Source organism: Nelumbo nucifera, chromosome 1 (genome assembly GCF_055504915.1).
Source record: "Nelumbo nucifera cultivar China Antique chromosome 1, China Antique-T2T, whole genome shotgun sequence".
NCBI classification, from domain to species: Eukaryota; Viridiplantae; Streptophyta; class Magnoliopsida; order Proteales; family Nelumbonaceae; genus Nelumbo; species Nelumbo nucifera.
In genome coordinates this window covers 7047918-7192096 of record NC_142649.1, presented here as the reverse complement: position 1 = coordinate 7192096, position 144179 = coordinate 7047918, and the positions used below count along the sequence as shown (strand labels likewise).

Here is a 144179-nt window from a genome sequence, read left to right as displayed (position 1 = left end):
CAGGTGAATGCAAACATATCAGAACTGAAGACATCGACTTTTCCAAATCTTGCTTATGTTTGCAATCCTTTCTCAGCACCACCAGACTACAATTACCAACCAGAAAATTGTCCTCCTGATACAATCCAAATAGGAGACATTCCCCAGGTAAGCATAAGTGGTACCAAGAAATCTAGACACCAAAAAGAAGTCTATGTGCACTTAATGGGCATTTGGGTCATATAGATGGAAGTTGATACCCACTATCTTGTGAATCCCAAAAGGGACACCTCCTGGACTGAATAGGTTCAATGCAAAAATCTTAAACATCTTACTGATAAAAAAAAAAAAAATCTTAAACATCTTATGTATTATTTTATTTTAGATGTAACAGTAAAAAGTGTTTGTGGAAAATCCAGAAAAGTTCAAGAATCAGGTGGTTAGGATCATCTAACCATGCCACCTATTCCATCTAGGAGATCACTTTGGAGGTTCAAGGTAGCCCCCAGCCATTCACACACCAGTTGAGTAGCTTGGGTATTCAGAACCTCTAGGTAAAAAGACACATCAATGTGCACATAGGCACTAAGCTACCAAAATCCACTGATATGTTATTTTTCCTTTTATCTTATACCTTGTCTTTTTGAAGGTTTTGAAGGTATTCACATGTTCTGATGGAAATGCTGAAACCTGTAAAGGAGCAGTCATTTCGGGTACTGATTTTAAAACAGTGGAGGCCTATGCAAGTTCAATTCAAAATCTTCTAAATGCTTTTCCTGGTATGGAAAGTCTAGTCGACTGCAGGGTAGTAAAAGATGCCTTCAGTGAGATCCTTTCCAAACACTGCCAACCAATGAAGAAATATGTTAGGATGGTATGGGTAGCAATGGTTGTTCTCTCAACAATCATGGTGGTGCTGGTTCTGATATGGACAACAAAATCTCATTTTGACAAGCAACATCACTTTTCTGATGGTTCTGTAAAACCCTATTCAACAGCAGCCAATTCGGTGGAAATTGATGCAAATAACATTGATAGTAATCAGCCAGAAACAAAATCAGTGCCATGATTAACATCTGGGCACTCAAGTACAGTGAGTTAAGGAGATACTGATGAAATATCAAGAGATAAACTTGTAATTTATAGAAAAAAAAAGTAGTAAGAAAGGAATGACTGACTGAAGCTAACAAAGTCAAGAATACAGAAGTTAATGATACCTTAGCCGGAGTTGAAGACTTGATCCGAAGGAGAGAGTCTACCAGTCAAGTTATTTTGTAATAAGAAATGACAAATATATATATATATATACATTTCTTGGTGAAATGCAAAGATTATTTTCTTTCTTTCTATCAAGGAAAAAATGGTATGAAAACTCTTGGATTTCACACACTTATCAAACATAATATTGTATCTGGGACATACATAATCTTTGTCAAGTAATTAGCAACATTAATTAAAGAACAGGAATTAGTACAGTTACCATTTGGAAAGTCTTCAGTTAACTTCAAAAACTATGCCACATACATGCACTTAAACCAAGGATTAAAACCTACAAATTTATTGAACCCATCTTAAAAGTCATGGCAAGGCATTATTTGCTCAGAATTGGGTACCTGCAAGTCTGCAACAAAGTATTATATGAGGCAAATTTACAGGACATCCCTTGAAGTGGCCTAAAGTACTGAGCTCAGAGTCCATACACATTTATGTCATACATGCTCATCTCTTCTTTCTTATTGGTCTGGGAAAGGATAATCATTAAACAACAACAGAAAGACAAAACCAACAACTCAATTTAAAACAGCCTAATATACTAGAACCCAGGTGACTCAAGCCTGCACAGCCAGGCTCAGGATTTACTACCTTAAGAAAACTTCTCGCAGTCCTTGTGAATTACAACATGCAACTAATTTGGGTAACCATCAAAACCTACACTAACTTCTATGTGGGCAGAAACATTTCCAAGACTTGTTTGTGTAGCAAAAGGAGTCAGATTCTAAGGATAAGCAGATTTTAGTGTCTTACAAAATCAAAATAGAAAACTTCTGCAGGAAAAGAGGAAGAAGAAGATACAAATACTTGACCAAAACATCACAATCACTTACAAAAATAACCTTCTAGAGGGTGAGGAAAACACAAAGGATTTCACACCAAAGACTTTCAATGTCTTCAACAAAAAATGACACTCAATTGTTTTTTCTCATATCCCATATTGGGGAAAGGAAAAAACTATGCTGCCAGAAAAGATTGGGAATAAGAATGAGGTCCATTGTCAATTTCTTATAACAAAATACAAACCAAATGATTCTATGGAATGTACAGATACATTTCTAAGGTGTCTCTAAGCATACAAACATTGTCCAAAAGATACATTGCCATACCAATAAGAATATGGAGCAGAGAAGAGATCAAATCCAAGCATGTGAAAACAAGCTTCAGTACTGAATTAGCTTCAATCTTGCAATGAACATACAACAAAGTTATTATAACAGTGTCAAGCTACAATAGCAAAAGGGTAGAAACATAGATAGACCAGAGTCACTAAGAATGCATTTTGATCGTTGATTGCACAACAGTAATAAAGACCATTGCTCAATGTTAGTCGTAACTATCTGTGTCTTTGGAGGAATAGACTGGATATAGACCTAATAATATTATATCCAGTCAGGACTCAGGAGTGAATTCCCTACTGGCCCAATAATGTTATAAACTATCCCAACTCTGCCAATCAAAATTGGATCTTTAGTGGGTTAAAACTAACTGAAAAAAGAAAAAAAACAGTACATAACATTTTAAAAAATAATTTAGTTAAAGAAGGAATTCTCTTCTCCCCCCCCCCCCCCCCCTTCCTTCCTACTAGAGATGACAATTTGACCCATTCCCTTTGGGGCTCCGATCTTCCCTGCCCTGGTCAGGATGGGTATTTTGACCACTGAACACTGACCAGTTTTGAGATGGATTTCAGGAAAATCCAAAACTCTGGTGATTAGGGACGGGGTAGGGATGGTATTTGTCCACCTTGATCCCAAACCCGCCCCAACTAAAAGAGTGTGTGTGTGTGTATAACATAATACAATATAGTTCTAGGTGGTTTTAAAAATAACATTTATGTGAGAACGGTCGGGGTTGGGGTGGGGGGGAAAATTCAGGGATCCCTATTTCTGGCAGGGATGGAGATGGGGTTGGGATTTCTAGCTCAGTTGGGATATGGGGCATGGGCAGTTGAGTTTAGGATCTAGAATGGGACATGCAATCTGGCGCCACCCAGTCCCATTGCCATTCCTACTTCCTGCTCTCCCCTCAAAAGGAAGGATAAGGAAAAAGCAAAGAAGAAGAAAAGCAAAACCATGGCTACCACTATGGAACAATGCTTGGGAGAGGAGAGAAATAACTTAACCAAATTCAAAGGCCTGAGGCTTCATTCATTTTTCCTAGAAGAAACTACCATTTGCCATGTGTTTGATTTGAAGGGCAATGTAGGGAAATCAATACAAGCCTTGTACAGGTTTTCCTATCTTTCCATTCCTTTCCCTATCTTTTCTTCAAACCAAATGCAGCCTAAGAGACAAGAGTTATTTGCAATAAGGGCATTTTCGTCCAACCCAAAAGGCCAAAGTGCAACCAATTGTCATCTATATCTATATATTAAAAGGGAATGTACCAACTTGACACTTTCCTGCTTGCTAGTTGTTTTTGGAAGGCACTTATCTTTTTTTTTTTTTTAATTTTTCTAATTTTAAAATTGAACAAAAAACTCAATTGGCCAATCAAATCTTCTCATTAACTTACAATTAACTCTCTCCAATAATTCATGCCAGTAATTCTTTCTACTCTCCATTACTCCATTAAATTGCACAAAATTCAATAATTTTTCTATCTATATATCAATTTAGCTATAATTTTATATACATATTATATTAAATTAAAATATTAATAAAAATTAATTATAATGAAATGGAGATATTCCATGACATATTATTAGGCTAAATAATCTACTTTCATTTCAAATATAATTAATTTTTAAGTTAATTAATCAAGTAATTTGCATTTTACAATAAATATTATTTACCTCACTTAATAGATAAAACCAGTGTTTTAAAAAACTGACTTGGAGGCTGAATAGTTTTTGCCTCTAGGTTATAGGCCAATGGTTCAAATGTCCAGGTTGGACAAGGCAAACCATGATACATCACCCATTATGTATAATATGATATAATATAATTACATTTTGTGTGTGTATATATATTTTAGGTCTAATTTGTATTTTTTATTTTGTATAAATAAAAAAACCAAAAATAAAAATATGAGGCCACAAAATAAGTTTTGTATAGTGGGGTTGCAAATATTGCAAAAAATTACCCAAAATATAAAAAAAGATCACTCCAATCAAACAATTGAGCACAAAGTTAAGTTGTGTAAAAGTTTTCAATATATTGTATATTGTAACCCATGACCTAATGAATAGGTCAAAAGGATCAATAGTTCAACCACCTAGGTTTAATGGGTTTTGACCAAATCAATGGTTTTTGACAAAATAATAGGTTTTAGGAAGCACGAAATTAGAAATAGGATAGAGTGATGATTCAAGTGGTTAAACCATTTAAGTCAACAAGGAGTTGAAAAACATTGAATAAAAAAACATCATAAAAATCACAACCCATTTATATTTCATTTGAAAATAATAAAAATTAATTAACCATAGTAAAAATATTTTTTAAATTACTTAAATAAATAAAATTATTTATTTATTATTGTTAATAATAAAAATATTTTTATTAATATAATAAAAAGTAATAAGATAAATTAAAATCTAATATCCATTTAAAATTCATTAAAATTAATATAAAAAATACAAAATTATCAAACAATGATGATTTTTATAATTAAGCTTAATAATGATTAATAAAAAATTATACATCGTAAATATAGTTTAATTGATCTAACAGTTCTATGAACCCCATTTGTTTTGACCTTAAAAAACTCCCATGTTCTTTTGAAAAAAGGTGCAAATACCTTCCTTCCATTAACATTTGGAATAGAAAATGTTGATGTAATGCATTAGTTTTAAATACCAAATTTACCCTCAACCAACTTCATTTATATGTAAATTTACTAAAACACCTTGAAAAAAAAAAGATTTTCTTACTTTTACTTCACTTTAGCCTTTTTACCTTTGTCAAAGAAGAGTAGAGAGATTCATTCTTTGAAAGTTGTCAAGCAAAATAAATTAAGTGGAGGGTAAAGTTGAAACTTTAGATCGTGTACGGTAACACCTTAACAATGATAAGGGTTTTTTGTTGCTGAAAATCTAACGGAAAGGAAGTATTTGCATTTTATTTCAAAACTATAGGGGTCAAAACACAAGGATGGTTTATAGAATTATTACGACAAGAGGTTTTTTTATAGTTTTACCTAAAAATAGTACAAAAATAATTGTAGAACAATAAAATTTAAAAGTTAATGAAAGAATTAGGGCAAATTTCTTAAACTACCCTTATGGTTTATCTAATTGATTAAATATATCCCTTTAATTATTGTCTAATGCTACCCCTACTGTTTTTGACATTTGACTAACTCTACCCTTACGGTTAACATTATTAATATTTTATCACACGTGACATAATTTTTTTAAAACCTAATTTTACCCTTATTCCCTTTCCCTCTTTCTTCTCCTCCTCCTTCACTATCTTCTTCAAGAGAGCCACCGGCACCTCCTGCCAATCTGCCAATGAAAACCCATAAGCTCCACTCTGTGGTGAAGAAAAAATCCATCTTGATGGCAAAAAGAAGAATCATCCCTCTTCTTATTGGTTCTCTCCGAGCCTCAATCTCACCAGAGACGGCTCCCCTATAGAGGCAGCTCCACTCTATAGGGTTCAAGCATGGATGTGGAAAGGTCGGCGGTGATAAAACAGAGGCGAGAGGGAGAACAACTAAATTGTTTCATCACCAGCAAAACAATGATTTGTGGGTCCTAGGCTAGAATAACAAGAGTCCTAGCTTCCGTTTAACAATCAGAGATGGAATCAACTCTTCGGCGTTCAAACCAGTGGCAGCACATGGCTCTTCGGCGACCGTCCGAGCAACGTTTAAATGTTGACTAATTACCTTTGATAGGGATTTATCTATCATAAGAAATTTGTCACTCTCACTCAAGTATAGTGATCAAATTAATTAGAGGTAATCCAAAAGCAAAATACTTGAATTGGACTTGGATGAACACATTTAATCGGAAACGTCATGGAACTCCTTCAAATTTTCTTAATGATGCACGGGTCCCGACTAGTTGTAGTGAAAACTGAAAACTGAAACGTCGTGAATTGCTAATTTAAGGCTTACAGCTTTTGGTGCCACTTTCAATGGCGATTCAGTTGTTCAATAACCAATCAATGCCACCAAACAACGTTTCACATTCTCTCTCGTTCATCTCTAACCGCCTTTCTCTCTCATCCTACGATGGAGACCCAAGAAAAAAGAGGAAAATCAAAAAGGAAAAACGAGAAAGAAGAAAACAGAGAAACTTTTAGATCATCCCTCTGTTCTTCGTCGTCTCTGGTTCGCGCTGGTCGGGGCTCGGGATGGAGGAAAGATGGCTTAGAATGACGGAAAAGTAAGAGCGGAGAAAGCCCAGAAGACGTTTCGGCGTACAGGAAAACGTTCTTCACTGTTTTGTAATGTTTGACTGCTTTTCCCGTTTTCCTGTACGCCAAACCTCTTTCGTTCTTTCGCTTTCTTTCTTCCTCCATTATCGCCATATCTGAGATTCTTCGAAAAGGGTTTTCTTGGAAGCCATGAACACCACAACCTATGCTTTTTCCTTCCTTATTCTCTTGTCCTTCTTAGCCAATGTCTTCTCTCAGACTGAAAACTCGGTTTCTTTTGTCCTGAGCTGTGGCTCCGTAAATTCTAGTACTGATTCAGATGGCCGGGTATGGGATTTAGATTCCAAATACCTCAAATCAGAGGACAACTCAGTGCCTTCCAAGGCTCAATTCCAGGACCCATCTCTCCCTTCTACCATTCCGTACATGAACGCCAGAATTTTCACCGCCGAGGCCTCTTACACGTTCTCGGTTTCTCCAAAGCAGAGGCACTGGGTCAGGCTCCATTTCTATCCATCTTCCTACAGTAGCCTCAACGCCACCGATGCCTTCTTCTCGGTTGTTGCAGGTGGGGTTACACTTCTGAACAATTTCAGCGCTTACATTACAGCAGAAGCTCTCACACAGGCCTACATTGTAAGGGAGTTCTCTCTGTCCCCCTTCCCCACCGGCAAACTCGACCTCACCTTCAAACCCTCCGACAAACATTCTGGTTCCTTCGCTTTCATCAATGGCATTGAGGTGATTCCGATGCCGGAATTGTTCCATCCGGCCCCGGTGGTCGGTTCCGTCCATCAATTAATCGACGCCAAGCTCTCTAACATACAGACAATGTATAGGCTGAATGTGGGTGGGAATTATATCGCTCCTACAAACGATTCAGGCCTTACCAGAACATGGTATGATGACTCTCCTTACCTATTCGGTGCTAACGTAGGCGTCACCATGGATGCTGAAAAGAATCTTACAATTCGATACAAGGAAACGCCGGAGTATATAGCTCCGATTGACGTATACAGCACGTCGAGGTCGATGGGACCGGAGCCTGAGGTCAATGCCAATGCTAATCTCACTTGGGTCTTCCAGGTTGATCCCAACTTCATGTATGTCGTTAGATTTCACTTCTGTGATCTGCAAATGACCAAGGTTAATCAGAGAGTGTTCGACATTTACCTCAATAACCGGACGGCACAGGCTCAAGCCGACGTCGTCCTGTGGGCTGGTTCAGGGGGAGTGCCGGTGTACAAGGATTACGCCATCTACGTGACTGATGCACCCGGCGATGACCAGCTTTGGGTGGCGATGCACCCCACCGTCTCGGCGAGGCCGGAGTTCTATGATGCTTTGCTTAATGGGTTGGAGATATTCAAGCTCAATGACAGCAGAGGGAACTTGGCAGGCCCCAACCCAGTGCCATCGCCGATGCTCGTGAAGGCCCAAGCTGAGACGCCAAGGGCGTTTGCTCCATCTAAATCCAGCTTACATGCCCGAATGATTGGTGGGGCTGCAGCTGCCGTTGGGCTATTGGCTGCTGTCTGCATTGTTGCATACCGGAGGAAGAAGAGAGGCCTTGGAGAAGATGCCTGTAGATCTGGTTGGTTGCCACTGTATGGAGGAAGTTCCCGCACATCAGGGAGCAAGTCGACCATCTCCGGGAAGAGTACCGCCAGCAGCCACCTTTCTACGGAGGCTGTTAGTCTCTGCAGGCATTTCTCCTTGGCGGAGATAAAGAAAGGTACTAACAACTTTGACGAATCTGAGGTTATTGGGGTTGGTGGGTTTGGGAAGGTCTATAAGGGAGTTATAGATGGAAATACCATGGTAGCCATTAAAAGAGCAAACCCATCTTCGGACCAAGGAGTTCATGAATTCGAGACTGAAATTGAGATGCTTTCCAAGTTAAGACACAGGCATTTGGTCTCTCTGATCGGCTACTGCGAAGAGGAAAACGAGATGATCTTAGTTTATGACTACATGGCATTTGGAACTCTAAGAGAACATCTCTACAAGACCAATAAAGACCCTCTCTCATGGAAGAAGAGGTTGGAAATCTGTATAGGAGCTGCAAGAGGACTTCACTACCTACACACAGGTGCCAAGTACACAATCATTCACAGGGATGTGAAGACCACAAACATCCTTCTGAACGAGAAGTGGGTGGCCAAGGTTTCAGATTTTGGGCTCTCCAAAACAGGTCCCAATCTCAACCACAACCAGAGCCATGTCAGTACTGTGGTGAAAGGGAGCTTTGGGTACTTAGACCCTGAGTATTTCCGTCGCCAGCAGTTGACAGAGAAGTCTGATGTATACTCATTTGGGGTTGTTCTCTTTGAGGTCCTGTGTGCAAGGCCTGCACTGAATCCAAGCCTTCCCAAGGAGCAAGTCAGTCTTGCAGATTGGGCATTGCACTGCCAGGCAAGGGGAACCCTTGAAGACATCATCGACCCTGAACTCAAGGGAAAGATCACCCCAGAATGCCTAAAGAAGTTTGCAGAGACGGCTGAGAAGTGCTTGTCTGATCATGGAGTTGATCGCCCATCCATGGGCGATGTGTTGTGGAATCTTGAGTTTGCCCTTCAACTGCAAGAAAATCCCGACGGTGTGAAACCAGAGAAGGATGAAGAAAAGGAGTTGCAGTTGGGTAGCCATGAGACTAACATAAGTATTTATCAAGCTACCCTAGGCCTTGGAGATGAAAGCGATGTCAGTAAGCAGCAATCAGAAAGCATGGTCTTCTCTCAGCTTATCAATCCAAAGGGGCGATGATCAGAATTTTCTCCATCATTTTTTTTCTTCTTTTTAATTTGGTTTGTTCAGAGGATGCATGATTGCTTTTGATATTTGTTCTTTGTATTCTGACTCTCTTTCTATCTCTTCTTCTTCTTCTTCTCTTTCTTTAGCATTCAGTACCAGACAAGAGATTGATTGTAACTGATAGTAACTTGTATCAAGGTGTACTTTGCTATCTTAATGAATGCACTTCTTTAAATTTTTGCATATATAAATATATATCATTTAAGGTAGATAAAAAATTTCTTTTTTTATTTATAACTTTCAGAGTTTCAGGGGACATGAAAAAAAATAATTTTTGCATTTACTATAACTTGATATGTCTTGGGGTAGACCTTGAAGAAAAATGCGTAAGTGTTATAAAACTAATTTTTGTTTACTAAAAAGATAGAACTAATTTTTAAAACAAATTAAAGTGATCATCCTACTATTGAGCCATTTAGGGGAGGTTTTTATTAACAATATATGATATACAATAATTTTTTATAAACATGATATACGGCATTTGGATTTAGCTTTTATTATCTGCAACAAAATCTGCAACAATCTATTTCCTAAAACTGCTTGTCACCAATTGGATACCATATGTCGAGATTTCTAGTGGGGACATGAGGATTCGAGGGGGAAAAATCATTTATTATCTTGGAACCAATGGTGAAATTAAAAGATGAAGGGGGCTTGGGTTTCTACAATGTTGAAACAAGAAAATCTGCTATCATTTTGAAGTTTTTATGGCACTTTTTTTTTTTTTTTACTTAGAAAATGCTTTATGGCAAAGGGGTTTTTATAGTTCAGTCCACCCCTAGGGTGGAGCTAAGATTTCTAGGAGTGGACTGAATCCTGCCCGTGGATTGATGCTAAATTCATAGGCAAGATGCGGTTTATAGGGGGGGGGAGGTCTACTAGTAGACCAAGAGGGGGCTGCAATTTCAGATTTCTAAGGTGGATTGCAGTCCATTTATCCCTGTGGCAAAAGGCACTAATGTTTGATAATATAAAAGGGGATCTTTTGGTTACTAGGTAATGGTGAGTTAAAATATAATTCATGGTGTGGAAGAGGCATATTCTTAGGTCAACTTGTTGATTTACCAAACCATATTGGTAAGGTTGCTCATTTTATCGACCATGGTGCAATAACATACCGAACTGATTCGCCTCGATGTTCTTCCCTACTTTGATGTTAGAGACTATGGGGGGATGTTCGACATGGATGGTTTTGTTATTATGGGATAGATATGGTAGGCTAGGAATACACATATTTTTGAAGATATCCCCTATGAACCTGTTCGAGATATTACTAAATCACATGATTCTTCTTAATAGTGTGGTCTCTAATGACACTGCTTCTACTTCCAATGTTATTCCTCGTGGGGAATTAATCTGTCATTTGGAAAAAACCACCACATGGAGTACTTAAAGATTGATTAATGTGGATTCTGCTGTCACGTCTACTACTGCCTCTATTGGATTTGTAGTTTGTGATCATTGTGGACTCTTTCTATTTCCTCGACCCATCTGGGTTTCTCTGTCACCCATGACAGCTTGAAGCTATTGCTTTCTTGAAGCTGTGTGTTTCTCTCTAGTAATTTTGGAATTCAATGGTTAGACTTTTATTGGGGGATGATTTAATTCCACTGTGGTTGGAGGTTACAAGCGGTTAGGGTTGACTTCAATCTGCCCAACTTGCAATACTAAACAGGTCCCTTGAATTACAAAGCATGTTTGCAAGACAATTAATTTAAACCCATCCACTCAGCATAGTTGCTCAGGTGCTAAGCTGAGGCTGAGCCATAGAGGAAAGTATTGTGGCCAAACCATATCCTAATTTTTATATAAATATATCTAGGTAATTGATGTTTGCTTTAGGATTTTTTATGAAAAGGTGATTAATGTAAATTAAAAATGATGCAACTAAGAGATGCTTCTGCATTTTGTTTACAGAAATGAGGAGGAAAAGTAGAAGGGACCTCCTATGAAGAATACAAAATGTAGGCTACTAATTGGAACTATTTTGTTGAAAACTAGAATGGCAATGGGGAGGGGTGGGGCTGGGTTTTACCTGCCCCGGCCGTCCCTGACACGAACTCAAATGCCCCATTTCGTCCCTGCCCTGAACCTTGGCAGGGCTAGAAATCCTAACTCTATTTCTGTCCCTGTAGGGAATGGGGATCCATGAATTTGCCCTGCTCTGCCCTGATCATTCCTATTTGTGTACTTAGAAATTTATTTTTTCTGAAACTTAGAACTATTTTATATCATGCAATATAATATATAATGTTATAGTATTTTTTGAGAAAAGGTAAAGTATAATTGTATTAATCAACCGGTAACTTGTACAATGACAAGTTGGTACAAAAACTAAAATAGAAGGACCTCAAAAAAATGCCACCCTCAAAAAAATGCCACCCTCAAAAAAATACAATCAAACTTGTGTTTATAGACAACCAGCTCCTAACAAGCTATGTAGCCTTGTTAATGACCTCAGCTTCTGAGGAGGCTTTGTGATCAAAAGTTCTACTGTTCCTTTCAGTTCACATTGCCCACAGAATTGCCAAAGTAATAGAGGACCAGCATATTTTCCCCTTCTTTGTCATCCTTGATATGTGCCAAGCCTCCAACCATGCTTTAACTGAGGCAGACATGCTCCAGCGCACCTTTAGGATCTTTAGAAAATAGCTCCAAATCATTGTTACAACCTTGCAGTGTAAAAATAGATGGTTAATAGTTTCCGTCTCCACACTGCACTTTGTGAGGCACTTGTCCAAAACTGCCACCCAAACAAAAAATTTGACTTTAGACTTTAGAGGGTGCCACTGTCCCCTAAATGGCCCACTTCCACACTCTTTAATCCTGACTCTGTAAATCCAGCGTCTGATCTTGGAGCAGAGCAAGGAGATTTCCTACCTGTTGAATCTCCCAGTAGTTAAAGTCCATTCTGAAAGAATGGATCCAGCAAATGTTATCTCCCCCTGCACAATAGAATCAGCTACCGACACTTCTTTATCAACTACAAGATTAAACAGTGGGAAACAACTCTTTGAGAGAGCTCTCCCCTGTCCAAGGATCAAGCCAGAATCTGATCCTTCTGCCATCTCCAATTTTAAACCTTATACAACGTCTGAACTTGGTGGTGGTTCTACAGATTCCTTTCCACAAGCTACAACCATGAGTCAAAATTGGAGGACCACTGTCCCAACCATTATTATCCAACCCATATTTCTCAGCTATTACCTTCCTCCAAAGGTTGTCTGGTTCAATATCAAACCTCCAGTGCCAACTACCTAATAAGGCTAGGTTGAAAGACTTAGATATCTTATCCCCAAACCCCCTTATGAATGGAAAATCTCACCCACAGAAAATCTCTTATTTATTTTTTTTTCTAAAACCTCCACCACATCCGAAGATAATGGAAAAAGAAACATAAAATAGGTTGGCAAGCTGGCTAGAACACTTTTGATAAGAGTTACCTTCCCACCTTTGGAAAGATACCTTGCTTTCCAAGTGGCCAGTTTTTTAATCCATCCTCTCTAAGATTGGGTTCCAAATGGCTTTTATAACATATATTAATAATTTTATATATTAATATTATGTAATATAATATAGTCAGGGCAGGTTCCGGGCGGGGTGGACAAATACCATTCTCAATCCCCAGAGTTTCAGTTTTCCCCGAACCCCAATCAATGATTCAAAAACCCACCTTGACCAAGGCTGGGTGGGGTGGGACCCCACGGGGATGGGTCAAATTGCCATTTCTATATTTTATATCACATTAATAGTTTCTCCTAAACCCATTTGATGGCTTTTTCAATGGAAATTTGGTCTTTTATGATGCCCTCCTACACCATTTTACCTTGTACATTATGCCATTGAGGCAATTTATTAATTTTAAGCCTTATTGATATTTTGATTAATTTAAATAGTTTTGTCATTTAAAATTATCATTTCTTGATTTATTCTTTTAAGATTGTTTACGTGCCTAGTTCTATGCCCATGTCTGAGGAAAACCATGAGCCTGCTAGTTTTGAAATGAATAGTGCTTAGACTAGATATAACAAAAGATGCAAATTTAAATTTGCATGGTTTCAGTGGTTATTTGTTTGATGTTTGCTATAACTACAAGATGAGATTGCTTACCTGTAGAAGGAATAGAGTATCAAGATGGGATTGCTTGCTGGGTGTCGAAGTTGGAGAGGTGGAAGATATATATAGGGTTCTAGATACTGTAGTTGCATCTGATTTTCTGAAAGCAGTTGCTACATAAGCCCTGGTAGAAAGATCTGAACTCAAGCCAGTTAAGGAACCAGATGGTCCAGATTGTTGAACAGATGGTTTTGCCATGTGAAAATTGATCGGACTTTGGTAGGATACAATGCTGTAATTAGAGAACTGATGTCTCGTAGCCATTCAACAATATCTAGTACCTCATGAAAATGTAAATGTCAAGCAACGACCTGTTAGTGTTAGCTACATGCTTATTTTGTCTAGCCAAATTGGTTTTCTTATTCTACTACATAATTAATCCGGCAATTTCACCAATCCATTCTGTGACACCATTACATTATTTCTTATTACTTTTACCCATGTCCTTTTGGCCCACCCCTAATCAACAAATTTGCTAGGATGTAGATGTATTTCAACAGTTTTACTGCAAATATGCACCAGAATGGCTACACGGATTATGTTACTGTTGATAGGCTAACGTTGTAGGTCTTTCCGTCAGAAACCTGTAATCATTCAGGTGGCACTTGCTATGCTAACATTTCAAAGAAAGAGTTCTGTTGTCTTTCTGTTCCCATGGAGCAGCAAATAATTGTTTTACTGTTAAGAAAAAGTTAATTATAAATGCGCATTCCCACAGCATAAAAGTTAAAAGAGTTTCTTTCAAATTGTTCCAAAGATCTAATTCAGAATAAGAAGCTAACATGCCAAACTGCATAAAGCCTTCATCCATTTATTGGACATTCTATAGGAATGCCAACAAGAACAAGAAAGGATTGTCAGAGCTGTAACTGAGCAGAATTTTCTTCCACAAGAAGCATGATTTGGTAGCTCCATTGAAATAAATATAAATCAACCAGGTAAATACAAGGCACCAATGCACATTTCTAAGACTATACAACTGATAGATTTGCCTTGTTGAAACACAAGAATCACGGTGCAAGAGGCTCTTTACACACATTACCCATGCTTTATTTGCTGAGATGATCATGGATCATCCAAAAAATTGGGTCAAGTTTGATGTAGGTCAGCTCCTTCATGTGAAATTTTAGAATGATGAACTTCTGTCTCTGTACTGCAGGGAAGATCCTGAGGTATCATAATCAACCAATCTTGAACCTATCTTTTAAGAAAAAATAATGATATGCCAGAAACCACAAGAAGAAAAGCACCAAAGAGAGCCTAACAATGGCTAGGACCAGCTTGATAAGCATAGGTAGTGAAGTTTGTAAAGCTTGCATTAGCTCCCACGTTCTACCTTAATAGGTAGAAGATACTTCAACAGGGAGACACCTCAACCCTAGATAGAGTTGAAAATATAGGCCCACTAGAGAAGAGTATGCAGCATGCAGTTGATATCGTCATCAATATGTTGGAGAATAACCTTGTCAGCTAGCCAACAGACACCCATTTTCTGCCATGTGTATCACAGTATCAGAGAAACTTCACCCTATATCATACAAGAACCTCAAGTCTTGCTGGGACTTTTCTGTTTCCTTTAAAATAGCATTCACAACTGCTGTCTCTTCAATGCATTCAGCCCTCTGCAATGCTTCTAAAAGCACAAGACATGCCCTTGGACAGATTTTACAACCTTTAATCCGGGTCTCCTCTAAAACTGCATATGCATCCATTGCCCTATTGGCATTGCTCAATCCTTCTATTATAGTATTATAACTAACAGAGTCAGGTACACCTCCACTTGCTTTGAATCTCTTAAAAATCCGATCAGCCTCCTCTATGTTCCCAGCCTTTGCAAGTCCAGAAATCATGGTGTTATAGGTGATTGCATTAGGGTTTAACCCCTGCTTCTGCATCTCTTGCCAAAAGACAAATGCTTTGTTAACCTTTCGAACACAACAGAGACCATTTATGATAATGCTGTAAGTGATGGCATTTGGGGTGCATTTAAGGTCTTTCATGGACTGAAAGCAGACAAGGGCTTCATTAATTTCCTCTGCCTTCACTAAGGCATCAAGAAGGCAGTTCCATGTGTACACATTAGGTGTCAATCCCTTGTGGATCAACTCTTCCATGATAAGATATGCCTCATCTATTCTACCGACCTTTCCAAAACCATCAATAAGACTGTTATACATTACTACATTTATGCCAACTCCTGATTTTGCTTCTTCAAAGAGCATGTATGCTTCATCAAGCCTGTCAGTCTTGGAAAGCCCATGAATGACTGATCCATATGTAACCACTGTGGGTTGGTAACCCTTTGTCTTCATTTCCTCCAGCAGCCGGTAAGCTTTTTCTACATTACCTGACTTGTAAAGCCCGTCAATGACAGTATTGTAAGCAAGTGTGTCAAGAATACAACCCTGTTCTTTCATGGAGTGATACAACTCATAGGTTGTTGATGCATGGCCAGCTTTCACAAGGCCATGAATTAAAATAGAGTAGCTCCACACATTTGGAAGGAACCCCCTGGCTTTGATTTCCTCAAACAAAGCCTTGCCTTTGCCAGTATCACCTGTCTTCAAGACACAATCCATGTAGGTATTAAGAAGTGTCAGATCAGGAGGAATTCCTCTATCAATCATTTCTTTGTAGATTCTATGTCCATCTTCCTTCCTGCCAGACTTGAAGAAATTTCTAATGAGGGATGTATAAATAATAGCATTTGGGATCCCACCTACATCCAACATTCTCTCAAACAATCTGTAAGCATCATCAACCTTACCTTGCCTACCCAACCCATCTATCATAGAACAAAATGTTACCACATTTGGCATGCAACCCTTCTGATCCATGCTTTCAAAGATACTCCAAGCTTCATCCAACTTTTGAGCCTTACAAAGCCTGTCAACCATTATGTTCATGGTCAGCAAGTTAGGAAATATACCAGCTATTTCCATGGAGTCCCGAAGATCAAAAGCAGCCTCAAGTTTCCCCACCTCACAAAGCATGCCTATGAGAATATTATAGGTTGATAGATTGGGCACTGCATATTTTTTCATTTCTTCAAATATATTACAAGCCTCGTTAACTTTGCCCTTCTTTGCAAGACAAGTAAGGATGCAATTATATGCAATTACACTGGGAATGCAACCCTTCTCTTTCTGCTTCTCAAGTAGCTCATAGGCCTCACTGAACCTTCCAGCAGAACCATATCCCATGATCATGGTGTTACAAGCATATGCACATGGAACATTCCTGTTCAACTCCATCTGCTCAAATAGTTTCACAGCTTCATCCAGTCTATTAGCTTTGCAAAGAGCACCTATCATGCTAGAATAGGTAACATCATCAGGAATGATACCTTTGGCTTTCATTTCCTTGAAGAATTTCCAGGCCAAATCAACCTGGCCTACTTTGCCAAAACAGTCTATGCAGACATTGTACAGAACAACATCTGCTTTGAAGGAGTTGTTCTTCATTTCATCCAATAAGCAAAAAACTACATCCATCCGGTTTTCCTTTGCAAAAACTCGAATTAGAGTCGTATACAAATGCACATTCACTTTATACCCAATCTCCTGCATTTGACGAAAGAGAGTTAGTGCAAGATCAGGTTCCTGAACCCCAGCCATAGCACCAATAAGGGTTGTATAAGCTGAAAATGCAGGATGGAAATTGAGCTTCCACATAGTTTGTAACAAGTAGAATGCCTCCATTAGCATCCCAAATTTGACATAGCTGTCAACTAACTGAATGCAAGTGTTATTTGAGGGACTATAACCACAGAGGCTCATTTCCTCCAGAATCTGCTCCATGCTTTCAAATTTTTTACTGCTACTCATTATCCTCAGCAAGGAATCATATGCTTCTGGACTGTGAACTTGATTTGTTTCCTTTTCAACCCACCGGAAATAGTTTATTGCTAATTTGACATCTTTCAGCCTCTTTAAGACTCCAATGACCAAATCTGGTTGATGTTTCTCAGCCATCTTTAATAAATTACTTTCTAACACGGGTCCCCATGCGTCACTCATTAAAATGCAACAAATATCCTCCACTCCTGCTTTTGCACCATCCTCTTTTCTCAGGTATTCTTCATTAACCACATCTACAGAGGGAATGGCCTTTCCATCAAGGTCAGAAGATCCACTGCCCATGGATGAGAACTCCTTGTATATGTCATAAAGAGTATAACACCTACACCCAGAATGAAAAAACATTCCTGCAGTGCAAAATATATAACATTTACAAGCATAATCTTGAAACTTGTTAAGGTAACCCATATTCAGGACCATTAGAAAAAAAAATACTGCTTAAGGGAAAACAAATAGAGAAAATTTATTCATGGATGGTGTACTACTACAACAACAACAATAACAATGGGTCCTTCCCAGGAAATTTCCACAACATGGCCTCTCAAATAGTCTTTGCATTCAATTCACCTATCCACTAGAAGGATGGAGTCCGATGGACCCCTTCTCCTTTCTCCTCTGCACACACAAAAGAACAAGTAGGGAGATGAAAAGTCTGTAAGCCAGAATATCATTACTGGCCCACTTTCTTGTGTAGGGATTTGTCAGCCACAGAGTTAGGCAACAATGATTCTCATGCCATCTGAATTTTCACTTAAGAGAGAGTGAGGATGGGGCTTCCATAGAAATAGAATGTATGCTGGGCTTTCTCTCAAGCAACTTACAATTATAATAGGGTACTTAAATAGATAATAACTACCCCAATAATGAAACTAAACAACAGCAGGATGTAAGGTGTGTGCTCAACTGCTTCAGATTGCCAAATTATAAAAGTTGCATATTTATTGATTGTATCTGATGAACCAAATGCTTTTATGGGTTGTTAACTTGATAACAAAAGTTACTTATTTGTTATTTGGATAAAGATAATTCATTGGTAGTTTATGTTTGTTATCACTCTTTCTCTAGGTAAGGTACTGATGAAGAAAAAAAAGTAGATTTTAAAAGTCATGGTAGCGGAGGCCAGAGGAGCAAAAGAAAAAATCATGCAACAAGAGTGGCATCTTGATGCAGGATTTTTATAAACTAAATCAACAAACCAGAATCAATAACAAGAGTTTTTACTAACACCCCTGGTTTATACAGAAACAAAGATATACATACAATATTATTGATCAAAAATAGGGTATACACTAAGGGGGCATAATTAATTATTTGCCCCTTGCTAAGATGTTTATATCTATACCACCAACATAGTTGGTCACCTACGTGATGGAGCTACAAAACACCTAGGCAATACTTTAACTACAAATGTGCATACCTTTTTAATATAATTCATTGCTCAGACCAGGCATCCTTGCCTTGACAAATTTGGTATTTACTAATGTGGTTGAGTCAGGAGATGAGAAAGATTCAAAACAAGGTCCAGCAGAAAATCCAACACCATGATACAGAAAAACAGTCAAACCATAACACTAGAGATTAAGCATATTACCTTGGTTATTCAAGAGCTTCTTCAGCTTCATCTTTGCATGTCTGACCTGTCAATGTGGTACTATTTTTCTCTTGGCCTTACCTATAATTGACATTCAGGAAAAAAGAATATAAGTGATATCACAAAGAACATATTTGAATGTAGGATCTAGATATCCTTTTGAAAACAAATACATTATTTATACAAGAATATGCATGAAGGTTTTTATCTTGAATGACTTTGCAGCCCTAATTTCCTGCAAGGACAGATTGTTCACACATGGGACACCAAAATAGGTCAACGTACCTAGTTACCTCACTCTATTCATTTGGCAACTTGGAGCCCAATAACACTATGCCACTTCCTATCCTTGTTTATTTGAGAAAACTTAAAAGAAACAAACAAGAAGCCATTTTCAAGTCCCATCATTACTGTACATATAGAAATGCAATACATGGTAAATTATAGGCTTTATGGGTAAAGTTACAAGTGCATTGTATGTATAAGCAGCCAATTAAGGAACTCCCATCTGATGGACAGCCTAGGTTTTCCACCTAGTACTTTGATGGAGGACGAATAATGCCCATAACTTTCAGATCTGATAGTGGGCATTTTAAAATGAAGAAAGGTAATTTGGGTGATTGGTTATGAAGAAAAGATGGAGAAGCCATTAAACAGCTTTCTATGCACCAAAGAATGAGCAGGAAACAAGATCATAGTTCTGAAAGAACTTCAGAATTAGGAAGAATGAAAAGAAATCTTGCTGTTAAAACATACAACAGATGAATAGCTTGGAGGAAGAAATAAATGGAGTTGGAAAAGAGAGAGAGACCACCTAGCTATGACCAGAATCTGACATGTGTCCGACAAGGACACTTCACTGTGTATATTTATGTAAAATAAGCAAGTAAAGGAAAATGCTACATTGAAGTGTCTATCAAGACTCCGTGGAGTGTCGGAATCTGACATGTCTGACAAGGACACTTCATCCACTTAGGAGAGTCCATATAAAATTGGCCACAAATTAATAAAGAAACAGGGGTAAAGAGACGAGAGCGAGAGAGAGAGGAATCTTAATACAAAAAAGGATGCACATGTAAACACCAATAATGCTAGAACATATTGTGATATAGAAGACTGCATTTGCAATCTTTAGCTGTCATTCCAAGGCTTTGGTGATAATTAATGTGAGCAAGTATCACTTGGAAACTGATCATCCCATAGGATTATATGCCTATTTGTAAGCTGCAGGTGCCCTTTTTGTTGTAAGCTGCAGGTGGGATCTTCTCTTTCCTCCTGTTTTCCTCTTTAATGAAATCATTTCTATCTTTCAAAAAGAAAAGCACCACTTGGAAAAAAAAAAAACAATAGGGGCTTTGTTTAAAATTTTGCACGAAAGGTGGATTTGAGGTTCAGAAATAGAAATCTTGCTTGACGACAGAGCTTGAAACAGGGGCTAGGCAGGATTAAGGAACTAAGTTTCCATTCAAGGAATTAGTGAATTACCCATCATGTTGTTTAAAGAACCTATAGACCTATAAGAGGACTCAAATAAATCTCAGTTGCAATAACAATATAACTGATTAGATATTCACAAAGGCATTTTGGGAAGAAAGATTCTACAACGAACATATGGCCTTCTACCACCCTAGGAAAAAAGATGGATGAAACCATAAAAGGTAGAGGCCATTACTTGGTGTAGTGGTAAAACCCTCCGGCTGGCAAGTGTAAGAACGCAAGTTTGAGTCTGAGAGCAATCACTTTGTGCAAAACAAAAAAAAAAAAAAAAAAAAACAAAGGTTAGGACCCATATCTGGTCTAGCCCTCCCAAGACCCCCGATAGCCCACTCTGATGATGGCCTTTCATGAAACTAGAAAAAGGTACAAATACAGCTAGGTAAGGAAGAGTTTTTAGTTAGAAAGAGGGAATAGTTGCATTTCAGGTGAAGAAAGTAAACATTGGAAGAGGATGAGATATTAAGGATGGGATTCAATAAAATGGTAATGTTCAAGGGAGAAAGAATATGATTGAAGGTAATCTGGACGGTTAAACTAAAGAAGAGGAACAGACAAATGATACCGTGGAGGTGGGAAATGGGGTACCCATGGTATCAAAGAAATTAAATCAGAATATCAGGAATTTTCAATTTCAGTTACAGGCCTAACAGTGACAATAAGTAGAAAGATCTACTGGAGCAGAAAGATTCTTCATAAACATGATAACTGTTTAACATCATCCAGTAATCAACATCCTTCAAAATCTCCAAGCGAATGAACAGGTCTCTTTTATTGGTAGTAACTAGTAAGGGAGGATTAAGTCGAAACTCCAAACTTTAATGTGGTTCAGTAAGCCATTTTATGTGCTTGCAGTTAAACTAAATCAATAAAATAAATACTATCTTGCTGAGATGGGTTCATAAAGTATGACCCATGCTATACATTCAAAACTGAAATATGCCAGTTTTTTTTATCAGGAATTTGTAATAAAGGACGGAGCAGAACTATGTCTGAGTGAAATTTGAATATGTTCAAACATCAATATTTTACATTCCTCCAGCATTTGACAAGAACAACATGAAATTCCCCTAACAATCCATTCTACTGAAACCACAGCAAAATTGTCACAGGAACACTACTAAAACGGTCCCACCCCGAGGCATTTCCACTAGAGATATAAAGCTCAAACCCTAACCTGTTGGTGTTGGATAAAAGGAGTATTCCATGGCAGCCTTCTTATTCGAAGCTCTCCTTCAAATCTGGAAACCCTAATTGAAACTTGAAAGCTTTCAATGCTAATCCTTGGAGAAGAGCGAACGCACAGATCTGGTGTCGCCATTCCCAACTCAGGAGCCGTTGTTGCTGCCATTACTTGAAACAAGAATTTGAGGTCTTTGCCGCCATTACCATTAGTGTACGAATTCATCTGTTTCCGCGAGGAGGAAGGAGAGTTATGGAAACGGGACAGTAGTGGTCCTAGTGGAAGGTTTCTTTTATGGGCCGAGGCTGGACTGAATTGAGATACAAGGACCGTGGTTAAAGGCCCAGACCTTTTGCAGGAGTGTCCTGGCCCAGCCCAGCCCACCTAATGCAGTTAGTCCGTGACTGAAGCTCTGATGGGTAATGGGTTTTTCACTTTTTTGCTATATTTAAACGAGTCCGGATTTAGGGTTCGCCCTCGCTGGTGCTGACAAGCTCCCTCTTGTGAATAGGCGTGGGTGGGTAGAGTTTTCGTAAGCAGGAGATCCATACGAAGTTGAAAGCTGGGTTTGTATTATTTTTCACAAAAAAAGGGGTTTTTACTGTTTAGTCCAATCCCACAAATAGAAAATTTGAATTCGAATTTGAGATTCGACTTAAATGAATCGAATTCAGACTATTCAGATTAAATAAATAGTCAAATTCGAATCTGATTTTTGGATCGATTATTTAATCATATCGAAATTGAATTTATGCCGATTCGATTTGATAAATATTCGAATTCGATAATATATTATAATATATATTATTCTAAATTTTTAGTTCGAGTTACAATCTTTTACACGATACCCAAAGTGTCCATTCTCTTTATTACAAAAGACAAATAAAAGTTATATGATCATCTTTTTAATTTACCGAGATAATTGGGGCCATCTTCGAATATTTCTTGTTCTCTCTCTCTCTTTGAAAGGATGAACTCTTTTCTTCTATTTTCTTTCTTGTTCTAGGTTTCTTGAGGTTTTTTGTATGGTTAACAAGTGAGTTTGTATTTTCTTAGGCTTTTCTATGTTGTTCATCGGCGATGTCTTTGTTTTGGATTTTAGATTTAGGGTTTTCTCTATAAAATCGGTTAAATCGAATTGAATCGAATATTCAATATTTTAATCAAAATCAAATTTGGTTGAGACTTTTGCATATCCGACAGATCTTGAATTGAATTCGAATAACTAATTTTGTAATCAGAATCGAATTCGAACATGGCTTGATTTGATTTGAATTTGCTCCATTTACAGGCCCACCCACAGATCTTAGCTCCACTGTATAGTTGGGGTAGGTGCCAGCTCAGAATTGATGCCAATACACAGGCGGGTATTGGTGTTTAGGTGGAGGTGTTTGAAATTTTGAATTGTTGTAGGTCTACAATGAAATTTAAAATTCTAAGGTGGAGTGCAATCAACTTATCCCTAAAAACGGAAGAAGCAAAGGTTATGTTTCGTTTGCTCTTCTATGTTGGTAAAGACTAGTGTATTTTATGGGTTCATGTTGATATCAATGTATACACTTACAATAGTTTTTTGTAATGGATTATAACCATTCAAATTCAAAGATAGAAAACGTAGGAGATAAGACATATCCAAGTTAGATCCTTGAGTGGTTAGTTACGTGGAGGACTCTATCACATTAACATCCCCCCTTAAGCGTAATGTGCATTCAACAAGAGTAAACTTGGATTGGAATGACGAAACCGAGCAGAAGATAGCGGTTTGGTAAGTAGACCATCAAGTTTTTGAGAGTAGGGATCGAACTAAACAGTGAGGACACCATCAACTACTTTGTCATGGATAAAGTGAAAATCAAGTTCTATGTGCTTGGTGCGAGAGTGATGGATTGGATTTAAAGTTAAGGCAGCAACACTAATGTTGTCACACCATAGAATAGAGGGTAGAGGGGGAGAGAATCCAAGTTCATCCAAGAGCATGTGCATCCAAACAAATTTAGTAGTGGTACTTGCAAGAGACCTGTATTCAAACTCCGTGCTTGACCAAGACATGGTTTGTTGTTTTCAAGAGCTCCAATAGATGAGATTAGATCCCAAGAATACACAAAATCCACTTTGAGACTTTCTGTAAATAGGGCAAGTAGCCCAATCCACATCAGAAAATGCGGTAAGAGTGAGAGAAGAGGAAGACTAAAGTAACAAACCATGATCAATTGTACCCTTTAGATAACGTAGTATGTGTTTGACTATATAGCCTGGTGCACCATAGTAGGAGATTTCATGAACTGACACACCTTGTTGGCAGCAAAACTAATGTCTGGGTGTGTTAAGTGACATATAGAAGACCTCCAACAGTGTTGTGATAGAAGTCGGGATCTGAAAATGATTCACCCGAGTGACTGTCAAGGCGAGTTGAAGCGGCCGTGGGAGTAGAACTGGGTTTGGCTTCATGCATTTGTGAGCGGATAAGAAGGTCATGGATGTATTTCTATTGAGAAAGATGAACACCAGTATCAGAATATTGTAAGTGGATGCCAAGAAAGTAGTGGGTCGACCCAAGATCTTTTAAAGCAAATTGAGTGCTTAACTGAGAAATGAAAGTAGAAATTGACTGAATTGAAGCCCGTGACTAAATGTTGTCAACATAAACCAACATGAGAGTGATGTCAGAATTTTCACGCATAAAGAATAAGGAATTATCAGCTTTGGAAGCTTGAAATCCCAAGACAAGAAAATGATCATGTAGGTGTGTGAACCAAGCAGAAGGGGCTTGCTTAAGCCCATGGAGAGAATGATGTAACCCCGACAAATATAATTTGGATAATGAGGATCCAGAAAACCTATGGGCTGATTCATGTAGACTTCCACAGTAAGTTGCCCATGCAAAAAGGAATTATTAGTGTCCAATTGTCGAACATTCCACTTGAAGTGAACAACAAGAGAAAGGACGATGCGTATGGTGGTTGGCTTTACTACCGGGCTGAAGGTTTCATCATAGTCCAACCCAGCCTCTTGTGTATAGCCCTTGGCCACCAAACACACTTTGAAGCGCTCAGTGGAGCCATCAGGTTTTCGTTTATGTAGAAGATCTATTGTTACCAACAACATTCTTATTAGGTGGAGGAGACACAAGAGACCATGTATTGTTTTGAATTAATGGTGCGTTTGGTTCACGAACAAGACCGGAATTGGAATCAGAATTGGAATCACCTATTTCTAGCATCTATTTGGTTCAGTCAAGAATCGGAATTAGATTCCTGTTGTTGTTGTTTGGTTCAATTAGAAGCCAGAATTGGAATCAACCAAAGTTTCCAATTCTGCCCCTTTTTGGTTCAGTTAGAAACTGGAATCGGAATCACCTATTCCTGGCATCTCTTTCTTTTAAAAACCTTTGAAAATGATATTGCTAATTATTTTTCTTCTTCCCCGACTATTTTTTTCCATGCCCCTCTCCGATTTTTTTACTAGTAACAATATTCTCTGCTTCTTTCCCCCCTGTAATGACCTTTGATTCATTCTCTCTTGTCTCTTGAAAACTCTTCTCACTCTTCTCAATTGACTATTAAACCTTTGAGATTATCAGGTTAACCTGAGCAATAGGACTTGCCTCTATATTGGTTTTTGCCTCAATCAATTTACTTCAATTTGCTATTAGTTGATCTAGTAGCACCTTTTCCGCTCCAAGATGATGTTAATATGCCAGTTAACCTTATATTGGTGATGACATCTTGCTGGTAAACTCTACATCTACTAGACTGGATTTCAAACTTTTACACCCATTAAAATACTTACTAGTAACTCCCACTTGCACATCAACAGATCAAATAAGAAATAAATACACAAATGAAAAAAAAATCATAAGAAATAAGTCATCTCCTAAACAATGTAAAATGCCTAGTTAGGAAAAAACATAAAATGCCCCAATTAGAAAAGGGCATTGGTCCCAAGTATCCGGGCTTTTGGGAGGTATGGACTGGATATAGACCTAATCTTCGGCATTTTCTAGCATGAAGTGGTCACTCTCTGACTCGAACCCAAATTCACACACTTATCAGCCTGAGATTTTACCATTGCACCAAGCAATGGCCCCTAAAATGTCTCAATCAAACACCAATTTATAAAACATAAGCATGAGAGAAATAACAAACAATTTCCATGACTATTATGAAATATGTATGCAAGAAATATCTTTAGACATACCCGATCTAAGAAATAATTGGCAACATTAAGAAGAAAATGCAATTCATCTCTTCTCTTGTATGCTTCTTGAAGAGCAGGATCCTTCCAAATTTCATCTACAATAGGGGCATACTCACGGGTTGCAGCAGGAAAGAAAGAATCCAAATCTCCCATAGCCATAACTTCCAGTAGCCAGTCAAAGAAATGCTTCAATCTTTGGTTAATTGAATAGATGCATTGCTTACTTTCATTGGCTCCACATTCCCCTGAATTCATTCAAATATCCATCACTACATTAATCTATGTCTTCCACCCTCTACATTTTAAATTGAAGTTCAAGAAGTCATTCATATCAACATCTTTAACTTCTTCATAAAGTTCTACACAAGGGAGGCAGGGTGTTGAAGTTCAAAAGAAAATCAAATGTATTTATAATATGAAATTGTAAAACAAAATCAACTTCAAACATTAGACAATCATGTACCATTTAAACCTATGATACCTAGATACCTATACAAGGATTATATTTCATGTTGGATACCTCAATTTTTAGTGTAAACACCTTGTCTAGTAATGTCTTTGTTGTGTCCAGGTAACATTGGTTTAAATCCCTATAGTTGGAAATATTGAGTTTAGTATGGTTTAAATCCCATGTAATCATGTGGACAGGGATAAAAATTGCTGTAGAACAATCTCTTAAGGTGTCTTAGGAGGTCCCTTGGCGATTACTGCCTTCGGCATTTCTGTTGTCTGTCTTTTGTAGTTGGGTTGGGTGTTATCTTAACACCTCTATGTGCTTGTAATCAATAGCGATTTTTAAATAGCTTTTAGAGAGCTTGTTATGCAGGATTTGCCCAAAAAAATTCCAAATGAGTTGTTAAGTTCAATTTTGATAGATGTACTAGAAACCTTAGACTTTTAGGAGTGACTACAGTTTAGACAGGTCAAGGGGGTGAGATAATTCTATTGTTATGCTTCAATTGGAGTTGGAAACTCTATTTGAGAATATCATGGCTCTGTTCCAGCAGCTCAGACTAACAAATCCTTAGCTGTGAGCAATAGAGATGGAGAAGATTTCCAGATTGTTGTTGGTTGCATGTGAGATGGCTCAAATGGTCCTAGGATTTGAGGCTTGCTTTCTCTTTTGGTATGCAACAACTTGTTTTTTATTGATTTAAAATGAATAATACTATTGGCAACATGCCAGAGATTGAGATGGCCTAAACAGAAACTGTATACATGAAATATTTCAAAGAATGATACATTCTATTGGATGTGTGGCAGAAATTTGTATGCTCAGATGAATTTAAAAATTAGAAAGGATAGGGCAGAAGCAAAATCATTCAAAGGAACCTAGGAGCATTTCCAATTTGGCCATGTGCATAGAAGACCATCTACAACACCCCTAAGAAGAAAGATCTACTGCAAGTTGAAGGGGCTAGAAGGGCTAGGGGCAGACCAAACATGACATGGGTTGAACTGTTGAAGTAGTAAGAAATGAATTAAGCACCTAATTTAACAGGATGGAAAAACAAGATTCATGTATATGGTTGGGATAAGGCTTATGTGACGGATGATAATGATGATACAAGCATTCTATTAGATGGTTTAAAACATACGATGAAGTTGATTGTTTTAGTATGCCTTCTAGATAGATTCCATTTCTCCCAAAATTTTGTATGGAGCTGTGAAACTAAAAATGTAGGATATCATGGTAAAATAATGAACTAGTATTTCCTCTTCTCTAAGTTTCGGGTCTTTTTGTTCTTTTTTAATAAGCAAACTTCAGGGCATTTCTCCCAATGTTCATGTGTACAATAAGCCTGTTTGTAAGTTTCAATATAGTGCTGATTCCATTCTTATGCAATATGCATCTCTTTGTTGAATGAAAAATATTTACAGCTTGTTCCCTTTGCTTTTTTTTTTTTGTTTCCTTGGGACTTATGGAAGCAACTGCATGTACCATAATTTGGCATTTAAACAGGTCAACTCAGGACAAAATCATAAACTCGTTGGATTCATAAGAGACGGAAAAAAACCAGTCGTTGGTTCCCACAGGTCCAGTGCAGGTCAACTTGAGATTACCAACCTACATTGGGGTGGCCCATGCAACATTACAATGGAAGATTGAAAAGAATTAGCGCTAGTGGTATAGATACTTCAGCTCGACCAAGGGATTGCACAGAATTAGTCAATAAAATAGAGAATGCAAACACCAGAAGGGAAAAACAAAACGAAAGAATATTTTATTGAAACTTGGGTCAGAATCTTCAGCATCTGATGTAGTATCCTTTTTTCTCAGCAAAACCTCCTTTCCAAAACACCGTGGTATGGTCTGGTCTGCAATAGAAAGACAGGGGAGGAATTAAAAAGAGTGTGAGAGAGAAAAGGAGAGAATGAAGAAGAATAGGAGAGGAGAGAGAGCAAAATCGATGGTGACTTACCTTGCCATCGCCGAAGCTTCCAAATCTGTTCTTCAAACTTCAGCTGCAAGGAGAGAGACAAAAGATGAAGGAGAGAGGGTTAGAAAGTTGGAAATGGCAGTGAAAAGGGTTTGAGGGCTTTTATGTAATTTTGTTTTTTTGGTGAAGGGATCTCCTCTTCACAAATGGGCGCCTCACAGGCACATCCACTGTGCATTATCCACTTTCCATTGAAAAGATCTCCCGTGAATAATAATTAATAAGTACGGGAGATGTTCCCAATGCATGATAGGATGTGCATGGGAGGCACCAGGTGTGAGAAGCATATTTGGTCTTGCCTTTTTGTTATTTTAAGAAACGAGAACGGGATTCTGATTCTTAGGGGGTGGGTCGGGAATGGCTATTCCCTAAATGGGGGATTGCCATTCCACTCAGAATGGGAATCAAATTCCGATTCCACCCAACCAAACGCCTGGTCCGATTCTGGACCCCTATTCATGTGAACCAAACGGACTGGATCCTAAAGCCTTGTACTCTTCAGCCATTGCAAGGGCCCTTAGTGGATGTTTATGGGCTTGAGAGTAACATGTGGACTCCATTACAGGAAAGGGAGAAGCAACTAAAGCATAATGGGATTTTAGCTTGTACACCCCACGCATAGAACGAGTCACCATACGACCAATAGTCTCAATAATATTAGAGGAAATAATGGGTCTAATGGAAACGACTTTAGGTTGTTCAAAGCCCATGAGTAGAAGACGATGCAACTATAGGGGAACAGATGGACTGAACAGTGGGTTCAAGTGAGGCACTAGATGCAGCTGATATGGGACGTGGGCCATGAGAAGAAAGTAGCAAATCAGATGCAGACCCATGATAGGTAGTAGGTTGAGGAAGCCGAATAGGAGGTGAACCGACTAGACTCATATGTGTGTGTGTGGTGGGGTGGGGGGTGGGGGTGGGGGCTAAGCTACGTGGTGGAGACGTAGCAGCAAATGGAAATTCATCTTCATTGAATACCACATTTCAAGAGATATACATACGTCCAAAAGATAAGTGAAGGCACTTGTAGCCTTTGTGATGCATGGTGTAGCCCATAAAGACATTTTGCAGATCTATATTGAAGCTTATTGTGATTATATAGATGTAAAATGGGGTAGAAAGCACACCGAAACACCTGTTAATCCAAATAATCTGGTGTAGATCTAAATAAATGTTGTCACAGGGACTACATCTTAAGAACTGGTGTTGGAAGCTTGTTGATATGAAAAGTGGCAGTTTCAAAAGCGTCAACCCATCAATTAAAGGGAACCGAAGCTGCTGTCATGAGGAAGAGTATTTTCTAGGTGCATGGTGAACCGAAGCTACTATCAAAGAAGAGTTTCAGTTCTTTAATCTTCTTTCAACCTTCGTCTATCGTCACCAACCGCCGTTTTCATTGCCCGTCGGACTCTCTCTCTCTCTTGTCGTCGATCTCAACTCTCGCAACGGTCCTCTCTCTCTCTTTCTCTCTCTTTGTCTTAGACTCTTGATATCTCTCTCAATCTCTCTCTCTCTCTCTTTATTGTCGACCTCACTCTCAGTCTTTCTCAATCTCTCCCTCTTTCTCTCTCTGTCGCCGACCTCACTCTCAGACTCTCTCAATCTCTCTGGAATTGGGTAATCACTCTCAATCCATCGGGGATTCGGGTCTCCAATGGAGAATTCATCCCCGTTGGGGGCAGGGATGGAGGGAGAATTCATCCCCGAACAGGGATGGGGGTGATTTGGGGGTCAAGGTCGGGGATGGGGAATGTAATCCCCTCCCCGAACCTTCCCTGTTGTCATTCCTAGATTACAACCATTCAAATTCAAAAACAAAAAAAGTAGAAGATAAAACATATCGGCTTATCAAGTGAGATCCTCAAGTGGTTTGTTACGTGGACTCTATCACGTTAACATTTTAATTCTTGCTCATTCTAGGCAAAAATGAGTAAGAATGAATAACATTAGAGTGATTGATTACAAAATTCTTACCATGGGCCTCGTTCTTTTCATAATGAAAAAATCAGCTCATAGTACAAAAATTAAGGTGGGCTACAACATGAGATAATCAGCCCGTGGTCATAAACCATCAACATAAATTTACAAAATCACCACTATTAATGTTTATTGGTAGACAGTTGTGAAAACTTATTTCAATGGGCATTGACCACCAACCATCCACCGGTAAATTTCTATGCCAGTGATTTTAACGACCTAGGCTAGTGGTTCATGACCACTAGCATTATTTTTTTAAGAATGAGAATGAACAATATAGGGCACTTGTCAGTTTTAAAAGAGTTCCATTTTTTTTAGGAAAAAAGTATTTGGTACATAGCAATGTTTTCTCATTCTATCCATTCTTATCCCTTTTAGAGTTTCATCTTGAATAAGAATGAAAAAGAGTGGGAGTTGAACCAAACATGGTCAATATTGCTACATTTTAAACCCACTTGAAAATTCAGAAAAAATGCAGAAAATTATGATGAGGAATTCTAACCATCAACAAAGAAGACTCAAACCTTTAGGAGAAGAAGGTGTGGTTTCACTGCTGAAAATTTAAAAAAAAAATGAAACTAAAACTTAGTTAAGCTCATTTCTTGGGATGATAAAGAATGGGGTTATAATTATATCTCCCGTGTGATTGAATTGATCCTCCACATGACCTCTACCAAGTGAAACTGAAACTAATATGGAATGTAAGCAAGCGCTGCTATTTTGCTACACAGTTGTGTTTGTTTTACTGTCTTGATTCTTAAGGGTAGGACGAAATACAGAGCTTGAAGCTTGGAATAAAGTTAGTCACCATTTAAGAGGATCCTGTTGTCTTCGTAATTTGAGAGTTGTAGAAAACCCTTTTTTTGTTTGAAAGGGGAAAGTAGTACTTTATCTATTATAAATGTTATATTGAGAACATGTTTAAGAAAAGAGGAGAACCAATGTCAAAATTGCCAGCCTACCTATGCGTAATGTGTGAGCAAATCTGAACTCTAGTAGAAGCAATCTCTAGAGCTTGTGAAATTGCACCAGTACGAAACCATGGAAGTGCAAATAAGTTAAGAGTACTATTTTGGTTTATTTCTGTTGTAGGTTTCTCCTCACTCTGTTTATTTGCAATGCAGATGAAGTAAAATCAAAATTAAATCAGAATAGCATAAAAGTCAAAGCAAAATAGACCAAAATTTCATTTGTACCCCGAACTATTTGTATTGGTACAAATGAATTTTCATGGGAAACAAGTAGAGCCTTACATTCAACATTGGTCGATGTAAAATGTTTTGGTTCCAACCTATAGATTCATGTTTGCACCTGATGGAGGGTGATTTGACCCGACCCCTTGGGACAATGACACGTGGACATAACACAACATAAGTAATAGCTCAGCATCACAGCCTGATCGTGACTAAGTAACGGGCCCGCAGGACAGCTCGCTACGTCATAGCTCACTACAGGGGAAGCCCGCTAAAGCGCAAGCTCAAGGACCCCCGATGTACTGAAAGGGAATACTCCAAGACAAGTTTATCCTAGCTCACGAGTAAGGACAACCAGCTCGCTCCAATACCCTCAGGAGCTCGCTACAAGGTGGCTCGCAACAAGGTAGCTCGCGACAAGATAGCTCGCTACAAGGAAGCTCGCCACTAAGCGACGCGATGTTTTCAGGAAGCTTCCATATGACAAGACCATACCCGCTAGACTGCACCACATCTCCTGACCGACGGCGCAGTCCTTGCCAGCCCCACAAGATTGCGCCCACGTCTCTCGATAGATGGTGGCGTGCCTGTCCTTCCGGGACATGTCACTCATCCGATTGGGTAGTACTCTGCAACGGTTACCTGTGCAGCCCTGGCAAATAACGGCTGCGACAAAGGTCCAATGGCGGTTACGCCCGATTTGACAAGAACGCTCGTATATAAGAGCCCCCTAGTTGAAGGGAAGGGCTCTCTGGAATATCGGATATCTTATCTTGAACTTACTTGAACTTTCTCTCGAGCCGACTCAATGATCTAGCGCGACCTACACTCTTAGCCTTCTTTACACTCTTTGCTACTTTCTCCAACGTTCTAACTTAAGCATTGGAGTATTCCCACCGAGCAAGTCCCCTGGGAATCCTTCACCGTTCTCTTCTCAGGTACCGTCCATCGCCAACGAGGAGCCAGTCAGCTGCCAGTTAGGAGTGCCCGGATCGCGCAACATCATTTGGTGCCGTCTGTGGGAAACACTTCAAAAAAGCCTTCCTCTGAGTTTCTACATTTTCCTTTTGAGAACTTAGCATTCATGGCCTCCTCCAGCAACGCCGGGCGTGGTGCCAACCAGAATGCTTCTGGAGAGCAACCCCAGCTTCCCACTATCTGTATCAGACAGTTCACCGTCCCCCTCTCTATGAACCGGATTCCCAGCGTGAACGTGCCCCTCACAGTGGCACCCGTGAACGCTCCACTCCTTTCCATGAACGCTCCACCCGTGAACGCTCCATGCCGGCGATCTCATCAAACTGCTACCCGTGTCTTGCCCGAGCTCAAAGGTAAAGAGGAGGTGAGCTCAGGTGAAGTAAAAGCTACTCCTCTCCTCTCAGTTCCTTCCCCACTATCTCTAGAACTTCTTGCTATCCCCATGCCAAGAGACTTCAAGCTCCCTCCACTGGACAAGTATGATGGATCCTTCGATCTGAATGATCATGTAGACGCCTTTCAGTCCCAAATGCACCTGGAAAGGGCTAGTGAATCCTGCATGCGCGTGGCCTTCTCCACCACCTTCAAAGGGGTAGCCCGCACGTCATACCGGAACCTCACGCCTAGTCCGATAAGAAGTTGGGCGCAGTTCGTACAAGTTTTCACCTCCCACTTTGTCACCAGCAAGAGGTGCCCAAGAACTCAAGAAAGCCTCCTCGACATAGTTCAAAAGGAAAGGGAGTCCATTCAGAGTTACATCAAGCGGTTTAATGACGCTTGTCTGCAAATACCTGATCTGGACCCCGTAGTTCGCCACACCACAGCCAAGCGAGGTATTACCCACAAAGAGTTCAAGTGGCACGTGGTTGTCAATCAGCCCAAGACCGTAACCGAGTTCCTCAAGCTTACGGATCGATTTATAGGAACAGAGGAAGAGATCAACCAGAAGGGCGAGCAGGCCCTTGAGAAAAGGAAAAGGGAACCAGAGCCCCCAACTCAAGGCGGCAACAAAAAGAAGAAGGACCAAGCTTGAGGGGCAAAGCCGAATCAACCTTTCCGAGCTTCAACAGCAAAAAGGGACTACACGCCCCTCAATGCGAAGCGGGCCGAGATCCTCATGGCGATCAAGGACGCCCTGTATGTGAAGTGACCACCTCGGTTGAAGGCAGACCCTAATGTTAGAAATAAAAACTTGTATTGTAGTTTTTATAAAGATCACGATCACAGCACCGAGAATTGTAAAAACCTCCGCGACGAGATAGAGGAGCTCATCCGTCGTGGGTATCTAAGAAATTTTGTACAAAATAATAATAATAATAAAACAGGTCGGCAGGGGGAGTAGAGTAGAGATGCTCCCGAGTCCAGCAGGAAGGTAGAACAGCCGCAGAAGCAGCCCCCCAAAGAGAGACTAGTTCGGGGGACCTTCCACGTGATAGTCGGAGGATCGATTATGGCAGGTTGCACCTCAGCCGCAGCTTGGACATCGGCTTGCGAGGCTGCCAAGGAGGAACAGAACCCCCCGAAGCGGCCAAGGATGGAAGACCCATTCTTCTTCACAGAAGATGACGTGTGTGGGGTCTACTACCCCCATGACGACGCGCTCATCATAAAGATGAAGATCAATGACTTTGAAGTCAGGTGCGTCCTCGTCGACTCAGGCAGCTCAGCGGACATCCTCTTTAAAGTAGCCTTCGACCAACTTCAGCTCCAAGAGAGCGACCTGAAGCCCGCGAACACTCCCCTGATAGGCTTCAACAAAGAGGAAGTCAGGCCCCTGGGAAGGATTACAATACCTGTGGAAGTCGGCACTTGACCTAGCATAGTGAGGCTCAACCACGATTTCTTAGTGGTCGCAACCCCCTCACCGTATAATGCCATAGTAGGTCAGCCGATCACCCATACCTTACGAGCTGTGGTATCCACCTACTACTTGGCCATGAAGTTCCCCACGAACTTCGGAATCGGGATAGCGCAAGGTGATCAGCTTGAGTCTCGCAAATGCTACGTCGCCGAAGGGGAAAGCCAAGGTGCCCGACGACCTCAAGCTGGAGCGACCCACGGAGCAGAGCGAGGAGCGAGCTGCACCCACAGAAGAGACTGTCTCCATCCCAGCATCGACAGAGGACCCAACCCAGACACTTCAGATTGGCGCCTCCATTGAGGAGCCTCTGCGATCTAAACTGGTACGCTTCTTACTTGAAAATTTAGATGTTTTTGCATGGTCTGCGGCAGAAATGCCCGGCATAGACCCCAACATTATCACTCATAAGCTTAATATTGATCCTGTAGTTAGGCCCGTTAGACAGAAGAAACGCAACCTAGCCCCAGAGCGGTGGAAGGCAGTCGACGAGAAGGTCGAAAAGCTCCTTGCGGCCGACTTTATCAGGGAAGTCCATTACCCGAGCTGGGTGGCCAACCCCGTTTTGGTAAAAAAGGCTAATGGTAAATGATGCATGTGCGTCGACTACACCGACTTGAACTGAGCTTGCCCAAAGGACTGCTTCCCACTCCCCAGGATCGACCGTCTGGTGGACGCGACCTTGGGGCATGAGTTGCTGAGCTTTCTAGACGCCTATTCAGGCTACAACCAGATCAGGATGGACCCGGCTGATGAAGAAAAGACTATCTTCATAACCGAGCTTGGCCTGTATTGCTACAAGGTCATGCCCTTTGGGCTAAAAAATGCCGAGGCAACCTTTCAAAGACTTGTAAATAAGTTGTTTGAGCCATTGATTGGCCAAAAAATAGTGCTATGTAGACGACATGGTCGTCAAAACCCAGTTTTCGCATGAATTAATACAAGACTTGCATTCGGTTTTTGAAATTCTACGTAGATTTAACATGAAGTTGAATCCGAATAAGTGTGCCTTTGGTGTCACCTCGGGTAAGTTCCTAGGGTATATCGTTAACCGACACGGCGTTGAGGCTAACCTGGACAAAGTAAAGGCCATCCTAGACATGAGACCACCCCGAAAAGTGAAGAAGGTTCAGAGGCTGAATGGCCGGATAGCTGCTCTATGTCGCTTCATATCCAAGTCGGCAGACCGCTGCCTACCTTACTTTAAAACAATTAAAAGCAAAGGGTTTGAATGGACCCAAGATTGCCAGCTCGCATTCGACGAGCTCAAAAAGTACCTCGCTAGCATACCGGTCTTAACCCGGCCCGAGGAGGGCGATGTTTTAGAGATGTACCTCTCGGCAAGTGACGAAGTGGTCAGCTCGGTACTAATAAAAGAGTTAGATCGGGTCCAATGACCTATCTACTATGTTAGTAAGGTGTTGCAGGGAGTAGAGACGAGATATCCGGAGATAGAAAAGCTAGCCTACGCACTGGTTACCGCAGCCCGAAAGCTCCATCCGTACTTCCAGGCTCATACTGTTGTTGTCCTCACCAACAAACCTCTGAGGCAAGTTCTGCTCAAGCCCGAGGTCTCTGGTCGACTGACGAAGTGGGTCATTGAGCTCAGTGAGTACGACTTCCAATACAAGCCGCGAACTGCTATTAAGACCCAAGCCTTAGCAGAATTAGTCCCGGAATGCACTTTCAGTTCCAAAGTCCTCAGGCTGGTTGAGCACAAGGCCCCCAGTTAGGCCAAGCGCGTACTGGGATGAGGAGCCTTGGATCCTTCATGTAGATGGCTCCTCGAACCAGTAGGGTAGTGGAGCAGAAATCGTTCTGTATGGCCCAAGTGGCACAAAGTTGGAGTACGCACTACGCTTCGAGTTCGTGGCATCCAACAGTGAAGCAGAGTACGAAGCGTTGATAGTCGGGCTGGCTCTAGCCAAAGAAGTGAAAGCCAAGCATATCGTCATCTGCAGCGATTCCCAGCTCGTGGTCAACCAAGTCACAAGCGAATACGAAGCTCGCGAACCAACTACGATTGCCTACTTAGCCAAAGTAAGAGAAGCTCTGCTCAACTTCTAGTCACACTTCATCAGGCAAATCCCGAGGTCGGAGAACGTTGAGGCCCTATCCCGGTTAGCCAGCACCAGTGATAATACCATGAGAACCGTGTACATAGAGAACCTGCCTCGGCCACGATGTAGTCATTGACACCCTTCCAGTTTCCGATAGAGAACTGCGGGAAGGGAAAGGAGCAGGATGGCCCAGATGAAGGAAACTGCCCTTGCGCCAGGAGCTCGGGCCCTTCTTTACCACCTTCCGTGGCGACTCCCTTGAATGGGACAGGTGGAACCTCAGGTGGTAGAGAAGCGAAGGTCGGGTTAGCAGACTCGAACTCAGCACCCCCAGGAGTGGAGGCTTGGTCAGGACGCGACCTCTTCGCCTTACGCTTCTGGTTGCTGGAAGTAAGGCGACGTGCGTCAACACCATACATGATGGCTGCCAAAAAACCATAAGGTATTAGTCTAGTAAAAAAAAAAATTTACAAGGCACTACGCGACCTAAAAGATAACCTAGCCGAGCTCAGACCGACCTATGCGAGCTTCTCCTCGGTTAAGTAGTCTGACCAATGGAAGCCAACTGCTGCCCAGGACTGTAGTGTTTTCTGAACTTCGAGGTCCAACTCAACCCTTGAATCCCGGATGGCGGTCCTCTAGTGAGTTGGGAAGGGCCACCCTTCGGGGTTGCGAACAACAAAATAGTCCTGCTTCCAGGTCGGGATCCTGTTCGGCAGCTCGTATAAGAGCTTGAAGCCGCGGCGGGGAGAAAAATAGTAGGAACGCCTATCTGGAGGCTCTCCGGGAGAAGCATTCTTGATGCAGAGGATGGTGGAGAGGATGTCAAGATTGAGGGGAAGACTGTACTCATAAAACAAAGAAATAGTCCCAACTCTATTTCAAATGGAGTTGGGGTGAAGCTGGTCAATGGTGACGTTGAAATGGTTCAAAATCTCCACTATCAGAGGATGCAGAGGAAGACGTAGGCCAGCCTCGAGCTATTCCTGAAAGATCACTATCTCATCGGGACCATACTCCCAGGGAAAGTTACCAGAGGGGAGACTGTAGATGAGGTCTCCGGGAAGGTTAAAATGAAGAACTAAAGATCTAAGTCTCTCCATCGACATAGAGGAGGGACCGAAACTGTCGAGCTCCCTGCCTCGAGAAGTGGAAGTCGTCTCGCTGGAGGCCTCCCGAGCCTGCCCCCAAGCTCTCCCTGAGCTCGAGGGGGCGTCATCCTAGTTACCGTCCCGGGGATAGACGTGGTACGGATACCCAGACATATTGACAAGATGATAAGATTCACCAAAAAAGAAGAGACGGTGTGAACGGGAAAAGAGCTCGGGCAGCTAGATGGAGACGCAACCTTAGAATCCGAAAACAAGGCAAGTTAGCGTAAAAAAAGTGAGGCCTAGGGCCCCCCTATTTATGGCCATTATGCCCTCAAATCAACGGCTCGGATTGGGACAGATCTGACGGTCCGCAGTCAAGCTGACCACACGTCTTCTGAAATTGAAATGTGACTGGCTGCACGTCTTCCATGATTGAGGTAATGACGGTTGCACGACCTATGGAGTTAATAGCCACTTTGGCGTGTTTCTCGGCGTTCGAAAAGTCAAAAATGCCCTGACTTCTGCGCGCACATTTAATGCGAGTAGTCAATCAAGTTTGAACTTCAGTCAAATCCACCCGTCACACTTCATGAACTCCTCACGCTAAGGTAACACTCCTAGCCCGAGGAGTGGGGGGCAATTGATGGAGGGTGATTTGACCCGACCCCTTAGGACAGTGACACGTGGACATGACACAACATAAGTAACGCTCAACATCACAGCCTGACCACGACTAAGTAACGGGCCCGCATGACAGCTCACTACAGGGGGAGCCCGCTATAGCGCGAGCTCAAGGACCCCCGATGTACTAAAAGGGAATACTCCAAGACAAGTCTATCCCAGCTCGCGAGCTAGGACAACCAGCTCGCTCCAATACTTAGGTAGAAAAATTGCCTCAAGGGCCACTTCAAGAGGAATCACCTCGCACTACCCTTAGGAGCTTGCTACAAGGTGGCTCGCGACAAGGTAGCTCGCGACAGGATAGCTCACTACAAGGAAGCTCGCCACTAAGCGACGCGATGTTTTCAGGAAGCTTCCATCTGACAAGACCGTACCCGCCAGACTGTACCACGTCTCCTGACCGACGGTGCAGTCCCTGCTAGCCCGACAAGACTGTGCCCATGTCTCTCGACAGATGGTGGCGTGCCTGTCCTTCTGGGACGTGCCACTCATCCGATTGGGTAGTACTCTGCAACGATTACCTGCACAACCCTAGCAGATAATGACTGCGATAGAGGTCCAGTGGCAATTACACCCGATTTGACAAGAACGCTCGTTTATAAGAGCCCCTTAGTTGAAGGGAAGGGCTCTCTGGAATATCGGATATTTTATCTTGAACTTACTCGAACTTTCTCTCGAGCTAACTCAGTGATCTAATGCGACCTACTCTCTTAGCCTTCTTTACACTCTTTGCTACTTTCTCTAGCGTTCTAACTTAAGCATCAGAGTATTCCCACCGGACAAGTCCCCCGGGAATCCTTCACCGTTCTCTTCTCAGGTACCGTCCGTCGCTAACGAGGAGCCAGTTAGCTGCCAGTTAGGAGTGCCTGAATCGCACAGCATCAGCACCCATTACAACCAAACAAGTCACTATAAATATTTAAATGTGAAGTTGAATCATATTTGCATCCTTCTATTTGGATAAATTTGCATTCACGTTAGTACATTCACTTTTTGCACTTTTACCAAGTGCAGCCTAAGAATTCTCATCCAAAGAATCTATAAGATGTATTTGGCACAGTCATTTGATTTTTGTTTTGCAGAATCAGCCCGTGTTTGGCATCATCCTGTTTCCTTATATCAATTCTCTAAATGAAAAACACATAAAACCATAAGTCCATTTCAAACTATATTGTACTCTATTATGGTTAAGTCATTGTCAAATATATAAAACAGGACCTATCAAAAAAATATATAAAAGGGAGAGAAGTCACATATGTTCATTTTAAAATTAATATGAAGCATATGGATAATGAGAAAAATGCTCAACAAGCCACCACCATGCAACAAACGCACGTAGTAATTGCAAAAATTTGATCCCGCCTTGGAGGTTGGTTTTGATGCATTTCATCATGTACAGTGGTATCTTTGTTGGGTATATATTGATCAACCCAAATGAAATGATTTTGATGTACCTAGGTATCGAATATGGTATAATCAATACATATCTTATTAATGACGTTAAGGGTGTACAGGTTCATCTCTCACACAAAACCGTTTCTGGTAAGATTGGTTTCACATAACAAGTGTAATATACCATATCATGTCAATAATATCATTAGTAATAGCTTTATAATGTATCATACCCTCTCAAATTTATTGCTTTAAGCTTATTCAAAATATCTTCAAAAGTTGAACAAAACTTTTTTATTTGAACAATTGAATTGTTAGTAAACATTCTAAAATCACTAGAATTAGGCTAAACTTTTAAATAAGAGGATGGGTTCAAATCTACAGAGCTAGAATTTCAACTGACCTGTCCTTGGTTTAAAACAAAGCTAGAATTTGTTTCAACTCACTTGTCCTATAGAGGATGGGTTCAAATTTATTCCAATTGACCTACCATTGGTTTATAACAGTTGGGATGAACTTTTAAATAAAAGTATGGGTTTAGACCTATAGAGCTAGAATTTCATGCCTCATCAATGTTCTTTATAGTAGTCTTTCATTAGTCCAAATAGTTCTCTGTTTGAAATTAATATTTTCACTTCTTCAACTTTTACCAAAGGAAGTTCTATCCATTGAATTCTTGCTAACACTTTGAGTCCAATCAATTCCTTCATTCTATTTTTTTGAGTAAATTTCTTTCATTATCTTTCTTCATATTTCGCCTGTATCATAGTCCAAGAAACAAAAAATCATATGGCTAATTGTCAATAGACTTCTAACAGTTAATTTTTCATTAAAATCTCCGACAGTTATCTTCTCATGCAATGCTCTAACATTTTTTTTTTTTCATTTAATGCTCCAACAATTGGTTTTTCATTTAATGCTTCAATAATTAGTTTTATTCTGTATATATAAAGTCCTATAATCTCAAACTATAGGCATGGAATTATTTCCTTTTGAGAATTTAGAGTTGAGAGAGTCTTCTCTTGGGTGAGTGAATCCCCAACCTTATTGCCTCATTGTAAGTCATCTTATATTAATGAAGTTCCATTCAATTTTATTTTTCTCTTTTCTATTTCTTTGAGCAAATTTCTTTCATTATCTTTCTTCATATTTGAGCTGCATCAATTGCTATCAGAGTGGGTCGAGTTAGAGCTTGTAACTTCATTACTCTGCTCTCTTTCTTCATCTAGAAATAGTGTTGTAAATTCAGAAAATAGGTCAAATGACTTCCCGATTTCAGCAAAAGCACTCTACCCTTTATATAAAACTGGAAGTCTTTGGTAGTCTTCCTTCAAAAGCTTCACAAGGTCATGTGGAGCATTCTGTGAGGAACTATATATAGATGAAAAAAGTTTTTTGATTAATGCCCCTATTGGCCAATAAATCAGCACATCTATTCCCCTCTCTACGAACATAAGAGAATTTAATGTGCATGATGGACCTCATTCTTTTAATCTCGCACAAAATATAAGTGATACTCCACGGTATGGTGTTTTTTTCTAAAAAGGATGTCAACAAGACATTTATTATCATTTTCCACATCATTCATCATTATTCCTTGCTTGAGACAAAGCTTGAGGCCAACACAAAGAGCTAAAAATTTTGCAACGATAAAGGACCCATTACCATAATAATTGTGCAAGCCCAAATGGAACATACCAATATTATTTCTCACAACACCACCTCCTCCACTTTCACCTAGATTCCCTCCACAAACCCATCAACATTTAACTTAAAAGGAAGATTAATAGGTGGATGTCACTAGACCCATCAAATGATAGTTCTTTTTAATTGTTTGATGGGATGTTAGGAACTTCTAAAATAGAGTAACCCTATTATGCCAACCAACTATTAATTTCCTAATGAGAGTTGAAGCTAGAGCACCTTTACTTTCAATTCTACGGTTGCATCAAAGATGATGAACTTGAGAATCTCTTAGACCTGCTCATGGGCCGGGATTCGGGCCTGACATATACTGTATCGGGCTCGGGCTTCAAGCCGGATCCATTCAAATTTTGGCAAAAGCCAAGCCTGAACCCGGCCATGAATAAGTCTATCCACCACATAAATTCTGTCCACCACATGTTGAGATTGAAATATGAGGACATGAAAGAGGTTGCTATAATAGCTCCATAATATATTTGCTAGAGATCTATTAGCAAAAACACGATTAAAATTTTCAACACTATGATCACCACAACAACAACATTTAGAAGCAAGCTATATACCCCTTTTCTTAATGGCATCATCAAAAGAAATAGCACCATAAAGAAACCTCCAAATAAATACAGAAATTTTTGTAGGAAGACCTAATAAGGTTCCAAGTTGAAGAAAGAGAGAGAGAGAGAATTCACCATTTGGATTTACATTCCAAATGAATTTATCATCTTCATCGTTAATAGAGACTTTAATCATTTTAACCAAATCCATAATGAATTGAGGAGGCAAAGTCACTGAATCAAAAGACCAATTGCCATCTTGAAGTAAGACTTGATCGAAAGAGAAGTCTTGAACATTCTCATTCTATATTTCATGTATGAGAGGCCTTGAACTTGTCAAATGATCATACCAAAAAGAAATCTCACCTTTCCAATCAACCATTGGCAATGGCGTAATGCTATCTCTTTCATCTCAATCATATTTTCCAAAATTTTGAGCTCATTCTTGTACTCTAGAGAGAAGCACAATGGGTAGACCTCACATATTTACAAGATATAAATCCAGACCATATGCTTTTCCTTTCAATAAGATGGAACCAAGCTTTGAGAGTGAAAGCCTTTGCAACGTCATGGAGAGATCTATTGGCTAGACCCCCCCTCTTTGAGAGGATTACAATTTTTTTGCCAACCAGCCCAGTGCAACCTATTTTCATAGTCAGAAGATCCCCAAAAGAAATTGGCAAATAAAGAGAGAATCTCGTTGATAACAACTTTGGGAGGAGTAACAACACTAAGAATATGAATTCATATAGATTGCAAGACGTGTCTAATAAGAACCAAGCATCCTCTAGAAAATAATAATTTACCCTTCCACCCCTCAATTTTTTTTTTTTTTTTTGTATAATTCTCATAACAATGGGCTCAAAATCAATGATTTTTAGCTTCCTAAAACCAATGGGAGCTCCAAGGTAGAAAAGGAAACTATTTTTGTTTAAAGCCAATGGCATTTTTTATGATACTTATAGATGAAATATTCATCTTTGTGTGAACTATAAAGTATGATTTCTTTTTACTTACAAATTGTCCAAAGGCTTTCTCATACACTAAGAAAAAAGAAACGAGATTCATAAGGCCCCTTTTTTCCTCCCTTAGCAAAGATTATCATCTTTAAGAAGACTGTGGGACATAGGCAAGCAACCTTTGGGAAGGGCATAATACAAAACAAAAACCATTTCTATAAATTTCATTCAAACCTCTACTCAGCACCTCCTCTGCAAGAATAAAAAGGCTAGGAAAAAGAGGATACCTTGCCTTAAACCCCTTCTAGAGTGAAAGTAGCCAATGGGAAATCCGTTAATCATGACTGAAAACCAGCAATTACACATGCAAATACGAATTAAATCAATCCAAATATTGTTGAATCCAAACTTGTGAAGAGTAGTGAAGATAAAATCCCAGTTCATCCTATCATAGGCTTTGGCCGTATCTAGTTTGAACATAACATTTCCACCTATTGCTTTTATATTAATTTCAATAGAAATGATCATGCATTAAGAGAGGTGGCTCTCCACATTCCTCACAGTTGTGATTAGAGGATGAGAATTTATATGATAAATCCCATGTAGTCCCATGTAGCACCCTATACTATGGGCCAAAGTGTGTTTCACTCAACTACCTAAATTTTAATGGGTTCAACTATGATATCGGAAAGACATGATACCAGAAATACGAAACTGAGGAATCCCATGTAGATAATGCCGACTGGTTAATTAATGCACTGATAATGCCGACTGGTAAATTAATAAATTGGTAAGGTCTTGTGTAGCAATGACATGGAATCAGATCCCATTGCTACCAGGTTTGGAAGAACAATGGGTGGTGATGATGGGATATATCCCCCATTGTACAACCCACAGGTTGAATAGAGAATAGACTTATATAAGTTTTCCTATTCTCTTGAACTTGCAGCCAATAGACGTTTAGAGGGACCAAATCATTCAATGAGCACTTGATAAATATTCTAACAACCGACAAAAGTGATTTTTAATCTTTTTCAAGGGTAGGCTGTAAGACTGGGGGATATTTTAAAGGCCAAGTGTCAAAAAACTTACTAAGTATTCATAAAAGTGCTTGCAGTGTTGTGACTACCTGATCCGGACTGACATTTAAAAGTGAAAGAAGGTCTGACAACTGCAGTTTACCATACATGTGCACTGATTAAAATAATTATTTCTCATCTTTTCTGTATTCAAGCTTCCGCTATATAAATCCCCAATTCTCTGTAGCTATTCATAGTGATTGTATTGGTAGCTGTCTTTGGAAGCATTCCAAATGGAATTGATTCGTGCTTAAACGGAAAAGACTATTTCATAATTCATATTACTGAAGGCAATAGAAGAATCATCTCTTGATTCTCTACATCATAAATATGATAGATCTATTATATTAAAAAATCGAGTGAATTTTCTTGAGTCTGGTCTTTTTTTTTTAGATTTCTCCGATGAGGAGACGTTGGGCTGTGATGCGAAGAAAATACATTTGCTTTGAATCCCATGCTCATAAGCTCCTACTACGCGTCATTTCAGGGGAGACGATATAACCGATCTTTTCACTCATTCTTGGCCAAGTAGCTGTTGGCCTCTTGCCGGAGCCATATAGTTGATTCCAACTCCCTATTGATCGGAGAAAACTTCAGATGTCCATGATGACAGCCTACGCTATCATGGAAGCACAGACACAGAACTATAGGGACCATTAGCAGAGGCTGAAGAGGCATTAGCAAATAGCAAGGAACATACGGTATGCATGGATGATTCATGACTATCATATTAAATGGAACAGAAAGTTCATTTTGCAAAAAATAAATGTTGTTAATTTGCACTTAGATTATATAACCAAAAATGCCAGCTGGCTTTACTGGTAAAGCCGCATGTTGATTACATTTCTTAGGATTAAGAACAACAGGGGACTGTGTAGCCCATTTCCCTAGACAATAAAAAAAAAAAAAGAAAAAATAATGCTTTTGCCTTACACATGTTTTGAGCTTTTAAGCGCCAAATGCATCAATATTTTTACATGGGGGTAAATATTAAATAAAATATAGAAAATCGGGTTTGAATAATATTTTTTTCTCCCATCTAAATTCAGCTTCTTTAAAAGAAAATATTTGCTTTGGCATATGATGTTTGTTTGAGTAACAGGTACATTTGTACAGAGAAAAAAGTTAGTGGACCAATGTCTCTGAAAGCAACTTCTAATGCCTCCATCCCTTGGAATGGCCATCTTCCATGTATGGCTCCAGAAATCCTATGAACTGCACCATAAGGACAAGTCAAATTTGGAAGCTTCACAAGTGGCGGTCACAAAGGAAGTAGCAGTTACATGTGCAATCTGAATGAAGTTCTCAAGACATAATGCAATGCTCAGTAGTCCAGTACCATATATGCTGAAATTTTAAGAAGACATGTATTACAAAAAAACTATATTTCTTAATTTTACATTTTTATCTCAGTATTTCAGGGTAATTTTACTTTTTATCTAGTATCCCTTGGTAATTTTACTTTTTCATCTTATAGTGCTCAGTATCTCTGGCTGTGTCCAACTTGCTGGTTGCATTTAGGGCTACCAATATTGACCCCAACCCATTTGACCCATCCACTTGAAAACCCACCCACACCCACCCATTTGAATAAGGGATCAATATGGATTGAGTGACCTATTAGGATCAGGGTGGGTTGGGTCAAGGGTAGCCATAAGATCGGTTAGGGAAATTAGGAAAAGGGGTTTATGTTAGGGTTTGAAATAAATCTCTGTTTCATTCTCCTCCCTTTCTGCAGAACAGGAACAGGTGGCCTCTCTCTCTCTCTCTCTCTGTGCCTGCCATTGTAAACCACAAAGAAACCGGTGAATCTCCACCGTAGTAAGCCTGCCTTGTTTTGTGAGAATCATCAGTCAAGCATCTCCTTTGGATCAGCTTTTTTCTATCTTTCTAAACCCTAGAATGCAAAGATTTACATGGTGTTCAACAGCATGGCTGGTTTTGCTTTTAACTAAAACAATCACATCAACAAAATTATATTGTTTTCTTCATGTGCAGTTGTTTTTGTTTTTGTTTTCATAAACAAAACCAACCATATTGTCAAACACCCCCTTAACGGAACCGGTAAATCCACCACTGCTCTATTCGTTATGCTTTCGCAGTTTGGCAGAGAGAGAGAGAGAGAGAGTCAATATCAGATTTTGAAATCAGTTTTGATTTCTGAGTTTTTGTCCTTCTACAATGTCTTCTTTGTAACAGAGAAAGTAAATAAACTACAAAGTTCATAAAACCTTTAACATCTCTCTCCTCACTCGTTGCAAATTTTGTTTTTTTCCTCAATAATTTTTACATTTCCTGTATTTTTTATTTATTTGCAATTTCTTATTTTGCTGTTTTATGCAATTTCTGTTCTTTTTTTTTTGTAACAGAAAAAGTAAATAAACTACAAAGTTCATAAAACCTTTTACATCTCTCTCCTCTCACTCGTTGCAAATTTTGTTTTTTTTTTCCTAAAAAATTTTTACATTTCCTGTATTTTTTATTTATTTACAATTTCTTATTTTGCTGTTTTATGCAATTTCTGTTTTTTTTTATTTCAAATTTTAACTTTTCTGATTTTTTGTATTTTCTTATAATCTTTTCGTATTGTTTTACATTTCAGTGTTTTTCTATAATTTCTGTTGCTTTTTTACAATTTATGTTTTTCCGCAATTTATACATTTTTCTGTATTTTTTTATTTCTTTAATTTTTGTTGTTTTTTCAAAATTTATGTAAACAAATATGTTTTTCTATATTCTGTTTTTTGTATTCATTTTTTATTTTTTATTTAAAAAATATTTTCTTGAACTTTTTTATCACTTATGTTTTTAGTGGGTCATATGGGTGGGTTGTGACCCACTGACATCAATAAATATGGGTGAGAAATGGGTTAGTTGGTCAATATGAGTGGGTTGGTATTCAACCCTCATCCAGCCCAACCCAACCCACCCCTTTGCCACCCCCTAAGTTGCATTGCAATTTTCAAATTATAAAACCATTTGAGGCACCTGAGTCAAAGGGTGACTGAAGGTAAGGTGGGCTCAAAGGGTGAGGCACGTGAGTCACTTAAAACTCATATGTCTGATAGGGGGATGGCTTTGATAGATGGTAAGAAACATCTATCATCTTCCTCCTCAACTTCTCGATCGAAGGCAACAGGCACAGGTTCAGCTTCGACTGGCTCTCCAGTGGATTGCAACACAGAAACTAAAGCATTGTCACCTGATAGATGCAACCCAAGGTCTATTAGGCGCAGCGATCTTGAATCCTCAGCAGATGGCGACTGGTCTGAGGAGGAAGTGACATATCAGGTTCTGATGACACAGTCAGTTTGGGTAGTGTTGATTTGCATCAAAATGTGAAGTTCATGGAAGAGGAAAGCTTTAATACAGAAACCTTATTTCTGGAAGAAGATAAAGGGACTGAAGTTAGAGAGAGTGTGGATCGACTGCCTGGGTCTGACGCTGCGCACTCCATTTCTCCTTCTATTGAGGGGGGTTGTTCCAACCTCTCAGTTTTGTCAAAAAGTTAGCAAAGGGGAGCAGGACACTACAAAGGAAATTTGCGAGGATAGCCCAGAAAGGACAATACAGGGACAGACGTTTTTAGCAAATAGACTAGCCGATGGAGACTACTTGTCCATACACACTTCTCAGCAAACTCTGACAAGGGGAATAGCAGCTGCGTCCTCTTGTTCTAATCCCCATCTAAAAAGCTTTTGTACTCCTCAGGCAGCCCCTGCCTTTCAGGTATTATTTTCCCTTGGGTTTTTGGTACTAACATGTGTGCTGAGCCTATTGCAAATACTCTAGCATCCCATTTTGTAAGGGGTAGTGGTGGTATGGGGGAAAGGAAAGTAGGGGGGATCTGAAAAGGTTAAACAAAAGAATGGAGCAGCAGTAGGCAAGGAGCAGGAAGAGGAGGTGGAAAGGTTCTGGAAATTGATTTGTGAAGAATTGGAGGAGCTTAGGAGAAGGGAAGGATGTGAGGAAAATAGTGCTTAGAGGGAGGACTTGAGTAGTAAACAGGAAGAGGAGTTGGAAAAAGGAGATAGTGAGGGGACTGGTCTACTTCTAAAACCTGAAGGTAGAAACCGAACTGGTGGATTAGGTAAAGAAGAGGGTGGAGAGGAAATATTTCAGGGGAAGGTGGAGGAAAAAAAGAAAAAGAAAAAGAAAAAAAGTCTGAAGTGGAAAGATTAATCTCTGACATTGAGGGTGATCTAGAGTTTAGTGGGGTCAAGTGGGGCCATTGATTGAAGTGTATCTATGAAAATTATAAGTTGGAATGTGAGAGGGTTGGGGAGTGTAAGAAAGAGGAGAGCTATAAAGGACTTACTGAAGAGGGAAAAATCTGAAATTGTGATGTTACAAGAGACAAAATTGTCAGAAATGGAGGGAAGGTGGGTTAGAAGTTTTTGGAGATCAAGGGAAGTAAGCTGGTCTTCAGCTCTGTCATGAGGAGCATTAGGGGGTAATTGTCACAGTGTGGAAGGATGAGGTAGTAGCACCGGTGGAACAACTAATAGGTAGGTTCTCGGTCTCGATCAAATTTAAGAATGTAAGGATGGATTCATTTGGGTGTTAACTAATGTTTATGGCCCTAACAATTATAGAGAAAGAAATGAACTATGGGAGGAGTTGTCTGCTAATACAAGGTTTATGGGATGGTCCTTGGTGCCTGGGAGGGGATTTTAATGTCATAAGATTTTCTGAGGAAACAAGTAACCCTTCTTAGTCAGCTACAACAAGCATGAAGAAGTTCAATGGTTTTGTAGAAGAGTGCGAAATAAAGGAAATCCCTCTTTTGCAAGTTAGGTTCACTTGGTCTAACTTTCAAGAAAACCCCTTATGCTCAAAATTGGACAGATTCCTTTTCAACCTAGCCTGGGAAGGTCACTAGAGAACCTTGGTGTCCAGAGCCTTGCCTAGGGTCACTTCTGACCATTGCCCCATTAAGATAGGTGTGGAGTTGTTTGTTAATGGGCCTAGACCATTTAGATTTGAAAACATGTGGTTAATGCATCCAGATTTTGGGGAAAAAGTAAAGGAATGGTGGAATGAAGAGCTAAGGGGGGTAAAGTGGAAGGGGATAAGATTTCATAAGAAGCTACAAAGGTTAAGAACCAAGCTGAAGGAATGGAATATGGACCATTTTGGTAGAATTGAGGAAAAGAAATTGAGTCTAATATCTCAGATTGAGGAATTGGATGAGAAGGAAGCTCAAAGGATAATGAATGCACATGATAGGGAGATAAGAAGTCAATTGAAAAAGGACTTAGAGGTTGTCTTACTTAGAGAGGAAATTTGTTGGAGACAAAAGTCAAGACACCAGTGGACTAAGGAAGGTGATGGAAACACTAGATTCTTCCATGATCTGGCAAGTGGAAGAATGTGGAAAAACTTTGTGGCCAAATTAGAGGTAGAAGGGGAGGTCATTACAAATCAGGACAAAATAGCCAAAACCTTCGTGACCCACTTTAAGTCCATTTATAAAAGGCCTTTGAATGGAAGATTGCCTATGGAAGGGTTGGATTGGCCATGTTTGGGAGAAGAGAAAGTGAGGTGGTTGGAAAGAAGTTTTGAAGAAGCTAAAATCAAGAAGGTAGTGTTCCTAATGGATAGATCTAAGGCACCTGGACCAGATGGATTTACTATGGCATTTTACCAAGATAGTTGGGAAGTACTACAGGATGATTTGGTTGAGGTTTTTAAGGAATTTGCAGTAGTGAGCAGGGGTGTCAATGCCACATTTCTGGCCCTAGTCCCTAAGAAACATGATGCTATTCATTCGAAGGATTTCAGACCAATTAGCTTGGTGACGAGCATTTACAAAATCCTAGCTAAGGTTCTACCTCTGAGGCTTAAAGAAGTTACCCCCTCCTTAGTCAGCCAAACCCAAGGGGCCTTTGTACAAGGAAGACAAATAATTGACTAAATATTGATTGCCAATGAAAGTGTGGAGGATTTGCGGAGATCTAATAGGAAAGACTTTGTGTGTAAGTTGGATGTTGAAAAGGCTTACAACATGGTGGACTGGAAGTTCCTTAGTGAAGTCTTAAGAAACTATGGCTTTGGTGAAAAGTGGTGTAATTGGATCGTAGGTTGTGTTAGTTCCTGTCACTATTTAATCCTGGTGAACGGAGTGGTGAAGGATTTCTTCTCAGTTAGCAGGGGTATCAGGCAAGGGGGACCCTCTCTCACCTCTTCTTTTCACCTTAGTTGCTGATGTGCATAGTCATTCTATCTCTAAGGCTGATAGAGAAGGTGTAGTTAGAGGGTGGAGTTGGTAGAAATGAGACCCCAATTACCCATCTCCAATTCGCGGATGACATATTAATCTGTTGTGAGGGGGCTGAGATTGAGAGGGTGAGAAGTTTAAAGGTGCTTATTAGAAACTTTGAAAGTATTTCCAATTTGAAAATCAATTTTGAAAAGAGTTGCATTGCAGGGGTTAACTTGGAGTCAAGAGAAGTGGAGGCTATTGCCAAGTGCTTAGAGTGTTCTATCTCTACTTGGCCTTTGACCTATTTGGGGCTTCCTTTAGGAGCAAATCCTCGGGAGAGTAGGTTCTGGTGCTCAGTTGTAGAGAAGTTTGAGAAGAGATTGGCTTCATGGAAAAAGAACTACATCTCTTTGGGGGAAAGAATCACCTTAATAAGAGCTACACTTGCAAACCTTCCAACTTACTATCTCTCTGTCTTTAGGATTCCAACTAGGGAAGCTAAGAAATTGGAAAAATTAATGAGACTTTCTTTGGGAACCAGGGGAAAATAGGAAAGGCCGTTTAATTAAGTGGGAGGTGGTGAGTAGGAGTAAAGAGGAAGGGGGCTTGGGACTAGGGAACTTAATTCAAAAAAATACAGCCTTACTGGGGAAGTGGCTGTGGAGATGGCCGTTAGAGAGAGTCAGGTTATGGCAAGAGGTGATCAGAAGCATACATGGATGCTCAGGGAATAGATGGGATGCTGGTGTATCAAGGCAGGCAACTTCAGCAACTCCTTGGAAGGCAGTGCACAATTCTTCCTCAGTTCCTCAGTCATATCAAGTATGATGTGTGTGATGGCAACTCCGTCCTCTTTTAGGAGGACATTTGGATTGGAGATGTTCCCCTGAAAACCCTTTTCCCCTCCCTGTTCTCAGTTTCTCGATACAAAAAAGAGGTTTTTTCCAAATTTTGCTCCTCATTGGAAACCCCTTGGGCTCCTACTTGGGATTTTGGGTTTCACAGAGGCTTAAGAGATGAGGAGATTGAACGCTTAGTCAGTTTACTCTGACTTCTTGAGAAAGTTTGTTTGAACCCCTTTGAACCTAACAAAGGAATTTGGATACCTTGACCAGAAGGATCTTTCTCTTGTGCTTCTTTTTTCAAATCCCTTTGTTGTTCTAACCCTCAGCAGGCTTTCCATGTTAAGGAAGCTTGGTGTAGACCTGTTCCCCCTAAGATTTTGGCATTTTGTTGGGAAGTGTACTATGGGAAAGTAAATACCTTGGATAATCTACAAAAGAGAAGACCTTTTCTTTGTATTTCCCCCAACTGGTGCATCCTGTGCAGATTTCAGAGTGAGGATTGTTATCATTTGTTAATTTCTTGTTCATTTACTGCAGAGTTATGGGATTGGCTTCTCTCTTTGTTTGGGAGCAGTTGGAATGTGCCAACAGATTTAAGACTGCTTTTTGATCCCTCTACTTTTGTTTGACAACAAAAAAGGGGTAAAATCATGTGGAGGTGTGCAAGAGCTGCATTGATATGGACAATCTGGGAAGAAAAGAATGCTAGAACTTTTTTGGAGAAGGAAAGGAACCTTCAAGAGATAAAGGACTGTGTCTTGGTTAGGGTGATTCATTGGCTGAAATCTTTGGATTTGTTTCACCAGTTCTCCTTTAATGGCATTTGGAGGAATTGGGCAGCAGTGGCAAGCTGTTTCCTCTTCCAAGACTAAAGTGAGAACAAGCAGGTCAGCTCTTCCTGCGGGCTTCTTGAAGTTGAATTTTGACGGAAGCAGTCTAGGAAACCCAGGTCCTTCTGGGTTAGGTGGGGTATTGAGGAATGAAGTCAGGAATGTGATACTTATCTTCTCAGGTCCTTTAGGAGTGGGAGACTCTACTAGAGCAGAAATGTTTGCTGCCTTGCAAGGTGTACAGTTTGCAGCTCAATTAGGGGTGAACCAGCTAATAGTTGAAGGTGACTCAAAGGTTGTAATAAGCTGGTTGCAGGACCCAAAGTCAGTAGTTTGGTGCTTCAGGAATGAAATTAAAAAGTTTAAGGTGCTGACAAGAAACATGGACCTAAGAATACAATAGTTGGGAGATCAGCAAATGCTATGGCAGACTGTCTAGCCAAGCAAGGGTCAGCTAGGGAACTTCTGTATTGGGTACAACTGTAACTTATTACTTTTGTTTTTTCCTTTAGTGGAGAGATCGCACCTCGCGCCTCTCCAAGGGCTGCTTGTATGTGCTAATATTTCCAAATTAATAAAAAGTTCATTTATTTATCAAAAAAAAATTATAAAACCATTTGAGCAAGAATTGGGATTTGCTCCTCACAGTCACATCCCACCGTGCATTGTGAACATCTCATGAATAATAATTTATAAGTACGGTAGATGTTCCTGATGTGCGGCTGGGACATGCTGTGAGGTCCATGTGAGGAGCAAATCCAGACTCTCTAAGCAATGGCCATGAACCCAAGTACCATAAGCGAAAAAGACCTTTGTTGTAGTCTGTAAATAGGGCCGAAGTCTTTTGTTGTAGATAGGTCCTGGTGGTTTGATCCACCTGGCTGGTTGGAACCGCATCTTTGTCTTCTGTTCCATTGAGTTAATTCAATTTTTTACTTTTCAAAAAAAAAAAAGTACCACAAGCAATTTAGCAGGGCATGACCAAGAGAAACCAGGACAATAAAACAAGAATATATTTTTTACTTTTCAAAAAAAAGTACCACACAGTAGGGATAACGCATGGATGATCATAGAAATTCAAGTAAAACTGCACTCGTATAATTTCAGTAGTATCTTGAGCCCTCTGTTTCTCTAAGCTCAGAGTTTTATTTTATTGCTAGGCATAAAGTTGAGATGAATCACAATTTGAATATTAACCAGTAGTCAACATGAGTACATTACAGTCAGTTTTTTTTTAATCATATTCCACTACTTCAGTTAGGCCTCGACGAAATTAGGATCCTCATTAGCCTATTCACTGGGCAAATTCTTGTGGTATTTAGATAAATAACAAGTTTTTGTATGGAATTGACATAAGAAAATAAAAAAAAAAAGCTTTCTGGTGGCATAAATTTACCTCTGAACCATCTTTGAACCACCGTGCACCATAACCATCAGCAACCCTTATCTCCAAGACACCACCATAAGGTGGAACCACATGGATGTTAGTCCAACAACAATGACTTATTATATTTTTTATGACTTCCAATGCAATTCTATTTTTATCAGAATCTGAACAAATAGCAAATGAAAGCCATCAATTAGTATCATAAAAGAAATACTTTGCAAACCTTAGGTCCTTGTGGTCACCATTCTAAGCAGACACTACTTGAAAGACCACATAGGTGAGTCAAATTCATCATTTATCAGTGTGCAATTAATGCACCACTTGGGTGGATAGAAGACCTTAAATTTTGACAAAAAAAAAAAACCTTGATACCCAAGAGATGGACATATGTATACAAAAAATGTGAATGCAGTGGCAAGGATATATATTGGTTGTTTGTGAGTATCCAGCATTGAGTCGATCTGATTTTAAGTCTAAACCTCACCAATAAACTTGGAACTTCAAATTTGATGCAAAAAAAAAAGAAAAAAAAAATCTAAGTTCAAATAAGTTGGTTGAAATACCAAGTCATTATTTCAGGATTGAAGTTTACAGAAATGATGAGACAAATAGCTTTTTTAATATCAGCAAAGGTAAGTTTTATTAATCATAATGTGAAATCTGAGCTTACAATTTGTGGGTAGTTTACCCACTCCCATAGGAGTAAACAGATACAACTAGAGTTGCAATCCCCCAAAATCAGCCTTATAATTTAGCCCAAAATAAGTGCTGCTTGTTTGCCCCTTGTTTAGCTAAAGTATCTGCCATGCCATTTGCAGTACTTCTCACCCATTTAAAAGTAACAACCAGTTCCCTTGTTATCATTTCAATTTCCCTAATCCTTGGCCTGTAAACCCAAGGGGTTTAGCTGTGAAATTTTGTCCAGGAAATCACCACCTGAGAGTCCCCTTCCACTTCTAAACCTTTGAAATCCAAACTGTTTTGCAAGTTTCAGCCCTTGAAGCAGAGCCATTAATTCTGCTGTCAGTGGATCCCCTTGCTCTATGGGATCCAAATAAAGTACTAGTACCTCACCTTCTATACCTCGTATTATAATTCGGCCTGCCCTTGAGTTCTGTTATTCTGATAACAGCCAAGAAGAGAGGAAAAGAAAGAAGAAAGAAAGAGAGAGAGAAAGGAGAAGAAAAGAAGAGAAGACAAGTCTGGTTCGAATGAGAGAAAAATCGCCTCTCCCATTCGGCCAAATATGTTTTATATTACTAACATAATGGAAAAGACACATGTGCCCCTACTTAAGTGAGGGACACTAATTCTAACATAATATTACACATCAACAACCTCAACATAAGTATAAAGACAGAAATAACTCTACATACTCGACACTAACACTCCCCCTCAAGCTGGTGAGCATATATCATATAATCCCAGCTTGTTACATATGTAGTCCACTCTTCCCCGACTCAACCCTTTAGTAAATAAGTCTGCCCACTGGTTCCCTGTGTTAACATATGCAGTGTCTATCACTCCACTCAGCACCTTCTCTCACAAAGTGACAATCAACCTCTATGTGCTTGGTTCTTTCATGAAACACTGGATTAGAAGAAATATGAACTGCAGCCTGATTGTCACAGTAGAGCTTCATTGGAGTATTAACATTGTATCCCATCTCTTGTAGAAGGTTCCTTAGCCACACTAATTCACAAGTAGTATGTGCCATAGCTCTATATTCTGCCTCCGCACTGCTTCTCATCACGACTGTCTACTTCTTACTTTTCCATGTCACCAAATTACCCCCAAGAAAAGTGCAATAGCCTGTGGTAGATCTCCTATCAGACATAGAACCGGCCCAATCAGCATCAATATATCCTTCTATTTCAAGTTTTCCACCACTTTTGTATATCAAACCACGACCAGGAGCCCCCTTTAAATACCTCACAATTCTTAGAACTGCATCCCAATGAGGAACCAAAGGTTTCTGCATGAACTGACTTACCACACTAACAACAAATGAAATATCTGGTCGAGTAATGGTTAGGTAGTTCAGTTTACCTACAAGTCACCGGTATCTACCAGGGTCTTCAAACACTTCACCCATATCACTACTCAGCTTAGTGTTTGTTTCCATAGGTGTTTCAGCTGGTTTAGCACCTAACAAACCTACTTCTTCCAGCAAATCAAGCACATATTTCCTCTGACACAAATTAATACCATGCTTAGACCTTGCTATTTCTACACCCAAGAAATATTTCAATTTACCAAGGTCCTTTGTCTAAAAATGTTCTTGCAAAAAAGTCTTCAACTTGTCAATGCCCATTTTATCATCCCCGATAATAACAATATCATCTACATACACCATCAATAGGATTTTTCCTACCTGAGAGTCATGACTGAAGACTGAATGATCAACTTGGCACTGTTTCACACCAAACTTCTTTACCACCTCACTAAACCTACCAAACCACGCTCAAGGAGATTATTTAAGCCCATAAATAGCCTTCTTTAGTCTGCATACCTTACCATCCTCCCCCTGAGCAACAAACCCCGATGGTTTCCCCATATAGACCTCCTCGAGCAAATCACCATGCAAGAAAGCATTCTTGATATCAAGCTGATAGAGGGGCCAATCATACATAGTAGCAAGAGAGATCACAACACGAACCGAACCTATCTTAGCAACCAGGGAGAAGGTCTCTGTGTAGTCAATACCATAGGTTTGAGAGTACCCTTTTGCAACCAGTCTAGGTTTCAGTCGCTCTACACTACCATCAAGTAAGTACTTAACAGTATAAACCCACTTACAACCGACAACCTGCGTCCCAGGAGGAAAAGTGGTGAGGTCCCACATATGATTATGAGTTAGAGCTGAGAGTTCTTCTTCCATTGCACGGCGCCATCCTGGAGAGGCAAGGGCTTCCTGAACATCCTTAGGGACAACAACAGAGGATAACAAAGAGATAAACTGGCGATGGGAAGCGGAAAGATGAGTGAGTGAAACATAATTAGAAATAGGATGTAGGATGTAGGATACAAGTGCGTTTACTTTTCCGCAAGGCAATGGGAAGACCAAGATCAGATACTGGGTTTGAAAATGGTGTGGGGGCAACTGTCGGATCTATCGACATTGATGGAGCTGGAGAAGGAGCAGTCGGTACATGTGGGCGATGTGTATACACTTGACGGATAGGTGGTCGTTCAACAAGTGGTGGCACTGGAGGCAAGGACTTGGTCACAACTGGAACAAGAGGAACAAAATCCGCAACTGGAAGAGGAAGAGGAGGTGATGAGGAAGAAACGTCACCAGACCCCAAGAAAAATGGAGTAGACTCAAAGAAGGTAACATCAGCACACACAAAGGAACGTCGAAAACTAGGATGATAACACTTATACCCTTTCTAGGTCCGGGAATAGCCAAGGAAGATGCACTTGATGGATCATGCATCTAACTTGTCCTTCTCGGGGCCCAGATTATGGACGAAGCAGACACACCCAAAAATCCAAGGAGAAAGAGGAAATGGAGATAAGGTGGGAAACAAGATAGTGAATGGGGAATGACCATCAAGGATAGACGTGGGCATCTGATTAATCAAGAAGCGAGAAGTAAGCACCGCATCACTCCGAAAGGATTTGGGAACAATCATGTGATGCATGAGAGATCGAGCTGTTTCCAAAAGATGATGATTCTTTCTCTCAGCCACCCCATTTTGTTGTGGGGTGTAGGTACATGAGGTCTGATGTATAATGCCATGTTGGTCCAAGTATTCTTGAAATGATGAAGAGAAATATTCACGACCATTATCGAAACGAAAAATTTTAATGTGAACACCAAATTGGTTATGAATCTCAACATAAAATTTTTGGAAAATGGTAAACAATTCACTCCTTTCTTTCATTAAATAGAGCCACGTCATGCTTGAATAATCATCAACAAAAATGACAAAATATCTATATCCATTGTGTGACATCACTTTATAAAGACCCCAAACATTTGAATGAACCAAAGAAAAAGGACTCATCACACGATTATCAACCCTAGGAGTAAAGGGAACACGATGATGTTTCCCCAACTGACACGATTCACAATCTAAAACAAAAAGTTGACTCAACGAATGAACCAAAGGCTTCAAAACTTTCAGCGAAGGATGACCAAATCGACAATGCCACTAGAGAGGAGAGAGAGATGACTGGAGAAATGTTGATGTTCTTCCACCACCGTCAAGATAATACAATCCACCAGCTTCATGCCCTCCACCAATCTTCATCCCCGTCTTGAGATCCTAAAAAACACACGAAGAAGGGTAAAAAGTAATAGAGCAATTGAATGACTTGGTCAACTTATTAACAGACATAAGGCTAAACAGAAATTTAGGGACATACAAAACTGAGGATAAAGGTAAGGGGGTCATGTTAACACTGCCAACACCACAAATGGAGGATGTGGAACCATTAGCAAGGGTAACAGATTGTGATGTTGAGCAATGAGAGAGGGAAGAAAACACACCTGGAGTTCTAGTCATGTGATCGGAGGCTCCAGAGTCAATAATCCGGGGATTGGGTGTGGATGCCAGACAAGCCATACCTGAGTGAGCAAGAGTAGTCGTGTTCTGCTGAGATGTGGCCTGGACAAACCTCTCATACTCATCACGGGGAACACTCATCATCTTCCCAAGAACATCTGTGGATGTAGGAAGCATCTGATCAGCTAAACGACTCTCCTATCTGAAGCTATTGTCACTAGTCATGGCATGATTGGCCCAAGTTGAGGGTGGACCATGCAAGTCATAGCAATAATTAATGGTATGTCCATCCATACCATAGTGAGTACACCTCCTCGGACCCGAACTACATCCTCTGCCACGGACTCCCCCTGAATCTCTACCTCCAGTATGACCACCACCACGGTTATATGTAGGTACACCACCACCACTCCAGCCATATACAGGACCACTGCTACCACTACGGCCAAACTGAGCTCCCCTTCAAATCACACTGAAAACAACATAAACCCTAGCACACTCCACTCTGAAATCCCACCATATGATCTGAAACATACTTATTATTTGATTCACAACAAAGAAAATTGCATAGAAATCTCTTACCTCATCACCCGAAAATCAGACCACACAAGACACCCACTGCACCACACGAATCAGCCCTCTTCTCTTCATCGATTAGGGGAAGACTTCTTAGGAACCACAACAACCGACCACGAACAGCACAACTGGAGGCATAGAAACCTCCAAGGAAAGAGGGCGACCACTCCTTTTCAGCCCTTTCCCTTATCTCCAACCGGTGACAAAGAAATCAAGAGAAAACCCTAGGCTAGGTGCATAGAAAACAAAAATTTGGGCAGATCCGAGTTGTTTAGTTGACTCTGATACCATATTATAATTCGACCTGCCCTTGAGTTCTGTTAGTCTGATAACAGCCAAGAAGAGAGGAGAAGAAGGAAGAAAGAAAGAGAGAGAGAAAGGAGAAGAAAAGAAGAGAAGACAAGTCTGGTTCGAATGAGAGAAAAATTGCCTCTCCCATTCGGCCAAATGTGTTTTATATTACTAACATAATGGAAAAGACACATGTGCCCCTACTTAAGTGAGGAACACTAGTTCTAACATAATATTACACATCAGCAACCTCAACATAAGTATAAAGACAGAAATACCCCTACATACTTGACACTAACACCTCGAAATACACCCCCTAAACCAGCCCTCCCTTCATTTCCTAAAAAACTCCCGTAAAAATTTAGTTTCACAGAATTAGGTGTTGGCGGTCTCCTTTCCATAATAACCCTTTCTTTCTCTTGGGCCAAGTTTGCCACTTCCTTCCATGATCTCAGAATATCATTGAAGGAGAAAACATGGAAGATTTCCAAAGTTTTTACCCAATGTGCAACTTTTATCTTTATGGTTTCTATGATTTCCAACTCTGATCTAAATCTTTAATTGAAAATACTCCCATTCCTTTCTTCCCAAATAGTCCAAATCAGTACTTCTCTAATTGCTTTCCACAGAATCCTTCCTCTTTTCTTTGCCTGCCTCTGGAAGTTTGGATCAAAGAGACCCACCACATCCTGGGGAGGAGTCCACCTGCATCCAAAAAGAGAACAGAAATGCTCCCAAACACAAAGTGTACAGTGAATAAACAGATGGAAGATACTCTCTCCACTTGCTTTGCAAAGGCAACAAACATGTGCGGAAAGGCAATTATTTGGCCTTCTCTTCTGCAGAAAATCACAGGTATTTATCTTCCCAAGAAAGATCTCCCAGCAAAGGGCCTTAATTTTTGGTGGGATTGGCTTGCTCCAAATCTCGTTTACCGGGAGGTTCAAACCCAATGTGGTAGGCTGAATTAGGTTATTGAAAAAAGACGCACAAGTGAAGATGCAATCGGTAGAAAGTGCCCAAACCCTTGTATCCTCTATACTTTGGTCTAGGAAAACAGAGTCTAGCTTGCCAAAAGGATTATCAGAGACCCACATTCCAACTTCCAAGTCCCTAAGACCCCTTCTGAACCCAAAATCCCAGTTTATCCCTGAGGTATTGAAAGTCACAAATTTTGAAATGGGCTCAGATTTATAGCTATTTTTTTTCCCTTGTTTGTTTTCTTCTTTTTTTTTTGTTTTTGGGAGCTGGGGGACAGAATTATTTATTATTTGCATAAAAGAAGGCATGTAATCAGTAATCAAATATTATTCCTTTCTGTTTCTGTAAGAAGAAATTTGGTATTATTCGCATTAATGAAAAGAAGAACATGCCAAAGGTGTTTAAAAGTTTAAAACATTGCAATTGTAGAAAAGAAATCCTTGAAAGGGTAAAATAAGATTGCTAGCTCTGAGGTACTCACCATTTCCCTGGAAGCTACCCCACCATCCATCACTACTCCTGTTAACATGCTTAGCCAAAGCCCTTGCTCCCTTTGTTAGGGTGCTACCTTTAACCTAAATGCAAGAATGAAAACAAGAGTAATTAATAGAATATTCTAAAATCTAAAAATATCAGGGCCCTCAGATGTTCTATGAAGAAGCAGAAGCATAATCTTAATATTGCAACTATGAAATGACAGAAACATTCTTACATCATACTTTTCCTAGTAAAACAAGGAAATTACAACCTACAAGTCACTATGGCTACAAGAAAACATTGAAGATTTCAGTACTGATTAAAATGACTACTACTATTATTAGTGGTACATGAAGAAGACAGGATAGACATAGCACATATATAGAAGGAATGCAGAGGATCCACCATTTGTAAGGGCGTAACTATTAGACAGTGTATGCCCTCAGCTCCAATAGGATACTATATCCTAACATTATTATGAATGAATAAAATCAGTTGACTTTTATTATGTATCAAGTAGTATAAGAGTATGTTCCTGTGAAATACACCTAAACTTAGCTGGCAATTTTTGACCCAATCCATTTGACCCACCCATCTTTCATGCGGACCAATATGGGTCGAGCAAGAAGAGGGTTAGGGTGGATTGGGTCAAGGGTACCCATAGGGTCAGATTATGTCAGGGTTGAGGGGAAATTAGGAAAAGAGTTCAAATCTCCCAAGAGCTTTGTTTTAAATTTGAGAATCTCCCAAGGAGCTTTGTTCAACTATGCTCAGTCTGACAATGCCACCTTGTGCAATGGGACAACTATCCACAGCAAAGAAGATATCATTGAATCTCGGTATTTTCTTTGAATCAGGCCCATAGCTGAGAATCATTGATCTTCCCAATGATTCATGGTACCTGTTTGGGGATTCTCCATCAAGAAATCCACTGGTTCGCTAATTGCCAGCAGTAGAGAAACTTAAAGCACCATTAAATGATGTTGTACATCTATTCCACCTCTCCATAGACAACGCCGACACTATCTGATCTGGATCAGCATAATTTCAGAGCCTCCGCCAAGAGTTTTAAAATAGTACTGGTTCATGAGATTTGGATCAACCAGTGCATTGATGATAGCCCACCACAACCAAAGATGATTACATTCTAACACAGCAAACTCGTTCTTTTAATGGATTAAACTCTTTCCTAGAAGGCACTGCTGAGAGCTCAAGATGAACAACATAACAGCTCTAATAAGCACTAATTATTTATACCTTGAATTGATTTCCCCAGAGGTGCTTGTAACTTTGCCCATATGTTAACTATGAGTGTCTCAGCCTGGTGGGTTCATGACTTGATGTGTTTCTGACCGAGTATCTGATCTGCTCCACCTCTCCGTCATTTAGTGTTCATGAAATAATGCTGTACAAATGTTGCCGGTGTTCTTTCTAGGCATCTTTTCATATTCGTGCAGTTGAAGAGAGTGATGGAGCTGAAGTCCTCAAGCCCTTCATGATTTTCTGCATTTTTTTATCAATGTGTCTTTTTGCAAATTTATGCCAATTTTTGTGTTTTTCTTAATATTTGTATTTTATTAATAATTGCATTGGGTTGGTGGGTCATATGGGTGGGTTAGGGTGGGTCAGGGTCAAAGTGGGTTGTGTTGTGACCCACTAATACCCAATAAATAGGGGTGACAAATGGGTCAGTGGGTCAATATGGGTGGGTTGGTAACCAACCTGCACCCAACCCACCCATTTGCCACCCCTACCTAAGCTATACATTATATAAGACTTATGTAAGCTTGAATGATCTCAACTGATGGATGGACTTGAGGAGTATATCATGACAAAATTGACATTCTTGTACTGCTCAAGACTGGAGCAGTTGGTCTCAGTTGCTAGGGTTGGATCCAAGGTACAAGGATAGGTGTTTATGAAAGTTGCATGTGATCTCCCAACTTGATAATGATATTGCACTAAGTATCAGACAAGTTTAATTTTGACAATGCCAACGGGTGAGATCTTTCCGGGGTCAAATACCTGGGCATATTGGAGCAAATTAGAATGGTGCTTAAGTGAGTGATCATTGTGATAGGATTAGCCACTTTGCCAGACAAAGAGAATAACCCGATTTACACCCTCTTTGATAGAAACCAAAGACAGTTGGTGGTGGATTTTAGCTTGTTTTGGAGTCATGTTTGCAAAATCTATTTATATTAATAAATAGTTTACTTTGTAATAAGAGTTTGCAAATGGTTTTTTTCTCAAGATCCAGCTGAGTAGAGAGTGTGACACTACATTTCGCAATTAGGGAAAAAGTCCTTCCCTATCGACAGTGTATTGATATTATTGGCCGAGAGATTTTGTACTAGTGTCAATTAGGCCCAAACCTGACGAAGATTTCTCAATTCAAATTAATGGACTTGGGCTCGTAGAATGAATGAATATCCAAGTGTTTAATGTGAGACATTATTGGGCCAATTTAAGGCCCAACATCACTAGTGGAAACTTTTTTTTATCAGTAACAGAATCAAAATTTATTACTTAATGAAATAATGCATATACAAATCATGGGTAGTGTTGGCTACCTCCCTGAAAAACGAGAATAGCCTTAATATCTTTTAGTCTTACATCTGAGCCCAAAAACAGTGTTCCCTATTCACCCTTTGTTTTGCTAATTGGTCAGCTAGATCATTGGCAGATCTTGGAGTCCACTGAATTATCAACTACATATGTCCCTTGAAAAAATTCTAAATTTTTTAATTTCATTTCTGAAATACCAAGGAGTCTTCTCATTCTGTTTCAGCCAACTTATCACTATTTTGGAGTCTCCTTCAACTACCGGCTTTCTCGCCCCCCATCTCCATGGTTTTCTGCATCCAAAGAGCACTGCATTCAGTTCTGCTGTTACAGAACCGCTCATTCCTATGGGGCCCGAGTACATACACACAATAACCCCTCCAATTCCATATGGGCCTGGATTCCCAAAGCTGCTTCCATCAAAATTTAGTTTCAGGAATTCTAACTCAGGGGGGTGACATCGGGTGGTGGTCAAGCATAGGAGTAGACACAAGAACTGGAACTGGGAGAGGGATAGACTGCTGACTTACTTCCCCAAAACACTCCCCCTGAGAAGGATCCTTTGAGAAGAAGTACGTAGATTCAAAAAAGGTAACATCCATAGTAACATACCGGTTCCCAGAGACTGGATCATAGCAGCAGTACCCTTTCTGATTCTCTGCATATCCAAGGAAAACACATTTCTTTTCCTTGGAATCAAGCTTCGAACGGTAAGGGCCAAGAATATGTGCAAAGCAGACACATCCAAACACCCTTAGAGGAATATGAAACATCTCCCCCTGAGGAAAAAGAAGGCTGAATGGGGTCCTGAATCCGAGTACACGATAGGGCACTCTGTTAATCAGATATACTGCCGTGATGCATCACCCCAAAAACGAACCGGAACTGTGGTTGTGATCATCATGCTTCTTGCTGTCTCAACGATGTGTCTGTTCTTCCTCTCTGCAACACCATTCTGTTGTGGACTATAGAAGCAACTGCTCTGATGGACAACACCATACTCCAACAGATATGAGGCAAGATGTCTCTCAAAATATTCCCTAGCATTGTCAAATCTGAACATCTTTATTCTTGTCCCAAACTGTGTTAGTACCATCTGGTGGAATTGCCTCACCAAGGATGGTACTTCATCGCGTGATTTCATCAGGTAAATCATATCGAGAGAAATCATCCACAAACAGGGGAAAATAGCGATATCCGCCCATAGAGGGAACATGATAAGGGCCCCACACATCCGAATGAATAACATCAAAGGGAGAAGAACACCTTTTATTACTAGGTTTAAAAGAGTGTCTACAATGCTTTCCAAGTTCACAACCCTCACACTTCAAACTTGACAAACTCACAGACTCAAACAGTTTTGGAAACAAACAACTCAAAGAAGAAAAGGATAAATGACCCAAACGGTTGTGCCAAAGCATAATCTAACCCACAGATTTTGACTATCTCTGCAAACATGATGGCTTTGGTGAAGAGGGAGAGCATCCAGGAGGTAGATTCCATTCACTTCACAACCACTCCCAATCGTCCTCTTTGAATCCAGATCCTGCAAAATACAGCGTCCAGGAGAAAAAATCACTGAGCAGTTCAGATTCTTAGTCAAACTACTAACAAATAACAAATTAGTGCTCAATCTAGGAACATGGAGGACAGAGGGTAAGCAAATAGAATCATTAATCTTGACAGATCCCTTCCCAACAATAGGAACATGGGATCCATCAGTTGTGGAGACCCTATCTCTGCCAGAACAGAACTGATAAGAGGAGAAAATAGTGGAGCAATGGGTCATATGCTCTGAGGCTCCAGAGTTTATAATCCAAGGAGATCTCTCCTTACCTGAAGTAGAAACATAGTTTGCAGTGACATGTGAACTACCTGTGTGGGCAAAGGAGGTAGAGTGAGCTCCACCTATGCTACTTGTACCTTGTTGTCGGCTTACAGCTGAACTGGAACTAGTTGTATCCCTTTGATTTAGAAGTAACCCAAACCTCTCAAGCTCGGCCCTTACTGCAGCAGCTGCAACGGACTCCAAAGCAATTGTAGTAGGGGGGGCCGGAGTATCACCGGTAACTGCCATGTGCGCATTTCCTTTCTTATTCTTCAATCTGGTCAGCACAAGATGTGGGTGAAGCTTCCAACAAGTGTCTCTTGTATGCTTAGGCTTCTTACAGTAGTCACAGACCAAGTCCCTTTTGTCTTCCTTTTTGTTTTCATTGCCATTATGTTTAGACTTCACAGCACTTACCATAGCAGACTGATCAGAACTGAGATTTTTCATCATTACATCCTCCTGCACTCCTCTCCTGACACAAAGGCATATGCTTGGGAGAGAGTGACACTGTCCCTAGAAAGAAGATGTTGTCGTGCAATGTCATACTCAGGGTTAAGGCCAGCAAGGAATTCGAACACCCTATACTTCTCTAAATGTCTTTGATAGGTAGCTGCATCCTTAGTGGTTTCCCAAGCAAAGGTCTCTAGATGGTCGATCTCCTGCCATAGGGTCTTAAGGACTGAAAAATAGGCTGCAATAGATCTATCTCCCTGCCTTGTGGAAATAAATTGATTTCTCAGTTGATAAGCCCTAGCAACATTCTCCCTTTGTGACTAGGTTTCTGCAACCCCATCCCATATCTCCTTAGCAGTGTTTGCCCATAAAAAAATTTTACTTATATGTGGCAACATAGAATTACACAACCATGTCATTACCATATAATTTTCCTGCACCCATCGAGAGTTGCCAGTTTCGGGTTTCACCTCTTCACTAGTAATATACCCCAATTTTCCACGAGCCCCAATGGCCATCTTTAAAGATTGGGACCATTCCAAGTAGTTTGTACCATCCAACCTAACTGTAGTAATGGTCCCAGCTCCGAAGGGGTCTCCAGCACCTCCTCCCACTGGTCTCATTTCATTCCCGGGCTTATATTCAACTCTGTGTCCCTCCATGTGTCTCAAAAGAGGTACAGAAAACAACCAAAAAATGTAACAAGAACAAACAGAATACCTTCTGGAACCAACGACACTCCTTTGGTGTCCTGGACTTTCTTCCCACGAAAGATTCCTTTTCGGTGGGATGGGAGAAGAGAGAGAAAAAGCAACTGCCCTCTCTAGAAGCCTCCAAACCACATGGAACTTGAATCACCCCTTACAAAAAACCCAGAGGAACCCTGAAAAATTAGGGCACCACTACCTAGGTCAAAATTGAAGAGTCCAAAAAAATCAGGACTCTTCCCCTTTCTCCAGTTTTTCCTAATTCTGATGAGAAACCCTAGACCAGCTACAGGGCATACAGATCCAAAAACTGGGCTTACCTGAGAGCTTCGATCAGCCTCTTAAATCTCCATGCAGTCGGCCGATCTAGGGCTGCAGGAGTGAATCTCTTCAAGAACCTTCAACCTGCTTTGATACCAAGTAGAAAGCCTTATGTGCTGATTTCGGCCAAGCTTCTTGTGAAATGAAGAGGGGAAAGTTGGGGGTTTCAGCAATAGACAGAGGAAAGGGAAGAAAAGGAGAAGAAGGTCGACTAGGATAGTGATACATAACCCTAGCCGCCAGCCCCTCATTCTATTTATAATTAACTTAAATATGGGATATTACAAAGATGCCCCTAGTAGGGCGGCAACTCAACTAAGTACTTACAATTCTTTTGAAAATAAAAGACTAATGGGCCCAAGGCCCAACAACTTCTTAATTTAAAAGAAAACAAACTAAACATAAATCGGCCCAACATAAATCAGCCCACTCAACAAATAATAAAGAAGATATAAGAGAACATCCGGGAGAGAGATAAACTCTCTTAACTCTCTCCAAGATGATCAGATGGTGAATTTTTCAATAACTACAAGGTTCACCCAGGTCATAATGCGGCTACAGGTCAAAATTGACTCAGTCCAAATAAATGTGATCTGATCATGAGCCTTTTTCAATAACAACTCCTTATATTTATACGTACTAACTCATGAAATCTCAAGATTAGAAAATCCAAATGCATAAATGTTTGGACCAAGAAGTTTCATGATGTCAAAAAAAAAATCAAATGGTATGCCTAAATTCCTTATTTCCTTAGTATACCACCTATCCCTCAAGCGCCACCTATGTTCCTCTAAATGACACCTAACCACTTAAGTGCTGCCTACTCCCTTGTTTTGGCAACACTAAATCCTTTAAATGCGACATAATTCCCTTAAATTGACACCTCCTAGCCCATGTGTTACCTCATGCTATGGTGTAGTGCCATCATGAAATAATTTTTATGCCATTCACAAAATTGCCAACATTGTCCATGTATGAGTTTTTCCTTTTGTGTCCCTTGAACATTTGTCCTTTAGTGTCCCATAGACTACAGCCCACTAATGGTCTTCAGGTGCAGCTTGTGACAACTCTGGCTGGAGCAGGTTGTTAAAAGTGACTATAAAGTGGTACCACAGCAGAGAAGGGTCCTTGGAGTTTTAGATTTATGCTTATAGAGGCCAAAGCAATGGCTGTATTTTTTAACAGCTCTTTCAAATAGATTCCAATGATAGCTGATGCATTGGTTGACTCCCTATCAAGAGAAGGCATGGGTGGTGGGAACAGACAAGGAGATACCTGGGCCAGGATGTGATTTTTAAGAATATGGGGTTCTTGCTGTTGTAGTTATTGTCGATAGTAAGCTGTATTGTATTGTCCCTTGCCGTTAGACTTCATAACATCAGGATTCTCTCTCTTCTATTATGACAATTAATAAAATTCTTTTGATTGTTAGTTACCGATCAAAGCAAAAAATAAAAAATCGGCATTAAGGATTTTTTTAAATATCCTAGATCTTATAGGAAATGATATATAGACAAATGCTTCTTGTTGAAGGGTCTAGAACATATGGTGGCAGGCCAGAAAGGGCATCTTTTTACATTCTTTTTTCCCTTTTTCATCCAAAAATAATAGTAGTCGCTTTTCTCTAATGAAATGTTTTACATTTACCACAAAAAATGTAAGCAATATTTAAAGGAAAAAAATGAAAAAACAAACATTGCACTGAGTAACTAAATAGAAACCTCAACATATTGCAAGACAAGGATTTATAAGTGATTTCTATTTTACATACATTTGGATTCTGAAGCATCATAAATGATGATAGGAGAGCTGATCTTGGTGGAGGAAGAGACTCTGGAAGTGTTCCTACAGTATGCTTCAAACCCAGGAGGGTCCCAATGCCCTCATAACTCAATTCCTGAACAAAAGGCCAACAAGTTACTTTGAAGTATGATTACTTAAGGCATCAAAAGCTTATGCACTAGTTAGAAGGGTACATTCAAGGTCCATTTCTACCAACTAAATGAAATGACATATTCAGTGTCCTGTAACAATGTAATAACTTAGAACCTTTTACTCTGTCCATGCTTAAAGTATATTCCATGCTATCTGTATTTTAGTAGTCTACCTGAACAAGCAATTCAGGCTAGTTGACATCACCTCTTCGCATTTAGAGGTCTTAGGTAGCGATGCAAGTTGGGCAGGGTAGAGGTCAACTCTAGCCCAACCCAAGATGTTGAACACCCAACCTGATGACATTGGGTTGGGTTTGGATTGGCCTAATTTCTTCACGTTTTTTTTTTTTGCTTTAAAAATGTTTCTTAGACACAGAATTAGCTAATTAGGATTAACTAGCTTTAGCATTGGTATATACACAGGAACAAAGTTATCGTTCTTTAGGAGTACTAAGGTAATTGTGTTAGCAAGTTACACTAACAAATCTTAGTGTCTAAGCTTAAAATTATGTTAGTAAGGCATATTTATACAATATTTTATAGTTTATACATGCACATAAGAATAGACATGTTGGATTTGGATTTAATTGTGTTGCCAGAGGCCCCATCCCTAATCAAACCTGAAGCTATGTTCTATGTCAACCCTAACCTACAACTAAACCCCACTTTTTTGGGTTGAGCTTTGCTAACCTGGCCCAAGTTGCACCCTTAGTTTTAGAATCCAAGGAGCTCCTGAATTTGATGGTAGCCAACTTATCTTCCAATTGTTTCACTTTGTCAAGAGGACGATTCATTTATCCACAGAAAATGTCAAAGCAATATCCAATCAAGTTAAATATTCCCTTGAGATCTCTAGGTAGATCCATGATTTGTTTTTTTATATGTAAAAGATTCTTTAAAATTTCATTAAATCAGGAAAGATAAGCAACTGTTACAAGCTTCCCTAATGGAGGCATGAGATGCAGCCACACTCATAAAGAAAAGACAGCACAAGAATTACAACTGAGCCCAAAAAAATTGATCCCTAGTTACCCTTTTCTTAGCTAATGAATCAGCCATAGCATTTGCCTCCCTTCCCACCCATTGTAGAATCAAGCTCATGTGCTGTGTTAACCATTTGAATTTCTTCATTTTGTTTCGATAGCATCATATCACTGAATCTGGGTCTTTTAACCAGCCCACCACCACTTTGGAATCTCCTTCAATCACCAGGTTTTCCAAGTTCATCTCTTTTGCAATCTGAACACCTTGTAGAACTGCAAACAGTTCAGCCCTTGTAGTCTCTCCATTCCCCACTGGTCCTGAAAAAAGTGCTATTAGATTCCCTTCCCTATCTCTTATGACTCCTCCAATTTCAGAAGGACCTGGATTGCCTTGGCTACTTCCATCAAAATTTAATTTCAAAAAACCTTCACTGGGAGGTGCCCATAACAACCTTGTTTTTGTCTTTTGTACTGAACTAGAAGACACTGATAACCAGTTCCTCCAAATATCATCAAAGGAGAATTGTCTAAAGAGATCCAAGGTTAACAGCCGATGTATAACTCTGGTCAAAACACAACCCATAATTTCTTGTTTGCTTCCCTGCTTCTCTTGGAAGATCCTAGCATTTCTTTCCTCCCATAAGGTCCAAATCACTGCTGCTCTTTTGCATCTCCACATTGTGCTTCCCCTTTTCTTTGGCCACGCAAAGGTAGCTGCTCCATTGGCATGTTAGGCCTGCACTCAGACAAAGAGAAAAACCACTCCAAAATAGACCTTTAGGACTTGGACACCAAACCCTCCTGTTTGGTTTAGGAGGCTCTAAATAGACTCTTTCAAGAAGCAACAACAACTCTGACAGACAGGTGACTTCTTCATCCCTCAATCCCCTTCAAAACCCAAAATCCCAATTATGACCCAGAGGCAAAATAGGAGGTGTTAGAAAAATTGAGATACTCTCATTTTTATACAAGGAGATGGAATACAAAGAAGGAAACAAGTCCTTTAGAGGCTGGTCCCCCAACCAGATGTCTTCCCAGAAGCAAATTAAGTTACCTAAACAAACATCATACCTGAAAAACCTAAGGAAATGAGGAAGAATGTTGTGGGTTGCTTCCCAAGGTGCTGCCAAAGTAGCCTGAATTGATACACCAGCATCCCAACCACTCTCCAATCTCCCATGAATACTGCCCACCACCTCATGCCACAAGCTATCCCTCTCTAAAGGCCATCTCCATAACCACTTCCCTAATAGAAGCCATATTCTTCTTTCTCACATTCCAAATTCCTAAGCCACCCTCTTTCTTGCTTTTACACACAATCTCCCATTTAACTAAGTGATCTTTTCTAGATTCTCCCGGCTCCCAAAGAAAATCCCTCATGATTTTTTCTAATTTCTTTGCTTTCCTTGGTGGAATCCTAAACACAAAGAGGAAGTAGATTGGTAGGTTAGCCAAAGTTGATCTTATTAGAGTGATACAACCTCCCAATGAAATACAATTCCTTTTCCAAGCCGCCAATCTCTTCCCACATCTTTCAAAAATTGGGTTCTAAAATCTACTTTCCTTAGGGTTGGCACCTAAAGGAAGACCTAAATAAGTCAACAGCAACGGCGTGATGGGACACTCTAAGCAACCCGTTACCAAGTTTAAATCATTGTCCTCCATGTTGACCCGTACTACACAACTCTTACCTAAGTTGATTTTCAGATTTGAAATCCCTCCAAACTTCTTGACCAATTCTTTTAATCTCCTTGTTGAAGATTAATCAGTTTTATGATGTTTTTCTGAGTAGATGTTTTATGTTAGTTGTTAGATAGGAAGTGGGGACCACAACTCTTACCTAAGTTGATTTTCAGATTTGAAATCCCTCCAAACTTCTTGACCAATTCTTTTAATCTCCTTGTTGAAGATTAATCAGTTTTATGATGTTTTTCTGAGTAGATGTTTTATGTTAGTTGTTAGATAGGAAGTGGGGACCACAGTAGTTATGTGAGTCCAAATTTTATTATGCTTTTGAGTGTTATATATGCTGTTTTATGTTTTGCCGCCCTATAAGGGCATAGTTGTCTTTGTACTGTTCTATTATTTTTAGTATAAATAATAAGTGAAAGGGGCGGCCAGATTATTGCTCTCTTTTCTTTTCAACTTCTCTTCTTCTCTTCTTCTCTTCTTCTCTTCTTCTCCTTCTCTCTTCAAGAAACTACTTTTCTTTTATATTTTTTAATTCAGCAGATTTCTACTTGGTATTAGAGCATCGGCTAGGTTTTCTTGAAACATTCTCATGCAGCCCTAGATCAGCCGACTGCATGAAGTAGTAAAGGGCTGATCAATCTGCTATAGATTGCCCAATTCTTGGATTTTTTGGTGGGATCTAGTCATCAGGAAGGTGATCTACTGTTCGACATCAAAATCAGGAAGAACTGGAGTACGGGGAAGAGTCCCAAAAAAGTTGGACTCTTTGTTTTTGATCTGATCTTGGGCACCTAGGTAGTGTTAGTTTTCTTTTGATTTTCTGAAGAGGGCGGTTTGGTTTTTGGAATTTTCTGAGCCTCCTGGAGTGATCGATTCACTCCTCTCTGTTGGGAGGCATGAGGAGGAGAGAGATTTCTCTCCAGCTAAGGTTTTCTTCTTCTGGAAGGGTTGCTTTCTGTGTGTGTGATATTAAATTATTTTTTGAAGGCCTCCAATCTTTTTTTTTCTTATTGTTGAACTGTTTGAAGTAACATGGAGAGTTGGAATACCGAGATGAAATCTACCAGTACTGTGGGACTGGGTGTTGGAGGTAGTAGTGATATTTTTGGGTCTGGGATCATTAATACAATAAAACTTGATGGTACAAATTATTTGGAGTGGGCACAATCGGCTTAGATGACGATTGGTGCCCGTGGAAAATTAGGCTATCTCACTGGGGAGGAGAGGAAACCTGATATAGACTCTTCCCAATGGGCACAGGAGAATTGTATGGTAATGTCCTGGCTATGTAATTCTATGTTACCTCATATTGCAAAAAATTTCCTATGGGCTAATACTGCTAAGGAGATTTGGGATGGAGTGACTGAAACCTACTCTAAAAAGCAAAATGAAGCCAGAGCCTATCAGTTAAGAAATCAAGTGATAAGTATGAAACAGGGAGAAATACCTCTTGCTGTGTTTCTCCATGTTGAAAACCCTATGGCAGGAAATAGATCACTTAGAAACTATGGTATGGGAAAGTGTAAATGATGCAACAACTTATCACAGACTGGTAAAGAAAAATAGGGTTTTGAGTTCTTGGTAGGGCTGAACCCTGAATTTGGCATTGCTAGGCAGCATATTCTTTCTAGGGAGGGTGTGACACTCTCTCGGCCCTATGCCTTTGTCTCTGGAGAGGAGAGTAGGAGGAATGTAATGCTGAGACAGCATGGGATTGACTAGTCGGCTATGGTTGGTACAACAAAACCTAAGTCGAATGGGGACAGGGGGAGTAGTGAAACTAGAAGGGAAGATAAGAAGGACTTGGTGTGTGATTATTGCAAGAAGCCTAAGCATACCAGGGACACTTGTTGGAAGCTTCATCCAAATCTTATGCCTGCTCAGATAAGAAACAAGAAGGGAAATGCAAATGTAACCACTACAGGAGACTCTTCAGCCCCTCTTTCCCAAACTGGTTGGGAATTCATTGCAGTAGCAGCAGTGAGAATAGAATTGGAGAGGTTTGGACAGCTTATGAGTAAGAAAGATTCACCTAGCTCTAGCCTTCCAGATGGACAACAGAATGCAGGAGCCAACTACACTACTTCCTTTGCACATACAGGTAGTTCATATGCAACTGCAAATCTTGCATCCACTTCAGGCAAGGAAGGACCTCCCTAGATTATAGACTCAAGAGCATCTAAGCACATGACTAATGCCCCTACCCTTTTCAGTTCCTATCAGTTATGCTCTAGTAGAGACAGTCTCTACAGCGGATGGTTCACATATGCCCATTGCTGGGAAGGGGACAGTTAGAGTGACCAATGATATAACTCTGTCTTCTGTTTTACATGTCCCTAGACTTCATACCAACCTACTGTCTGTTAGTTCTTTGACAAAAAAATTGAATTGTTCCGTGACCTTTCTTCCTGGTAATTATGTTTTGCAGGATTTGGAGTCAGAGAAGATGATTGGGAGTGGTTGTGAGGTGAATGGAGTCTACCTTCTGGATGAGATTCCAAGACATCAGGGCCATCATGTTAGCAGTAGTAGTAGTAGTGGGTCAAAGTCAGTGAACCAGATTATGCTTTGGCACAATCGCTTGGGACATCTTTCTTTTAGCTCTTTGAAAAGTCTTTTCCCAAAGTTGTTTGAGTTTGTTCAGTTATCTACTTTGGAGTGTGAGAGTTGTCAGTTAGGAAACCATTGTAGACAGTCTTTTAAACCTAGTAATAAAAGAAGTAATTCTGCTTTTAATATTGTTCACACTGATGTATGGGGGCCATATCATATCCCTTCCATGGGAGGATTCCGTTACTTTCTCTTGTTTGTCAATGATTATACACGATATTCTTGGATATATTTGATGACATCACGTGATGAGGTTCCTAACATGGTACGACAATTCCACCAGATGGTTCTCACACAATTTGGAGTGAGAACTAAGGCTTTTAGATCAAATAATGCCAAAGAGTACTTTGAGAAGGACCTGACCACGTATCTCTTAGAACATGGTGTAGTTCATCAGACCAGTTGTGCATATACACCGCAACAAAATGGAGTTGCTGAGAGCAAAAACAGACACATTGTGGAGGTGGCAAGGAGTCTTATGGTGTGTGCTTCAGTTCCTATGCAGTTCTTACAATCGTGCATTTGATTAACCGTGTTCCTTCACGGACTTTGGGGATTAAAGTGCCATTTAGTCTCCTTTTTCCAGATGGGAAGATATTTCATATACCTCTGAGGGTTTTTGGCTTTGTTTCCTTTGTTCACATTCTTGACCCTTGTCGCAAAAAATTGGATCCTAAGGCCAAGAAATGTGTTTTTCTTGGGTATGCTCAGAACCAAAAGGGGTATTGTTGTTATGACCCAATGTTGAGGAGCAGATTTGTCACTATGGATGTTACCTTCTTTGAATCCACCTTCTTCTTCTCGAGTGGTTCTCCTCAGGGGGAGAGTTTTGGGGAGGAGAACTCACAATTTGTTCCTCTTCCTGTTTCTTTGGTGCCTCCATCAATTCAGCTAGCACCTCCATCAGTTCAGCCAACACTTGTGACTCCACACATCCTCAACCCACACCACTCTTTGTCAGTCCTTCTGAAACTCTAGATTCAGCAGATATAGTTCCAGGTATTCCTCTTGAGCCTGAGCCTGTTATGTTTTCTGATGATAATGTTCCCGTCCCTAACCCCATTGTTGCAGTTGATCCCACTGACCTTGATCTTCCCATTGCACTTCGTAAGGGGAAGAGAAAGTGTACAACCCACTGCATTTCACACCATCTTTCCTACAATGCCTTATCACCCTCCTGTGCTTTTTTTTCTTCCCTGGATTCTGTGTCTATACCCAGGAACATTATTGAGGCTTTCTCCAAACCTAAGTGGAAAACAACCATGCAAGATGAGATGGATGCTTTGGTCAAAAACCAAACTTGGGAAATAGTTGATCTCCCCCCAGACAAAGAGATAGTCGGATGTAGATGGGTATTCACAGTGAAGCATAAAGCCGATGGCAAAATAGAGAGGTACAAGGCAAGGTTGGTAGCAAAAGGGTATACTCAAACCTATGGTGTTGATTATCTGGAAACCTTTGCACCAGTAACTAAGATGAATTCAGTTCGAATCCTTTTATCTCTAGCAACCACCTATTCATGGCCCTTGTTCCATCTTGATGTCAAAAATGCTTTCCTCAATGGTGATTTACAGGATGAGCTATATATGGACATTCCAACAGGCTTTTATGAAAATGTTGGTAAAGGAAAGGTGTGCAAACTCAAAAAATCTTTGTATGGACTGAAACAGTCACCTAGGGCTTGGTTTGACAGGTTTAGAGGGGCACTCATCCGTTTTGGATATACACAGACACAATCTGATCACACCCTCTTTGTGAAGAGGAGAGATGCTCTGGTGTCAATTCTTATTGTGTATGTGGATGATATAGTGGTGGCAGGAAATGATCTGGAGGAGATTGGTGATCTCAAAAAATCATTGCAGCAAGAATTTGAGATCAAAGATCTTGGTGAGCTCAAATACTTCCTGGGGATTGAAGTTACAAGATCCAAGCACGGGATCTTCATTTCACAGAGAAAGTATGTACTTGACCTACTACGGGAGACTGGGAAGCTGGTGAGTTGGTAAAGAATGTGGGGAGATATCAAAAAATGGTGGGTCGACTGCTGTATTTGTGCATGACACGACTAGATATTTCTTATGTTGTCAATGTTGTGAGTCAGTACATGCATGCACCTCGGGTTTAGCACTAGGAAGCTATTGAGAGAATACTTGCATATCTGAAAAAGCACCCTGGCAGAGGCATTCTTTTCTCAAATCATGAGAATCTGAAGCTAGAGTCCTATATAGATGCAGACTGGGCAGGATGCTTAGATGACAGGAGGTCTACATCAGGAGTGTGTACCTTTGTAGGTGGAAATTTGATCTCCTGGAAGAGTAAGAAGCAAGCAATTGTGGCAAGGTCAAGTGCAGAGGCTGAGCATAGATCCATGGCTCATGGTGTCTCATAACTTCTTTGGGTTAGATCTCTTTTGAGTGAGATTGGGGTGAAAGCAAAGGAACCTATGATGTTATATTGTGACAATCAGGCTGCAATCAATATTGCCCACAATCCAATTCAGCATGATAGGACAAAACACATTGAAGTTGATAGACACTTTATAGGAGAAAGGGTAACAACCGAAGAAGTTTGTTTGCCTTGTGTCTCTTCAGAGTTGCAGCTGACTGATGTTCTCACTAAAGGAGTGGCAAAGAACAAGCTTGAACATGATCTACGCAAGTTGTGAATGTGTGACATTTACTCCCAACTTGAGGGGGAGTGTTGAAGATTAATCAGTTTTATGATGTTTTTCTGAGTAGATGTTTTATGTTAGTTGTTAGATAGGAGGTGGAGACCACAGTAGTTATGTGAGTCCAAATTTTATTATGCTTTTGAGTATTATATATGTTGTTTTATGTTTTGCCGCCCTATAAGGGCATAGTTGTCTTTGTACTATTCTATTATTTTTAGTATAAATAATAAGTGAAGGGGGCGGCCAGATTATTGCTCTCTTTTCTTTTCAACTTCTCTTCTTCTCCTTCTCTCTTCAAGAAACTACTTTTCTTCCATATTTTTTAATTCAGCAGATTTCTACTCTCCTCACCCTCCTAATATCACTCCCTTCACAAAAAATTATGATGTCGCCAGTAGAGCCATGATTTGTTGGTTATACTCCATTGATGTGTGCCATATGCATTAATATTTTGTCTAGGTTAAAATAATGGATGTGGGACCCAAATATGCTGCATGGATCTGGGGCCCCTCATATAACATGCACCATGTTATAGATCAGGCTATCTGGTGGGACCCACTAGGTAGATTTTCTGGCCAAAAATTAATATTGCACCAATTTTACTTAAATGAATGTTGAGAAAAAGTTTTTTCTAAAGTCACCCATATATGGGTCTTCTGTCCCTAGACTGAAGATGCTTCCTTTTGTTAATGGCCAGTATTTAAAGGCTAGATATGTCTAATAGAAAGGCTAGTAGTGAAAGGATTCAAGCTCACATTGGCCAATAGAAGAAGTAGAAAGAATTTTATCTCTAAATTGGAATTGGATGGTGAGATTATCACTCAACAAGGTAATATAGTCGGGACTCTGGTGGGACATTTCAAATCCATCTTGAGAGAGCCCTTAAATAGCAAAGTGTGGGCTGAAGGATTGAATTGGCCTAGTTTGTTAGATGAATTTAAGCTGTGAATTGAAAGGAAATTTGAATTGGAGGAAACTAAGGAGGCAGTATGTTCTATGGATGGGTCTAAAGCCCTGTGCAAGATGGTATTATGATGGCATTCTTTCAAAGACTGTTGGGACATATTAACATCTAATCTTCTGAAAGTCTTTAATAAATTCTTTAGGAGATGCGTGATAAACCCGGGACTAAATGCAACGCTCATTGCCTCGGTTCCTAAAAGGAATGGAGCTACTCATCCAAAGGACTTTAGACCTATCAGCTTGGTCAATAGCTTGTAAAAAATAATAGCTAAAGTCCTTTCTTTGAGGATTAGGCAAGTCCTTTCTTCCATCATTTTGTCTAATCAAGAAGCTTTTGGGCAAAATAGACAAATCACTAACCAAATTCTGATCACTAATGAATGTGGGTGGGCATGACTAAGCAGCTGAGGGCGAAAAAGGTGATAAGTTTTAAAAACTGATACCCCCACCTTGTTAAAGGAAAAGGGAAGGAAGAGATTTGGGAGTGGGTGGTATAGGTGGCAGAATTTTCACGCCTCTAGGCACTCAAGTTTGAGCCTACAGTGGCCCCATTGGAGAGGCTGAAGCTGTTGAAGCGGAGGTACAGGCCTTGCTGACGGTAGGGATGCAAATGGATCGAATCGGATTTGAATCAGGGTATATCTGAATATGATCTGACACTGTTCATGCTGGATCTGATTCGATCTGAAGATTTGATCGGATCTGATAGGCCTCGATTTGAATTTGAATCCTATCGGTAAGTTGGATCTTCGGATCTGATCCGATCCAACTTGTTTTCTTTAAAAATTAATAAACTATTAAAAGAAAAATAAAACATACCAATTTAAATAAATAAAAAAAAAACAAAAATACAATTATTTTTTTAATTATTTTCATCATATATATACATGTTTTTTATAAAAATAATAAATAATATAACAAATTTATAAAAATACAATATAAATAATATATTTATAAATAAATAAACAGCATATATATATATATGTATTATATATATTTATATTCATAAATATATAACATATATCAGGTTGGATAGGGGGTGATCCGAATTCGACCAAATAGGATCGGATCATGATCCGATCCATTTGCACCCCTAGCTGACAGGGCCGAGATGTATAAAATCCTTGAACATCTCTTCGGTTGTGATGGAAGGTGATTCAAAGGTGGTCATAAGCTGGATGTTAAATCAGCAGGAGGGGCCTTGGAGATTCTCTCATCAGATCAATGAAATCAGGGTTATTCAATCTCAGATCCATTGTGTCTTCAGGTAGATTCCAAGGAATTTGAACTCAGTAGCAGATGTTCTTGCGAAATCTGGGGTGGGCAGGGACTTTTTGTACAGCAATATAGAGCTTCCTCTTTAATGGGTTGGGAAGTTCTTGTTCGTCGGTTCGTCCCGGTGATTTGTGCGAGTCAAGGTTCCCGAAGACTGAGGCATCTTCAGAAAAAATTGACTCCAAAGCACCCTTAGTGGCTACTGAAATCAACATTTCACAAGGAAGGGCGACTAACAAGGCTAAAACTGTCTCTCTTGAGAAAGGTTCTCACAGTGTCTTGGACGAGGCTAAGGAAGGAATTGAAAACGCTTCAAAGTGCAGTTTTCGTTAGTTAGAGAGGTGGTGAACCAACTTCCTAAGCTTAGCAATAAGGGGAACGTGGAAGATCGTTTGGAGAGAACGGAGGTGGGAGAAAACATTGAGGAAGGTGATAAAAGAAAAAGCTCTAACTTCAATGTTTCAGAGAGTAGCTTATGCCCCAATGTTACAGATAGCAGGGAATTGGGCATGGAGTTGGAGAATCAGAATGCTAGGGCCAAAGCAGGAGTGGAGATTGAAGATGAAATGGAAGTTGAGAAATTTTCACGTGAAAGTGAAGAGACTGGAAACCAGATCGAATGTTACACAGGGGATGTTCGGCAATATGAGGAGGTGAAGATCAGAAAATTGGGTGTCAGTTTGGGTAAAAGGAGCAACTCTGAAGAGGAGGGGGAACAAACCAATGAAATAATAAGAAAGAAACCGCACAGTTCGAGAAATCATAATATTGTGCATGTGTAAGATTTTCTCTAGGCTAAAACTGGGCCTGACGGGAGTAGGACCTACAAAACATTTCAAATTGGTTTACAGGAGAAAAAGATTGAGAGAAGTGGGATGTATGGTATTGATCATAGGGGGACAACAGGGCAGTCTCAGTCATCAACCTCCCTGATGCCAAAGGAGCATCAGGAAAACACATCGAGTGGAGGTGATTCTGAGTCTGTGGAGAGACAGACGATGCAAAAGGATAATAGTAATGATGAAGAATCAGGTGAGGGGGCCCCCAAAAAATAGTGGACAGAGAGGTTACAATTGGGAAAAGCCTAGGTCTGTTTTATTGGGGTGGTGAGGAGTTTGCTAGAAAGGCTTTTGAGGAGTTCGAAAGGAGAAGAAAGGAAGAGAAGCTGAATAAAGATGCCCATCCGAAAAAAGACAAGATATGGGATGATGATGTTTTAATCCAAGAGGATATGTCCACAGAGATTCTTGAAGTCATGACTGCGGCAAGGAGGGGTTTTTATTTTCTGTTTTCTTGATGGACTGTTGGGCTATGTTTTCTGGGGGTTGGTTTGGGGTGTTCCTTTTGTCATCAAGTTATGTGGGTTTGGGGTTTCAAAGGGTCTTTGAGACTTGCTTTTCTTCCCTCGGTGATATCTTATCACCTCCCTGATGTATCCCTTTTTTTTAATAAAATCTTATCTTTATTTTTCAAAAAAAAATGAAATGAGCAAGAATAGTTTGCAAATTGGATTTGGAGGACTATAACTTGGCGGATTGGTCATTCTTGCTGGAGGTAATGAGAAATTGTGGGTTTGGGGAGAGATGGTGTGAGTCATGGGATGCCTTAGGACTTGCCATTGTTCAATTTTAGTGAGTGAAACAATGGTGGACTTCTCTGCTATTCAGCGAATCGAACAGGGTAATCTTCTCTCTCCCTTTCTATTCACCTTCATTGTTGATGTCCTTAGTACGATAATGTCAAGGAAGACATGGAACTATTAGTGAGAGGGTGGAGAGTAGGTATCGATGGTTTATGAATTACCCACCTGCAATTTACAAATGATATGATCCTTTTCTTTGAAGGAGGTGAGCTAAAGGTGGGTTAGGAACTTGAAATTAATTGTGCAGCACTTTGAGCAAATGCCTAACCTGAAGGTGAATTTCAATAAGAGATGCATCATAGGGGTTAACATAGAAGAGAGGTAACAGAATGTGCAACTATTTTGGGGTGTGTTGTATCTCAGTGACCTGTGAAATATCAAGGTTTGCCCCTTGGAGATAATCCAAAGAAACTTGAACTTCTGGAATCTAGTGTTAGAAAGATTTGCTAAGAGGCTTGCTTGTTGGAAAAAGAACTACCTCTCATTAGGTGGAGGATTACCCTAATTTGGTCTACCCTAGCTAACTTTCATATGTATTATTTGTCTATATTCAAGCTTCCAAAAGGTGTGGCTAGGAGATTTATGAAGATAATGAGGGATCTTTTATGGGAACCAAGGAGGGGAAGAGGGACCACAGGATTCATTGAGAGGTGGTTAGTAGAAATAAAAAAATTTGGTGGACGGAGAATATTCAGAAAGGAATTTGGCTTTGCTGGAGAAGTGGATATGGAGATTGCCCCAAGATATAGGGATAAGCTATGGGTAAAGGTGATATTGACCATTCATGGGCTTTCAACTAATGGATGGGATATTGGAGCACTAGTTAGGGCAACCCAAGCTTCTCCTTTGAAGACTATTCATGTGGTCTTACCTTCTTTCCTTCCCTTTGTCAGGTATGATCCTTGTATTGAGGACTGTATTAAACTTTGGGAACATGTTTGGGTGGGAAACTCCTCTCTTAAGGACCAATTTCCTTCTTTTTTGTGCTTTTTGACTTCAAAGATGAGCCTTTATCCACTTTCCTTGAACCTTCTAACTTAAGAAATGGATTTGACTAGGATTTGGGCTTTAGAAGGGGCACAAGGGACTTATAATTAAATAGTGTTCTTGCTTTACTCCAAACTCTTGATGGAGTCTTCCTGGATCCCACCAAACCTGATAGCCCAATTTGGAACCACTCTCCTTCTAGCTCTTTCTCTTATGCTTCCTTTTTCAAGGCTTTAACTCAACTTGCTTTCAGCTCTTTAGAATCTTTTCCTATCAAAGGTCGAAGCTTTTTGCTAGGATGTTTTCCATGAAAAAATTAACACTTGTGACTTACTCCAAAGAAAGGGGCCTAAGTGTGTCATGTGTAATGCCAATGGTGAGACTTTTTTTTTATCAGCAAAAGAGAATTTTATTTGAAATTAGGTTAAAATAAGGTTTTACAGCTGTGTATGGGATTAAATCTCCCATACTATTACAAATTTCTGTCCCACTTTACGTTGCAGCCCAAAATAATTGTTGCCTTAAAGCCCCTTGCTTAGCAAGATAATCAGCTAGCTCATTTGCACTCCTTCTAACCCATTTGAATTCAGCCTCTACCTCCCTTGCGACCTTTTCCACTTCCCTTATCACTTGTTTGAAGGTCCACAGAATACTTCTATTGTTTTTAGCCCAAGAAATGATGGTGAGACTTGTTATCACTTATTAATCTCCTTTCCTCTTGTTGTATGTATTTGGGTATAGCTTTTCTCTTTGTTTGGGTGTAGGTGCAATCCCCTAAAGGATGTATAAAGTTTGTTTGCACTAACAACTTTTGCTTGGCCATAGAAAAGGAGAAGGATCATGTGGAGATGTATATGCGCTGCGATAAGATGGGCTATTTGAGAGGAAAGAAAATCAAGAATTTTCTTGGAAAACGAGAGAAGCATGGAAGCTATTCTTGAAAATATCATAAGGCGAGAAGGCCAGAGGAAATAGGTCAGCTGGCTGTTTCTAAACAGAGATCCTGGATTTCAGTCACCCCAGAATTCAAACATGTATATGTAGCTCAATTATTGAGAAATCAGTCAATTTGGTGTTTGTAATGGAGGGTCCCCAGGCCTGCCTTGTTGTTGGCAGGTTTCTGTTTGTACTCTTAAAAGTTTAGTCTAATAAATTTAGCTTACCTTTTCAAAAAAAAAATGATTAGTGGTGCTCATTGATTGAAGTCTTTGGAAACCTTTTCTAACATTTATATAGGTGGCCAGTGATTTAAAAGGTACACCTAGGCGCACAGGCGAGGTGCATTTTAGGGTATGTGCCTCGCCTAGGTCCTAGGCGCAGCCCTTCCAAAAGGCACACACCTGGTGCACCTAGGCATGCGCCTTGCGCCTCAGCCCATGCGCCTTTTGAAAATTTGACGCCTTTTTGCTTTTTTTGAACATAGTGGCTGGGTTTATCTTTCACTAATTAAGAGGGTTTATCTTTCACTAATTAAATCTTTATATTGTACTCATTAATTACTTTTTCTCTATTAATGAATTTTCACTGATATTGATAAAAAAAAAAGGATTCAAGCCCAGAAACATTTTCTTCAGTGGCTAAAATTGGATGTGTATAATTATTTCCATAATTGTTAACCATAGCTGGCATCTCAACATAATGCCAATAATGTTTTCTTACATGGTGAGTTACAAGAAGAGGTCCATATGGAGCAAATACTAAGGCTTACTGCTTAAGGAGAGTCAAGAAAGATATGCAAATTAAAGAAAGCTATTTATGGATAGAAGCATTCTCCTGCATTTTTTTCGATATGCACCTCCTGCATGGTTTGGTCATTTTAGTGTTTGTTTCACAATATTAAAATACAACCAATGCACCATATCATTATTATAAATAGACACTTGAAATTTTGTTTGTCTTCTCAGTTGTTAGGGTCGATTCAACACAGGAAACTGCTCAACAAAAGTTCCTTTAAGACTAGTGCTGTGAAATGCACTTCTTTAATTTATTCATAGTATGTTAATTTATTTGTCACTTATTTGTTTATTTTTGTTTCACTAGCCATTCTTATGGTTATGTATTTAGTGTTTCCAGCCATTCTGTTCAAGTGTTAATTACTTTTGTTACATATATGCTGAAGTGAAAAGGATTTGGGGTTTTCTCTCTAGGTGACTAGGCATTCGCCTTTGCTTAGCTCTGCCTTGGCACATAAACAACTATGCAAGGCAAATAGGGGCGAACAGGTCCAAAAAAAGTGTTTTTGAGGAAAAAAAAAAAAAGTAAGTTATTCCAGTAGCAGACAACTCATGCTACTGGAAATAAGTTAAGGCTTTCAGTTATATAAACTGATAACTCCAAGATAATTTCAAACAGGTGCATAGGGACGAAATTGTATTGGGGGAGTCTTTAGGAATGAGGATGGGAATGTTTCAGCAATTTTCTCAGGCCCAATTGGTGAAGACGACTCTCTTGGGGCTGAGATTTATAATGCATTGGAAGGAATCCAAAGAGCAAAAGAAATGAAATAAGGAGGCTTGTAATTGAGGGTCATTCAGAGGTGGTAGTAGGTTGATTAAAAGAGGACAGGCTGGTATATGGAGTTACAGCAATGAAAGGAAAAAATTTAAATGGCTGGCCAAGGACATTGAGATAAAGTACAGCTGGGTAAAGAGATCTGCCAACTCATTTGCAGATGGGTTATCCAAGCAAGGGGTGCTTAGGGATTCTTTGTTTTGGGCTCAATTTCAGTTCTGTTTTACTGTTTTTCTTTTGGGGCCCAGCCTCATTGGGGGGAGTGAAGATAGTTTATCTCCCCTGTTGTACTTAAGTTCTTTACTTATTAATGAAAGTCTCTTGTTATTGATCCAAAAAAATAATCCTACGTAGACTGAAGAACATCAAACTTCACTGTCCAATATTCCAAGCTTGAGTAGTCTTTTAGAGTGAAATGTCATAATTCATAGAAAATTGATACTAGATAGCAAGGACATAAGAGATTCCTGCAGCCAGGTAAAGAAAACAAAATAAAAAGTTATGGTAAATTGAATTGCAATGATGCTTCTATCAACCATAATGGCAGAGCTAGCGCATGTGGAGTTATTATGGGTAACCAAAAAATGAAAAATTGAAATTACCATCATGCACAATGTAACAGTTATCCAAAGAGTAAGTGATTTCTCAGATGGTTGCCTGAAATCATAAATTTGGCATGTGAAATGGAAATATGACAAGTGAGCAACACCCACACAAATTATTCTGGCCAACGAAAGGTAAGGCTGGGTAGCTGGTATTGAAACACAAATTGCAAGGACACCATTGGCTTTTTCCTTCTCTTCAGTGTAAAACTTTTGGTAGATCTGGACACCTGCAACATTTCTTGTCATTATCTATGATTGGCACCATAATAAATAAGGATTTTTTTTCTCTTTTGATATGCAACAGAAAATGATTTCATTCCATAAACCCTACTGTCCAAAATCTGAACAGAAAGGAAAGCAAGATGTACAATCAGGAATCCTCCCTCTTTACCCCTGCATTGGCTAATGCATCAGCCAGTATATTTGCAGATATAGGAACCCATCTGAACAAGCCACTCAAATTTTGCCCTAGAGTCTGCACACGTTTGATCATTGTTCTATATCTCCAGGGTATTTCCTCCTTGCTTCTTATCCGGCTTAGAATTACTAGGGAATCTCCTATCATAATTTCTGCCAACCCATGTTGTTTCAAGCTTCAGACCTCGTAGTAATGCCAATATCACAGCTTTCAAGGAATTATTGAAACCAGTTGAGCCTGAATAGCTTAGGAGAGTATTACCATCATGATATCTAACAAGTCCTCCAATACCTGCCACTCCCTGGCTATCCAAACTGCAGCCATCAAAGTTAAGGATTTTAACTTTGATTTTAAATGAGTTATCTTTACTATTATTGCATGTAGCCATGAAAAGAATATAAACAGAAAACAAGAGAGGAAGTCCAGGAGTAAAACTTGGAAAGAATAAAAAACATGGACTTGGGAACGCACCTAAAGAAAAGCATATACTACAAAAATTGTCATAGACTTTGAATTCTAAAATCTCATACTGTTGAATCTTTTTTTTTATGAATGTTGAATCAGAAATTTGTGTTGGCTTGCTTTTATGATCAACTTTTCATCATCAACATACAATTAACATAGTCACACAAGCATCAACTCTCCTTACGACTAGGGTATGATTTACTTGTGATTGTAAGAATCCAATTTTGAATACAACCTTTCTAAATCTATCAAACCAAGCTTTAGGTAATTGCTTGAGACCATAGAGAGATTTCTTCAAGCAACACACTTTCCCATCCTCTCTGAAATGTTTACCCTTGGAGGCAATTACGTATACACCTCCTCTTGAAGATCTCCATTAAGGAAGGCATTCTTTACATCCATCTAATACAAAGGCCAAGAATGGTTGGCTGCAAGAGACAAGATGCCTCGAATGGAGTTCATTTTGGCTACAAGAGGCAAAGCTCCCTTGGTAATCAATCCCATGAGTTTGAGGATATCCTTTTACTACCAAGCGAGCTTTACACCTTTTAATTGAACCATCAACCCTATGTTTGACAGTGTATACCCACTTATAGCCAATAGGAACCTTGTCCTTAGGAAATCAAACAATTTCCTATGTTTGGTTCCCTATGAGAGCCTCCATCTCCTAATTCAAAGCATCCTTCCATTCTAGGGACTGCACTGCCTCTATAACACTATGAGGGACAAGAACAGAGGTGATAGTATTTATATAAGCATAATAATAAGGAGATAAAGCAGCATATGAAATGTAGTTAGAGATAGGGTAAATAGACAGATAGAGAAAAACTTTATGTATTGTCTCCTACCTTTACAAAGTACAATAGGAAGGTTAAGATCAAAGGGATTAGAATGTAAGGTATCAAATTCAGTAACAAGTGTAGCAAGAGGCTCAAGTTCAAGATCACCTAAATCCAAAGCATCAAATTGTGGTGGACATTTATTTCAGGTGCAACCCTCCTCCATTGCTTGAAGAAACACCAATGCCAGCAAGATGTGGCACACTATCACTCCAAGCAGAAGGAGAAGAAAATGGATTCGAAGTGGCAATAGGAATTGGATCTAGAACAGGAAAGCAAAAGAGAGTTCAAACTTCACTAGCATTCTCCCCCTAAAGAGAAAGATGATAAGATTGAAAAGAAAAGGTGTGGACTCAAGATAGCTAACATTCTTGGATACAAATTTAGTACCAAAATAAGGATCAAAGCATCTATACCCCTTTTGAATGGGAAAATAACCAAGGAAGACACACTTGATAGACTTGATCAAATTTCCGACAAGGACTCATGTCATGGACAAAGTAGACACAACCAAGCACTTTAAGAGAAAGACTGAAGGTAGACTCATCTAGGATAAGGAGTTGATGAGGATACTTCAATTGAAGTGTCCGTGAAAGAAATCTATTGATAAGACAAACAACTGTTTGAACTACATCACCCCAAAAATGGGTTGAGACATGCATCTAACAAAGCAAGCCCCTAGCAACTTCAACCACATGTCTATTTTTTTTCTAAAACTCCATTATTAAGACATATGAGGACATGAATTTTGGTGAATTACACCCTTTTCTATAAACAAAGTGCTTAGATGCTTCTCAAAGTACTCCTTTGCATTGTCAAATCTTATTATTTTAATTTTTTCTCAATTTGATTTTTTTTTGATCAGCAAGAAATTTTTTAATTAATAACAAAAGGTTACAATCAGTTACAATAGTTATAGGTTGCAGAAAAGCACTAATCTAATCTGCAACCACATACAATCAGCTACAATTCTGCCCAGTACAATGTAGATCTGTTTGCCCCCTGTTTTGCTAGGGTATCCGCCATCTCATTTGCATTCCGTTTAACCCAACCAAACTAAGAGTTGATCCTCCTTGCAAGTATGTCTCTGAAGATAAATTTGAGCTTCCAAGGTAAAGATGTGATGTTTTTAGCCCAAGAAATGACCAGTAGTGAGTTTCCTTCTATTTCTAAGTCTGTTGTTCCTATCTGCTCAGCCATCTTTAGACCTTGAAGTAGGGCTAGAGATTCAACCTGTATTGAGTCACCAATACCTATTGGTCCTGAGAAGAGTGCCACCACCACACCCAGATGATTTCTAATCACACCCCCTATGCCTGCCCTTCCTGGGTTACCAAAAGAACTCCCATCAAAGTTTAGTTTTAGTTTGTTCAGTGCCAGTGGCTTCCATTCCGCACTCACAATTACTTTGGATGCATCTGTTTGTGCTACTTCAGCCCAACTTCTTAGAATCTCATTCATGGAGAAATTTTTGAATAGCTCCATGGTCTTCACCCAATGTGCAGTTCTGATTTTTATGGCTTCAATAACTTCCTCCTCTGATTTACTTTTTTCAGAGAAAATTCTTAGGTTTCTTTCCTCCCATATAGTCCATACTGTAGCTGCTCTTGTTGCCTCCCATAAGCACTTTCCTCTTTTCTTCTATTGTCTCAGGAAGGAGGGGCTGAAAAGACTTACCACATCCTGTTGGGGAGCCCATCTGCATCCAAGGAGAGAACAAACCACATTCCAAATACCAGAAAAAAAAAGAGCAGGATAAAAGTAAGTGGGTTAGGGTTTCACCACAATCCATACAAAGGACACACACATGAGGAGAGAGGCATTTGTTTGGCCTCCTTTTCTGTAGCACATCACAAGTGTTTACCTTCCCTAGAAACACTTCCCAACAGAAAGCTTGTACTTTAGGAGGGATCGGTTTACACCAGATTTCTCTCACTAGGAAGTTCATCCCCATAGGATCAGACTGAGTGAGCAAACCAAAGAAAGATGCACAAGAAAATAAACCATCAGGAGTTGGGGACCAAACTCTACTATCAGCTATAGATTGGTCTAAGTAGACCCTCTCAAGTGTTGAGATCAAAAGCACTAGAGACTCACATTCATTTTCCCTCAACCCTCTTTTGAATCCAAAATCCCAAGAGATACCCAAATCTGAAAGCATACCAAACCTAGCAACAGGTTTGTCTTTAAGGTTTGATAAGGAGTAGAGATTTGGGAATTTAACCATAAGAGGCACATCCCCAACCCAAAGGTCTTCCCAGAATAAAACTTTATTGCCACATCCAACATCAAACCTGATAAATTGAAGAAAGGTTGGTAATACCTCAAAGATTGCTTTCCAGGGAGAAATTGGAGCTGCACTGGAAGCTACTTTTGCATCCCAGCCGTTATCTGCTTCACCATGAATGCTTTTAATGACCCTGTGCCACAACCTATCTTCTTCACAAGGGAATCTCCACAGCCATTTCCCTAGAAGGACCTTATTTTTCTTTAATATGTTCCCTATACCTAGGCCGCCCTACCCCTTAGGGTAACAAACTTGCTCCCACTTCACTAAATGATCCTTCTTTTCATCGCCAGGCTCCCACAAAAAAAAATCCCTCATAATCTTCTCCAACTTCCTAGCTATTTTCACCGGGATCTTAAAGGTGGAGAGGAAATAAGTGAGTAGGTTTGCTAGGGTAGATTTTATCAAGGTGATTCTTCCCCCCAAGGAAATATAATTTCTCTTCCACATTGCCAACTTCTTTGTGAACCTCTCTAACACTGTCTTCCAGAAGCTTTTAGCTTTCGGATTCCCCCCAAAGGGCATACCTAAGTATTCTAGAGGCCAGCTTTTCACTTCACAGCCTAGCAAATTTGACATGGCTTGGATGTCACCCTCCCCAATGTTTATTCCAGCTACACAACTTTTTCCCCAATTCACTTTTAGGTTGGAGGCCTGTTGAAACTTATCCACCAATCTTTTCAGATTCCTTAAACTGGATTCATCACAGCTTTCACAAAAAATGATTATATCATCAGCAAATTGCAAGTGAGACACCACCACTTCTGATCTACCCATCCTCCAACCTTTAAACTGGTTATCTTGGTCAGCCTTGGTGATTTGTCCACTCAAGACCTCAGCCACAAAAGTGAATAAGAATGGGGATAAGGGATCACCCTGTCTGAGTCCTCTTTTAGCTTGGAAGAAATCCTTTGCTACCCCATTCATCAGAATAGAAAAATGTGCCGAGCTAATACATCCTTTAATCCACATCCTCCATCTTTCACCTAACCCCATCTTTTCCATGAGATTCAACAGGAATGACCAATCCACCATATTATAAGATTTTTCTAGGTCCAATTTACAGATCAAGCCTTTGCCACCTTGTTTTTTCTTAGCTGCCACACATTCATTTACTACTAAGATTTGATCCACAATTTGTCTCCCTTCTACAAAGGCTCTTTGGTTCTGAGAGATAACATAGGGCAAGACAGTCTTCAATCTACCAAATAGGACTTTAGCAATGATCTTATACGAGCTACCCACAAGACTTATCAGTTTGTAATCCTTAGGGGTTTTGGCCTCCTTTTTTGGCACTAAAGCAATAAAAGTTGCATTTGCTCCAGGCGAGAACTTCCCTTTTTGATAGAACTCCACAAATACATCCATTAATTCATCTTTCAAGATTTCCCAATAATCCTGATAGAAAGCCATTGAAAATCCATCCAACCCTGGAGCTTTAGATCTATCCATAGAGAAAATTGCTTCGTGTACCTCCTCAACACTGAAAGCTCTTTCTAGGAGGGTAGCTTCGGATTCTGGCACTCTGTCCCACTGTAATTCTCCCAATTCCACATTACTTTCATTAGAGGAGGCAAGGATTGACTTGAAATGATCTACAAAGCACCTTTCAACTTCCTCCTTTGAATTTACTACTCTTCCCTCCACCTCTATACTGGAGATTTGGTTCTTCCATCTTCTCCCGTTTGCTAGGGAGTGGAAAAATCTGGTATTTCCATCCCCCACCAGAAGCCATTGGCACCTAGATTTTTGTCTCCAAGAAATTTCTTCCTTCCTCAGAATCTCCTCCAATTGCACTTTTAAGTTCCATCTTTCAGCTCTATCCTCCGGCCCACAATCTTTCCAGGCCTCCTTTTGGTCCACTTCCTCTATTTTCCTGGCTAATTCCTCCTTTATGACCTCAAGTTTTCCAAATTCCACTTTGTTCCACTCCTTGACCTTTTCCTTCAATCTTTTCAGTTTCTTGGAGAATCTCACCACTTTCTCTCCAAACCTTATTCCACCTTCTGACCACCAATCCTTTACCTTTTTCAAAAAATTTGGAACTTCTAGCCACATATTCTCAAATCTAAAAGGTGTGGGAACTCCAATAAGATTTTCTTGGTAAAGGCTTAAGGGGTAGTGGTCAGAGGTTACTCTAGGTAGGGCTTTCAATGTTAAGGTTCCCCACAACTCTTCCCAATCAATGAAGAAAAGGAACCTATCTAGAGGCTTGTAACAAGGTAGGTTCTTTTAGTTCTAGGGACTCAATCAAGGAGTTGAAGTGTCTCATACTAGTTGTTAAGGGCTGATTGGGATTGTTTGTCTCATTTGTATACCTTATTACATTGAAATTCCCACCCAACACCACGGACCTTCCCAAAGGCCCCTGACTACAGCTAGCTCTTCCCATAATGTATTCCTCTCTCTATATGAACTCGGGCCATACACATTAGTCAACACCCACTCCCTTCATCACTCACCCTCTTGGCTTTTATTAATACTAATTATTGTCCTATCAATTCCTCCTGACAGTTAACTTCCTCATTCTTCCAAATTGTAAGGATCCCACCCGAGACACCCCACAACAGGGAAAAGACCAACTTAAACCCCTACTACTCTAGATACTTCTTATCCATCTTCCATCCAAACCCGAAAGCTTTGTTTCCTGTAGCATGACTATTACCGGCCTCTCTGTTCTTATCACATTGCTAATAATTCTCCTTTTCTTTGCACTCCCTAGTCCTCTTACATTCCAACAAAGAATCTTCATTCCACTTGTTTTCTAGACCCGTTCTTATTTCCAATTCCTATTCTCTTTTTCTTCTCCCTCTTCCTATTTACAGACTTCTGATAGGATACACCACAGGCTAGCCTTTCCACCTCATTCATTCTCCTCTTTCTTTTTTTGTTATCTTCTGCCTCCTTTCTAAGATAGACCTTCCCTTTGGCTTCTTTTTGTTCCTTTCCTTTAAGTTTGGGTGGCTCTCTGCAAACATCTTCTCCCTCATCTAACCCACAGAATTCCTTTTCCTTCTCTTCAGTGCCTACAACAGTTTCATTTACCCCAGCTTCCTTCTTAGAATCCATCACTTGACTCAAATTCAAAATTTGTTCCTCCTCTATCTTTATCTCCTCCCCCATCTTCTTTTACTACCGCACATGGGTCATTATCCGCCATCGGTGAAGTTTCAACAGCTAGAGCTGCAAAATCCAAAGGCTGATGATTACTACAAGGATCAATTTCAAATGAATTTTGACAGTAAAGTGGGGAGGAAGAAAGAATTGGATTGAGAGGAAGGGGGGAAGAAACTCCCTGATCCTGAATCCGGTTTTCATCGATTACTCCAGATACAAACCCTGATGGTTCGGGTTCAGGTACAATGTCCACCTGCGCAGCTGGGGGGAGCTGTTCCTCAAGTGGTTTTCTTTTTGATAAATGATTAATACTTTATTGAAATCAAGAGCTTAAAACAATACAAGCATCCCTTTGAGAGGAGGGGGTTGCAACCTCCCCCATATTTAAAACAAAAGAAATAGATTAAAAGGGAATTACAGGTGTTGTTAGAATTAGATTTTTATTTCTGCTGTTAGAGTGTTGTCAGTCTAGGATGCTGTTAGGGTGGGCCGCCAGGGGCATGCTTGTAATTTCTTTTTCTTTTATTTTACATCATGTTAATACAAATAGGAAGCTGGGAGCCACCAGCTATAGTTTTTGACTCTCAAATACTTTTTTCCTCTTCTCTTCTCTCCTCTCTCTCTCTCTTCTAGAAAGAAAATATGGTATCAAAGCATAACTCTGGGCGATATGAATCTCTTTTCTCCTCGGAATCACATTCCTTCCACCCAGTTTTCTGACTCTTGGACAGTGAAGGGAGAAACCCTAATCGGACTAATCAGAACCATCAACTGTTGCTGTTTTTTCTGGGTTCTTCCTTGGTCGTAGCACCAAGGTAACCCTAGTAGGAGGGGGCCGATGCTGTGAAGGCTCTCTTTCTTTTGGCTGATGCTGTGAAAACTGACCAACCTCCACCTTACCATGGTGTTTACAGAAAGTCCACAAGTGGATACTACACATTTGTGGGAGGAAATCTAGTGACATGGAGAAGAAAAAAACAAAGTGTAGTTGCAAGGTCAAGTGCTGAAGCAGAGAGTATAGGGCTATGGCACATGGGGTCGCTAAAGTACTTTGGTTGAAGAATCTTCTAGGGGAACTTGGGATAACTGTTCACAATCCTATGTCTCTTTACTATGACAATAAGGCAGCTATAAATATTGCTAGCAATCCTGTCCTACACGATAGGACCAAGCACATTGAAGTGGACAAGCACTTATAAGAGAAAAACTAGAAAAGGGAGAAATTTGTACTCCTTGTGTCAACTCCAAGGAGCAACTAGCCGGTGTTCTCACAAAAGGGCTTCCATACTTGTGGCATAATGAGTTGTGTGACAAGTTGGGCATGAGAGATATATTCAGCCCCACTTGAGGGGAGTGTTGTTAATTATTATTTTTTTTTATTTCTGCTGTTAGAGTGTTGTCAGCATGTTCTTTTCTTTGTTTAAGTTCTTATTATTAGGGTGGGCCACCAGGGGCATGCTTGTAATTTCTTTTTCTTTTATTTTACATCATGTTAATACAAATAGGAAGCTGGGAGCCGCCAGCTATAGTTTTTGACTCCCAAACACTTTTTTCCTCTTCTCTTCTCTTCGTATCTCTCTTCTCTCCTCTCCTCTCTCTTCTAGAAAGAAAATAACAGGTGAACCCAATATAAAGTACCCCTGTTTGTTCCTTGTTTAGCAAGACAATCAGCCAAAGAATTTGCTTATCTTCTGACCCAGTGTACTCTTACATACATGTCCCTCATATACTATTTAAATTTTTTAATTTCATCTCTGTAGTACCAAGGAACAAAATCCGGGTTTTGTAGCCATCCCACCACCACCTTGGAATCTCCTTCTATTATCAAATTTACTAGGCTAAGCTGGTGAGTAATCTGAATTCCTTGTAATGCAGCAAGCAGTTCCGCTCTAGAAGAATCTCCCCCCACCCGGTCCCAAGAAAAGTGCCAAGATGTTCCCATCCTTGTTTCTCACCACCCCACCTACACCAAACCGGCCTGGATTTCCTTGATTGCTTCCATCAAAATTCAATTTTAAGCACTCTTCTAGAGGTTATACATTGCTTTGAAAGATGACAAACTTCACATTGTGGAGCAAGACAAAACATAGACCGAAATAAACTAGAAATCAAATGCTTCATAAAACTGAAAGAAATATGTCCAAGACAACAATGCCACAATTGCATTTGACTCAAATTAACACATCAACCCTTGATTTGAGGCTTGGTCAAGAAGATAAACCCCATCAACTTCATGTCCACTTCCAGTTGTCCTCCCCATGCTTAGGTCTTGAAAAGCACAATGAGAAGGAAAGAATGTTATATAACAATTATTGGCTTTGGTAAGAGAACTAATAGATGAGAGGTTCTTATGCAACTAGGGAACATTAAAGGCAAAACTCAATAAAAAATTAGTGGTAAGTTTGATTTCACCCAACTTGAGATTGAGGTTTGAAACCCATAAAAAACTATGATCTTACCTTTCACTGAGAATAAATTATATGGGGTGAAGTAGGATGGCATACTAGTCATATGGTCACAGGTCACTTGCTCCAGATTCAATAATCTAGGAGTTAGGAAGTGAAGTATGACAAGCAAGTGCAGTACTTGATTTAGCAAAATTACTGGAAGGAGTGCATGAACCAGCAAAAGTAGATGACCCACCCCTTTCCAAATGAATCAGAAGACTCCTTAGTTTATCCATCATATCCAATATATCAAGAAAGGAGGATTGAGGAGCAAGAAACTGACTATGACCACCAATAGTAGCAACATGAGTATTACCCTTCTTCTTAGTCTTAAACCTTTCGGGTTTCAAATGAGGGTTAACTTCCAACACCGGTCTTTGATATGTTTAGGTTTCTTATAATATTCACAAATCACCTCTTCAGTCCTTTCACGCACAACATGCTTACTTTGGGCTTAGTAGATGTAAAGGTTGAATGCTCACCAATTGGAAATTCGTACCATGGCAACTCTCCTGCTCTCCTCACCTTACACCAATGAATAAGCAACTAGGAGGGATAAAATATCAATACTCAGGATATGTTGCCTAGTAAAATAAAACTCCATTTTAACCCAACCAGGAAAAAAACATAATTCTTAACGTATTTCCAATATTGCTCAGCATCCTCAGAATCTTTATATTCCAAGGCCTCCAAATGATCAATTTTTTCCCAAAGTGACTCTAAAGAAGAGAAATACATAGTCACTGTCCTTTTCCCCTGACATATATTGCATGCCTCTCTTCAAAGTAAATGAATTCTAGCTATATTCTTTGCTTGGGAATAGGTTGCAACCACCCTATCCCAAATGCCTTTGGTAGTTGAAATAAACATGTAGTTACAGGTCATGTGGCAACATGGAGCATACCAGCCAACACATCACTATCAAATTCCCTTGCTTCCATTTGGCAAATTTTAGGTCTTTAGGCTTTGGCTTAGTTTCTTTACCAATAAGGAATCCAAAAGCTTACCTCTTCCTCCAATGGTAAGCTTAGTAGATTGAAACCACTCCAGAAAACTAATCCCATTAAGTTTTACAATGGTTATCATTCCACTAGAGACCATCAACACTTCTAGGAAGAACACTACAAGGAACCTAAGCATCCTTGAACAAGTTCATAACTCATAAAATCTTTCTCGACAACCCAAATACTCTCCAAATGCTAACTGGCACAGAACAACCCAAGACAACTGGGTTTAAGCTCGGACTAGAAGCAAATAGAGGGAACAGAAATTTCCCAAATATTACCTAGGGTTTAGAAAAATGTGGGATCACTTCCCATCACTCTAGAAATGTAATACAATCCAAACACACTAGGTATCATAATGAAAAACAACTTCAGATGAGTAGAGAATCCATCAACATCACATCTGAATTTTCAACTAATTTTTATTTGACCAAGAAAATATCATAGCATCTCCTAATAGCCACAAGATGTATACCAAAATGCTCCTAAAATCAGGGCACACCAATCTGAATCAAACTCAAGAACAGTTTCTGCTACCTGCACAAAGGGGCTCTTATGTCAGCAAGTGCCTCATGAAACAATAGTCAGCAGCAAGAGTTCTCTGAACCTTTTGTTGTTTTGATACCAAGTAGTCAATGAAAAGGAAGAGAAGAGAAGATTTGAATAAGTGGGATCTGTTAATGTTCACTCACACAAAAATATATTTATACTGAATGGGAAAATTACATGAATGTCCCTCATAAGGCTCCCAACTACAAAAGAAACATTAAGACTAAAAAGACCCAACAATATACAACTAGTTCCAATCATTAGAGGACTAATATTCTCAACAAGATGTAAACATGAGATAATTGTAAGAGGAATAAACCACCAACAGCTAACTATTGAACCAGAAATTTGTTTTACCTGGCTTGATCACCAACTTTTGATGATAAGATGCCTTTTCAAAGAGGGGAACACTTTGTTAAGATACACCCAAGCATATTGCCCTATTTTAAACAATTGGGCCAGCCAATGAAAAGGCCCACAAGTCTTCTTATTCTGATAAAAGTAACACTTAGTGGGCTTATTTAGAAGACTCATAAAGAAATAGCTGAATACAGTTGCACACCTAAAGATAAGGCTTTTACCTTCTTCAATTCCTTTTATGCCAGGAAGAACCTTAAGAAGATCCTCCATTTCCAACATCTCATAAAATGAAGCATATTTCTTGACATCCTGCAAATTTTGAGAATTATTAAGCATTAAATTCATAGAAAAGTTGATATAGATCCATTATATGAAATAGCATTTGATCACCTGAACTTCAAGCATGAAGCATTTGTTCAAAAGAAGAAGAGAACCAGGTCCAATTCTGGGACAAATGAAAAAGGAAGGTTGAACAAGAATAGATAAAAACAATACATAGTAAATATTCCAGCTAACTGATATTCAAAAGAAAAACCATTGTTGTATGGCAGAAAGGTCCTACCTTTGCACTCTTTTACAAGTAGTCCTCCTACATTTGTTTATACAGGTATTGTATGCTAAACTATTTCAATGATTCTAGTTTTGGTGTAGGCATGTACAGTGAGTAATTATACAAAAAGAAGACATGCTGCAAAAAAAAAAAAACTTTCTAGACTGAACAATTACACAAGAAAACAGCAATTCAAATTTAAAGAAAGCTTGGGGTGGAATGTCTCTGAACTGCTCCTGTATCAATAGCCATGAAAAAATTGTCCCCATCACCCTTCTAACTCAGCTCTTCTATTGAACAACTCTTGTTTTCAAAGATCGTTTGGTTTCTCTTCTTCCAAATGCACCAAATTATAGCTGCTGGAATGGTGCTGCATAGCTTCCATCCTCTTCTATTGAGAACCCGCAACTTCCAGCCCTACAAAGGGTCCAAAGTGATGCTGGCCGAGACCAAACGAGGTTTATGAGTCTACGGAAATGATTGTACACCTCACAAATGGCCAGGAAATTGAGAAATAAGTGATCTGCAGATTCTCCGCCCATCCCATAGAAAACACAGCTCATTGTGTCTAGGGATAACCCCCTCCTTTGCAGGTTATCTCTAGTGAGAGATTTACACATCACCACAGGCCAGAGAAAGAAAGCAACCTTGGAGAGAATTGGGAAATCCAGATCTGTGGGAAATCTGACTCTGGATTGTTATTTGGCTTGTTGAAAAATGATCTAACAAAAGTTCACTGAGCTTTCTCATCTCCAAGTCCTTGAAACCCCTTGACTCTGCTGTGGAGTTGTGCCATTAAGAAGCCTGATCAGGGAGGCCATATCCTCTATTTCCCAGACAATTAGGGGTCTACTAAAAGACAGCACCAAGACACAGCCCCACATTGCACCTCATATGAATCTGGCACCTGAGCATCCCTGTTAACGGCTAGGATGAGAACTTCCCTCCAGAGGCTTATTCTGTGCCCTGCACCTATTTTCAACTGAGTTCCTTGAAGAAATCTATTATGAAATTAGCCACAGCCCCTCAAAATTGAGCAGCCATAAGGCTCATGACTTATACCTGGAGCCCAGTTGAAATTCCTTGTTCCAAACTTTTGTGCAATTATATGCCTCCAAATTCATTGTGTTTATGTGATGAACCTCCAAAACCGTTTCCCAGTCCATGCTGAAGTCATCACCTTCAGCCTGATTCCCAAACCCCCAGCATGAGTTGGTTAGCAAACCTGTCTTCAATCAACCACATGCATTTTCTTCTCCCTCCAACCTCTCCACAAAAAGTATCTTTGCAGCTTCTCCAATCTTGCTGCCACTCCAGATGGCATTCAAAACTATGACATGAAGCATGTAGGTATGAAATAAACTAATCTTCAGCAGTGTGGTCTTTGCTCCTATGGACAGGCACTTTGGCATCCATGCAGCTAGTTTTAGTCCATGCACTCCAAAAGCAGAGCCCCACAAAGACCCTGTTGTGCATTTTTCTCTCAAAGGTAAACCAAGGTATGTTGTGGGGAGTTTTCCAACCCAGCATCCAAGAATTTCTGCCAGGTGAGTTATATCTGCAACCTTCCCAACAGGTATAATATTAGCTCTTTGCTAGCTCCACCTCAAGACCGGAGACTGAAAGGAAGAACCTAAGATGCATTAGATGGATTGGTTCATCTGATAGGAAGAATAAGGTGTCATATGCATACTCTAACAAGGTAAGTTACAGCTACCACCTCCACAATAGGGGTATCTCGCTCTTTGTTAAGTTCACCTCAAGACTGGAAACTGCCTCAAACCATTTCAGCACAAATCTTAGATGCATCAGCTGGCTTGGTTCAGCTGAAAGGAAGAGTAAGGTGTCAACTGCATACTATAATAAATACACCATAGCTCCAGAGTTATTTACCCAAAAACCATCTAAATAGCCCCCTTCTACTGCTCTGTTGATCATCTTTGATAAGGCCTCCATTATGCAAAGGTCACCTTGATGAATCCCTCTTGAGCTTTTCAAGAAATCTGCGAATTCCCCATTATACAGAACTTTAGTGTTGTCACACATCCTTTGATCCAATTTCTCCATACTCCTAAAATTCATCCTTTCTGATATGTAGCCAAAATCCCCAACTTACATGATCATAGGCCTTCTCCAACTACCTTGCATAACCGCTTCTCTCCACTATTCAACTTTGAATCTTATAGTTCGTTAGCTACTAGGACTCCATCCAGTAGCTGCCTATTAGGTACAAATGCACCTTGTGATGGAGATACAATTTATGGGAGAACCTTTCTCATGTGGTTGGCTAGAACTTTTGCCAAAATTTTGTAAAAGCTACCAGTTTGACTAATTGGCCTAAAATCTTTAAGATGTACAGTCCCTCTCACCTTTGATATTAATGTGCAAACTTCATTTCTTTTTTGATCAGCAAGAAAATTGTTAATTGTATTAATATGTGAAAACAAAGTTACAGTAGAGTGGGTGTTCAGCCACCCAAAGATACAGAAGACGAGAAGAAAAATGCCCAAGATAAAAAGATTTGCAATAATGCCCAAAACAGGTGCTGCCTATAGACCCCCTGCTTTGCTAATATGTTAGCCAACCCATTTGCAATCCTTCTTACCCAGGTAAAAGTAGTTTTCCTTGACAGTAGAGTGGGCGTTCAGCCACCCAAGATACAGAAGACAAGAAGAATGCCCAAGATAAAAAGATTTACAATAACGCCCAAAACAGGTGCTGCCTATAGACCCCCTGATTTGCTAATATGTTAGCCAACCCATTTGCAATCCTTCTTACCCAGGTAAAAGTAGTTTTCCTTGACAGACTTTCTATTTCCCTGAAAGCATGCCTATAAATCCAAGGCACATTGCGCCTAGTAGTGGTCCAGGATACAACCAATTTTGAGTCCCCTTCAACTTGCAAGATTTTGAAGTTTGATTGCTTAGCAAATTTTAGGCCTTGTAACAAAGCCACCAGTTCAGCCTTCAGTGAATCTCCAACCCCTAAAGGTCCCAAATACATAGCCATCAACTTGCCTGAAGCTCTAAACAAACCTCCAAGACCTTCCATTCCCTAGGGGTGCAAACAGATTGTATCGAATTCAGATAAGGGTATATCCGAATTTGATTCGTTAAGAAATATAGCATATCCAAATACAGTTCAAATCGGATGGATTTAAAAACAGCTATATTCGAATTTGGTTTGATTAAATAATCGGATATCTGATTAAAATCCAATTCGATTTGATTGTTGAAAAACAAAGGTTAAAAAATATAAGTTCCAAGTATTGGGCTGTCAATGGGTCAGGTTGGACCTGATGGACCCAATGGCCCCAAGTCAATTGGGTCGGTTCCAGTTCCAGGAACCAGAGTCGGTTCCGGTTCCTGATATACTGTCCTGATTGTTCCACCCAGTTCCGAACCAATTCAGACCCGACCCAGCTATATATATAATTTAACATATTATATTATATATTATATATATAATATGTTAAATTGTATAATTTAATATATATATATATTAAATAATTAATATTATATAATACTTTCAATAGGTTCATTATATTCAGGTCCATCAGGCCAGACCCAATTGTTCCAAGAACTGATCGGTTCGGTTTTGGGTCTAAAATTACAGACCCTATCGGATCCAGTTCAGTAACGGGTCCTTAGTATTTCCTGTCGGGCCAGTTCCAGTTCTACCTTGACCCAACCCACACCCAACCCGTTGACAGCCCTATCTAAGCGACCTCAACCAATGTGTTTGGAATGATGTTGTAGTTGAACAGCAATCTGACTTACAGAGCTGAAACAGAAAAGAAAATGTTAAAAACAAAATAAACCCAAGTGAACAAGATAAAGGAATTGATTAAAACCCACCTATGACTTTTGATAGGTGTCACTTGATTGGTTAATATGTTTAAGATACTGGTTGATTGGTCACAAGATTGGTCACAAGTTCTTTCCACAGTAGTCAACTGATTACTGTGGCTAAATCTTGCCCTGAAATGGCATCCCATGAACTTCTTAGGGTCTTCTTGGCCACACATCCAAGGCAGAACCCTAGAAAATGAGCTCCTTGCTTCACAAAAATCAGTCCCATGGTTTTACAGTTTCTCCCAGAAAAAAAAGAAAACAAAAAGAAAAGAAAACAGTGAAGAGAAGAGAGGAGACATGAGGAACCAAGGTTTAAAGTATCAATACACCTGATACGCATGAACAGGTGTATTGGGTGTTTTGATACAACAGAATACCCTTTTTCAGCTTTGTTTTTCAAAATTGGTCAGGAGGTCACTCTTAGGCCTGCCTACCCCATGAAAATACCCAAATTCCAAAACCCCCTTTATTTCCTGTATCGGAGCCCCACCAATACAATACACCCGATACGGGGCATATCATATCGAAATTTTGAACCTTGTGGAGAACCAATCGAGTTTATGGTAGGAGTAATGCTCCAATACCATGATTGTATTCAGAGCTTAAAGAAGACAAGAGAAGTTTCAAAGAAGGAAGTGATGGCAGCTTGTAGCTTGTATCTTGCTGCCCAGACCACAAAAGCTTTTATGGTCAAGTTTTTTTTTTTTTAGAAGCAAAGGCAACTTTTTATTAAAGAAGAAACAAGCAGAAGTACATGAGAGGATGTACTGAAGCCAAGAGAGGCTTGGCCAGATTACAAAGGCAAATAACTGTCACTAAACAAGAAACCTCTAGAGACCCCTGATTTTGCTAGGAAATCAGCAACAGAATTTTGCTCCCTAGGAATCCAGACCAACTTCACATTCATAGAGTCTAGGATGTCCCTGGCTTCAGCTAAAAAGTGGGCTAATCTCCAGGGCCCTCCCTTATCCTGTAACCAAACTATAGCATTTGCAGAATCCCCTTTAATTGTTAAGGAGGATAATCCTAGCTGCTTGGCGAGGTGAATTCCTGTGAGTGCAGCCAAAACCTCAGCCTTTAGAAGCCCTTAGAAGGGAAGTTGATGAAAAAAACAGCACAACATAAGAGGCCCAGGCCCATAAATACAACATATAACAGAACACAGAATATAGACGGACTGGCCCAGACTATTTAGCTGTTACAAGTGACAACACTTCCAATGCTCTCTGACTATTCTATGGCCATCAACAATTCCTTGGTCTCTGCCTACAATGTAGAGAGTCAGTAGGCTGATTCTTATTTTACATTGTAATGTTGTATCCTTCCAGTTATAGTGCTTGGGAGCATTGCTGTATCATAGCTATACAAACTGTATCATTATGTAAAGCTCTTGTCTAATTAATCCTTGTAAGAGAAGAGCAATGTCCTTTCTCATTTTTTGAATCATTAATATATAAATCATTCTTTTGGGGCTTGGTCTGACTTTAGACACACCCATTCATCTCTCTCTCTCTCACACAACTTGTTTATGACATGGAATCAGAGCAGGTTCAGTTCTGGCTTTGAGTAGATCTGTACCTCCTATGAGAGGGCCAGAACTCCTATTTCTCTTTCATGCCATTATTTCTACCCATATATCTGTCTCATGTTCACACTTCACAATCAAATGAAACTTCACTACCAAACCTAAAGAAGAATATCTCAAATGAAGAATAGTTGCAAATATCTAGAGAAAAAATACCCCCCTCTCAAAGAACAAGGACAAGCAAGAAACCTATGATTGAAATAAAATAAAGAAAAAGTGGGCTCTTACTTGTTGTAGTCACCAACAGCACATCTCCCTTCAATTGTTTTTGTGCCATCTGTAGAGAGTTCAAACATCAAATTGCCATGTAGCACTTGTTTAAACTCATTACCAAGAAATCATAATACTAAATGCAAAAGACCCAAGAATGATGAAAGAAAATTACCAAGCAGCTAAAACAATCAGGCATAAACAATCATGACACAATGACTCAATGAGATAATACCTCTCAGCTGTGAAAAGAAAGGCTCCTGGACATGAAGTTCAAACCCTACAGTCTTCAGCACCTAATAGAAGAGGATGGCTAATTAGTGTGTTTGCAAAGATATCTCACTCTGAAACTTATAAAAACAAATAACAAAAATGGCATGTATTAGCTTACATTTGTCAATTCAGATCCCTTCTCCAAAATAATGTTATTCCAGTCATGTTCTTTTTGCTTAAATGATTCATCTTCCTGGGCCAACACCAGTTTATTAGATGTTCTCTTAAAGGCTCTAGAAGTTATGCATTGGTATAGAGCTGATGTCAGAGACTTATATAAAGGATAATGTGGCATTCCTTCTGCAACATCTGGAATCATTGAAAATAAAGTAAATGTAAGTACCTACTAAGGACTAAGGCATAACTAAATATGGTTCCAACTGTCACCCAGGACTGGACTATCAAATATGCATTTTTGAAGGTTGGAACCTGATATACAATTTATTACGATTACACTTGATCAGGTTGTATCCTGTTTTTATTTTATTAATAAATGTGTTTACTCTTCAAATATAATACATATATGTATATATATATAATATACTGATATTATCCCAAAAGGTGATTCTGGAGGTAGAGAAAGTCATGAGGGATTTCTTGTGGGAGTTAGGGGAAGGGAGGAAGGATCATGTGGTTAGGTGGGAAATAGTATGTAGGAAGAAGGAGCAGGGGGGCTTGGGATTAGGCAATCTAAGGAAGAAAAATACAGCATTACTAGGTAAATGGCTGTGGAGGTGACCTCTAGAAAGGGAGAGGCTTTGGCATAAAGTGGTAAGGAGCGTGCATGGTGCGGAAGACAACGGATGGGATGCTGGTGTTTCTCGGCGTGCTACGCTGAAATCCCCATGGAAGGCTATTCGTAGTATTCTTCCCATTTTCTTGAACTTGACTGGGTATGATGCTAGTATTGGAGATAGCATTTTGTTTTGGGAGGATGTTTGGATTGGTGACTGTGCCCTCAAGGACCTCTTTCCTTCCTTGTATTCCTTCTTGTGTTTTAAAAACGAGCCAATTCAAAGGTTCGTATCCTCTTCCTCTTCTTCTGGCATAAACTGGAATTTGGGCTTTAGAAGAGACTTGAGAGGTTCCGAGCTTGACCAGGTTGCTTTGCTCCTTAAAACCATTGATTTCGTTTGCTTGGACCCTCCTTCTGTAGATTCCCGTATTTGGAAGCATTTACCTTCGAGTTCCTTTTCTTGTGTTTCCTTCTTAGCTTCCTTGTGCTCCTCTCCTTTGCCTCAACCTTTTCATAGCAAGGAAGTTTGGTCCAAAGCTGTCCCTCCTAAAGTTGGAGCCCTTTGTTGGGAAGTCTCCCTCGGGAAAATCAACACTTTGGATGTTTTGCAAAAAAGACCTAGTCTTTGTATCTTTCCTAACTAGTGCACCCTTTGCAAAGCAAACGAGGAAAGTTGCTACCATTTACTAATCACTTGCCCTTTTGTTGTAGGCCTTTGGGAAAAGCTTTTTGATCTTTTTGGGTGTAGGTGGACAAAACCGGTGCAGATTTGCAATCTTTTTGATCCTACAACTTTCAGGTGGCCAAAGAGAAGAGGAAGAGTTTTGTGGAGGTATGTGAGAGCTGCTTTGGTGTGGACTGTATGGGAGGAATGAAATGCTAGAATCTTTAATGACAAGGAGAGGGATCAAATTTGTGTGTTTGAAAGCTTCTTATGTAGGGCCATAAGTTGGGTAAAATCCTTGGATCTGTTCTCCTCCTACACTTTTGATGACATAAGGAGAAATTGGGAACAACTGGCCAAATGTTCTGCAGTCAGAAGCAAGCCGATGGTGGATTGGAAGTCTACTGATGCAGGCATCATTAAACTAAATTTTGATGGTAGTAGTTTGGGCAACCCGGGGCCTTCTGGAATAGGGGGAGTCTTTAGAAACGAAGATCAGATTGTATCTCTATTTTCTGGTCCTATAGGGTGGGGAGACTCAGTAAATGCAGAACTCCAAGCTGTGTTACAAGGAGCAGAATATGCAAGAGAGTTGGCAGTGGATCATTTAATGATTGAAGGTGATTCCAAATTGGTGGTTGGATGGCTAAAAGAACCAGAGACGGCAGCTTGGCCGTATAGGGGAACTTTGAGAAGATTTAAGTGGCTGACTTCAAATATTTCAGTCACAGTTCAATGGGAAAGAAGATTGGCAAATGGGCTGGCAGACCTCCTAGCTAAACAAGGAGTACATAGGAATCAGCTCTTTTGGGCTCAATTGTAAGCTTTATGATGTAGTTAGGAGGCTGCACCTCGCGCCTCTTAGTGGGGAATTGTATGATGTATACTTAGTTCTTTAATCAATAATATTATCGTTTCCATTATCTATCAAAAATATACCGATATTATCCCTTTAGAAATCAAGGTTTTAAACTCTGATTTAAAGCTGCAAATGGACAACTCCCAATCATCTCCGGTGATGACCACTCCCAAGCATCTCCAGCAATGGAGTGATTCCGGCGGTAGAATCATGAACCGCAGCTTGCAAACAACAGGTCGCATTCTCGGGTGATGGAATCGCCAGAGAATACGGTTTCAAAGGAAGACAGATGTTAGACAGTTATGCCCTTAGCTCCAATCAGATTGATGTACCTTTTTGACATTTATTGTAAATGAATAAAATACAATAATTGATTCATGTCATTGTGGTGTGTTTCTATGTAATACCCTTAAACTGGACACTTATGAGACTTTTGTTAGTTTAGAATCTTCACAGTTGTTGGATAGATCTGGGGAGATTTATCCTGCCAAGGCTGACACTAATGTGCCGCCAAATTGGTTGGGGTGGCTTGTCTCAACTGCCAGGGTGAGACCTGAGGTACATGCAGTGTGGGTTTTCTTGAAACCATGAACCGGACCAAAATTCTAGTATTGCCCTAGACCTTGAAGACAAATGGGCAAAACTAGAATGTTACACCTGACCCCTAGACTCGATTATGATACTGTACTAGGTGTCGGATTGGGCTGTCTTTGATATGCCAATCAGTGAGATCCTTAGAGGGGGTTAAAACTTGGGTATGTTGGGACAGTCCGAGAATTCATCTGAGTGGGTGATCATAGTGACGGGATCAGCCCCTTTGTCGGACAAAGTGAATGATCGGGGATGCACTCTCTCTGATGGAAACCTAAACTGTCGGCAGTTGATTTCAACCGTTGAAATTTGTTTTGCAAAATATATTTATATAAAGATATACATATATATTATGGTTTCAAAATGTTTGCAAAAGGTTTTAATTCCCGGGATCCATGTGAGTAGAGAGTGCAGCACTGTTCCTTGCAACCGAGGGAGAAGTCCTCTCTTGTCGGGCAGTGTTTGACCATTATGGGTTGAGAGCTTAAGTGTAAGACCATTGAAGGTAATACCTAATGGGCTAATCTTGCATTTGCCCACAGTCCTTGCGTTTTCATAAAGTGGATGGACCCAAGGACCATTTAGTGTAAATGTTGGGCCCATTAAGAGCCCATGGTGATGGACTCAAGGGTTCACTGTCTCCTATAGTGAATTCGGCCAGGCCTTATAACAAAGGTTGGGTTGAACCCATGTGGCTGATGTATAGATCAATGTTTGGGTCCCATGCCATACAATGATAGCCAACTGGGCAGTAGGTTAAGAGGTTAAGTGAGCACATAGACTTAATGGGCCTAAAGCCCAAGTCGAACTGGCTTAATAAGATTAATTAAATAGGGGGCGGTTCTGGGATTTGGATCAACAGATAGGACAAGGGATTATCCCTATCCACTTAAAAAGTCCAGATCCAAATAAAGATTTGGATCAGGAAACTCCTAATTTGATTAGGAAGACTGATCTTTATCTGCAGATAAGATAAGGGATTATCCTTATCTCTTAAAGAGAGTCCAGATCCAAATAAAAGATTTGGATTAGGAAACTCCTAATGGGATTAGGAGATCCTCTCTTTAAGGCTATAAATAGGAGAGCAGGGCAGACCTCCAAAGTAACTTACAGTTCGCTGAATTAAGAAAGAAGACAATACACAATTTGACTGCTCCTGTCTTCTGCTCTTTTCTTCCTGTTCTTGACGCCCCTACCTAGTTCGATCTCCATTTGTGGGAGTGATCAAGAATCATTCTTGATATTGCTTCTTGGTAGAAGAGGCAATCTGAAGTCGTGCTCACCAGCCATCTACTACATTCTTGCTAAAGAATTCGGTTCTTGTTGAAGAGTCGTCCTGTTGATTCTGCTTCACCTCACTCTGTGTCATCTTCAGTGGAAGCAGTTTTTGGTCTTCTCCTTGGGCATGAACACCTTCATTGGGAGTTATTGTTACTCCATACCAGGTATATCCCGCTCCTCCCTTTTTGGTTTCAGATCTGGTCCAGTTTGGTTCAAGATTGATCCTTGAAAATGCAGTTTTCTAAAATAGGGAATGCGATTCTCAGATGGGAGAGAGAGAAATTTTTGAAATTTTGCCCAGCCTTCCTGCAGGGTTCGGCCATCCATATTATGGATCTCTCATCCCTACAGTGGTATCAGAGCCAGGTTCAAATCTTGAACCGAATTAAACTAGATCTGGATCTGCACAAAAGGGCAGAAGGCACTCTACCCGATTTGCGTAGTTAACGTTTTTCTGGGAAATCAGTTCCTAGTTTTGGGTGATAGATCTGAAATTAAATCTTTATTAATATGATTAATATTTAGAACTGTTTTATATATTTTTCTTGATTTTTGGGTTGTTCGTATGGTGGAGATCGAATTCTTTAATGGCGCAAGAAATTTGTGCACCTGCTGTTCTATTCATTCTTGGTCTGTAATTAATATTACTTTTAATTTTAGACAGAATGTATAGGAATTCAAATCTGATGTAATATTAATAGAAAATTAGGTTTTCTATTTTATTTCATTCGAAGATGAAGCAGAAAGCACAAAGGAGAGATTTTCGCAGATTTGGGTTCAGCCATCTGCGATTTGCAGTTTTGGAAACTGCATACTGCGAACTAATCTTTGTTTTGCAGAGTAGCAGTCTTACAAACAACCCTCCTACTGATTCTTGATTGTCTTGTATCAATTATTTAACTTCAGATCATCTTCTTGAATTAAATCTTGAAATTAAACATCAAACCCTAGACCCATTCGAACCAGATTGGACCAAACTGGTTGGACCGAATCTATGGTTTGATGGGGGCTGCTCTCAACTTTGGAGATTTTTTGGGGGTGTCCTTTAAAGGAATGGAGGAAATGAAAGCTCTATTGGTGGCGATTGAAAATAGATGGTTGGTAGAGAAAGGGGAAAAGAACAGAAGGAAATCTAAAGAGTTGCTTAGGCTTGCTTGGGGCTTAAATGAAAATGCGAGGAGAGCAAGCCAGAGCAACAAAGCTTCAAAAGTAATTCCAAATGGAGAGTCTCAAAATAATTTCGTGGAACATTCGGAAACTATAGCTCCAGAATTTAAAAGTATGGGGTGGTTCAAAGTGTGTGGGGTCCTTAGCCTTGTGATTAGTTGGCGGTGCCAGCTAATAGTACAATATGGGGAATTGCACTAATTTAGAACAGAAACATGTTTAAGCTGGTGGATAAGGAGGTAGGTTTGTTCTCAGCCTCAGTTAAGCTCCTCTGGTTGCAGTACGATTTGACAATTGTGGTTTCAGGGGTTTACAGGCCTATTGACTCCTCTCTAAAATGTGACTTTTGGGAGGAACTCAATGCAGTAAGAAGGAAATGAGGTGGCCCTTGGGCTATTGGTGGAGATTTCAATGCAATCCTAAAGCAGGAAGACAAAAAGGGGTGCAGGTGTACAAATAGGGGCATGAGATTATTTGCAAATTTCATCCAAAGGTGGGAGCTGCTCGATTTGGCTTAATGGGGCAAAGTACACCTTGACAAATAACCAAGAGGCTCCCTCCTTGGCCAGATTAGATAGGTTCATTATCTCAACAGAATGGGATTACTTTTTTCCAAATACCACCCAGGAAGCTCTGCTGAGAGTTGTCTGATCATATTCTGCTGCAGCTAGTAACTGGTGATCCAAGGAAGAAGGCTCACCCTTTCCGCTTGGAATATTGCTGATTGGGCGCAGAGGGTTTTGATGCAAACATAAAGACTTGGTTGGCAGAAGTATCTTACGAAGGAGAGAGCCCTTGAGAAATGTCTGACCAAGGGCCTGGTAGGAGTTCCAACTTCCAACTGGGGTCAGGCTCGAGACTCTAGATGTTGGAAGTGGACTTCAACCGGATCTTCTCAGTCAAGTCCTTTTACAAGGGCCTGGTAGGAATTCCAAGGGACTCTTTTCCTAGTAAGGTCATTTGGGGTTCTGCTGCACCCTCCAAAGTGAAGTTCTTCACTTGGGTGGTAGCCCTTGAGAAATGTTTGACCAAGGAAATGCTAATGAGAAAGGAGTACATTGTCCAAGATAGACTGTGTGTACTTTGCAACAGAGAGGAAGAGATAGTTGGACATTTGTTTGTGCACTGTAGTTTCAGTTCAGCTGTGTGGAGTCACTTCATAAGGGCTTTCAATCTGCACTGGTGCTGTCCCTTCTCAGTTAAGGATTTGCTGCAAGAATGGGGCATTCCAGGCATGTCCAGAAAAGGAAAAGTTTGTTAGTCAGCAATTCCTTTGGCTGTTTTGTGGGCCATTTGGTCTGAAAGAAATCTGAGAATTTTTTAACAAAATGCATCAACAGAATCAGGGGTGATAAATAGGGTGATAGAGGATCTTAGAAGCTGGTTATCCATCCATACTGTATTTAAAGATGATATTTTATCCTCTTATTTTACTTTTCCTTCTTTTTCTTTTATATCTCTTCTTCAACTCCTACCCATCTTCCATGTTCTTCTCTATTTCCTCTAGTATTCTCCTATATTTTTTCTATATTAATTTGAAACTATTAGTTCTACAATTCGAGTTTTTGGATTTTCTTTTCTTCTTTTATTCTTGGTAGATTTCATTCTGCCACCTTCCAAACATGAACAGAATCTCAGCATTCCTAGAATATTATCAAAATTTAGGACTATGAAAAAACATAGTATTTATCATGAGAAAAAGACATGGGATCAGAGATAGCACAACTTAAGAGTTTAATCTAATCAACAAACTTGAATTGATCCAAATGACAAAGTAAACAGCAAACCTCTTGCAAACAACTTAGCTTAAAAATCAGCTAATTTATTTAATACCTCCGTTACTGCTTTGTAGAGAATATCCATTCTGGATCAAAACATCAACTGATTGAACTTGGGAAAAAACGAACCCAAGGAAAAAATAAAAAATAAAAAAGCCCATCGACGCTGCTTTTAACTCCATCACTCAAACTCAATTACAGAAATCTATTAAACTTCAGAACAAACATCCGCCAAGAAACATTTTCACTTTAGAACTCCAACACAAATTAATAAAATCAATGAACCAACCTCCAACATCAAAATTGCCGTCACTGGGATCAGCTCTAAGTAGATTGGAGCAGTACTCCTCAGACAACCCTAGATCGATTTCTAGGGTTCTATCGACACAAGACGAGAGAATGAACTTCAAGAGCTGTTCTATACAGTCTGCGAGTTGGACTAGGGAGACTCCCGGAGAAGAACGTGGGGGCAGCAACCCTTCCATTTTTCAGTTTTCACTCATCTGTGACTTCCTTTTCTTCGTTTGACGGAAAATGCTAGGACTCCGTTTGGGAAGAATGCTATTTTATCATTCGTCTGTGTATGTTGCACTCTTCGAACACATTTGTATGCACACTTTCCAAACGGAGCCTAGTGTTTAGGTAAATTATAAAAACCCCCCTTCTACTATGGTGTCGATGGCAATAAGTCCTCTAAACTTTCATTTGCGACAACGACCTCCTTTACTTTTTATGGTAATAAGACCCTCTTCTACTATTGATCAGTGATAATTACCCCCTGAATTTTTATTTGCGATAGAGATCCCTGAACTTTCACTTTATGACAAATACCCCCATTCGTTAGAGTTCTGCTGGTTAACTTTGAAAAAAATTCTCCTTCAGCTGTTTAAAATTTTTTAAATCCCCAAACTACTATCTTCTTATTTATTTGAACGATTTCTGATTCAATTAGTTTTCTAAATATAAAATTGAAGTCCTCTAAGGTTTCATTTGGTTTTTTTTTAATTTATTGGAGAAAGGAGTAGATAATTTTTATATTTTAAGATAAAAAGAGGCATTCATGTTAGTTAAATGAAACAATAATTTAAAGAAACATGTTTTTCTACGTGAGTGAAATGATTCTTATTATTTTAGTTGGTTATGTATAGAGAAAATATAAGTATTTTTTGGGTTAATTAGGGTTTAAGAGAAAAGGGCAAGTGAAAGAAAATAAGAAAAGTTCAAGTGAGTATTTTGGTAATTTAGCATTCTATCGTTTAACTTAACGGCATAAGGTTATTTGTTGCAAAGTACGTAAAAGTTTATGGGGTCTTTGTCACGAATGAAAGCTTAGGGAGTAATTGTCACTTACACCATAGTACAAGGGGGTCTTTATAAGTTACCCTTTTTTTCTTCATGGGGCTACACAATGAGGGGTAGCCCATCCTACCAATTGAGCCACCATCAATTGATTAAAATTTTGGTTGTTCTTGGTAGACAACATTCTTCATACAAGTATGACACATATCACAACATCCTCACAGTATGAGAGGATGTTCTAATGGTTTGCTTATGAGAAACCGGATTTTCTCCTCACAAAGCGCTATTGACACCAACCTCACACACATGGCAGCCATGAGTTGGGCACATAGCCCATACTTGTATGGTGTCATTCATGGAGATATGTACCCAATATATGGCTAGGATGTGCTATATTAGGTTGGTGTGACAAGCGGGAAGAGCATATTTGGTAGTTGGTACCATAGTGACAATGTGACATGATAACAAAAAAATCTTATAACCAATCAATTGGGAACCGATTAGGTGGTATTCTTTAAAACTTAAAAGGTTTAAATTATTGAAAATGCAAGGTGTATCAAAAAGGTAATTTCAAGAGGTATTGGGATACATTTTGGATATGTATGATATGGGGAAAAATCAAGATTTGTATTGATATGCTAGGAAACTCAAATAATTTTTAAAAATTATATTACTTATGAGTTTTATATGACTATAAATAAGTTATATGAGTTTTATTTGACTATAGAAAAGTTATTCATGCATGAAAAACCATACTTTAATGATTTATATAAAGTGTAAGGTATCCGAACACAATTGGTAACCATTGAAAAATTAAGAACTAAAGTGTGTATAACCAGCTGCCTAGAGTTTACTACACAGACACTTTCAGTCATGTCATCAAGCAAACTGTAGTGTGTAATCATGCCATTGTCATTGTTATCACTCATAATTGGCCTTTATACCAACTCAACATCCAAAATGCTTTCCTTCATGGTGATTTAGAAGAATTTATGCATATGCAGCAACCCCCTGGCTTTATCAATAAGGATCATCTTATTCATGTTTGCCTTCTCAAAAGATCCCTCTATGGGTTAAAACAGGTGCCTTAATTGGTCATGGTTTCAAAATTTAAGTTCCTTTTCTCTTAGTTGGTTTCACCGATTATTGAACAGACATCTTACTATTTACCAAGCACTTTAGCAGTGATTGTATTACATTGTCATTTACATTGATAATATAAATAGTGCTCAGTAGCATGACCGTTTTTTGGGCCTGATTTTTTTAGAAAAAAGTGCATAAGCCAAAGGTGTGTTAAATTACCAATTTTTAGTTATTTGATTGTCTGGGAACGTTTATTCTAGGTAGGCATAGTTAAAGAAAATAATGCACTATAGAATAAACTCAAGATGAATGGGTGATCATGGCAGGCCGATCCCTTATGTATTTATAGAGTTAGTAAGCATGATTACAATAGGACTCTTGAGAGTTCTAAATAAAGTACAACAAGAAGATAATGAGATAAAGAGATAAGGAGATTAGAGTTAGGATTAGGAGAGGAGAGAGATACAAATCATATTCAAACTCATAGAAGAGAAGAGTATGATCATATTCAAAGTCCCTAATATGGCCCCTCAAGTGAAATGTCTAGGAAGGACATGAAGCTTGGACTGAAGAGAAGCAACCGAGCTCCACTGAGTGGTTTAGAAAGCAGATCCGCCACTTGATTAGCCGAGGAAATAAAGTGAGTAGAAAGAGATTGTTTGAGAACAAGATCTTGTAAGAAGTGAAAATCAACTTCAATATGTCTAGTACGAGCATGGAAAACTGGGTTCGCAACAAGATAAGTGGCACTGATGTTGTCACACCATATCATAGGAATCTGTACAAGAGCCTGTTTTAGATCATGTAACAAGGAGCTGCCCAAAGAAGCTCGGTTGCAGCGTTTGCACAAGCTCAAAATTCAGACTTCGTGCTAGATCGGGCAATAGTGGCTTGTATCTTAGAACTCCAGGCAACTAGAGTGCGACCCAGATAAATGAGATAGCCTCCAGTAGAATGTCTGTCATCTGGGCAGTCAAGCCAATCAGCATCGGAGAAAGCTCGAAGAGTAACCGGAGCCAGTGCGAAGTAAAAATGCAAACCATGATCAGTAGTATGTTTAAGATACCGAATTATCCACTAAACAGCATTCCAGTGTTCTATTGTTGGAGAATGGAGAAACTAACACACCTTGTTCATAAAGAAAGAAATATTGGGCCTCGTAATGGTGACATATTGAAGAGCGCCAATGATGCTCCAATACTTAGAAGGATCAGAAAGAATATCACTAGTAAACTTGGAGAGCTTAGTAGTAGCAACCATAGTAGAAGTGAGGAGTTTAGCTTCAACTAAATTGGTGCGATGTAAGAGATCCAAAATGTATTGCCATTGAGTAAGAACGACACCACGGGGTTGTAGTGTAATCTCCATGCCAAAAAAGTACCGAGCTGACCAAGATCCTTTAAAGAGAAGGTACGACCAAGTGTGGCAACTAAATCATCAAGAGTAGAAGAGGAGGAGCCAGTGAGAAGGATGTCATTGACATAGACCAACATGTATAGAATGATTGAATCCTTTTGGTAAATAAACAAGGAGGGGTTAGATATGGGGAAACCAGGCTGATTTGAGGAGAGAGTACCATGCACGTGGGGCCTACCAAAGACCATAAAGAGCTTTGTTGAGTTTGCAAACATAAGAGGGAGAAGTTGGATCCTCGAAGCCCTTGGGTTGACGAACATAGATCTCCTCCAATACATAGCCATTTAGGAAGGTATTATCAAAGTCTAACTGCCGAAGTGACTAACCAAGAGAAATGGCAAGAGCAAGAATAGTAAAAATGGTGACCGGTTTAACCACCAGACTAAAAATGTCAATGAAATCAACACCCAGAACCTGGCTGAACCCTTGTGAAACAAGACGAGCTTTGTAATGATCAACCAAGCCATCAGCTTGTCGTTTTACTTTGTAAACCCATTTGGTGCTGATGACATTGATGTGTGATTGGTACGAAACGAGCGTCCAAGTGTTGTTATCTATAAGGGCATTGAATTCACGAGACGTAGCTTCACACTAAGCGGGATCCTTATATGCCTTAGAGAAGCAAGAAGGTTTAGTAGAAGTATCTGGCAGTGCAGCTAAGAGTGCTCTCAAAACAGAGTATTGGGATACATTATTAGTCCGTGATGGAAGAGAGCTAGCCTAAGATCGAGTAAGTCTTGTATTGAGCAAGTGTCACACGGTGGAGGAGGAGAAGTCAATGATGTTGAAGTAGCCGATGAAGGAAAAGAAGAAGGAGCCGACGATGGTGATGGAGACGGTGGATCTGATGGATCAGCTGGTTGAGATACTGGCAAAGATGAGGTCGGTGACACATGAATAGTCACACCGGTACAATTTGTGAGAGCAGCTAGAGGGGAAGGAATTCTCATTAAACACAACATGACGAGCAATATATAGTTGACTAGAAGAAGGATGCAAGCATTTGTATCCTTTGTGGGAGTCATTGTAGCCGACGAATATGCATCGAAGAGACTTATAAGAAAATTTGTTGTGATTGTATGGCCTGAGAAGAGGATAGCAGAAACAGCCAAAGGTGCGAAGAAAATTATACTCAGGTGCCTTGCCAAAGAGAGTGGCAAAGGGAGAAGCACCCAATAACAATGATGTAGGAAGCCGATTAGTCAAGTAGACAGCAGTGGAGACAGCATCGTCCCAGAAGGAATATGGGAGATTTGAGGAAGCCAATAGAAACAGGGTACACTCGATGATGTGGCGGTGTTTCCGTTCAACAATGCCATTATGTTCATGAGTGTGAGGGCATGCAATCCGGTGTGTGATGCCGTAAGTATCCAAAAAGGTCAAAACAAGTCGATACTCTCCTCCCCAGTCAGATTGCAAGCATTTATTTTTTTTTCTTAAACAAAACCTTTACATGATGCTTGAATTTAAGAAAAATCTCAAAAACATTGGATTTATTCCACATCAAAAACAACCAAGTAATTTACTATAATCATCAATGAAAATTACATAATATCTATAACCATTATTTGATTGAACCGGGGCAGGACCCCAAACATTTGAATAAATTAACTCTAAGGGACTACTAGACTCACTATTGGAAGAGGAAAGATGCAACCTATGACTTTTACCTAACTGACATGCCTCATAGACAAAAGAAGCATTGTTGGTAGAGAATGGTAGCCCAAATTCGGATATTACTTGCCTTACCACATGAAGAGTAGGATGACCCAATCGTTGATGCCAACCATATACTGTAGTGCGTTCACCGACAAAAGCAACTGGAGAAGTGTTCTTGATGCTAAGACTACCTGAGAAGCCGTAAAGTCCATCTCTACTAGGTTCTCACAGTTTTGTTCTCCCCGTATAATCCTTTAAAATAAAATAGTCGCAGTGGAATTCAAAATATATATCATTATCACGAGTAAACGTGCTAACAGATAATAATTTTTTTTGAAATAGTGGGAACATGTATCAAATCATTCAATTGAAACAAATGAAAATTATGAGAGAGTAGAAGAACCAATGAGGGCAATCGGCAAACTTGTTCCATTGCCAACCTTCACTTGATCCAAACCACAATATTTGGATTGATTTTGCAAATTGGCAACATTTGGCATCATGTGGTGTGTGGCGCTGAAGTCTGGGTACCATGTGGGATCAAAGTTTGAAAAGAAGCCTCCGTGATAAGCAACAAGTGCAGATTCTTCAATTTGCAAATTGTTAAAATTAAGATCATACCGTCATTGACATTTTGGTGCTCCGTGTCAGGAATGTTGCAAACTTGACAAGACGATCACGACCTCTGCCTCCATTATCATTGAAATGACCAATGCTACGACCATAGCCTCTACCTCAGTTATTCGAAAATGTTTGGTTCTGCTCTTGGGGCAACAGACTCTTGCCTTTGAAGAAAGTGTGGTTAGTTGTCGGCGCGGTATCCAGGGGTTGGGTATGATGTTGTTCCAGCCAAGCTTCATTGCTGAGTAGGATACCTAAGATATCATCTATGCCTAGTTCATCCATACCGGGCCGATTGGTGACAATGGTAATGACCGATTCATATTCTGAACCTAGTCCAACTAGCACATAAAGTATAAGACTTGTAGAGCTAACAGGATCATCTACAACAGATAAATTATCAGATAGACATTTGGCTTGATTAATATACTTAGTAATAAAGAGACTACCCTTCTTAAGACTCTGCAATTGTCTATGCATCTTAAGTATACGAGAACGGGAGTGTGCAGAAAAAGATTTCACAAGTGTAGTCCGTATTTCATGAGAAGATCGAAGGCCTACCACTTGAGAGAAATCCCTTCGATGAGTGTGGAGATAATCCAATTGAGAACAAGTTGATCTTGCTGAAACCACTTGGCAAAGTCAGGATTCAGCATGCTATTATTAGGATCATTCTGATCATTAATTTCTCTTGGAGGAGCCTTGATCGTTCCGTTGACAATATCCATGACCCTGTGAGTATAGAAGAGCGGAAGTAGTTCTGCTTTCCATAACAGGTAGTTTTCTTATTAATTTGATCGGAGATAATGCGACATAGTCGAAATTGAAGAAGAAGTCACCAACAGATGGGGGTGTTGGACTGAGAGCTTTGTGTCGAGTTCTAGACAGAACCTGTATCATTGTTGGAAGCCATGGTGTCTTGGCTCTGATACCAAGTTAAAGATGAATGGGTGACTTATAGAGTTAACAAGCATGATTACAATAGGATTCTTTGAGAGTTCTAGATAGAGTACAACAAGAAGATAATGAGACAAGGAGATAAGGAGATTAGAGTTAGGATTAGGAGAGGAGAGATACATATCTGATTCAAACTGATAGAAGAGAAGAGTTTGATCAGATTCAAACTCCCTAATAGGTGTAATGACAGTTTTTTTTAGTTTTGCTATTTGATAAGGCATGGTTTCATACCATTTTTTCATGCATTAGTCATGCGTTATAATATGTATTCATGCAGTGTTAACATTGTATCCCTCGCATACTTAATGTTGATTCATTAACCCAAATGCTTTATACAATTATTTTATAATATTTACCAATAAAATTCAAATTGGATGGCCAAAATCAGTTTTTGAGTGGAGACAACAACCCAAATGCTTTATACGACTATCCATTATATCCAATGAATTTCAAATCACACGAGTAACAATTGGTTTTGGATTGGATCCAATGTCAACATTTTTTTCCTACCCATTTTCTCCAATGTGAGTCGCCAAATCAATTTCTAGCTATAGAATTTGTAACAGAAACCCTTATGGATTTCTTCTTTCTCTTTGTCATTTTTACATCTATAAGAGAAATTCCTTGTCAAACAAACATTCTTGGATGTAGGCATAAACACATGCTGAACAGATGCAAGTGCATTCAAACAATCTTGACAAAAACGATGGCAACCGATGAGGGGAAGTGGGAAATATTGGAGAAAAACTAACCTTGGTAAAAAACAAGGGCAACCGAAAAGGATGAAGCTTCAAGCAATGCCTTTAAACATTGTAAACCTACAAAGATGGATCGGTGGGGTTAGTTTTCATGTGATAATGGAAAAAATGAAAGTAAGGAGCTGTAATAGAGACCAACAATGGCAAAACAGCGAGAGGTTGCATCAGTTGGCATCTCTCTCTCTCTCTAAGTCCATGGGTGAACCTTTTAATGATCTTGAACTCTATCGCTGTACTATTGGGGCTCTTTAATATCTCTCCTTCACTAAATTGGATATCTTCTAAAGTTTGCCAGTTTTTGCATCACCCAACTACAACTCATTAAGTTGCTATCAAGTGCATACGGTGTTGTATTAAGCAAATGGTGAACCATGGTTTTTGTTTTGCTTATTCTACCACTCCCCAACTTATGCTTTCGCTAGCGCCTTGGCGTCTTCTCTCCTTCAGTCACCCCCATTTTGTGGTGCGACAACATTGGTGCAACTTATCTTCTACCAATTCAATTCTACACTCCAAGGCCAAATACATTGAGATTGACATACATTTTTTCTGTGATCATGTTGCCAAGAAGGAATTACATGTTCTCTATCTCTCGACGAAGGATTGGACTGTAGATGCCTTGACTAAACCACTTAGTTCCTCCAAATTTGTAATGCTTCAGACCAAGCTTCACGTGAGGTCCCCCATTCAGCTTGTTGGGAGGGGTCCTAAAATTAAAGGCCCTATGGGGTCTGGTCTGGTTTTGGTTCCTCAATATTTATTTTCAGGTTGGTTCCAGTTCTACCTAGACCTAACCTGTTGATAGCTCTAATCCCATGAGTTGTGTGTATTATCATGTAGACCTATTCATGGGTCAGGCTCGGGTTTGGATTTTGCTAAAATTTGAATAGGCCCAACCTAAAGCCTAAGACCATCAAGCCTGAAGCCTGGCTCATGAATGGATCTATTGAAATGATACACCTTTGTATCAGGTCGCATCACACTATATTGGTGGATACTATCCGATATGCATTGATACGGAAGTGTATCATTGCCTAGTTTAATGAAACTATATATTGACTGCTTTCAGAGTGTTTTTGAACTTTAATAAAAATTGAAAATTATAATTATTAAAACTAAAATATAATTATAATTCTAAAAACTATATTAAATAATTTAAATTTTAATTTCTCAAAAAAATTAATAAAAACTAAAAAATATAAAAATAATTTATTTTATTTACCTTATATAAATGTGTTAAAAATAAAAACATATCTATTGTTTGAAAAATAGAGTTACTACTTATATAAAAATACTAAATAAATAAAATTTCCCAACAATTCAATAAAAATTGAAATTTTATCATTATAAAAATTGGAATGGAGTGATAATTATTGTATGATGTGTACATGTTCTAGAGTCCCAGTGTTGTTGGTTATAATGTATCTCTTCATATAACCTACTAAAGTGTGTGTTTCTCATATGCTTATGTCCTATTCATAGATAATTCAGCTTTAGATATAGTTTTATTAATGTATATATTTGATTTGTATGCATTTACCTATCAAATCCAAGCATTTTCATACCTTTTGTCCACATGCATGTGTTTCCAAAGCATATTTGTGTTTGTATTCATATGAGTTGTGTGATACAACTTTGATCCTTGATGCTATGAGCTTTTTTGTTACGGGGCTTCACCACCAGCTCATCATAGAAATCTAGTAGCTTATTGGCTCTTCTACAACCGATAGATTATCAAGTCTGTCTAAGGAATAGTTTGGCAAAGCATTGCTTGTATTTGAGTCGAATCCTGAATTGTGACCTAAAGATGAGGAAGTCATTGCTAAAACTTCCTTAGTTCTATACCATTCATGCACCTAACGCTCTTGTCCATTTGTGAAAGACACACCAAGGTTATTTTTTTGGTAAAATAAGAAATTCTACGACACAAGGCTAGGGGTAGTATATCCCCAAAAATCACAAAAGCAAGTAAAATCAAGAAACCAAGACAACCCTGAAATATTAAACAAAGAGTCATTGAGGGAAACATGCATCAACTAGTCATCTGCTTGATTGGCTTTACAAAAAAACATGATGATAGTTGACATCATGATCCATGAGGTTGCGTAGATGTTGGCACTCATCTAGCACAATCTTTAGTTTCCACAAGGGATCCACCACCTTCCTTAAACAGTTGATGACAAGCTTGGAATATCTTTTGATGACGACCAACAAGCTCCTAAAGTTAAGAGTGATATTGTGAGCTTCCAATGCATCTCACACCTTAGCAAGATTAATAGTGGTGACACTCAAGCAATAGGCTTTAAGATCCAGGACTTTACCATGATGGTTTCTAGCAATACAAGCAACAAAGCATAAATCATTGGGATCACAAGAGGCATCAAAATTAATTTTAATAACTCCCCAATTTAGAACCTTCCAATGAATGAACTTCCAAGATTTGTTAATTGACTGACCATCCGTGTTGCTTATGCTAACTTTAAGACCCATAAAAAATTGAGGGTTCTCTCGAGCAAGACAGGAGGCACCACCTTATTGTTGAACAACTTTTCATTTCTATTTTCCACAAAACCATAAAATAGTCATACTTCTCTCAACAACAAACTAATTATTAAATCCATCTCTAGATATTCAAATTATACACCACCAATCCCTCCCTGAGTTATCTTGCCCATTAGGGCTAATAATACAAGGACCAATAGCATTCCATACTTGCTTCACATAAAAACAGTTCTTAAAAATGTGGTCAATATCCTCTTCTTCACCACAAATTGTGCAGGCTTCATTAGTGTTAAAACCCTTGTTGATAAGTTTTTTCCTAGATGGGAGTTTGTTACTAAGTAGGAAAAGAAACGTTTTGAGTTTTGGAGGGCATTGAATTTTTTCCGCACTATTTAATAGTCTTTTGGGATTGGGATTCACAATATTAGCCAAACAAACCTTAGAATAGGTAGATTTTCATAGTCAACTCACCATTTTGAGTGGGTCTCTGTCTACCATCCTCCAAAGGCCTTGAAGGAATAATGATGGCTTGTATTTTCTACCATGTTGGAGTTAGAACCAAAGAACAAATAACGTTTATGTCCAGATTTATTTTCTTAACATCAGTAAGGACACAAACCATTAGATTCAAGTGTTTTCAATTTCATTGTGATTGGCATATTTGAAAAGAGGCATATTGCCAACCCATGGATCAGACCAAAATTTCACCTTCTTACCATCCCCAACAATTCAACCTAAGCCTCTCCTAGTCACATCTCTAGACTAGAGAATTCCTCTCCAAGCCCAAGAAATACCATTCTTTAATTTAGGTGGCATTTGATAACACTTTTCAAACCTTTGAAGTTTGAAAATGTTACTTTTCAGATACTAGAGGTATTTGGAAGTGTACTTGAATTTGGGTCTGAAATGAATTTTCAGATTTGAAATAATAAGTCCCAGGCCAGGGGCTGAACGCATTTAGATGTGTTTCAGACTTGGCAGAAAGTCCAAAATACCCTTAATTAAAGACATGCTTGTGTTTTTCCTCCTACCATTCATCTTCTCCACTTGACATAGTGGCAAACCAATGGCAGCAAGTGACTCCTCTGGCGAACTAGCGACAGTGAATGATTCATCTGGACCTCTCTCTCTCTCTCTCTCTCTCTTTCTCTTCTTCTTCTTCTTCTTCCTTTGTGGTCTCACAGCTTTCATCCACAATTTTTCATTTTTGATCATCGTTGCAACTCATGATACCGACAATCTCTCTCTCTTGTTTTCGATATCCTTTCTTTGTCATAAGCAAGCTCGGCCAGTGCATCAAGGCACCCTTCAGAATTCTTTGCAAGACCAGAGACTTCTATGTCCGTAGCATGACCAATTGCACCAGCAGTTATGGAAATGTCATGGGTGGCCCTGCTGTACCAATCTTCAACCTTCCCAAGAGCTTCAACGTCAACTCATCCAAATCGAGAGAGAACGATGATCTCCGAGAGCTTATTCGAGTTGCTTCCAAGAGGAGCCTAGAGAATCAGACTGAGATGGAACTCAAACAACAACTGGAACAGCAACAACAACAATTTTGATTTTCTTTTTTGATTGATTATCTTTCTTCTCATTTTTACTTGGTTTGAACTTTAATGGCGCTTGGACCTGTAAATTGTTCTGACAATGTTTTGATTTTTTTTTTATCCTAAAGGCTGGCTATTGATATGATTCTACTCTGATTAGGTGGAACATAGTTTATGTCCATTATTTTTTACTAAAAAAACTGAATTGAATCTGTAATGGTCGTGGCTGCTGCGCGCCAGAATGATCAACCGAAGGGAATTTCCGTTGACGGAAATTTTTTAACGGAAAGATTGACGGAAAGATCACCAAGGCCGATTACATATTTTACTTACTTTTTAATTGGAATTTATTCAAAAATTTCAATATTGTAATAAATTATTTTTTTATTTTTTTATAGTTTTTACTGAATAGCCTGTTGTAGGGGTAAAATAGTAAACTTAATGAATTTTATATGTTGAAGGTTTGATCCAAAACAAACGAACTTATCTATTCAGAGCCTCTAAAAAATAGAAAAGCATCTATGCTTCTTTTCAGATTTCAGACAAATAATATCTATTTAACTTTTTAGATTTCAGATTTATCAAACACCACCTTAGTTTCAGAAAAGCCATCACATTTTAAAGATAACCCATTGGTTTCAAATGAGAGATAGGGTCACTTGACATCACTAGAATGCAATGCACCAATAGTTTCAACTTTTGAGGAAAAAACGAGAAGTCATTTGTACCCTTCCAATTTCCTAGATCTTAGTTTACATGGATTTCACCAGGAAAGAGCTGCTTAGCTCTTGACCTCTCTAGGGTCTAGATGACATCCTAAGAAACTAGTGATGAAGCATGAGTGTAGAAACTATTCTTGCTCATGCAGACCTTCCTCAAAGATGAAGATCTTATCAGAGGCACCGATCACTCAAATCGATACACTTCATTTCTCAGACACTCTAGAAGCAGCCATGCATAACATGGTGGAGGACAACTCTTGAATCTCAAACATGGTTGTAAAGTTATTTTCTAGCCCTCACAGTAACTAACTACCCTTATACACCCAAAATGTGGTTTTAAACTTTTAATAGACTATTTCATTAGGTGTTCTTTGCTTCCAAACATGATTTTAAAGATCAATACAGAAATGGAACCATTTTGGCCATTAATTCCTGGGCTAAATGGTCTGACTGTCTGGTCCAAAGTCCGGTTAGATGGTTTTGGGGTCTAAAATTGGACCCATAGCCATGACCGATTCCTGGGTCAATCTATTGGTCTGACCATCCGATGCGGTCTGATTTTCAAAACCATGGTTCTAGATATATTTGATATGCTCTAAACCTTCAGCGTTTGTATACCGTAGAATGGGCATATTAACTGCTCGATTGGGGTGCCTAACACCTTCTTCAAATAGTAATAAAATAGTAATAGAACCTCTTACCCTCCTTTGGAAAACCATAATTAGGTTATACATAGCCCAAACATAATTCTTCAATCTCAAACATGGATATGAAGACAATTTTTTGGGCCTCACAATAACCAACCACCCCTTTATTCGCCCAAACTATAAGAGGTCAGTTGCCAAACCCGACAAGAAAATTGCACTCCTTATTCTAACAAACTAAAAAAAAATGTCTGATATAAAGATTTGAAAGCAATTATACCTCTACAACAAAAATTTTTATTTGATATGGGTAAAAATTAGAGTTACTACCTACATTTAGAGCGTTTGAATATGCTGAGTATGGAAATTCCAAAATTCAATTACAGCATAAGAGTACATATTAGAGATACTGCAACAGATTGTATAACAAATTTCAAATTAGATCTCAATATTACCCCAGTTTTTGTCCATCTGGTCTTGGCATAGTATTTTATTGTTTTTAACTGAATCAAATCAGCTTAGTATGTATCTGATCCCATTAGTATAGATGCCTTTACAGAAGAAAGGGAACTCCAATCCCTGCCCCACTGTAAAAAATATGGGCTCCATGTATTTAAATACTGGCGTGAAACTTCACCATTGGTTTCACATTCCATTGAACAGCTAAACTTTGCTCCCTGGTTTTGGGGTGGATTCTGTTTGGGAGGGCTGAAGCTTTGGTTTAATTACTTTCAATGAACTGTTTTGGAGTTTGGAAAAAGAAACTTTATTGAAAAGTTTCTTTTTTTTTTTGGCTCAAAGATGGTTAAATCGGGTTTTCTGGGTTTTCACCAAACACTGCTTATAGGCTGTCCAAGTGGGGTCCATCTTGAAAAACTAAAATCCACTGTATGAAAGAAAGCCCTTCCAAACCGGCACTAGTGGCAATTTAGGAGGCAGGTCTACTTGGAAAGCTTATAAGCTTTGGTGAACAATCTGGAGGGCCAGAATTGGTTATAATTTAGCCATTTACATACGTGGTTCTCCGTTGAAGTATCTTTCAATAGCATTCTTAAAAGCAGCTGAACCAAAACACAGCTACATACAAGCTAAGTTATATAAAGCTGAGCCCTCTCAAATGGAACCTGAGATTTAATCTGTAAAATGAGAATTAAAACCCCAACTGCATGTCCACTATTGAAGAAGAAATAGACCTGCAAAATTCATTAAGGTCTAGTTTGTTTTTCAGAAAGTTATTTATTTGGGTACACATATCTCGGTATGTGTATTTATTCATATTCTTTTTCTTAGGTAAATATTTAATAAGATAATGACCATTTTAATCATAAAAATTTATTATTAAAAGGGGCAATTTTATCCTATCCAAGTATTGGCAACTTTTTTAAATAAATAAATTTTTCGTGGCCTCATATAAATCTCAAAAAAGAATGAGTATCTTAGCCAATAAGAAACAAAATACCATTGACCAATTTCCCCCTCTCAAAATCGATCCAAAATATGAACAGGCCCTAAATGTTTATCTCCGACCAATATACTTTCCCACATTCTTTTGGATTCGCTGCTTAGAAGAACAAACCTTGAACGAGGCATCAAGTCAGTAAGTTTTTAATAGACTCGTGTTCATGTATTTTCTCATAGATGTTGATGTCTAAATTTCACTGTTTTCCCTTTTGGCTAGTATTGTTCGTCCAAAAACAAAAGATTCTTGGGGATACAATGACAACATAAGCTAAAGACACTCTTATTTTTCCTGTTTATCATTTATTCACATATTTATTTCTTGGGAATCAAAAGGGAAGGGAAATGAAATGAATCCATTCATCTATTAGAGTATTTTATGTTGCTGCATGTGAGATGTATACATTAGATTCACTTGTACCTATCCACCAAAATGGTTTTTGTATTTGCTTCTGATCGTTGTATAATCTACTAAAGAAATTGTTCTTGTAATAAAGCTGTAAAAGGGTGCACTTTGCACTTGGAAAGGCTAATGATCAGAATTGGCAGAGTTATCAAAGCTAAACTAAAGGACTGTTGGATAATGGTTGCAGTGGCTGAACTGAATGACTTATTTTTTTTCTCCTTTAGTAGATAAAATAGTTAAACAATATAATAATATGCAAATACTATAATGCGATACAGTTTTTGCTTTGAAACAAAAACCACCGCATATCAACTTTTTACAAAAATAAAAAAAAAACAACTGTATCAGCAAAAACAATATAATTTTGTTAATGTGGCAGTTGTTTTGTTTTCAAAAAGAAAATTATACACATTGACAAACACCCCCTAAATGTTGGGTCCTGATTCCTGAACTAGTAAGCCGAGATCTGCTTCTCGCAGCCGCCGTGTATAGGCAACTATATATAACCAATGTGAACACCAGTGTTTCATCCCGTATTTTTTTTTGGTATTTAACACAACACACTAACTTTTTCAATGAACATAAAAATCACGGATCTCGAATCTGTGTCTCTCCTTGGGACTACCCAGCTAACATACCAACAGAGTGGTGGCTCGGTTGGTGATCCCATATGGAACACTAGAATATTCACTCATGATTATTAGTGACGTAGCTATCTATGCACAGCACTGTGAGCAGTAAATCCCGGAGTGTGATTTAATGTATACACAACGGGAGTAGCCCATCCCCAAACCCATAAAACGCCAAACCCAAACCCAGGTGCTGGCAGTATACCAACCAACCACCTTGCTAAGGCCCAATTATAATTGATAGCCATGCTTTTAATCTGTAATTTGACAATAAACTTAATTATTTGTTAAACTGGTGCATTTGGATGGTGATAATATAATGATATTACAAATATATCATAAGAAAAATGGGTTCGACTATGATATGGGAAAGATATGATATCTGAAAATTTTCTAACCAATTAATTAGAATTATAAACATGGTAGCCAATCAGATGTTATTTATCAAAATTCATGAGTGAATTTTGATTGGTCAAAACTCTTCCCATACTATGTCTTTCCCGCATCATAAATTTTCCCTATAAAATTACATAACTATATATGTCAACTTGGGTCTTGGTCAGATCAAAACAACCAAAACTGATCACGACCAATCGATGGCTCTACAACCATATTACTTCTGCCTCAGCTTAATAACTTATTTAGTAAAAGACAGCAATAAGTCATTCGGTTCAACCACTTCAATTGTTATCAAATGCCTTGTAAGTTAAAGATGTAATTAGTTAGGAGTTGGAGCTAATACGAGCCTAGGTGATGTTTAGCATCAATGACGGTTTCTTGAAAATCATGGTCATGTCGGTGCCACATCAGCATTAAAGGAATAGGCATTGAAATTTCTGTGTGATTGGCCGCTTTTGGTGATCTTCAGGAAATCAGTCAAAAATTGATTATTGAAATAAGCCCTTTTCAGGGATTATCATTTTTGGTGATTTTTTTTTTATTTCTAATTGATTCTGATTTTTTGAGGATGACATGGAACCTGCTAACATGGCATTGAATAATAACTCTAATACAAAAATAACCAGTCCCTGAGAATCAGTACCAAACAGACTCAAATCCGATTTTTCAAAAATTGGCTTACATGGAAGAAATGATACCAAATAACAAAATTTATCGATTTTTTTTAAAAAACACTAACTTCAAAAATCTTTAATTTTCGAAAAATTGACAAGAAAGAATCAACGTTGATGCCAAACATAAGTTAAGATATAGGGGTGTCAATTGGACTGGACTTAGTCCAATCCGATCCAGTCCAATGTGAGTCCATTATAAATGGACTAGATCCAATCCAATCCAATCCAATGAATGTTTTGGACCAATTTGCACCGGTCTAGTTCAATGTTTGGACCATCCAATCTGTTCAAATTCATTTTGATTTAGATTGGTTTCAACCCAAACCCGGTCCATTGACACATATTCTTATCTTATATCAATGGACCAAATATTGGCTTAATCCAACCCAATCCAATATAAATTTGTTACGAGCAGATTAGGTCCAATCCAATCTAATAAGTATTTTGAACCGAATTGGTCCAATCCAATATGTCTTGTTGGTCCGTCCAATCCATCCAAATTGATTTTGGACTGGACGGAGTCCAATCCAAAACCGGTTCATTGACATCCTTAGTTAAGGTTCGTTACATGCATCAACTCCAGATTCGGGGTTTGAAGGAGACTCAACCATTAGTTAAAATGCTGAAACCTATAAACCAAACTGGTAGATATGGTTGAATTTGAATACATATGAAATCTGAAATTCATGGTTGTCGTGTTTCCTGCAAAGTTTTCTGTAAAGTATATCAGTTATTTAAGTAGAGAAGCTAATAGGACTGCATATAGACTTTCCAAAATGGGTGTCAGGTACCATGGACCCGGGGGGCTTAGACCAGCTCCCGGATTTTCTGTGCCAAAGTGTACTGCTGGAAGCTAGGCTTTGGCGTTCTGTCTTGTTCATGCCCATCCTGATGGATCATTTTGCTAACCCTGAGCCATCACATGTTCTAAGAAAATTTTGAAAAGCAAGCACACCACTCGGAAATGAAGGGAGAAAGAAAGAAATGGACATAAATTGTTTGATATTGATATACTGGTCGACCTAATTAGGTCGGCAGCAAGCAGAGAGCCTTTAATTTCCCTGATTTTGTCTAAAAATTATATGATAGTGGAGGCATGTAACATCACCCACAATGCAGTACATCTGACTTTTGTAGGGACATGTCATGTGGCTCAAAAGTTGCACAAAGCAAGCTTATCTGGAAAAAAAAAGGGTTCCATAAAGTAATTTTTTCTGGGCCTGTAACATATTTAAGGGATCACATTTGCGCAAGGAGTCCTTGCTAGGAAAAGTTTATACAAATCCTTTTACAGGTTTTAAGTCATGTTAGGTTGAGGAAAGAGGATACCCATGGCCAGCTTCTTGGATTGCATCAAAAACTAATAATTCATTCAATATGTCATCTATGGGCCAGATTATAGAGATGCAAACGGATTAGATCATATTAGAATCAGGATATACCCTAATCCGATCCGGTAGCATATATGCTAGATCTGATTCAATCGGATTTCACAGATGGTGGTTCGAATTTGAATCTGTTAAGGATGTCAGATATCCGAATATGGTTTAATCCGATTTAATTTCTGAAATATGTGTGTATTTTTATAAGAAAAAATTGAATCAGATAGGAGATGATCTAAATTCGACCCAATTTTCAATCGGATCTTATATTTAATCAGCTCCGATCTGAAAATCCGGCAGAGGGTTATCTGAATACGACAAAATAAGATTGGATCGGATCATGATCCGGTCTATTTACACCCCCGAAAGACCAATATATGAAGTACATTTTGATCATTTCAATCCGTATTCCCTCCACCCCCTACAAAATAAAACCCAAAATGGACGCCCTTCATTTCACACTCTTTGTATATGCACCACAAAATAGTCTAAAATATTGGCTATTTAAGTGAAAGAAATGCCTTTGAGAAAGAGAAATTATAGCTAGTTAATTATCAGATCATCTTAATCACCACACAAACCCTAGATTCACCCATACCGATATGAACACAAGTGTGTGAAAAGAGGAGGACAATATGGGCTGAAATTTTCATATGGACTACATAAATAGTCTCCCTAGAAGCCTACTCAATCCCCAATTCTTTACAAAGTGGCAGAGCCTAGGCAAGACATTTCTCCAATGATTAGTTGGAGGTAGGAGCTTTCGTCTTGTCCTTTTCTTTGGACATAACTAAGGAATAACCTTGTTTTAGACTTAAGTTTTGTTTAATCACCATTATAGAGTTTCCCTCTTGTTTATAATAAAGGAATTCTAGTCAGGAGCATTTACAATATCACATTTGAGTAGATCCCATAAATTAATGAGGTCTAGAGATGATTTAGATTCATCTGCTAATAATAAGCATCAAAATGATTGATTGATGCATCTAAGTAATGTCAATAATCACTTTATCCTTATAAAGCATGGCCTTGGATTTAAGACAAGAAGAGTTCTTAAATAATGATAAGGATTGAATTGACATAAAAAAAAATTTCTTATGTGGATGGAACTTAACCAAAGATCTATTGACAATTTTGTCTCTGGAGGAAAGTGATTGATAACCTTATAAAAAACTAGGATATGATGGGATTAAATTGATTTACAAAATGGTGCATTGGATATTATTGTAGGTGTTTTTCAGTGGAATAATTAATTTATGATAGTTGTGAGCTTATCTTAAACTTATTTAAGGCTGATAAGCTCAAAAGCTGTGGCCTTAGAACAGAAGATGATGGTCATTAATCAAATTATCAATTAGTTGATTTGATGATGATGGTCTTTAAGAGTCATAACTTTGAAGTAATAATATATAGAGAAAGTGATATATGATAAAAGAGAAGAGGAAGGTGGAGGCTGTTGTTGAGGTTTCTGTTAGGGTTAGAGTCGATATTCAGAAGGTTGGAAACTGAGTCCCAACCTGCAGCTGAAAGATTGGTGCGGGAAGGTCAGGTCTCTCGGAGGCTGAACTAGATGGTAATACCTCGTTAGATGAAGCCGTTGAAGCCTTCAATTTTGGTGGTTTCCCTGGAAGTAGAAAGTTGAGAAATCTGGTGGTGGAATGTTATGTGGATGGTGCAGTGAAGGCAGACAAAGCAAAAATCTAATACATCCAAAGGGTCAAAACCAAGTAGAGGAAGAGGGAGAGGAGGCAGGGGGAGAGCCTCAGCGTAAGGAGGTCCTGCCAACGTGTGATTTGTGGGGGTGTATTCGAAAACGGAACCGTTTTAGCTATCAATTCTTGGTCAAATAGTTTGACTGTTCAGTCCAAAGCCCTTGGGTTGGACGGTTTTGGGGTCTAAAACCAAGTCCGGAGTCAGGATTGCTTCCCGGGTTAACCAGTCCGACCATCCGAGATGGTTTTGGTCAGGGGTAGGTCGGATGCAGGTCGTTAGCAGTATTTTCAGGGTGATTTTGGTTGTTGGGTTGGGGTGATTGACTGGTCGGTCTAATTTTCCGGTTGGACCCACGGCTCTCACTTGTACTATTCCTTTCTTCTTCTAATAATATTTTCTGTTATTTTACCTTGAAAAAAAATAAAAAGAAAAATAATAGAAATAATTCTTTTAGAGAGATGTCACCTAGATCGATATGGAAAGAAGAATTATCTTCTACTTTACTACTATCTGCCAACTTGCAACATCTTTTTTATGCTTGTACTGTTCTCATTCATTTCTTTACATAAAAGCTGAATAAATTGGATGAATATAATTAGTTGAAATTTGGTTAAATTAAACATGGTTAGTAATTCTTATTAATAATGCTAGTGAGTACAAATTTGTGTCCTTTATTCTTAATTAGATGATCCATGTCTTATAATCTGAATAATAGTTAATAAGGATGTTTATCTTTTGTTTTCTCCTTCCATTACCTAACTTATAGCTAGAGAGAATAATGAGTTTTGGACTTCACCATGTATATAACCAATGAACAAATATCTCCATCTCTTCTTCACTACATTTAGTCTCTCTTTGTTTGCAGTGCAAATATAAATCGAAACAAATTTTGCATCTTTTGTTTGTAAATATGATCTGTACTCTTACCGAATACAAAATTTATACTTTTTGTCTCATTTTGCATCCTAAAAACTGATGCAAAATCTTTACCACCCAATTCCCTCTCATATAAAATAGAGTCCACATCATTTTGCTTCTTACCTCACTCTAAATAACCCTCTTCTTACATCCATTCTCTTTCACATAAGGTGGAGTTTACTTCATATGAACAAATAAGACAGTCAAATTAAATTAATTTAAGGATAGTGACAATTACCCCTGAACATTAATGAAATTAAGTTGAATGATAGAAAATATTAATTTACCAAAATACCCATCCAGAAACTTTTATAAAATGGAAATCCCAACAAGAAAACCAAGGAACTTCTACCAAAACTTGGAGTTGCAGTACAGCATGCAATTAATATAAAAAAGTTTAAACAATCACATACGAATCTTTTTCAATGTTAACTGACGGAATGCTAGCTAACGGAGGGGGCCGGTCAGGGGTAATTGCCACTAACCCCAAAGTACAAGGCAGTAATCTATAATTTATCCTAATTTACTCTTAAATTAAATATGAAGCCTCAGTTTGAAAGGAGTACAAATACAAATAATATGTAGAATGCAAAACCTTGTATTTTATATGTATTAATTTGTACCGGTACATATTTGCACTTGTACTCTTTCCAAACTGATGAGCCGAAGTAAAACTAATAAACCAGGAACTACGTACACTCTACCTATTTGCAGTCCCATGCATTTACACCAGTTCAAATTAATGAAATTCAAACAGAGCCACATAAAAACTTAAAGCAATCAGATGGATGATGAGGTAGACACGTAGAAGTATGATAAAGACGCCAAACTTAGTAATAAAGCCTCGTAGATGGTAGTTTGCACTTTTCTCTATTTCTCTCTATCTAACAACTCCATGCGAACAGCTGATCGATCAGCTTGTTAGGGTAGTGCCTCAAGATCACAAGAGAGTTTTCCTTTACATGGACACCGTCATCTACAACCCAAAGCCATCATATTTCATGTACTCCAACGTTAACCAACAAGGCAATGATCAAGCAGTAGACATGAGAAACAACAACCAGCCTCCGGCCAGCCAAGCTTCCACCAGTCATTCATCAGAGTCTGCAGGCGACCCATGTGGTCCTGGAAAATGGGCAGCCAGGCTTCTCCGAGATTGTGCAAAGGCTTTATCTGAAAAGGACTCCAGTAGGATCCATCACCTTCTATGGATGCTGAACGAGCTAGCGTCCGCCTATGGAGATTGTGAGCAGAAATTGGCATCTCACTTCTCACAAGCACTTTTCTGTAAGGCCACAGAAATGGGCGAGCTTTGCTTCAACACTCTGTCGTCTGTTGCAGAGAGGAGCCGCTCCTTTGAATCTGCTAGGAAGATGATATTAAAGTTTCAGGAGGTTAGCCCATGGACAACGTTTGGTCATGTAGCCTCAAATGGGGCGATTTTGGAAGCCTTAGATGGGGAGAGCAAACTACACATAATCGATATCAGCAACACATTCTGCACTCAGTGGCCTACTTTACTAGAAGCCTTGGCCACAAGGAACGATGAGACACCCAGGTTGAAGCTGACTGTAGTGACGACGGTGAGCATGGAGAGGTCGGTCATGAAAGAGATACGCCAGAGGATGGAGAAGTTCGCTAGGTTGATGGGTGTGCCCTTTGAGTTCCACGTTGTGAGCGAGCTATATCGCCTGGCAGAGCTCACCAAGGAAGAACTCGGTGTACAGGATGATGAGGCTGTTGCAGTGAATTGTATTGGGGCCCTGAGAAGGATCAACGTCAAGGACCGAGATGCTGTGGTTCACATGCTCCATACGCTTGGGCCTAAGGTGGTGACGGTGGTCGAGGAGGAGGCCGACTTCACCAGCTCCATGGATGACTTTGTCAAGTGCTTTGATGAATGCCTCAGATTTTACGCATTGTTTTTTGAGATGCTAGAGGAGAGTTTTCTTCCAACCAGCAATGAGAGATTGATGTTGGAGAGGGAGTGCTCCAGGAGTATTCTTAGTGTGTTGGCTTGTGATGAAGGTGATGGTGGTAGCTGCAGTACTGAGGAATCTGAGAGAAGAGAGAGGGGGAGACAATGGTGTGATAGGCTTAAGGAGGCCTTCTCACCAGTTGGGTTCAGCGACGATGTGGTAGATGATGTGAGGGCACTCCTGAAGAGGTACAGAGCCGGATGGTCACTTGTGCTTCCCCAAGGAGATGATGATTCGGGCCTTTACTTGACATGGAAGGAGGAACCTGTTGTATGGGCTTCAGCTTGGAAACCCTAGACCTATAGAAGAACCCTTCTTCTAAGACTAAAGCAGCTAGCATACTGTCAACCGAGAGCTTAGAGTTAGGGTTGTGGGAGTGAAGTAAAGGTGGCATATATTTTGAATCGGAGTTGGGAACCTTGAAGCTTGCATGAACATAGCTGTATGCATAATTCATCTTATTTTTATTCAAATATTCCTACGCTTGGAATTGTGTTGGTTCTTGTTGTTGTTGTTGTTGTTTTTGTTATCTTCTTCTTTGAAGGTGGTTGCACTTTGTTTCTTTCTTCAAATATACTGTTACATCCAACTGGATTTGTTGCATAGTTTATGGATCATTTCTTCCCCCTTCCCATAGTTTCTGTTTTCAAGTCCATATAAAGCTCTGATATTATTAACCCACATTGAATTCACTATGAAATTAAAAATCAAATTCATGTATAACAACCAAGTGATCAAAAATTATATATTGGGCTCTTTGGGTGATATATATCTTAGCAGGCTACAATCCATCTCCTTCACATATTCAGTTGGATGACCCTAAAATGCTAACCAGTCCAGAGAAGGATGGAATGCTTGGTTTATTAGATAGCAAAAGAAACATAGTAGCCATAACTCTTGTTCTAACTATAATTGTCAAGCCAACTGGTGATATCAAAACATTAGCATGCTCATGGTTTATCCAGTGACAGCTCAAACATTGAACTGTAACTCATATAGATATAGGCATATAGCTTTCCAAGAATCAAATAGCAGACAGCACAGCAGATTGGATCTAGATGGCTATAACTAGACAAATTAAAAGGTTTGAGCTTTGTTGATTAAATTTGAAGAGATAGAAGTAAAAAAAAAAAAAAAGTGGGCCCAGGAGTGAGCTTGGTGGCAAACACAAAACTACCTACTAAATCCCACTGTTGCGTTTTTGTCTAGTGATAAGAACAGCATATGTGCCTTTAAATGCCACACATGCATTTTTTATACGGCCCACACCATATGGTGGAAACAACTTTTCTGCATTTTTGACAAGACTGATACTTTCAGCCCAGCAATGTTTGATACGTCTCTGTCCTTCCCCTATAAAGTCAGCTAACAGCTTAGCCCCAACTAGACACATTCATAATAAGTAACTTCTGGTGTGGAACCGCCAAACCCCATTCTCTCAAACCACCCCTCTCCCACCAGCTAGCTTCTTTCACCTGTAACTCTCTGAGATCAGTTACAGGACTTATAGGATAGTTGCTAAGAGTCATTCTATTGTACTGAGTACTCTAGAGTCTTTCAATGCAAATATACAGTGCATTATTCTCCTCTGGTGGACTGTTTCATTTATGTCTCACCCAAGTGATGAATTGCAGTTGATATAATTGATGCCCATCTCATATTCCTAGGGGGACCCTATTACTTGCTTCTTAGATGTCCACATGCATAGAACGAATTCCTTCATTAATTGAATGGTCTAGATTTATTAACATCTGAACCATCTTGAGGGTAGGGAACCCAGATGGAGCTCCAACACATACCCCCCCCCCCAAAAAAAAAAAAAACAGTAAAAAAAAGAAAAATTCTTTTAGATACATTGAACAATTGAACATTATTTATCTTGGTTTATATGCCATGAACTGTTGGTCATGCATAACTACAAGCAGAAACCAACAAAGAGAAGTTTCTTTTGTCCTAATTAAGTTGTCATGTAGGGCATTATCAATGTAGATTCTGTTAACTTCATGATTCAGGAATGATTGAAACATTATTATTATTATGGCTTTGTGTTGATGTGGACTCTGATTTGCTTTCTACCACATGGGGGCCGGGCCGGGTCTCCTTACACTGCAGCATGGAAAGGTATTGGACGGCAGGCCTCTTTTCTGTTTGTGTTAAAGTCAGTAGGGTAAAGTGGAAGAAAAGAAAAGATAGCAAAAGAAAGTAGTGTTCCATTTTCTGATCAAGAATATATGAACACTTGACTCAAGTCAACCTACAAACACAGAGGAACCCTGGATTTATTTATTTATTTGCAATCACTCAAACAGAAAATCTTTATTTGGTCTTCATCATGTATATATTTAATTACCAGAAAACAAGCTTTTTCTGTTGGAGCTAGATTGCACCCAGCACTTTTGTGATCAGTTGCACCACCTTGTAGTTCATGTCTCATCCTGATCTGGCATTGCACCTTAATTAAGCCTGGTTATTTCCAGTGCAATTTCATTTGCACTGGTGCAAAACTATGGGATAACAGATGATTTGAGTGAAAATTCTATTAATCCATTTAACTTTCATTATATCTGCCCTACTTTGTTTGTTTGCATTGCAGATGAAGCAAAATAAAACCTAAAACAAAGTAAAGATAAAACCCAAAGCAAAAATAAACCAGAATTTGCATTCTTCTCATTTGCACTAAGTAATGCAAACCAAATTACATTTGCGAATAAATGGACCCTAATTAAACACATAAATTAGGGTAAAGTGCAAAAGATAAAAAGAAAAAAAAAATAAGCTAAAATCATATGATACTAGGCCAAAACTTTGCTGTTGTGCATTGCAACCAGCATTGTTATCTTCTACCAATAAATAAATAAATAAATAAACGTTGTTATCAGTTGCACCTTGATGTCTACTGTCATGGCCCATTCTGATTTGGATTGCACCTTAGGCTGTGTGTTTGGTTACAATTGAACTAGTACAAATGCATGGGAGTGCAAACGAATAAAAAAACGCAAATTACTGGGTTAATTTTGTTTTGGGATTTATTTTATTCTGCTTCAGGTTACTTCATTTCTACTGCAATCAAACACAATAAGGTAAAATTTGAAACAAAAATAACCCAAATCATTTGCACGATATATCATGGTTCTGCATCAGTGCAAATAAGTTTGAACTACAACCAAACGCAATTAAGCACATAAATTGCAACCCATAAAAGCTAGTGTAGATATTTTATGGTATCATACAGAAGTGGGATGTGCCATAAGTCCATAACACATACGTACATACATATATACGGACAGAATCAAACTTTGAAAGAAGAAATCAAATCAAGAATCACATATATGCATGCCATCACATTGAAGGAAAGAACCTTTCTTAATTTTCTGGAATGATCCTTCCAAATTCGCTCAATTAACATGGAGATTCTCCACTTGTATTACTTGGTTTGACTCACTCCTTAGTTTTCTTTAAGGAACTGGGTTGCAGGTGGATCCAACTTAATCAATTCAATTTACTCAGAAAGCTCCATCAGGTTCATGTAGATGGACAACCCACTTGGCAGTATTGGCAGTATGCTTTTTAAAGTTTCTGATCGATGATTTTGCAAACTTCTTCATTTTTTCAATTTCTACTTTGTCTGCACTTGCAAATTGACACTCAGCTAAGTATATTGCTGAATGAATCGAAATTTTCATTGATATCTTCTTTTTTTTTTATGAAAAGAAAGATTCGAATTTTCTGGTATAGATAAAGTAAACTTTATGATTCTTAATGACCCACCATGTGTACAAAGTAGACAAGTAAATCTGATAGAAAATATATAGAAGTTTCAAAGGATCGTCCTGGGTCTGGGCCCCCAATCGAACAGCAAGCCTTTCATGTTCAGACTTCAGAGGTTGAAGAATGATGGGCCCATCCAAGAGATTGCCTAGTTCCTAACCTAAATATCAGAATTCAGAATGACTAAACAACCTTGTAAAGTCTAAATTCTTACTAAGATTAAGAATGGGCTGGATAGATTTAAGGTCAAACATGGCCCAATCTTAAATGATATGCTAACATCTTGAACATCCCAGCCCACTATGTTAGGACAAAAGGCCCATGAATGGCCCAAGATTAAGGGTTAGCCCATTAAACATAGTCCATGTGTATTTAAGCAAAACTTTTTTTTTTTTTAATGTAGAGCCATTATCTCAGTGTCAGGACTCAGGATTGGTCTTTGGTCGGTGATCTGCCTGGGCAGGCTGAGCGCTAAGTAGTAAGTGCCCACTGGGCCAGCCCACTTTATCCGTAACTCCAAAAGATCTTCATAGATGGCAGTTTTGCTTTAGCCAAACAAATCTTATAGTGGTGGAATGATTGGTATGATGCCACCTACGTTCGGAAAAACCATGCAACTCCTTGGGCAGTGTTTGGTTTGATAGAAAATAAGAGAGAAACAGAGAAAGTTCTCAAAGGATCTTTGGACATAGCGTTAGGGAGAGAGTAAAGGACCGTTCAGCATGTGTTTCTCTTTATTGTAAGATAATTGAGGTGCATTTCCACTTGTGTGTGTGTGTGAAAGAGAGAGATGAAAAAAGAAACAAGATTTTTGGATGATGGATCATATTGAGTTGAGGACAAGGCAAGTATGGGTGTATGATATTATATGTAAAAATTAATTGTTAATGACCTGATCGATGCTCAGTACGGGAAAATGACATGAAAGCATTTTGTTGGAAAACCATTATTCATAGTGGCAAGTTTCAAACCACATTTGTTGCACTTTATTCTTCTTATCTTTTGCTTTTTTAGTTAATTTACTTGTGTGTTTTCATCTTTGGCACGCCTGAGCTCCCCGCATTTTGGTCGCTCATACTAACGGTTCGCGAGTCCAATCGAGCTTCTATATATATATATATATATATATATATATATATATATATATATATATATATAATATTTATATTTTTATGCATAATAATAATAATAATAATTAATTACTATAATTATTGATTTTTTAAATATTAAATAAAAAATAATTATATATGTATATATATTTTTATTTTTATAAAACATTGGGTTCATAGTTGAACTCAAACCAAGCCAAGTTCGAGCTCATAAGTTTTTGTCTCGAGCTCAAGTCTCTAGCTTGAACTCGAGCTTGAGCCTCATACTTAATTTCATGGTGAGCTGAGCTCGAATAATTAGCTATATGGCTCAGCTTGAATCCACCCCTTACATTTGATTAACAGGAATTGCAAATTTGAAAATGATAATTGAATAATTCAACCACTTTGTGTGAGACGACCTTAATTGTCCTGCTCATTTATTTCCCTTTATTTAGTTCTTTTAGTAACTGATTTACGGTAATCAAACAATACTTAGTTAAATGCCTCTATCATATAGAAATCTTTTGGCTTTTCTATTATACTACTTCACCTATTTCTCAAATTTCTTTTTTCAAATCAAGTGCCTTTAGTAATAAAGTCTTAGTGTATAACCACTCTCTTCTGTCATTCTCTTTAAATAAGTGCTTAGCACACATGATTTAGGAGTTAACTATTGGATCTTAACTACAAACCCATTTAATAATTTGAAAAAAAAAGAATAAATTGAAATTCTCACCATTTTTTAGATTCATGGACCAAATTTGATTAACTGAGATCTTTCATTTACATTTACACTTTTCACCAAGAATGTTTTATGAGACTCTAACCCACAAATTTGAAATATCCTACTTTCACATGATTTATGGGGTTTGGAAACAACCGATGTTTCACACTCAAAGATGTAATAATGCTTGTAGTAGTAAAATAGGGGTATGAGTTGGATACCTGATTCAAAGATTTTATATTGCACTGGACCTAGGCTTCTAAGATAGATTCATTCAAATTTTAACAAAATCCCAACCCGACTCCACCCAAGTTGCGCCCCTGATCTAAAAGTCATGCATACCTTTAGGCTATGTTTGGTTTGAAGGAAAAAGTAGGGAAATGAAGGGAAGGTAGGGAAACCTATACAAGGCTGGTAAAGGTTTCCCTACCTTTCCCTTCATTTCCCTACCTTTTCCTTCAAATCAAGCATAGCCTTAAGATGCTCATAGTGGAATTTAGTTTACTAACACAAATATATCTTCAGTTTTGTGAACAAGTTATTGTTTTGGATTTGGGGCATATGTAGGTTAATTTGATATATTAAATTGAACATTATGGATGTATCTTTGTATAAACTTGGAATGTATAAATAGAAAAAGTAGATATAGGAATCAATTTAAGTCTTCTTCATTGCAAACCAGCTTAATAAATTATGAGTTAGATCTAAGAAATCTCATAAATGACACCAAGAAGTATCCAACAAAAAAATAATAACAATTAATAGCACCCAGAAGTTGGACATGTAGGGTTGCCAGAGCATCATTCCCCCAAGTTAGAAGCTTATACTATCAAATCAGCCTTATATATTAAGACATAGGATCTAAGAAATCTCATAAATAATGGTGTTCATTTGTATATGGTCTTTTTGTACAGTGAAATATCACACTCTTGTATACTTTCTTTTGACTTTTTAATACAAGTTTTACCTTACCTTCTAAAACACAAATGCATGTCAAGGGTTGATAATTGACATTTATAGTTGAAAGCAATTTGTATTGATCAACTGAAGACATTTTAGGTAGAATAGAAGTATTTTGTGAACTTATTATTAGTTTGTTTAATACTTGTTCTTTTTATTGTTCTTTATAAATTTTGATAAATCTTAGTGTTAACTATTTCAATCTTTATTGTTGATGAACAAAATCAAGAGACAAACGTCCCTACAATGGGCACTCTATGGATGATGTTGGAGGTTCATCCTCCCAAGCCCCCTAGGCCCTCCCAAAGATGATAGAGATTGGGCCGGGGAGGCATGGCTGCACTGTTTTGCCACTGCTTTGCCCCTCCTAGTGTACCTATTTTGTGTATTATGAGTATAGATCCTTTGGTCAATTGGGTTGTGTTTGGTTTGAAGGAAAAATTAGGGAAAAGAAGGAAAAGGTAGGAAATCTATACAAAGTTGTAAAGGCTTCCCTACCTTTCCCTTCCTTTCCCTACTTTTTCCTTCAAACCAAACATAGCCTTAGTGAAATGGATGGCAAAAATTGGTACAATTTGAAAGATAAATAGAATATGGATACAAATGGAAAAACAAAATAGTAAACTGCTTAGAACAAATAATGAAACTGAACTCTTCTTCATGATATAGGTTGTCTTTCGTACCATCAATGCTTTTACCTAAAACCTTTTGTGTTGATCAATACAGCTTTGAGAGAGAGAGAGAGAGAGAGAGAGATTTGTTTTCCTACTTGAAATGTTTGGGCTAATCAATAAAATTATTTTTTCTACATAAAACATTAAATTTGAAGCTTCAACAACACATTATTCATCAATTTGTATTGATTAACACCCAAAACGTTTCAGAAGGAAAGCAATAGCACCAAACACAACCATAGCCCAACCATATATAGATCATTCACAGGAATGTAATTTTTGTAATAATCTCAACTTTATTAACAAAATTATTAGTTCCCTAAATCCATGATCTTTCAATCTCAAATGAAGATAACGTAATTGTTGTGCCTGGTCCAGGTTCATGCTAACATAACCCATAATTATCAATAATGAAAGTTATGCATAGCTCCTGACATGCATCCTACCACCTCTTGACTTTCAGATTTAAACCCTAAATCCTAACCCTATACATTAAAATCTAAACTATAAACCTTTAAACCCTAATCCTAAATCTTAAACCCTATAATCCAAAGTCTAAACCATTAAACCCTAAAAACCCTAATCCTAAACATTAGACCCTAAAATCTAAATTCTAAACCTACCCTAAAGCCTAAACCCCTAAACCCTTGAATCCTAACCCTAAACCTTGAATTTATTGTATAAGATGTCTTTACAATGGGGTAGGAGCCAAGTATTTTCCAACCACATCTACAATGGAGACAATAAAGCAATTGATTACATAGCATCAGTTGATGATAGATCATGTAGATGAATGATCCACTTTCTTATGGGTAGGGTTGTGTGGGTAGATCTGGGCTCGGGGAAAAGGGATATAGAGGCCCATGGATCTTGGCCTTTAGTTTGAGGTTCATTATATGTACTAGATGTTGGGAAATGAGATCTCTGAAAATTGGAGGAGAAGCTCTGATGCGTATATGAAGACGTTGTCTTTAGAACGTTATTTGCCCCCACTCAGTTTCATTGAGTTTGCTGTTGGGTTATAGGCAAATCCATTCCCAAGATACAACAGAGCCTTGGGTGAGAATCTACAACCAACAAAGTTGAAGAGTCTCGGAAGAAACATTTTATGAGATAGTAGCAGGTCGGATTGAGAGAGAGAAAGTGATTTTCCAAATTGTGTGTGTGTGTGTGCAAATGCATGATTTGTACTCCTTAAATAATCTCTGAAGAGTCATGAAGGTGTTAGTTCAAAAAAGGCACCTTGAACAATCATAATTTCAAACAGTGATTGTTTAAAATGTAGTTAACAGCTGATAACTGTTAACTTTGAATTATGCTTCTTGATCACACCTGATCGAATTGTGACCGTTGATCACATCAATGATCAGCCTCGTACCAAAAGCCAAAGTTACCCTCGCGAGCAAAGTGGGCCTCTAAAGCGCCTCATTACACTGCACACATGCGTGCGTGTGCATTGCGTGATGGCAAACCTCCATATTCTCCTATTTATTTCTAAGGAGTGTAAATGAACTACTATTTAAATACTCAAAACAAGTCTTGTAGTTTTCCAATGTGAGACAAGTTAAAACTGGTTTTAGTAAGAGAAAAGGCTAATTTTCAAAACATATGTGTAGGTTTTTCTTGTCATGTAATTGGCCAATCAAACCCCCATTGGATTTAATCTATAATGAGATTAAAATCCAACACTAGAAAGGACCCAAACAGCATTATAGTTGTAAAGTGGGTTGGACCATTCGCGATTTAGCTTGGCCTAATATGACACGAGTCATGCCAAATATAGTTTGGTCATTGTAGCAACCGGGTTGTTCTAGGCTTGACCCAAACCTCTATGCTATGTTCTTATGTTTTGAGGCTCGGACTAATACAATATAATAAGAACATGTGGGTTATGCCAACATGACACACATTCCAAGCACAACACAACCTAGATAGTTGCCCAAAAAGGCATGGAATGAAAGATGGCATGTGTCTACCTACTCGAATGGATATAGTCGTTGGGGAACCCAATGGTTATGTTTTACTTTTGGTGGTTTAATGGTTTATAGTAATGCCTCCAACAAATATAAAAAGTTAGTTTGGCGGGGGGGGGGGGGTATTTGTGTATGTCATCTTTAGGGTGAGGAAGAATGGCTATAAATGCCTCCAAAATCTATATAACATTTAGTTTGGGGGCATCTTGGTAAAAGTGATAAATACATAACCCTCCCAACAACTATAAAATGTCTAGTTTTTAAGAATATTTTGATTAATTGAATTATTTTTCAACTCCTATAAACGCCCTTATCATCGCTCGGTCTCATTACATTGATTCTCATACTCTCGTATACACCCTCATACTCTCTTAATCTCTTGTTCCTTGTTAGTCCTTAGTTTTTAACTTTATTCAAATTTCAACATGGAAAGGACTTATTCAACTGTATCAAGTTAGTAAATTAAGAGGCTTAGAAGCTTCATTAGTTGAAATCAAGTTGGGATACCAAATAGGCAGACTAATTAAGTGGTAATTAATTTTCACTTTTTTAGGATTTTTAATATTTCATTTTTTTTAAATGATTGGTTCCTCTCAAAATCTTTTCCCTACAACTTGGATGATGTCCAATCATAATATGATAGCACTGATATGGGTGCCAATGGTATTATTGTTTATAAAGCCACTCCTACAATTACTGCTAGGGGTGGTAAGAGAAATACCGGTGAAGTTTGGACTATGTTTAATATAGAAAATGTTGAAGGAAAGGTAAAAGGAACAATCTGCACTATAGAAGTGATTTTAATTATAATAATAATAAAGGTGGCACTAACGATTTAGCTAGATACATGGCTAGTCATTTGAGAAAAAAATAATAATGAAAATCAAACACAAATTGGCTAGATACATGGCTAGTCATTTGAGAAAAAAATAATAACAAAAATCAAACACAAATTGGCTAGATATGGCTGGTCATTTTGAAGAACCTTTCTATTAGTTGAAGACCCTAGGCATAAATTTTTTTTGCAACAATCTCGAAATTCCCAATTTAAAAAAAAGTTTCTAAAATATATTAGAGACTTAGAGTAAATGCTTTATTTTTTTTATTCATATAACAAAACTAATTTCTACTTTATCAAATCTTAATTCTGAATTTGCATTTACATCTATTATTTGGACTTCCTAATATAATATTAGTTATAAATGTGTCATAGGGCATTTTATTGATAAATCATGATTTAACAAAAAAAAAGAGTTCATAAGATTTGAATAGCTACATACTAACTCAACAATTGCCACAAGTATTTTAAATACTTTACATACTTAAGGTATTGAAAATAAAGTTCTTTTCATATGTTTTGCTACTACTAGTAATAATTATTCAACTATAAATATTTTAAAATTTCAAATTAAAACCATTTTTTTAAATGAAAAAATTATTGCATATTAGATGTGCATGTCACATTTTAATTTTATGTGTACAAAAATCTTTAAATATTATTTTACCTTGTGTTTTAAAAATTAGAAAATGTTTCAAGAATTTAAATATTTATGCCATCAATATAGAATAAAATATAAAAAAATTGTATTAGATGCTCAATATATGTAGAATTCTACATAATATATGTTACATAGTTAATCAATTGTATATATTTTGCGGGTGTTTTATAAAATATAGAAATGATTAAAAACATTGATGATGCAATGGAAATTAAATTTAAGAAATAGTGGGAAATTATGTTTAATTTATATTGCTTAGCTACAATAGTAGACCATAGGATTAAAAAAGATGGTGTAGATGTTTTACTTGATATTATAACAAAAAAAGATGAAATAAAAAACTTATTATTTGAATTGTATAGTATATATGAATTACAAACATTAGGAAATAGAAGAATTTGTATAGACTCTACTACTAAAAGCACTAGTATTGGTAGTGGAATAGAGAAAGTTTGGTCATAGTAAATATAAGGCAATGATCAATTGCCACTTTATCAACAATTTTATTTACTGAACTTCATCTTTATTTATAAGCTAATTTAACATACTTCTCGCATATGAGGAATTACATAATTTTGACATTTTAGCCTGATAAAAATAACATGGAAATTTTTCTAGTGCTTGCCACCAGAGTTTTATCTAGGGATGGAAATTTTTCCCATTTCCGCAATCCCAATAGGGTGAAGGGGATTTCCCCCTCGCAAGGACTGGGATGGGGAAAAATCTTCATTCCCATTGGTAGGGACAAGGTGGGGATAGGGAGAGTATTCCCTGCCCACGGGGCCCCCAATTCCTATATATATATATTAATATTTTTAAAAATATGGTTGAGTATATTTAGATCTTTTTTATATGATTATAAAATATAAATATTTTGTTTTTAAAATTTTAAATAAAATAAAAACAAAAACAAAAACAAAATGACTGAGTTTTTTTGTCTATTTTGCTAAATGGTTTTTGTTATTTCCAAAATTCTGTCATTTTATATTTGGCAAAAAAAAGTAAACAAAAAAGGAATAGGCCCATGGCTCTACATGGTATGACACAAGCCCACTTAGACTTGGGTTGCGTGTTGTTTCGGGCTTCCCTTTTGATCAAGGTTTAAAATTTCGATATGATACACTCAATGCGGGGCATATCGTATTGTATCTTTGAACAACAGATACAGGATACGCATGGAAATCGGGTGTCTTGTCTTTGTTCATGCATATCGGACTGTATAGGGGGTGTATTGGTAGCATATCAACAAAAAAAAAAAACAATCAAAAACTGAAAAAAAAAAATAAGGGGGGAAAGCAAGCTTCTTTTCCTTGAAATAAGCCTTATTTTACCATCAAATGACTCTAAAACTCCAAACCTCATTCCTAGAGTGCTAAATTTGCAAAAAATAAGTGTGAATCATGAATCATTATGTTTTTTTTGAAGATTTTTCAAAATTTGAAAAAAATGTGGCAAAAATAGGTAATTTTTTTTATAATATCTTGTGATTTCTTTTTTTTCTTGAATGCTTAAATTTATGTTGATCTACATTTCTTACATTCAAAATCACAATTTTTTTGTGTTATCAATAGATTTATGGAAATTTCATGAAGATATTTGGGGAAAATATAAATGAACAAAAAAGTTGAAAATGTAATTTTTTGTCTACCTATAAAGACCAAATATGTTTTAGATCTATGGATTTATCTATCATATCCATAGAGCAATTGCAATTTCTTTAATTTTTTTTATTTTTAATATTTTTAGAATTAAAAAAGAAATAACAATTAATTATATTTTATAATTTGATCAAAACAATTGAATATATTATAATTCTATGGATGATCTATCACATCCATAGACCAATCGAAATTTCTTCTTTAATACATATTTTTTAATTTTTATATATTTAGAATTAAAAAATAAAAAATAAATAATTATATTTTATCATTTGATCACAATGATTGAATATATTATAATTGTATAGATCGTCTATCATATCCACAAAGCAATTGAAATTTCTTCTTTAATAACTATTTTTTCAAT

The 144179-nt window shown here is 38.8% G+C and overlaps 3 protein-coding genes and 2 pseudogenes across 10 annotated transcripts in view; 3 read left to right on the top strand and 2 right to left on the bottom strand.

Moving 5' to 3' along the window:
- LOC104587007 (uncharacterized) overlaps nucleotides 1-1328 on the top strand; it is an 8021-nt gene extending 6693 nt beyond the window's left edge. Inside the window, exons 10-11 of the mRNA XM_010244427.3 lie at nucleotides 4-147; nucleotides 629-1328. Coding sequence (XP_010242729.1) covers nucleotides 4-147; nucleotides 629-1048 — 564 coding nt within the window. The 3' untranslated portion in view covers nucleotides 1049-1328. The remainder of the gene's footprint in view (nucleotides 1-3; nucleotides 148-628) is intronic.
- A 4913-nt stretch (nucleotides 1329-6241) lies between these two features.
- LOC104587008 (receptor-like protein kinase ANXUR1 pseudogene) lies at nucleotides 6242-9570 on the top strand (annotated as a pseudogene). Its single transcript, XR_016081162.1, has one exon. The product of XR_016081162.1 is annotated as a receptor-like protein kinase ANXUR1 pseudogene (transcript).
- A 5001-nt stretch (nucleotides 9571-14571) lies between these two features.
- LOC104587009 (uncharacterized) lies at nucleotides 14572-21863 on the bottom strand. The gene is made up of 3 exons (XM_010244431.3): nucleotides 21634-21863; nucleotides 18963-19043; nucleotides 14572-17718 (listed from the first exon to the last, which is right to left on the bottom strand). Exons 2-3 carry the CDS (start codon nucleotides 18991-18993, stop codon nucleotides 15035-15037), a joined length of 2715 nt encoding a protein of 904 aa, XP_010242733.1. The 5' UTR covers nucleotides 18994-19043; nucleotides 21634-21863; the 3' UTR covers nucleotides 14572-15034.
- Nucleotides 21864-44576: 22713 nt separating this feature from the next.
- Nucleotides 44577-109229, bottom strand: LOC104587010 (uncharacterized). Of its 6 annotated transcripts, none has more exons than XM_088895680.1 (11): nucleotides 108989-109228; nucleotides 101742-101932; nucleotides 101586-101646; nucleotides 101369-101417; nucleotides 95542-95596; nucleotides 95373-95460; nucleotides 83663-83892; nucleotides 67564-67689; nucleotides 59920-60013; nucleotides 53086-53240; nucleotides 44577-45024 (listed from the first exon to the last, which is right to left on the bottom strand). In XM_088895680.1, exons 1-11 carry the CDS (start codon nucleotides 109182-109184, stop codon nucleotides 44965-44967), a joined length of 1305 nt encoding a protein of 434 aa, XP_088751806.1. In that variant the 5' UTR covers nucleotides 109185-109228; the 3' UTR covers nucleotides 44577-44964. The 6 variants fall into 6 exon arrangements, with proteins under 6 accessions (XP_088751806.1, XP_010242734.1, XP_010242737.1 ...); XM_010244432.3 differs by having other exon boundaries at nucleotides 83774-83892; nucleotides 108989-109221; XM_010244435.3 differs by having other exon boundaries at nucleotides 53086-53136; nucleotides 83774-83892; nucleotides 108989-109221.
- A 21102-nt stretch (nucleotides 109230-130331) lies between these two features.
- On the top strand, nucleotides 130332-132068 carry LOC104587011 (protein SHORT-ROOT pseudogene; annotated as a pseudogene). Its single transcript, XR_016081230.1, has one exon. The product of XR_016081230.1 is annotated as a protein SHORT-ROOT pseudogene (transcript).
- Nucleotides 132069-144179: the final 12111 nt, after the last annotated feature.

What these genes read in the sequence shown, in the direction of transcription:
- LOC104587009 (XM_010244431.3), bottom strand. Translation starts at nt 18,993, where the DNA reads ATGAAGCTGAAGAAGCTCTTGAATAACCAAG. An exon ending in GAAGCTCTTGAATAACCAAG is followed by an intron (nt 17,719 to 18,962) that starts GTAATATGCTTA and finishes TTTGCACTGCAG; the next exon opens with GAATGTTTTTTCATTCTGGG.
- LOC104587010 (XM_088895680.1), bottom strand. Translation starts at nt 109,184, where the DNA reads ATGGAAGGGTTGCTGCCCCCACGTTCTTCTCCGGGAGTCTCCCTAGTC. An exon ending in CATAAAAGGAATTGAAGAAG is followed by an intron (nt 83,893 to 95,372) that starts GTAAAAGCCTTA and finishes GAAATGTTGCAG; the next exon opens with GTGTCCAGATCTACCAAAAG. An exon ending in GGTTCAAAGATGGTTCAGAG is followed by an intron (nt 45,025 to 53,085) that starts GTAAATTTATGC and finishes CTTATGGTGCAG; the next exon opens with TTCATAGGATTTCTGGAGCC.